The sequence below is a fragment of the Eulemur rufifrons genome, chromosome 7 (genome assembly GCF_041146395.1).
Source record: "Eulemur rufifrons isolate Redbay chromosome 7, OSU_ERuf_1, whole genome shotgun sequence".
Lineage (NCBI taxonomy): Eukaryota > Metazoa > Chordata > Mammalia > Primates > Lemuridae > Eulemur > Eulemur rufifrons.
In genome coordinates, this window is record NC_090989.1 from 156,504,572 (window position 1) to 156,643,717 (window position 139,146).

Here is a 139,146-nt window from a genome sequence, read left to right on the forward strand (position 1 = left end):
AGGGCACACAGCTGTGAGTGGAGCAACCTCTATACCTGTCTGTCATCACTAGCTCTGCAGAGCCAGACACCGGGCAGGGCTCTAGGCCGGCAAGGTGACCACAGCCAGAACCCACTTTGCCTGAGCCCACATCCCGACGGGGAGGCAGCCACCTGCAAGGCAGGGAACCTGGAGGCAGCTCTGATCCAGCCTGGTGTCACAGAGGACTTCACAGGGGAGGAGGTAAAGTGGCATGACTGTGGCCATCATGCTGGGACGGACTGACACGACTCAGCGTGTCTGGGCTCAGGAAGTGGCAAGAGTCAGGGTGGGGGGTTGCTGGAGACTGAGGCTTCTCGGGCCGGGTCATTACAATGCCCTTTCCCCAGTTTCTCCAGAGCGGCTGAAAGGGCATGACCTGCTGGCTGGGGGCACCCTGGGGCAATGCTCACCATGTGGCCCTGCTCCTTGGAGACCCTGCACTGGTTCTTCTTGATGTCTGGGGCCCCCTGCCCCATTACGTCAGTGGACTGGACAGAGAGGCCGGGTCATGGCCTTCTCCTTCCCTGCCCCCCAGGCTGAGGACTGGCTGCCTGACTCTCTAGGGGTCCCAGCTCAGGCCTGGGACTGAGAGTAGAGGTCCCAGGTCCCGAGGGAGGAGGTCTCCTCCCCTGGGAGAGTATGGCATCATTTGGCACATGGAGCCTCCTAACCTCAGATCAAATTAGCCTTCCAAATTATAGGCTGCATTTCCTCCAAATCGGAGATTGGGTGGGAGAACAGAGACTCGGCTCTGGCTTCCTGTTCACAGAGGGCCCTCGGTCGGTCTGTCCCCAGGTAAAAGGACCACATCAGGAAAGCATGCTGGACACACACACACCCTCCCACTCCTCAGTGCAGGATTCCCAGACCAGCATCCGGGGCTCAGGACAAGCCTGTGCCCTTCTGGGGTTTGACAATGAGCTTAGAGGCAGGAAGTCCAGTGAAGTCCAGCCCAGCGTTCTGAGGGCATTTGGGGAGGTCCTTCCTTCCTTCATTCATTCAACAAACACTTTCTGGCTACATTCTCTGTGCCAGGTGCTGTGCTGGCCCCTGAGACACTGCATGGCAATGGAGGTGACAGACGTGACCAGGCAGGTACAGGACAGAGTAATCAGGCTCATGGCAGGTGGTGCACACGTGGCTGTGGGAACGCCTGGTGAGGTTAGGGAGAGCTTCCTAGAGGAAGAGGCACAGAATGGTGTGCCCTTAGCCAGGGGAAGAGCAGGGAAGTCGGTTCTAGGAGGAGAGAGCTTGGAACAGGAACCGGGGAGCAGAGAGTGAGGGCTGGGCATGGAGGGGAGAGAGGCAGCCCTGGTGTGTCCCGAGTGGGGTGGGGGCTCGTCTGTCAGCCGCGTCGGGAGGACTGAACTTCATCAGGAGGGAGGGGGAGGCCGTGAGCAGGGCGGGTGGCAGTCCAGAAGCAGGCTGGACCCACTGCCCAGCCCTGAGGGGACCCTGGCACCTCTCTCAATGGCCGCTCTCAGACCCCTTCCAGATGGCCTCAGGCCTTTGGAGAAAGAATTAAATTTACTTCAAGGAAAACATGAAACAGTGATTTTATTTCTTGTGTCCTGAAATTAAGGTACCTTCCTATGTTTTTGCTAATTGGTTTGGGACTTTTTGTGTTTTTGTTTTAGAAGAAAATGATGATAGATGTTGAGAATTAATGCAATTATTGTTTGGTGCTGAGTGCAGAGAATGAAAGGGGAACGCCCCCCGAGCTCGCCCACTCCTGTGCTGCAGAGGAGACAAGCGAGGTGGGGAGGGAGGGACCTGCCCGAGGAGGCCACACAGCTGTGGCAGCCTCGGACTGTCTCCAGGGGCACGAGGGGATGGCTTTTAGGGCTCGAGTGGGGCAGAGGATGCTTGGTGAGGGATTCTCCCAGAGGGGTGGAGGAGAGCAACTGGGAGTTCCTCCAGTTTCTGATCTTGCTTGCACACCTCCCCAGGCGGAGAGCTCACTGCTTACTCAACTGCCTGTGGTGAGTTTGGCCAGCTGCTGGGCAGGCCTTCCTGAGTGAGGTGCTGTCCCCTCAAGCTCCCAGCCAAGGTTCTCTGCATCCTTACCTCCACCGACCACTCGTCTCCAGCTTTTTGTCCACCTCCTCTGGCTGAGTGGAGGCAGGAACCAGGGTGGACTGCATGGGCAGGGCCCTGGGCTTCTGCAGGCTGCATGACACTGGCTGCCAGTCTGATTTGTCCTGGGTGGATGGTCCCGAGGTTTCCTGGCCAGAGCCTCCGCAGGTGGCAGCCGGCATGCGAGCGTGAGTGGAGGCACACAGTCTGCTTCCTGGTTGCCCGGCCTATTATCCTGCACGTCCTGCCTGGCCTGGCCCTGCCCAGACTGCCCCAGCTGAGGACACAAGCCAGTGGGTAGAGGCAGGGCCAGACACACAGCTTCAGGGGCATCGACAGACAGACAGGTGAGGTGCCCGTAAGCGAGCTCCCTCACCCAGAGTGTATCTGTTCGGCCCCTGCTGTGTGTCTGGCCCTGTCATGGACACTGAGCCCTCAGAAATGAATTAGGCACAGGAGCCTGAGGTCTGGACAAGCATGGGGGAGACAACAGGGAACAATCAAAAACCTACGTCCCTGGCCACACCAGCAAAATCAGCTCCAGACTTTCGGGAGCAAAATCCTACAGCATCTACCTTCCACCTGGCAGCCAGAGAGGGACTTGGTGTCTTGCTCCTTCCGCTCTGCCTACCATGGCTCCCCAGTGCCCGAGCACGAGGCCCTGTGGGTACTCAGATCCCACCACCCTCCAGCCTCCTCCCTGGCACTCCACTCCCTCCCTCCACTCCGCCTGCACTGAGTGGTCTCTCTGGCCCTCTGGCCTTTGCCCTGGTTTTTCTCTGTGCCTGGAATATGTTCTCTGTCCTTTTCACCTGCTAACTCCCACTTACCCTTCAGAGCCAACTTCCCAGCCCAGGGCAGCTTTCCCAGCCCCCAGACTATGAGAAGTCCCTGGTACCTGCTCCTGTAGCCCCTTGTTCTGTTCCACTCATGGAACCTGCAGTGAGATCCTCAACTGTGTGTTGACCCGACTGGTGTCTGCCCCCACGACAAAAGCGGGCTGTGTTCTCTTGGTCACTGCTATATCCCATCACGCCCCCAGGATGAGCCCAGAGCCTGTGCTTAATGAAGATATGTTGAGTGTTGAGTAAATAAATATCAAAACCACAGTGTTTCTATTAATAGAAATTTAAGGTCAGGGCATCAGGCTGATAACATTGAAACCCACATTGATAACATTGCCAACCCACATGCTGAGGATGTCACAAAGATAGTTACACTCGATCATAAAATGTAACCACCCTAAGCCAGCCCCAGTGTCATTGGCAGGGCTGGTTTAGGGATAGCCGTGAGGTTCACAGCAATAGCAATGACACTGACCCTGTGTTGGGAGCCTCAGCACATGAATGAGGAATCTTTCTCAATGACACATATTTGAATGCAAGAACTTGGGTATCAAAGCAGGTGAAGCCAAGGTTCACTCACCAACAGATATTTCTTCCACCCCAGCTCTGTGCCAGAGGTTGGCTGAGCACAGAGGCTGTGGACAGACAGATCCTGCCTCTGCCCGGGAGGCTGAAGCCAGAGGAGAAGCCAGCTCCACCAGCCTGACCCGAGGCCTCTGACAAAAGGGGATGGAAGACGTTTCCTCCCGTGGGAGGCCGATCTCGGAGCACAGCTGCTGTCTGTGAGGAAGCGCAGGCTGACCCTGTCCTGCAGGCCCCTGAGAGGCCAGGGCCGACCTCTGCTGGGGGCCTGGGCCAGTCGCCCACACTCTCTGGGGCTGGTGTTCGAGCAGCTGTCGTAGCGGGGATGGGCAGGAGGACCCACAGGCTCACAGCCTGCCCTGCTCATGCCTTCCCCTTCCACGGGACGCCCCCGCCATGGCCCAGTCCACTCAGTCCAGCCTCCAACCCACTGCTGCTAAGAATCACGTATGGGTCACAGCTCAAAGTAGCCCTCTCTGCTGCCAGGTCACGGCTCCGTGTGTCCTGTTGATGAAAGGCTGTGCAGTGTGTGCATGCCGGGGTGGGCAGTGTGCAGAGGGCGGGCTGCTCTGGGAGAACAAGGCCTTGACTCCCCCTCAGACTCCCCAAGCAGGACTGAGTTTCCCCCTTCAGACTGGGGTCCCCGAGGGCCTTAACGGGGAAGATGACCTGCAGTGAGACAGCCAGCTTCCCGGGGAACACAGCCTCCATCCCCACCTGGCAGGATGCCGGTCAGTGGCCTGGGTCTCCAGCCGCTGTGCTGACTGCTGACGTGCCCGAGTCTTCACCCAGCCAGCCCAGCGCAGGCAGGGAGGGCCCTGAAGGACACAGAGGGCTCTTCCTGTGTCAGGACAGTGGGGCCATTTATCAGGGAGATAAGCAGCAGCCAGAGGGCAGAGTTGGTGGAAGGAGCTGTCTAGAAGAGATAACTGGGGTCAGTCAGAGGGCGCAGAAGGGCTTGTGTCCCCAGCCCTTGCTCTGCCATCCCGCCCCCATGCCTGCTGGCCGCAGCCGTCTGGCTGCCGTAGCTCACAGAGGCCCTCTGCACACAGGTTGCTGGAGCCGCAGTCAGCATGGAAGGCGTTTCTCTTTGTGTTCCGTGCCATAGCAGGGCCCCTGTGGTTCTGCCTCACCTGTTACAGGTGGGGAAACTGAGGCCTGGGTGGCTTTGGTCTGCTCTTGTCAGAGGGGGCAGGCACCGGGCCCTGAGCCCACCCTCGGCCTTCCTGAGCAGGGCAGGAGCCCACGTGGCGCTGCACTCCTGGGCACTCACTATGTGCGTCCCCGGTGCCTGCCATGTGTGGCCTTTGTCCTGGTACTGCTACCTGTGGACTAGGTACTGCTTTGTCCTTCTTTGGCAGATGGAGACAATGCCCAGAGAGGTGAGGTACCAGTCCGAGGCCACACCACCAGGAAGTGGCCAAACTGGGTTTGAACACAGGCCTCTCAGAGCATTCAGAGCCTGAGTTGACCACTGAACAGCGCTCTCTGCCCAGACAGGGCTTGGGCGCCCAGCAGAGGCCAGAACAAACCCACTGGGCAGGGAACAGCTCTGGGACCCGTCTGCCCAGCTAAAATCTGTCACCCCTGAAGTGTCAGACAGCCCCTGCGCTGATCTGCCCATCCCACGTCCCTACCTTGGCACTCAGTAGGCTCAATAAATATTTCTGAACAAACTGATTCTCAATATTGAGCAAACACATGAACATAAATAATGACAGCCTTTCCCTTTTGTGAGCCCCTGGAGTTGGTCACGCTCATCCTTGGGGCCTCACGTGCCATCTTGTCAGCTCCCACATCTGTCCTTCGTCCACTGGATCCTCATGATGGCACCTCGAAAAAGACAGTGCCACCTTTGGGAGCCAGGGACAGCCCAGGCCTGGGATTGCAGAGACGTGGAGGAGGGTGATGAAGAAGGAGTGAGGGGACCCTTGGCCTGAGCCGGGAGCCGGACTCACCTTTGCCTGTGGTGGAGGCTTCTGTGGCCCTCACCGGCGGGGTCTGCAGGGGCTGGTTTGTTTAAGTGCGGGGGAGGCCAGCTTGAGAGACCCACGGCCGGTCTTAGGGATGAACCCTGGCTTTCCTCTCTGCCCCAATGTCCAGAGCAGTGGACTTGACCCAGGAGCAGCTAGAGGATTTTCTGGAAAGTATTTTCGACGTAAATGGTTAGAGGGACATTCATGTGGCAGGCAATGGGGGGGGCGGAGAGACTTTGAGGGGCCTGGGGTCTTTCTGCCTGTGACCACCTTCACAAGGGTTCTGGGTCCTCTTTAGCCTGGGCCGTGCTGGGCAGGGACAGGTGTCTGAGTTGTGAAGGGAAAGGTCCCAGGGCCGGGGAGGGTCATGCAGGAAGGAGCCCATGGGGGCTGTCAGATGGGTGTCCACCTCCCCACCCCAGTCCCCTGGGGGCTCCCACACCAGAGGAGCCCTACTTTGAATCTGCCCCCTGGACCAGAGACCAGGCCCAGGCACCCTTCTCAGAAAGGCTAATGACCTTAAGACCCTCGTGGTTGCGTAGGTGAGTGGGGGCACTGCTGGCTGCAGGATCCTAGACGGAGCTGGGCCAGCACTGCAGGGGACAGACCAGGCATATGACAATAACATTGACAGTAAGAGAAACTGCGGAATAGCACCATTCTGTTCTTGCTCCGCTCCAGACATTGGGCTGAGCTCAGATCCCGGCACGCGCTCATTTAACTTAATTCTCATGGCCCTAGGAGGAAAGCTCAGTTATTAACCCTCATTTCACAGATGAGGAGCTGAGACCCAGAGGAGTTGAGTCCCCTGCCTGGAGTCACAGAGCACCGATAACCCTAATGCACGCGGCACACACTCTCAGGGGGGCCAAAACGCTCTTCCTGGCTACCCCTCGTCACTCATGAACACACTCCTTACAAGGGGTTCTGTGACAGCAGAATCCTTAATGATGGGTCCCTGGGAGACCCGAAATGTCCCGCAGTCAGGTCCTCGCACAGGACCCCATCGAGGCAGACATGGATGCTGGCAGCAAGCGGTCCGAGCCCAGCTCTGGGGAAAGGTGGTTGCAGCCAGTACAGATGAAGCTCATTTATGTAACGTGTCACAGATAGAAAAACTGCTGCACTCTCAGTGCAGGGCCCCCACAGACAGAGCCCCGGGAACACGCCTCGCTGCACCTCCACATGGCTGCACGCACACCCCCACGGGGACCCTCAAAGCCTGAGCCTCCCTGCCCACCTGGCCAGGCCTGCAGGGACTGCAGGGGGGTGGCCCAGGCCCGCGGTGCGGAGTTCCGGCCAGGGCTCCAGGGCCAGCCCAGACCATGGCAGGCCTGGGCCCTCGGCTGTATCCTCCTCAGCAGCTTCCTCTTCCTTCCTTCCTCTCATCTTTTCTCCTGCTTGTTCCCACCTCCCTGTCACCACTGAGAGGTCCCAAGAAGGAGTCCTCAGTGGCACCAGCCACACATATAACACATTAGGCTGCTCGGTCACACGTGGTGACCCACCCCTGTCCCCAAGTCCCACATTGCCTCTAGCCTCTGTCTGGGGTCAGGCTGACCTGCAGTGGCTGGAGCCTCACTTGTGCTGTGCTTCCGGCCTGGCTGGACGTCCCCACCCGCTGCAGCAGCCCCGGCCAGGTGAGCTGTGGGAGGACGAAGGCCTCTGGGGCAGTGGCAGTGCCCAGCGTGGGCGTGGTGCCAGGCCCGGGGCAGCTCATGGCTCTCGGTGCTTCCCCACCTCTGCCCCAGCACAGCGCCTGCCTCACTGTCCCCTGTGGCCCAGGAGACTGAGGTGAGGGAAGCCAGGCAGCTTCTGGCACAGACTTTCCGTGCTCTTGGGCCAGCCAGAGCAGTGTGCCAGGCTCAGTTTCCCCATCCGTTGAATGGAGCAAGGTGAGTGAGGCAAGGGGCAGGCCCCAGGGATGCCCACCTGGGGCCGGGGAGACAACTGCCAATGGCTGCAGGCTGGTCCACAGCCAGGCCCCTCTCACTTTGTCTTGCTTACATACTGTCACTCTCCCCATCCGATAGGTGTGGACACTGACTTGCCCAAGGCCACACTACTAGAGAATGCTGGTGCCCGGATTTGAGCCAGTTGCCTCTCAGGCAACCTGTGGTCTGAGTAGAGCGAGGGGCTGCCAGACACGGGCCCAGGATCAGGGCTCCCTGAACCTGTGCTGGCCAGAGGAGGCTCCGTGTGTCCGAACTGCGTCTGCCCAGCCCACTGGGCTGAGAGCTGTTCTGTGCATCTCAGCTCAATGAAGTTCAGGGAAATCACCAACCCCTCACGAGCTCACTGACAACTGGCCACAATTTGGCCCACCGAGTCCTCCTCCATTACTCTGTCCAGTGTCAGCTTCTAAAGCCCGAGGCCCCGTCCCTCTAGGCATGTGCCCCTCCTACCTGTGTTAAGGCCGTGTTGCCCTCCTGCCTCCCTTCCCTACTTGCGGCTGGTCACCTCCTTCCAGACCCTCCTCCTAGAAGTTCTCCCTGACTTCCACTCTTCAGCAGGTCTACACTCCACTCCCATGCCCAGAACCCCACTGCCTGGTGTGCAGGCGGCCTCTCAGGGCCTGGCGCCAGGTCTGTTGGGGTTCCAGGCTGCGACTGACCAAGGGACCAAAGAGGACACCACACAGTGAGAAGAGCAGGAGGGCTCGAGGCAGGAGACCACTGAGGGCTTTCTCTGGTCTTCACTCAGGGCTCTCACCTGGCAGGGTTTGGAGAAGGGAGAGCAAGGCTGGCCCTTGGCTTGGAGCCTCCAGGTGGAGTTGGCGCCTGCTCTGTAGGTGGAAGCTGCCAGGGTAAATCACGGAGGCCACTCAGGAGGTGGTCCCCAGTGCTGGCTGTTTCTCCACTTGCTGGGTTGTGGGGCAAGGAGTCCATTTATGCTCATGGCGTCCCTAGGAACATGGCCAGCTCCAGTGTGCAGGCTGGAGAGAAGTTGTTGGTCCTCCTACTGGGCTGAGACCAGGGGATGAGGCAGGGGCTGGCCGTGGTGCCCCAGGGGCAGCCTGGGTCTGGAGATGACCCCATCCCTGACCTCCTGGGGTCCACCTGCCATCTCCTGAACTGTAATCAAGCTTGTCTTGTGCCTGGCCAGCTGCACTGACGAGCAGTGAGGATCAGGGCTGGGAGCCCTGACAGCAGGGGCTGGGGCTTAGGAGAGACATCTGCTAAGAATAGACCTGGGCCTGTGCCACCTCCCTTCCCAGCAGTTCAGAAGGTTATCTGAGACCGGGCCCACCCTGGGCTCTCAATAAGCTGGTCCAGTGCCTACTGCTGCCTGGACTGACACTTTTCTGTCCCCAAACACAGGACAGGCCCCATGCCCTCACCCCCACCTCGTTCCTGTCCCCAGTCTGTAGCCACAGCACGCTGCCCTCTAAAGACAGCACTGCCTCACCCCATCATTCCGTCCTGACAGCAAGGCATGTCTCAGCCGTGCCGAGCCTCAGTTTCTTCATCTGTAAGATGTGGAGAACACCACATATATGTGGAGAATTGTCGTATCTCTTGGGATTTTTGTGAAGATGCACTGAGATTGTGCATACACAAGGCTTCGTACAGGGCCTGCACAAGGCAAGGTTGCACGAAACGGGAAAGGCACTCTCACGATCGTGCCAGGCTCCTCGCTGTCCCACCTACACCTCCAAGGTCCTGGTGTGACACTCCCCATTTTCCTAACGAGGAATCTGGGGCTTAGCAGGGTCAGCACTGTACCGCGGGTCACACAGCCATAGGTGGCAGTGCTGGGGCTCCAACCCAGGCTGTCCTGAACTTGCAGGCTCAACTCCACTGCAGTGACCTGCCCAGCCCACACGGAGGGCCTCTGTGGCCCTCACTGGAGGGCAGCTAGTTTTGCACAGGGTTCTCTACGCCACATCACAGGACATCAGAGCCCACAGGACACCAGGGAAGGAGGCTCAGGCACGTCTGCTTGGCTCTGCACTCAGCCCTCTGGACAGGGCTCTGAGCACAGGTGGGTGGCTGGGCAGCCGCCAGCTTGCAGAGAGGGGTGAGGGCTCTGCAGGAGCCCCCACCTCCCCCAGCACCACTCACCCATGTCCTGGGGTGGGGTGAGGTGGGGGCAGGAGCAGGTGGCCATAGCTTAATGCACCCCCCTTTTCTTCGTGCGGGGGTCCCTGAGGCTGGAGCAGGTGCTGCGGCAGCACAGGCGGGGCCAAGAGAGGATCCCGGCTGCTTGGGGCCCACTAGGCTGTGCGCAGATGGACGCTGCGGCTCAGCTTTGGGATTCCAGGCACATCCTGAGGCTGCAGCAGAGGCTGTGGGGGAGAAGCCAGGGTCTGGGCCTGCGTGGCTGGGTGAGGCCAGAGCAGACGCTCCCCCAGCAGCTGAGCACCATGAGCAGGGACCCTGTGAGGTCTCAGGTGGACAGATGCTCTGAGTCCCCGAGGGACCCCTGCTTGGTACCCCCCCACCCCCGCCACTGCTCTCGTGCCTTCCAGGGCCCCCTCCACACTGCCTGCAGGAGTCCAGCTGAGAGCCCTGGCTTGTCCTCACCTCCCTGAAAGATGGGAGAAGAATCCCTTCCCACGAGGATGAAATAAGGTGATATGCACCTAGAACAGAGCCCGCACCTGTGTCCAGGCATCCCAGCTATGCTGTGTCGAGGCTAGGAAATGGCCAAAAAGGGGGAGCATGAGGGCGACCCTGTTAGGTGGGTCCCGTTGGGTGTGCTTTCAAGGTGCCCACAGCCCCTCCTGGGCAAGGACAGCAGTTTCACACCTCCCAGAGACTCTTGGAATTAAGCAGGGAGTGGTGAAACAGCACCTACAGGGAGGGCCGGCAGGCAGGGCAGAGGCCTCCAAAGACCTCCACCTGGAGGGGCAAACAGGGTGAAGGACCGCCAGGGGTGAAATCTGAGCAGACTCACTGGAGGAGGGGGCTTCTGGGAGCTCTGTGTCTGGGAAGAAGGAAGACCCGAGTCCCAGAGAGGTGGAGGGTGGACAGAAAGGGCCATGGATGTGGGACACAGGCCTGAGTGGTGGCCTGGGCACAGGAGGCAGCACTCTCTGTAGGAGAATGGTGGGCAGGATCCTATTGAGGGGACAATCCCACTTGGGAGGGCTGGATGACATCTGTTGGGGGCCAGTGGGAGCCAGGGGTCACAGAGCAAGTTAGAGGCTGACCACTTCTCCATTCCTTCAAGTGGCGGCTTCCTTAGGGCAGAGTCCCAGGAATGCGATTGCTGGGTCAAAGGTTATGCATATTTTTAGGCCTTTTGATTCAAGTTGCCAAACGACCTCCGGACAGCATCTCCAGATCCCACGCTCTTGGTGGGTTACGAGGCAGCTGGGGAGAGGGGAGCGGGAGAAGCCACCCCACCCCTACTCTGGAAGCTCGATTATACCTGTGGCCTGGAACGAGGCCACCAGAGCTCCCCCAGGAGAGAAGGACCCACCTGCAGTGACGTTGAGACCCATGCCACAGCCTCATGGCCCCTTGCCCAGGCTCCTGCCCCTTGCTCTGTGTGGGCGCCTGGGAGAGGGGGAGCCAGCCCTGACACAGAGCCTCACAGGGTCCCACAGGTAACCAGGCCCTCGCAGCACCGGCGGGCCGCGTGGCAGGTACACCGAAGGCATTGAGCACAGCCGGGAGCTGGGCAGATTCCTGGAGAGGCAATGCCAGCCACGCAGGAGGCAGCCAGCTGGGGACAGGTGGGCCTTGGGGCAGCCTTGTCCCTACACCCCTCTAGGGCTGGGCTTGACTCCAGGACAAAGCACCTCCATTCCATCCCTCCTGCCCAGTCAAGGGCTGGGACTTTGGGGTCCCCTTGCTCATACCCAGAGTTACTGAGCTTCTCTGGGCCTCAGTTTCCAAGCTAATAGTAAAGCGGGAACCTCGAGGAGAAGTTTGGGGAGCTGCGTGAATTCTTCAGGTACCTGGGAGGGAGAATTCTCCTGGGAGAGGAAGCTTAGCTGGGCCCTCTGGCCGCAGGCTGCAGCCCCAGGGCTTCCCAGCCCAAAGTCAGGCTCAGACTGCGCATTCAAGGAGCCTTGCTGTACCCAGCCCTCGGGCCTGGTGGCTGAGATGGGTCACCCTGAGCCTGATGAGACAGGTCCCTTTATTATCCGTATTGAAATGGGGCTCAGAGAAGGGAAGGGACCTGCTTAAGTGTCACACAGCTCATGTTTTCTGAAGGTGGGACAGCAAACCAGTCTGACTGCAGAGCCAGACTCTCAGTGCCACAGAGCCCACCCCATGGGGACACTGCCATGTACGAAGCCCACCTGACTGGGCTGTTGCCAGAGATTTTGTTCTTAGGAGATTGCTGATCCTGACCACAGCCCTTGAGGAGAGCAGGAACTTACTGTGCACAGCTGGCAGCTGAGGCCCAGAGAGGGAAGGGCTGGCCCTAGATCACCCAGCTTGGAGCCACTCTCCGACCCCAGGGCAGCAGTGGGGCGCCCACTGGCACAGAGAGAGGCGCTCAAGGGGCTCGGGGTAGAGGCTGCTGGGCCGGGGGAAGGCGGGAGGAGGGGCTGGGCTGCAATGGCCTTTCCACCTGTCCCAGCCCCACCCCCCCAGGGCTGCACTTTCAGCACCCCCAGGGCTTTACGGTCTGCGTGGCAAAGTGCTTTCGTACAGCTCCACATAAAGAGTGCCGTGTGAGCGCTGAACGAGGTCCACAGGGCTGGCCTTTCGAGGCCAGGTCTCCCCACCTCTGGCCCTGCCGTCAGAGCGTCGCTGTCTCCTTAGAGCAATCATTTATGGGAGGACAGTGTCTGAGGACAGAGGGGGATCTCCTCCTGGAAACTCACGGGACAGGTGAGGTGATTGCTTGGGGCCTGCTGGCTGGTAGACACTGGCATGTTTGGCCTCGCAGGTTTTATACAAGAATTCAGTGTCTGAACTGGGAGTCCAGCCAGTGTGCAGAAGGGGAGACTGAGGCCCAGAAAGGGCAGGGACCTGGCTGCAGGCCCATGGCCCTTCAGGGGCAGAGCTGGAGCCAGAAGCCAGAGCCTCAGCTTCCTGGCCCTGTGGAGGAACACGCAGCAGCCACGCTTCTCCCGCAGTGGCCTCTGCTTACGGGCCCAGCTCGGGCAGGTGCTGACCGCTGCGGGGCCTCCTCCCGGGGCACAGGCTGGAGGTGGGCTGTGTGGGAGCTGTGGCCCTACCCTGGATCCAGAAGCTGACTGAAGCCCCATCCCTGCCCCTACTTGTCCCAAATCATCCACGGACCCTAGACGGGGCAGCCCCCAGTGTCATTAGGCTAGGCTCCCACTTCTCTCCCAGGCATCTTGGGGCAGCCTCAACCTCTCTGTTCCTTGGACAGACATAGTTCAGGGGATACCTCAAAATTGAAGGAGGTTGAAACTGTGCTCAGAGCCCAGGCCGTCCCCTTCTGCTGGGAGCTTGGCTCTTAATCCCCTCCCAGAGCCTGGAGCTTGACTAGGCTTGGGAGGCCTTAGGCACCAAGGATTCTGAGGCTAGGGCGTCAGCAATACTGGCATCTGGGACAGAAGGAGCTCTTGGCCAGGTTTGGGTGGGAGAGAGCCCACTTCCACCCCCAGCCTGATGTTGGCCCAGGCAGAGCGCAGCACCCACCAACCAGGGCAGCGGCTCCCCCCCTGCCACCTGCTCCTGGGAGCCCTGGCCAAGGAGCCCAGATGAGGGGTGCCAGGGCAGGCAGTCTCTGGGGAGGCTGGGCTGGGCATTTCCTGCCAATGGGTGCCAGGGCTGCAGGCCCCTGAAGGGGTGATTCTTTAGCCTTAGTCAGAGGAAGTGGGGCAGGGCAAGTGGCAATGTGTGTGCAATGCCACCGGGTCTGGCAGGGCCCAGCGGCTGCGGGGACTGGCAGCTATAGGAACTGCCCGGCAAGCCTGGCCCTGCAGGTCTCCCACACCCATACATGCCACGTCTGCCCTCAACAGCCACCTACTGCCCAGCACCCAGTGGGTCACACTGAGACTAAGCCCCAGCAGTGACAACTCCTGACCCAGTTGCCGAGTCTCTGCTCTGCCTGTCACTTGCTGTGTGGTTTAGACAGTCACTTTACTTCTCTGAGCCTCATGATTCTGTAAAATGAGGAAGACTATGGAACCCACGTGCTCTTGGCTTCCCACCCTCCCTGTTTGGTTCATTCTTGGGGTCCTGGGCTTGAAAGAGCCACCAGGGTAGAGTCTCGCCCTCGCTGAGCAGAAGGGGAGACTCAGGCCCAGAGTGGCAGGGCTTTCTCAGGAACAGGCTGCTTGGACAGCTTATGCCACACACATGGGCCCAGGGTGATTCCCCAGACCCATTGGCCTTGACACAGCCACCTGCACCCCTCCCTCTGCCGGGGCCCAGCAAACTAAGCCTCCCTGCCCACCACTGGGTGGTGAGTTATCAACACCATTGCTATCTGCAGACCCAAGGCTGCAGGCACCTGCCATGAGGCCACCAACCTGTCCCACAACCCCTGTTTCTGTGGGTGTGGCTTAGGCCCCTAGTGGCTGGATTCTCAGGCATTTTTCCTGACCCAGCTCTGCCTACGGGGAAGTGAGAGGTGCATCTTCTGTCTTGGTCCCCAGACTAAGAGCAAAGCAAAGCCTCCACCCTCACCCCCACCCCCATCCCTTAGGAAGCCCCAACGAGCCGCAGCCATACAGAGAAAGGAGGAAGCATGGAGCTCGGGGTCCCAAACCCCCAGCCCCTCACAAAAGGAGGCAGGAGGCAGGGCTGGGCCTCCTACCCTGGGAAGAGTCCTGGCCCTGTGGCCCTCTGTATAGGCTGGTACACTCGGAGGTCTGGGGCTAGCCCAAGCGTGAGCAAAGATGGCCTTGGGCTCACTCACGTCATGAAAGGTCACTGGGAACAGAAGGCTGGGCAGGAGCCCGGCAAAGACTGAGACCACAAGGCCTCTTGTGCTTCCACCAGCCTCAATGCACCCCCTTGGGGGCCAGGGCCAAGCCCCAGCGGAAAGTCTTGTACCTCAGGGTGGAGGACTTAGCTGGAGCCTGGGGGCCGTCCCCCCCAGCCCCCTTCCCACAGGTAGGACGGCCAGGGCTGGGAGGGGAGGAGCAGGAGCAGAGCTGGGCCAGCAGTGCGGCCAGAAGGCACAAGGCAGGGACGGCAGGAGGGTCTGTGGGATGGCTGTGGCTGGGCCAGGAGGGGAGATGGTCCCAGCTCTGGCCCGGCTGGGTGGGGGGCAGGAGGGCTCAGGCGGGCGGGCTGTTGATCCAGCCCAACAATGATGAAACGGCCCCTTTGTCCTGCGGCGCCAAAGTTGCTGTGACTGGAGGAGGCATGACGTGAAAGGGTCATTGTTCCCACTTGGGCAGCCACTCAGGGAGCTGGAGGACCGGCCCAGAGTGGGCCTCACGCCAAGGCTGCAGCCTCGCCTGCCGCCTGTGGCCGGTCGGAGTGTCCTGGGCTCTCAGCTTCCTACCCGTGGCCAGTTCCCCCAGGGCCAGCCTGGGCACAGGTATTGCTCACCCACCGTGGTGTCCGCTCCCTCCCCTGAGCTCCTCCAGTCTGGAATCACGACACTGCAGATCATGAATGGGGCTCGCACCCAGTGCTGAGGCTGGGCTCTGCTCTTACCCCCATGTGAACTCTGCTGGGCAGGACGCCTGTGAGAGCCACGGAGAGCTGGGGACAGGGGGGTGAGGGGGTAGAGAAGGTGATTTGTCCTAGGGCAAGGAAACATGCCAATGACCTTTGCATCCCAAGGTTGTGGCCTCAGAAACATCTCCTCCCCACCCTCACCCCTAACCCTGGCACCTTGCAGATGAGGGGAGAGAGGGCCAGAGAGGGGAACTGGGTGGCCCCAGGCCCTGCAGCATGAACTGGTCTGTTGATGCCCAGGCTAGACCTCCCTCCCCACCAGTCCCCAGACCTAATGGACCTCCATTCTCTCCGGACACCTGAAGGCCCCTCCTCCTGCCCCTGCTCCTTCAATCCATTCCTCCCCTGAGCAGCTCCCCACTCTACCCGCCACCCCCACCGATATCTTTCTAGAAACTCAAGCCTGATCACATCCTACTCCAGCTCCAACCCTGCCATAGACTCCACATGCAGAGAAAGTGCAAGTTCCTGTGCTGGCATCCAAGGCCCTCCCTGCACCGTAGCAGCCAGGGTTGGGGACTCCTGTATGGGGACTCCCCTCTAGGTCCTCCCTCAGCCCCTGTGTAGGAAAACTGGCCACAGTAAAGACTTTTATCTTCCCAGATCCAGCCTCACACTCCTGCTCCCACCGGTCTTGCCCCCTCGAGGGCACATTTTCCCTCCCCATCCAGGTCCAACTGCAGGAGGTACGACTGGTCCAGGCCGAAGCTGGAAGCCCCTTTTCCCCACCCTTGGTGGCCTGCTGGCTCCAGTGCCCAGAACTACTCTCCTCCCGGGCTCTCCACTGCCCCCAGCAGCTGGCATAGGGCTCTGCTTGACCCAAGCTAATTAAACCCTCCCCCAGCCCAGAGGAGGCTCTGGCTCCAGCTCTAGACTTTTTTCCCTGGAGGGACGGAGCTAATTAACCGAGAGGGTTTAATTAATCAATTAGCGTGGCCTCCAGACCCCTCCACTTAGCTGTGGCAGTGGCAGATATTTATAAACAGGAGCTGCCAGATCCTTCTCTGGCTGGAGAGGGGAGGGCAGGCGATCTTGGTGGGCACAGAGGCAGTGAGGAGGGGCTGCCGAGGCAGGGGACCCAGTCAGAGGTACAGAGGTGCCCAGCCCCACCCCCTGAGCACGGCCAAAGGCCTGGGCGCGCGCAGAACCAGTGATGCCTGGACACGCGCGGGGACACAGTGAGGCAAGTACTCTGGGGACCCATGTGCACAAGTCACGCAGGCCTGACACCCAGAGCTCGGCAAGTCCCTAGAAGTGCCCAGATATATGGCCAGGGGAGCTGATGATGCCCGGCCCGATCTCAGGGACGGGGCTGCGCAGAGGGCCATGGAAGCCAGAGAAGACACCAGCACCCAGCTCGGGACAAGGCGAGGGAAGGCTTCCTGGAGGGGGAAATGTTGGAGCTACGCTCAGGAGAAGAGTAGAGGGAGCGAACTGGAGGGGGTGGTGGGTGGCGAAGCGTGTTGCAGGGAGAACATAGCAGCACGAAGGCTGGAGGCAGGAGCAGCAGAAGGCTCTTCACTGGAAGACATCTCCTTCCCTGAGAAGCCTCCCAGTCTGCCTCGCCGGCTAGAAGCGAGTGTCCCTGACTCTGCCCCTCCAGCCTGCTCACTCCAGGAGGATAGCCCTGACTCCGCTCTCCCTCCCGAGCCTCCCGAGCGGTGGCCGGCTCTCCTCTGCCCCTACCCTGCCCTGCCCAGGAAACATACAGGCACCTCCCAATCCCTTCAGAAAGGGGCCGCAGGTTCCTTCTTGCCACATGCCAGTTTTCCTGGGGTCGGCGTGGTAGGGGCCCAGCTGGTGCCAGGGTTGGGAGGGGGTCAAAAACCCAAACGCATGCTTGACCTCTCAGGCCTGGGGCAGCTGAGAGCAGGGACTCCCAAGTCACCCAGTCCTGTGCCCAGACCCAGTGTGGCCCCTTCCTGGCACACAGCTTCGCTGCTCTGTCTCGGCCTCCTCATCTGCCCATCAGGGTAACCCAGCACCTCCCCGCAAGGGCTGCGAGCAGGATTCAGAGAGTTTATTGTGTAAGTTCTGCAGGACTCCTGGCCCAGAGCAAGGGCTGAGCCTGTTGTTACTCTTGCTGCACAGGGGCTGCCAGAGGACCAGGCCCGTCCGCACAAGTCCCCCAGGCAGGGGCTCAGGGTGAGGAGCAATTCAGCCCCCAGCACTCTGCTGGGCCCCTACCATGTGCCTGGCATTACCGACAAGTGTCTCATGGAAATCAGCAGCAATAGTAGCCGAAGGTAAAAGACAAACAAAAGAAAATGCGCTGCTTTCCTTTTGGAAGCCATTTGGAAAAATGGAGCACAGGTGTTTGCCCCAGAAATGCCACTTCTGGGCACAAGGCCCAGGGAAAGAATCTGAGATGCAGAAAAACCGCACCCAGACTCCCTGCCCAGAGGTCCTGATGGCACAGCGAAGAAGTGAGCCCACCTGAGTGTCCAGCCAAGCTCTCTTCCTGGGGCAGGGGCAGAGGCTGCGGGGGCTCCAGGGATAGAGGGGAAAGCGCGAGCTGGGCCTTTGCTCCCGCAGTTCCAGTGCCAGGAGCACTGGCCTGAGCCCCATGCTGGGCTCTGTGGGGAGAAGAGAGGAGCAGCGGCAGGCGGAGCCTAGGTCTCGGGTATGTGCCCATGTGCTGAGGGCCAGAGGCAGGCTCATGGCGCAGTGCTGAGTTGGAGGGCAGGTCCCTCGGGGTCATTATTCTTATTTCTCTGCCCGTGGAAACGGAATTTTAGGACTGAATGGGGGAGGAGGCAATGGCTGGCCCTGGGAGATGCCCCTCAACAAATGCAGGAGGTCACCTAAATTAACATCACCTGGCTCACAGGGTCTCACTCTGTCACCTGGGTAAAGTGCAGTGGCATCAGCCTAGCTCACTGCAACCTCAAACTCCTGGGCTCAAGCCATCCTCCTGCCTCAGTGTCCCAAGTAGCTGGGATTACAGGCGCCTCCACAACCGACTAATTTTCCTATTTTTTGTAGAGACAGGGTCTCTTGCACAGGCCGGTCTCGAACTCCTTGCTTCAAGCGATCCTCCTGCCTGGGCCATCCAAAGTGTTAGGATTACAGGCGTGAGCCACCGCGCCCGGCCATTAGATGGACAGTTCGTACCCCCACTGTGCAGATGAGGAAACCACGGTGCTGAGAAGGGCCATCAGGGCTGTGCTGTCTTGGCAAAGAGTCCCCAGTAGGAGGTATTGGCCTTGGTGACCCCTGTCTCTCTCTGGGCGCTCAGCTTGTGGCTGCACAGTGAGGTGGGGCGAGTTCCCCTGGGGGGGGGCTGAGTGGGACTCAGAGGTTCCCCGTGGACCCGCACATGCCTTGGCTAAGAGCATCCTTCTGCGTGGCATGGCAACTGGCATTCAGGCCATGGTCACGGAGCAGACAAGCTGCAACCCTCTGCTCACACCACGGGGCCTGCCTGCCATGGGACCCGAGTCCTTCTGGTCCTGCAGATATGTCCTTCCCTCCCTCTCTCCTCCTGTGCCACAAGGGCCCAGCCCTCCTGACCCACCCTGAACGACCGCCCCAGCCTCCTCACTGTCCCCTAACCTGCATACTTGCCCTTCAGGGGACTAGTTCCACTCTGCAACTAGGGGATCTTCACAGTGACAATCAGACCCTGTCAGCCCTGTGCTTGAAGCCCTTTAGGGGCTCCCCTGGCCCCTAAAGGGGCTCCCCGGAGCCCACCCAGCCCCGTGGAAGGGCAGGGCAGCTTCTCCTTTGCCTGCAGCCCGGAGGCCAGAGGAGGAGGCATGGGCATGGAAGGCGTATGGAGACCCCACGCATGCACAGAAGCTACAGGTAGATGATGGCTCTGGAGGTGTGCCACAGGGCAGCCTTAGGAAGGGGCTGGCCACCTGGGCAAATGAGGGTTCCGGCTAGGGCTAGGGTCCCATGTCACCTTCGGAAGCACATCTGGCCCATCCAGAGACAATGGGACTGAGGCCCCCAAGAGTTGCTAAGGATGGTCTCTAATGGCCTTGCCTGGGAAGGGATGACTTCACTCAGGACACACCCTGATGAGAGGAGGCCAGAGTCAGAGGCAGGTGGCTCCTTAGTTGCAAAGGGACCTGCTTGGGCTTGTCCAGTCTGAGAAGTGAGGAGGCCGTGTGTGTGTGTGTGTGTGTGTGTGTGTGTGGTCCCTCACAGGGCCAGAGGGAGAGGGCTCCCAGCCTGGTGGCGGAGGTGGGCCTAGTTGAAGGACTCAGGGCAGCAAGTGGGAGCCCCAGCTCTGCCCCCACTCATTCTAGGACACCCCTCTGCAAACCTCACTTTCCCCATCTGCACAGGGTTGGGGGACAGGATGATTCTGAGCCTTCCAGGGGCTCTCAGCTCTGCTGGGTCTCAGGAATCAGATGGGACCAATCATCGGAGGTCTCTGGGAGGAGGTGAGAGCACTGTGTCCCGGCGGGGCCCAGAACCAGCAGGGAACACGTATTAAAGATCAGGACCAGACAGCCCTCACTGGGGCACCCAGAGGCTAACATGTTGCTATGCTGCCTCCAGAGAAACCTGGCAGCAGCAGGCCCTCTGGCTTCTGCTGAGGGTTTGGGTGTAGGTGTTGGTGTCCCAGACACATCCGTACTGACACAGAGGGCAGCCCAAGGCGGACACAGTGTCAGGCACGGGCCTGAGTGCGCCGTGCAGTGGCAGCAGCATGGAGGGCCGGGTTCCAGTAGAGACTCGCTGCTGCCCCACCCTGCCCCATTCACCAGGCTGAGTGCACTCTGGGAGGGGCCTCTGGGGGTGGCAGGGGGAGCAGGTCCCTCTCCCAAAGGCTGCTTCCCCTCCCCCAGGCTCGGAGCAGGACCACCCACGGAAATGTTCGTCTCTTTTTTGGTCTCCTTGTCAGGCCCCTTTCAAGGTAACCGCCCCACAGTGCTACCAAGTTCTTCCTGGTGGGCAGAGTTAGTCAATCCTGAGTTGCACCTGATTCATTTATCAGCGGACAAGTGGAGGGCCCCATTATCCTGCCACCCAGCATGACATCACTGAGCTTTCCCTCGGGCTGTTCCCACTCCTGGGCCGCCCAGCCGCACGGGAAATGGCTGCTGGATGAATGTGCGAGTGAGTAAGTGTCTTGAATCCGCCTCCCATGAGAACACTAAGTGGCTAAGAAGTGATTAGGGGGTCCCTGGGGCCTGGGCTGAGATGGAGACAGAAATGGGGACCCAGGAGGCAAAGAGAGGGCCAGGAGAGCAACAGCATCCAAGCCACAGAGACCAAGCAGATGCGGCCCCGGAGAGCCAGGTGTCTAGGAGCTCCGGGAATGCTGGCGCCAAGGGCCTCAGCCAAGGATGGCCGAGGGAGGAAGGCATGGCAGAAACAGGGCAGAATAAGAGGGGCTCAGGGTGAGGGGCCATGGGGCAGGAGCCTGAAACCTGGGGGTGGGGGACAGCAGTCCAGAGTGAGCGTGGCCTAGCCTAAGGTCACAGAGCAAGGACCCAGGGCCACAGCCATTCAGCCATGACCTGGTCCTCTGTCCCCTTTCAGGGAACCTTAGCCAGACACAGATGAGGAGACTGAAGGTCAGAGAGACCACCTGGCCTAAGACTGCACGGGAGTGAGTGGTGGCGTTGGCCCTCTTCCTGCACTCCCACGCTTCCCAGTCCTCGTCTGAGTCGGCTCGGGAGCTGGCTGCTACTCCCACCCCCACCCTGGCCTGTGCTTGGGCACGCTGGCACTGCCAGGCACTTACTCTGCCTGTCGAGGGCCCAGCCCCCAGCCCAGCACCCTCGGGCTTCCCCAGCCCTGGGCGAGGGCAGCGAGAGGGAACAAAGGCTCAGTCTCTCCCTGCTCAGGCCTCCACCCCCTTGCCTGCCCCTGGCACAGAAGGACCAGGGCGCTGAGGGAGCCCGACGGCAAACGCGGCACCCACCCCTTTGCCGACGCTGTGAGAAGCCCCACCCCCCACCCCCACGCAGGCCTGCTGGCTGAACAGCAGTGTTCCTCCATTCTAAAGATGGAGTGTTGAGTGGGAGAGCCGTGGTGCTGGCAGTCACACAGCTGGGATTCGAACCCCAGTCCCACGGTTGACGGGGACCTGCCCTCTACCCCTCATCACAGGCTGAGCAGAGGTGGTAACTGTTCTGGTCCAATGTAACTGAAGTGCAGAGATGGAGGAGGGACAGAGAAGGTAGCGTCTGGGCAACCCAACAAAGACAGTCCCAGGAAAGGGGCTGAGTTGCCCTCACCCTTCTGGCCCTGCCCACCCACCTGCCACCGGGGTCCAGCTCAGTGCTGATCTCGCAGTCCCCTGAAGAGATAGAGCCAGGTGAGCAGCAGAAATGGGGAAACTGAGTCAGCACCCAAGCTCCCTAGGTCCCTGATCCAGCCAGAGGTGCGGGAGACATAAGCACTCTGGAGCCTCCATTTCTCTTTCTGTAACATGGGGCTGTGCCACCCACTGGGGGCTTCACTTCCCCCAGCAAGGGCCACCATCCTTGCCCAGGCCCCTTACCTGCTCCTGCGGGCCAGGGAGCCTGGATGGAGGGCTGAGGCTCCCCCTGCTCTGTGCAAGCCTGGGCATGGCTGATTCTTCCCTGTAAGCCCAGGCTCCGGCCAGGAAATGAACGCAATGTGCTCTCGTGCCACAAACATGAAAAGCACTCAGTAACTGGGTGTGACTGGCCTCCTTTTACAGAGATGTACACTGAGGCTCAGGGGGCTGAGAGGCCTGTCCAAGGCCAGCCAGCCCCTAAAGAGCAAAGCAGGGCTGAGCACTCACTGTCCAGGATTGTCCCACTGGCACTCCACGATCGGAAGGGGCAGGGTTCAGTGTGGACTGCCCTCTCCCACCCCTGACAGCAGCGAGGAAGGGTCAGGGCCGTGGGGCTGCGTGGGACTGAGGTGACCTTAGCAATGCCCAAGCAGACAGCCTCAGGCAATTCTGGCTAAGTAGGGGCTCAGTTTGTAAACTTGTCCCCGCAACCTCTCCAAGCCCCCTGACTTCAGCAAAGCCCATAGAGAAAGCCTAGCTGCTCGGGCCTGCTAGTGCCCAAGGACTAAGGAAATGCCACCCAGCCAGCTTCATCCAGAAGCCCTGGCTGCTCCCTCCTGTCTGCAGGGCACCTCTGACTGGTCTAAGCAAGTGCCTGGCAGATGCCAGGTGGGACCAGGCCAGTGCCTCATGCAGAGCAGGCACTGGGATGCCAGGCGACTGCCCCTTCCTCACCTTCCCAGACCCCAAGCCCAAGACATCACAACTCATTTTAAAGAAAAAATAATATTTATTTGCAATATAAACAAAGTCCCGTTGCTGGTTCGGGATATATATATATGTGTGTGTGTATATATAGGTAGGGTCACAAATTTTCCTTCATAAGATCATAAAGCAAAACTGGCCACCCTCTGGCATACCCTCATTTACACAAATCTGATGCTTCTTTCTGGGTTTTTCTTTTTAAAAATAAAAAAGAGAGAGAGAAAGAGAACCATGTACAGCATGGAAGCTTTTTGTCAATTTCTCGACTGTGGCAAGATTTTAATCTGCTGCCCTAAAGAATCCCTGAAAGCCACCCCTGTGAGGTAAGATGCAGTGGGGCAGAGTTTCCGTGGCCTCACTCACATGCTGAGTGCTGCTCCATCAGGGACCCCGGCCCGACCGCTCACCCCTCCCCGGGCCCCCATGCAGTCCTGACAGCTGGTGGAACCGAGGTTGGAGAAGGAACAAAACTGGAGGAGGATAACGGAATCCGTGGCTTTGTTCTGTGGATACTGCGAGTGGGGTGGACAGAGCCTCGCACCCCTTCCACTTGTCCGTCCTTGCCCCACCTGCCCCTGCCCTAGCGTTGAAATGGGTGCAAGTCTCCTGGCAGTAGAAGGCATGGGCAAGATGAGAGCAGGGCAGGCCTTCCACGGGGACAAGGCGGCTGGGAGTGGCCGCTAGACCAAAGCAACAGCCAGGGTCAGGGAAGAAGCTGGAGGCAGGGGTGGACCCTCACCACCTAAGCTCTCCCCAGCCGCTGGGCCTCCACTCCCAGTTACAGAAAGAGACGGAAGTAGTGGGTAAATATATATAAAAGGACCCAGAGCCCAGGCCCTCCTAGGGGCCGAGCCCAGAGGGCTAATGCTACTGCTTGGTAGTCCCCTGCTGCCCATCTCTGGCAGGACAATGGCAGGGCCCCGTACCCCTCACCTTCTGCCTCAGGGAGGTCTGCAGGGACCACCAGAGGGAAGAATGGGCGGGCAGAGATTGCAAAGACCACCCAACCAGCCCACCAATCACAACTTGCAGCAGTCATCACAGGCAAGTGCAGTGCCAAGGTGGACTGGGCCAAGGGCGGGAGATGGCACGACTGGGGGTCCCAACACCTGGAGAGCAGCAAGCCACCCCTTCAAGAAGGGCCCGCTGAAGAAACGGAGGCTTCACACATGTGCAAAACGCATTTGGTCAAGGTCAACATGGGGTTTGTCTTTTCCATTAAAAACAAAAACAAAAACAAACATAATAATTGCTTTTTGAAGTAGAACGAAAAACAAAACTGAGAACACTTCTCTCTCTCTCGCAGGATCAAGAAAGGGATGAAATACTGGTTTATACAATCCACTGTTGCATGTAGCCTGAAAATAACACTTTTCATTAAAAAAAGAAAAATCAAGAAGAGCTTGAACACTCTCTGTGCTCCAGGGAGCTTGGATTTACCTGCCAAAAGTAAAAAGTAAACTCAGGTCCATGGATGTGTCTTTAAAAAATAGCCAAATTGGCCGGGCCATCAGCAGAAAGGAGTGTCCTAGAAAAGGATGAGGCCCTGTTGGCCCCCCAAAGCCACATGTCTGCGAGCTGAGGCCTCTCCAGCAGCCCTGCAGAGGGAGGCCTTGCCGTGGGCCCCGCTCCGGCAGGACGGTAAGGGGCGTCCGGCCACCAGTTAGCCTGGGCCTCTGAGCACAGGCGACGTCTGTGGGTTCCTCAGGCCAGAGGCAGCAGGCTTGGGCCCTCTCACCTGTCCCTGTGGAGGGCTGGGTAGGGGCCCGGTGCCATGCCCACCAGGGCACCAGGCCTCACGTGGACTCGAGCGTGTTGAGTGGGAACAGGTTGTGGTTGGTGGGCGTGGAGAAGTAGAGCTGCTCACTGGGCGCGTGGTTGTCACATGGGCTGCTTAGCCCCAGCGTCCGCTCAAAGTCCAGCAGCTGCCCCATGAAGTTGAAATTGGGCGAGATGTTGGACTTTTTCCTCTTGACAAAGTCGTAGGCATCGTTGAGTGACAGGTTCATCTTCTGCATCAGGTAGGCCACAGTGACTGTCACCGAGCGGCTGATGCCTGCCAGGCAGTGCACCAGGACGCCACACTTCTTGGAGCGGGCCTCATCTGAAACACAGGGGCACGGGTCAGGGAGGTGCCTCCTCCCGAGGAGGCTTCCCACAGGGCGGGCAGAGGGGCCACAGCACGGGGTGGGCGCTGGGGCTGGGGCACAGAGGGCAGCATAGTCCCATAGTTGGGGCAGCAACATGGGGTAGAGGTTAAGAGCATAACTATGAAGAGGGCTCTGTTATGCTTCAGCTCCCAGTCACTGGACACCCCTGTGCCTCAGTTTCCTCTTCTATAAAATGGGCCTATTTATTCACAGTGCTCTCCTAAGGACCTGAGCCAAGTGAGGGTTCAACAAACACAAGTTACAGTACCGAGTGTGATCACTGCTAGTCCTACTGCTGCCACAACTGTGCGTTATGACTGGTGCCGAGGGTGGTGTCACCTGTATCCTCTTGGGTCATCTGCACCATAGCCAGTAAGCCCATTTTATCAATGGGGAAACAGAGATAAAGTGACAAGCCCAAGGCCACACAGAGGCTCCTCCTAACTTAGCACCTGCTGCTGCCAGGCCGTGACCTGGGGGTGGGGGCTGGGCCTGTTCTCTTGGTGCAGCTCCCGAGAGTACTTTCTGAGAGTTTCCTGGGAAACAGGCCCGAGGGCAGCTGCTCCAGAAGGAAGCGGGTGGCCTGGCCCTGCACTTGGCTCTGCCCTGTGCCCGGCCAGTCCGCACAGCCTCAACTCCAGCTCCTGATAGACCCAGGGACTAGCATGACAGCCACGCCTGAGGTTTCGTGAGTGGGGTTTGCTCAGTGGGGCCCGCCCCTCCCACTTGCCAGACCTTCCCCAGCAGGCCTGTACACCAGTGACATCTCCCACCACGCCAACTGGATGCGGCCAACCCCCCAGGTCTCCCCGTGCCGCCTTCAGACCCCTCTACCTGATACACAGTAGGACCCAGTAAACACTGGCTGGGCTACTGAACAGTCCTGAAATCTCTCCTCTCTGGAGGGAGACCAGGGATATGGATTAACAAGAGGCATGGGTTCTATTCCTGAAAATGAAAGAAAACCAAAAAAACCCCAAAAACAAAAAACAAAAGCAAGAGGCAGCCCTGGGGTCCTCAAGGTCCCCACCTCCCTACCGCTGAACCACTAGGAGCCAGGTACAGTGAGCACTCAGCCAGTGCCCTCCTACCAGATGACTCGCGGGTCCACAAATTGCTCTTCACTGCCTTTGGTCCGACAGAGCTCCCCCTCCCCCCGCCACCCACCGAGGGTACCTAGGACTTAGCATGCCACAAGTGCTTAATCCAGACTCAGGGGCTGACAGGGTGGCCCCATGGCTAAGGCACTGGGGCAGGACCAGCAGGGGAGGCACGGGGGGCGCTGTGGCTTCATGTGGAGCCCTGTGGTCTGACCTCGGGATTTGGGGCCGGAAAAGGGGTGGAGGGACGAGCCTCCAGTGGTCACACTAGGATGTGAGGACACCTGGCCCCCAGCCCACCCCCAGGTGATCCCAAGTGAAACTGCTTTCACTGGCTTTATTCTGAGCCCTTCCAGCGTGTGGCTGATGCTTGACCTGTGCCACTGACCCCACGGGATGCTTGGGCCTCAGTTCCTCCCCTTGTCAAATGAGGGAAAAGGCCCCTTCCCACCCCTGCACCCTGTTCCCCTGCACCCTCACCCCATTGTGGAGATGTGGAGGGCCCTTCAAGAAGGATAAAGGCACCCACAAGCCAGGCTCCAGGTTCCCCCTCTGCTCCCCTCCCTTGCTGGGGGAGCCCAAATGCTAAGGCAGCACCCATAGCCCTCTTGGCCATGTCCCCCTGGGGCAGGGCTGGATACTCCAGGCAGCCCCAGTTGCAGCCCCTCCCCCAGGCCTCAGCTTCCTTCCTTCCTCCCAGCCAGGCACCTACTTTTGGTTCCCAGTAAGCGGATGAGGCGGAGAAGCCTCCCACTTCCTGTTATTAAAGCCAGCCCAGCCCAGCCCAGCCGACACCAAAACGCCCTCCACTGGACACAGCCGCCATCGGGAGAAGACTGCCCGGGCCACCTCCACCCTGCCACAGGGGGCTGGTTAGAAACACTAGGTCGGGAATCCAGGGTTCCCATTTATCCTGGGCCTCTGTCCCTTCCCCACACTGTGGCCCCAGGGGGGATGACCTGCAGTCTGACAGCCCAGCTGGCCAAGGAGGAAAACCAGGGTGGGGAGCCCGAGTCAGCTGAGGCTGGGGACACAGGGGACTCAGAGGGCTCTAAGCCAGACAGCAGGATGCACTGCTCTGGGGGAGGCCTTTCTCAGCCTCCCTCCACCTCACCCCTTACACCCCTTACCCTCCAAGCAATCCCCACCGAGGGATGCTCCCCTGCCGAGAGCATCTGGGGCCAAAACCAAGTTGCCTGTTTTGGGCAGGCCTTTGGCTCCAGGGCTACCGTTTAGCCCTTACAGGTACACAGTAAAGCCCAAAGAGGCACTGAGACAACCCCATCCTGTAGAAACACATGCCGAGGCGTGATGCAGAGTGAGTGAGACCCGTGGGAGGTCTGTGCGTGTGATGTTTCAGTTTTCTAAGCCCAAAACAACAGCAAAGCCTGAAAAATACAAGTCCCATAAGGGGCTGACAGTTGGGGGGAGCCCAAGACTCAGGGGACTTCTCAGGCCCTGACAGGTAGAGGGGCCTGGGGAACTCAGTGACTCACAGCAGGCATGGGTACACCCACAGCCACAAGCTGGCATATGCAGGGCCCACACAGGTCCCAACAGGCCCAGAGGTACCCAGTTAGGCGCGGGCGACACCCAGAATCCTGTGCACACCTTGACGCACCCACCCTCCCACCCATCCTGCCCAGCACATGGCAACACCTACCAATGAAGCTGATGGCCTCAGGGAAGAACTGGGAGAGGTTCTGGCTCCAGTGGTCAGAGATGGGGATCTGCTTGTAGGTGAACTCGCCACCGTGCTCGAAGGCGTTGGGCAGGTTGGGTGTGACATTGAGGATATACTTGATGCCATACTTGCCGAGCACGTCCAGGTTGGTGGAGTCCTTGGCGCAGCCGAGGTAGAGGTAGGGCAGGATCTGGACAGGGAAGGCTGGTTGGCTGGACGGCACAGGGCTGCCGTCCGACTCAGTGGCACTGCTGGGCAGCTCTCGGTCTGACTCGCCATCCGAGCAGTCAGAGCTGATGCGGAGGCCCCCCAGGCCCAGCACTGAGGTGGGTGGCGAGCTGCTCGGTGAGGACGAGCTGTCCACGTTGGTCTCGCAGTGTTCGGAGTACTCTGTCTGGAACTTGTTGAAACCACCTGTGGCCGAGGTGAGAGGGGGGGCCCGGGTAAGAGGCTGGTGAGAGCCCAGATAGCCTGCACAAGACCCCGATGGCCAGGACTCCCATGTCAAGCCCCATAGCACTGACGGTAAGTATGGGCCATGCCAAGTGTGTTACACGTCTACCTTCTCTTGTGTTCTCTCCATCTAAACTATGACCACTTCACAGATGAGGAAACTGAGGCCCAAGGAGGGGAAGTAACATGCCTGAGCTCTAAACCCTTACTCATAACACATCAGGGCCCCCAGCCATACTACCAGCTTTAGGGCACTTGAGGACAGGCCCCAGTTCATTCCTTGTCTGCAGCTCCCATGCACGCCTAGCACGCATGGGTGCTCAGTAACAGCTAAGTGCAAAGGAAAGTAGACAACCACATCTCAGGCTAGCACCTGTGGGTCTACAAATCCCCCTTACAGATGACACCATAAGAGCCAGAGCCACATCTGGGTCAGTTAGAGGCAGAGAGGACCTGGACCCCTCATGGGGAGTCTAGTGGTTGCCCAGCTCACGAAACACAGCTGGGGAGAGCAGTGTGAAGGTACTGGCTGGCCCTTCCCCCCAGCGGGGGCAGGCTCCAGAATGAGGTCCCAGCTCCACTTCTCCAGAGCCCTCCCTTAGAATACAAGGCCCCCAGCTTTGGACCTGCAGAGGGGGAGGGCCACTGGGGCCATACCAGGACGGGAGAGATGGGGAGCGCCTTGCAGCTAGGCATGGGCCCTGCGCCCGAGGGTGCCGCAGGCCTCCCCTCCCCTCCTGCCCCGCTGCCAGCGAGAGGCCATTTTGGAATGTTAATTGGAAACACCGGCCACAGCCACTTCCCCCCCCCACACACCCCCAGTGCTGCCTCCCCCTCTACAAGCTCCCAGGAGACAGGCTGGGGACCTGGGGGCCCGGGAGACCTGGGTCAGGGCAATGAACACTGCTTACACTCTTTCTCAAGCGTCTCTAAGAGCCAACAATCCCCAGGGTAGGGGCCATAATGGGATCCCAGAGACCCCAACCCAAATGGGCCCCATGCACTGGAGGCAAGGATGGTGCTAAAAGGTGCCCTTCCTGACCCTGGCCTTCCAGGGACACGAATTTCAGGCTGGAGTTGGGTGCCCTGCAGCTTTTAGGGTTCCAGGAGACGGCCCCTCCCTCCTGAGGGAGCCTGGAGCCGGGCGCTACTGTCGCCCCACCAGCAGTAAAAAAAGGAAACCCTAGGCAGGGAAAAGTTTGTTTCACCCACTGGAATCTAGCCGAGAAAGAGGGCGCAGAGGGAGCCCCGCGCCTGCCAAACCCACGCCATGGGGACTGGGCTCCTGGGAGGGCGGATGAGGGCCGGGGACGACGTGGCGCCCGGCTGGGCAGGCCGAGCGCGTGGAAAGGAAAAAGCCTCCAGCGGGGGCGTCAGGGAGTCGCGGGGGAACCTGGATCCCTTATGGGGTCTCGGTGCTGCCCTCACCTTGGAGGTAGTAGGCCTGGCAGCCGTCGTCGCGCAGCTTCTGTAGCAGCAGGCCGAGCACAGAGGCTGGAGCGCCGGGTTCGGGCTGCCACTCGGCCGTGGCCTCGTCGTAGAGCAGCACGGTGGCCGCCTTGCAGCGCGTGGCGAAACGCTCCTTGTCGGCGTGGTTCGGGATGATGGAGCGGATGGGCAGGTTGCCCTTGCGCAGGCGGCGCAGCATGAGGCCCGGGATGGCCAGGTTGATGGCCGTCTCGATGTGCGACGACTCGAAGAGCTCATGCGGCCGGCAGTCGAGCAGCAGCAGGGACGCGCCGCCGCGCGCCTCCAGCTCCTCCTGTAGCCACTCCGCGCTCTTGCAGGGCATGGCCCCTGCTCCGGTCGCCGCGCTCGCCCCGGTGCCCGCGCTGGACCCACACCCCGCACCGGGCTCGGACCCCGCCCGGGTGCCCCCAGCCGCCGCTGCCGCCCCCGAAGCCGACATGTGCGCCCGCGCTGGGGGGCCGCGGAGCTGGTTTTTCATGGGGAGAGCGGGCGGCCCGGGGCCGGGGCCGGGCAGCCCTGCCCTGGGACGGCGCCCCGGCCGCGTCTCCGGGCGCCCGCCTCCCGCCGAGCTGTGCGCCCGCCGCCCCGGCCTCCCGGCCTCCGTCCCGCCCGCCCGGCCCTCCGCGCGCACCGCGGCCTGACAGCCCCAATTAAACGGCAGCTCCCGCGGCCGCGCGCCGAGGCGTCCTCCGGGGGGCGGGGCGCGGGGCCGGCGCCCGGGCTTAAAGGCGCAGCGCCTCTGCCGCCCCTCCTCACCGGGTGCGCGGGCGCGTTCGCGGCCCGGGGCGCCCGGGATCCGCGCCCGGCCTCCGCACGGTCACCGTCCGCCTAGCCCGGAACTCGCTACGATCTGCCGAGGGGGCCTGGCGAAGACGCCCTCCCCTCTGCCCGCACTCCCAGCTCTTCTGGAGTGGTCTTTTCTGGAGAGACCTGTGCCCTACGGGAAGAACTAACGGGGGCAGTCCTACAACTGGCACCCCCACCCCACGTTAACGGAGCTTCCCCCGGATGGGGCGGGAGGGACTGTCACACGGAGCCAACCTCCCCTCCCCACCTGTCATCCCCATTCATTCATTCTTTCGTCGAGTTCATTCAACAAATGGTAATTGAACGCCTACTACGTGCCAGGCACTGTGCTAGGCGGTCACTGTTTCAGGCGACAGCATCGTCCCCCTGTCACAGGGTCCGAAACCTGAGGAGCAGGGTCTTACCCCAGCAGGCCTAATGGGAAATCTGCACCTAGGCGACTGGAGGGGTAGGACGCCTCCGTGGGCAGGGGTGGAGAAATCCTGGAAAGGATTAACCCTAGGAAGGGAGCGTGAGCCCTTTAAGAAAGCTTTACAAGCGGGGTGGTGACAAGCGTCTAGTGAAGCGCCACGTGACTTTTCCACTGAGGGCAGGTGGGAGGGGAGCGCTCCTTTATAATCAGCTTTCCTTCTCTTACCTCCCTCTCGATATGCCAATCCACTTTCCCAGTAGGCGGGCACGAGCCGCGCAGAAGACCAATCGTGGCCGAGGGAGGCGGTGTGGGAGGGAGGCGGGGCCCGCCGCCGGCTCCACCCAACGCGGGGCAGTGGGCGGGGTCTCCGCCAGCGTGTGAGGACTCGCCGGCGTGCGGGCGGGGCGGAGGAGGTGAATGGATCTGCAGGTAGCGCTAGAACAAAGCGGCTCGACTCGGCGGCGCGCGTGCGCAAGGCCTGCAGTGCTCTCCCTGCGGAGCCAGGGTGGTCTTCCCTGGGAGGGAGCTCCAGCTGGGGCTTAGCCATTCGCCTGGCCCATTCCCTGCCGGGCGGGCGCCCCCGCCTCCTTGGGGTTTAACCTGCCCTTCCGCCTGAAGCTGGTCAACTCTTAGCCACCTTGCCCCCACCTCCGGCTGTGGGGGAGGGTGGTGGTGTCGGGTCAGAGTCAGGAGTAGGGGATGAAGATGCCTGAAATTTGCGAAAGGGAGGGCCTCTGGAACCCTGAGGACTTGAGCTTTCCGCTGGCCTCTGACCAAAAGGCACGAAAAAGAGTGGCCCAGGAGCAGCCCCCGCCCTGTCTTCCAAGTCAGGGATAGTCTCTCTGAAGGGTTTCATGCCTGGTGGTAGGGCTGCATCCCAGTATCCCCAAAGAGCAGGGGTCTCTTCCACAGTCACACTCTCAGAAAGGCCACAGCAGTGCAGCCAGAGATCTTTTCAGCAGTGATCAGATGCCCTGACAGGTGAAAGGAGAAATCAACCCTCCCTCCGCCCAGGGTTGTCCTGGGGTTGCTGGGCAGAACCTGCTTCCCTGGGGTCCTGGGCCCTATGGAAAGGGCTTCCCAGGCCTGAGAAGCCAAGACCCAAATTCTGTCTTGCCTGTTGCTGACCTATTGGGTGACCTGAGCATGGCTGGTTTTCCCGCTATAGGAGAGTGCTCATCTGAACAGTGCCCAGCCAGTCTACAAATCCGTTGGCTGGGAGGACGTGCTCTGAGGCCAGGCCTCTGGGCTGGCAGTCTGGGTGCTGGTTGTCCAGGATGGAGGCAGCACTCAAAAAGGAGGCCTGAGCAAACCCCCAGGGGAGGGTGAGCTGCTGACCAGGGCCTGTCGAGGGCCTGCCGAGCTCACCAGGCAGTGCCTGAGCTGGAGTGACAGCAGTGGACGCTCCATCCTCCACTCAGCATCACATGTGGCCTGGCAGCCTCTCCCCTCTGCTCCACCAGGTTACATGCTGATCTGTGTACTCCCTCCCCTAGGCCCATGACAGGATGAACAAAGACCTTTCTTTCTGGCTTGGTGTCCCCTTCCCAGATGGAACCATACTCTGCTAACAGGGTAGCTCAAGAAGATGTCACATGCCCAATAAGTCAATGTGACATCTCCTGAGGGGCAGGCCGGAGTCCCGCTAAGGCATACTGGCTTCAGAGTGCCGGGTGAGGAGCTAGCTATTGTTCTCACTGGTGAGGGCACACCTGAAATAGGAACCTCCTCTGTGCCCCCACAGTGCCCACTGCCATGCCTGAGGAAGACCATCCTAAAGAGAGGGAAGAGGGCCCTGCCATCCCTTGCATTAGCTTGTGATGACTCACTTATCTCTCTCCTTGTGGATTCGTCTAGGGGAGGATGTGTGGAACTGGAGCTGCTCCTGGGGTGCGGAGGGGTGTCACCCAGCAGGGATGTAAAGAGGCAAGGTTTGCATGAGTACAGGAGAAGGGGAGCATGGGTGGGGGACTGAGGAACCCTTGCTCCCAGACTTGCAGGGCCCGGAGCAGGATAGGAGCTTGACTATGGCCAAGCAGCAAGAGGTCAGAACTCTACCCCTACAGCTCTGAGCCTGCCCCCAAGGATGCTGGGAAAGGGTTTTTCTTGGCAGGAATATAGTGCCCTGGGCAAGGCCTTGGAAATCAAAGACATTCTTCCTCTTCGGGAATGTGACCTTTCCTGCTCTTCTGGGTTCAGGCCCTCCCTCACCTGCAGCCCCCAGCAGAGGTGCTCAGCTCACTAGGGTCTCCCTGAGGGGCAGGGTGGGGGGTTGGGAAAGAGGCCCCCAGAACAGGTCTGGGTCCCTGGGGTGGGCTGGTCTCAGATGAAAAGCAGGTGGGACACGTCTGAGCTCTCTGAGGGCTCCCTCTGTCTCCCACACCTCCAGGACTTTCAGTTTTCGCTTGCAGCTTCTGCCTGCCTCCTGATCCCGGCTCAGATGTCACCCTCAGGGAGGCCGCCTCTGATTATCCTGGCTATATTAGCTCCCCTGCTACATGCTCCCAGGACCCCTGTCCCCTCAGCCCTATCTTTGCTCTGTGCTCTATCACAGTCACTGTCCAACACCCCACACCAGATGTTTTCATGTTGGATGCCCAGTGGCACGTCTGCCCTCCCTCAAGCCCTCTGCTTGCCATCCCTGTCTCATCGCTATTCAGCCAGGTGCCAGGCCCAAACCCATAAGGCACTGGGGCTGCCTTCGCTGTCGGCACACATCCAATGCCAGAACCACACTGGGAAGGAGCCTTCTTGGCAGAGCAAGGCTTCGCCATGGTGGTGGGATGTTTCATGGCCCTTTGCTGTTCCTCTGGGAGGAGCTGTGGGTCCCCAGGAGCAGGGTAAACTGGTGCGCACCCTCCAACACACAAGCACACGTGGCTTGTTGACCCAAGAGCTCTGTCACCAAGAACAGTTTAAACATCTTAGAAACAAAATCTTTCCCTTTCCCACTGGTGCCCATGGATTTCTCAGAGATGGGCCACCATGTTTCTAATGGCATATGCTGAGGTGGGGGGTCAGTTCCTTGCCTTCCTGGTCCTAAGGAGGCCAGCACAAATCTAGGGTGAGCTCCTACTCCCTACCAGGAGGGCAGATCTATCTCACTGTAAGACAGGAGCAGGGCTGTGCAGAGGCTACACAGGGGCCAGGCACTCTGGTCCATGGTGCCTGCTGGTGACTGAGCCAGCCTCTGCCCAGGGCAGCTCCATCAGGCTGGGACGTGTGCCATCAGAGGCCTGCTCAGACCTAGACTCACTCTGCTTGCGCTTGAACCTTGGGACAGCTTCTTCCCCAACCCTTAGTGGAGTGCCCACTTGGGTTGGTATCGAGACAGTAACATCTAAGCCAGGCCAGGAATGGACAGTGAGAAAACTGGCAATGCTCCTGCCCTACATAGAACTGGCTGTACACACACATACACATACTTGTAAGTTACACACAACACAGGCACAAACACACATAGGCCATAGACCTACCCATATATGCATATGTGCTCGTGGGCACATAGTACATGTGCAGAGATACACAGATGCCTATGCACGTGTGCAAAAATATACAATACATGTGGGCACACATACTCTCTTACAGGCACACACACACATACAGCCCCATGTCTGGGCACTTGCCACTCCTGTTAGACGGGTACCCACAGAGAAGTCCCCCAGAGGGGCTATTACCAGGCCGGTGGGATCCACACTTCTCTCCCCTCAGCTGTCCAGTCACAGGGCCTCACCCACCCCTGCTGGCTGCTGCTGGGATCTCAGAGAGGACAGGTTCTGGATGGAACAGAAGTCCACCCCTACCTTCCTCCTAGCAGGGGACTGCCAGGTCCTGGGTGATGGCAGTATGGCATAGGAAAGCCGGGACAGCTCTGCGGTGGGGGAGCCACGTGCCTATTCATCCGACTCCTCCCTTGCCCAGGTGTGCGGGGCAGAGAGGGTGAGCGTGTAGGGCCTGGGGGGCAAACAGCCCTGCTGGGAAAGTCGCGCCATGGCCACTCGAGAGTGTATCTCTCCCAACCACATACCCAGCCCAGTGGGGCCAGCTGGAGGATGGAAAATAGAGGACACACATGCACCTCTCTTCTGTGCTTTGTCCTTGGCAGACATTACTAGACAATCATAGCACTTTTTCTTGGGGAGCCATCCCTGGCCTGAAAACCCTTTCAGGCAGGCACGACCAGCAGAGTGTGGAAGGCAAGGGAGATAAAACCTATTTGCTAAGGCTCCAAGTCACAGCCAGACCAGGTATGGCTTCTCTGTCCCCATCCCCTGCTCACCTTACCCTGACCTCCTGCTCCCCACACTGTGCCCCAGACACAGTGCCCCTGCCTCCACATACTGCCTCATTCCATGTCCCCACCCTCTGAAATCCTCTCTAGCTTCTGAGGGCCACAGCAGAGTCTGTCCTTCTCCTAATCCTCCCCTGTGGGGCCCAGCATATTCTACACTCTACCCACTCAAGGGCAGTTCAGCCTGTAGGAGTCTGGGGGGCTCACCTCTGTGACTCCACCTATATGAGCCTCCCTTTTGTCATTGGAGTCCCATCCCCCACAAGGTCACCCAGCCAGGCCTCCCTCATGGCCCCACCCTGCCCTCCATCCCATGCTCTCCGAAAGGGCTCCCCTAAGGGGCATGGGGGTCTGCCGGGCTAGGGGCCTGGACAAGTGCGCATGTAAAGCTCTGCTCGGAGCTGACTTGGGGCTGACTTCGAGAGGGCCTGGTTTCCGTCCCAGAAGAAAGGCCATTCCCTGGGTTGCCCTCACCCCACTGCAGCCTCTTGCTTTCACATCCTCAGCCCCGTATTCACCCCACATTTCCCAGGGGGTCAGCAGAGCAGGGTTTATCTGCCTGTTCTACAGATGGGAAAGCTGAGGCCCAGGAAGGGAAGTGTCTTGCCCAAGGGCCTGGCTCCAGCCCCAGCCAGTTACTCACTTACCCACCGGGCCTGGGGTGAGTCATGGTGGCCCAGGTGATGGGAAGGAAACACATAAACACGGGCAAGTGGGAAGGGCGGTCTGCGGGAGGGCGGATGTCTGCCTGGGGCTCCCAGCTAAGAGTTCCCACGCACAGGCCACCATGGGCTTACTTGGCTTGCACACTCCTGATGGTTTCAAATCATCTTTCCTTCTGGTCTTGCATCTGGGCTTTGCATCAGCCCTGAGTGGGCTGCCAATCAATTTGACAGATGGAGAAACTGAGGCCCATGGTCACAAATCAAGCTGTAGCAGGGGGCTGGGCCCAGATTAAAAACCCAGAGCTCCTTTTCCCCAGCCCAGGGGTTCCCAGCTGGCTCTTACTGTGGCTCAAGCACAGTCCACAGGGCCTGGGTCTGCCAGCTCTTTCCCATCTCTAGGGAGGCCCAGCACTGGGGATGGGCAGCCACTCAGCCTCATAAAGAGAGGGGCCATATCCTCCCCAGGACATTTGTGCTACCAAGTGGCCCTTCCACTTCCACAGCAGACATGGCTAATCCATCCCAGGATCCACTTTCAGAAACCATTGGGCCACCGCTACACAGGGCAGGCCCTCCTACCTCTACCCTAGACCACCTCCCCTGCCTCCTTCCTGGGCCCCTGCCCCCATCCCGACAGTCCATGCCCACACAGCAGCCAGGGGCATCTTTGAGAATGTGAATCAGACCTGGCCTTCAGGGTCGGCAGCCTCCTACTGGCCGCACATTGAGTCCAGACTGGGCTCTGTGGCCAGCATGGCCCTCAGTGATCTGGCCCTGTCCCTCCTCTCCCCTCCCCTCCTTGCCCTTAGGGGGTCCTGGGTCCTCCTGCCCCTCCACTCTCCCCCCCTGCCTCCCCAGCCCAGGCTCCAACACTGTCCCACCTACTCCCTGTGTGGGGCCTTTGCACTCACTGGTCCCTCTGCTGGGACCCTGCTCTCCAACCCATCCCTCTGACCACCTTCTTGCTCTTCCCCCTCAGCCTACTCATCTTCTGGGGCCAGAGTGGGCACCTGAGAAGTGGCTGAGCCAGAACTGGAACCCTGGCCTACTTCTAGACTCTTCTGTGTCATCATCAGCCATGAGCACATGGTCCTGCGATCTAACATGTGTTTGGCTCTCGCCTGCCACGCTGCATGATTCCAGAAGCCTCTCACTTCCACTCCTCACTTGGGCCTCCTCCTGTCCTACATGACCTGCCCAAAGTCACTCAGTGAGAGTCCCTGGAGCCACAAGGCTCCCTGCCATGAAGGGACGGATCCCTGTTGCCACCATGCCCGGCAGGGCCTCATCCCTGGCCTCAGACTGTAGGCCTCGATCTCCCTGTTTCAGAGAGGGCCCTTCCTCCACCACCCGGGCGCAGCTCACCCTTCCTCCACAGAATGAGCCAAACTCCTGCCTCCTTGTGGACCCAAGGGGCCCTGGGGTCCTGAGCTGGGGTTCTAGTCTCACACACCACCCACTGCCCCTCCAGCCTGGAGGAGGGGCTGGGCTGGGGCAGGCGGGGGCTGTAACGCAGCTGGACACCCCATCTGCTGACACCGAGGTCATCCCTACAGAGCCAAGAAAAGCCACCCAGCAGCCTGGGGAAACCAGGCAGGCTGCATCTGGTTCCCTGGGGCCTCAGAGGCAGCAGGGGAGAGGGGGCAAGGACTCAGATGCTCAGGTGGGCCAGGGTCCCTGCTCCAAAGCCATGGCTAAGGTTCCCTTGCCTCTCGCATCCCCTTCCCCAGAATCCCCGGCGTCTTTGCCCGGGCTCTTATAAGAACACTCATACGAATCCCTTCCCCTGATATGAGCACTCCAGGGCTGCGTGAGAGAAGCTGGGGCTTTGGGGGAGCAGGAGTCCTTAACTGCATGCCCACCTGGCTACCATGTCACCCTTGCCTCCTGCTCAAAGCTTCTGATCCTTCCAAGGCCACCTGTGCCAGGAAGGGCCTGGAGCCCAGGTGGTCTGGGCTGGGTAAGGGACAAAAGGGCATCTCAGGCAGGCATTTACTCAGCCAGAGCAAAGGCAAGTAGCAGTGATGGAGTTGGGGGGTGCCCTGCTTCTGTCTTTGCCGAACCAGCCCATGGCTTTTGGATTGGGAGAGCTGGCAGTGGAAGGCTCTTGACAGTGAAGACAGTCCACCCTTTGAGGCCAGGAGGGTAGAAGAGGACAGGAATTCCCAGGGCACTGGATGGGCGGATGTGCCAGGGGCCTGGGCTGGGCCTGCCCGGGGTGGGCAGGTCTCTCTGTAGCTGCTAGGCCTAATTGCCTCATTAGCATCGCCTGCCATTCGGGCCTGCGTGGTCCTCTCCCTGCCAGCCCATGCAGCCCTGTTTTTCAGGAATCCCTCTTATTAGCCTTGATGGTGACAGTGAGAGTGACCATGACGAGGCTGGAGGAATGGCCTGGCCCAAGTGCAGGGTTGCTGGCTTCAGGCCTCATGACCCAGCACCGTCCCATGTGGTTTAGCTGTCCAGCTGCTGCCTGGAGCTGGATGTGGGCTGTTCCCAGGCAGGTGGCACCAGGAAGCAGTCTAGGGGACTCTCGGTCCTGGCCTGGCCCCACCCAGCCCTACTCCTGCCACAGGGGCACATGCCCCAAGACTTGAAAGGCTCAGTCTTTCTCCTCTTGTGGAGACTGACCCGTTGCTCTGTGGAACGTACTAAAATTTAAAAAAAGAAAGAAAGACTCCCTCCCTGAAAAGACTAGGTCTTCTGGGAGGGAGGAGGGGTCAATGGACTCCAATTCTCAGGGTTCCCAGTGAGGCCCTCCAAGGTGGGGACTGCGGGACAAGGGCCAGCTCTGCCTGGGGCCCCCTGCCCCCTGCCCCCTTCCCTACCCCTCCCCATGGCTTCTGTAGTCTCCCAGCAGAGGACAGCACTGCCTTGATGCCCATCTCCAACAGGACAACCCTCTGGCCTGAGCCCTAGGGCCATCTGAGAGCGCAGGGCTGGGGGGATGAGGGTGTTGAGAGGTGTTTGGCTATAGCTGGAGCCCTCCCCAGAGACCCCAAAGCATCAGCCACCCCAGAACCACCAGGCCAGCCCAGGAACTCAGGCTGGGGGTGGCTGGATTCCCTGGGCCATGGATGCCACTCAGACATGGAGCTCCCAGGGGCAGCATCAAGGCCTGGGAAGCTGGAGACCTGCGGGGCTGGGAAGACACAGCTCTGCTGCCTGCTATGGACTTGGGTGGCCCCTGTGGTGCCCACACATGGGCCTCAATCTCTCCATCTATAAAGTGAGGCAATACCTTCTGTCTACCCTAATTCCCAGGGGCTGTGGGGCAGCCAGGCAGGTTCTACATTGGGACCGTCAGAGGGAAGGGCCTCCTTGTCCTAAGGGGCTGGGCATGGACCCCTGGCTACCCCCATGCACTACGGGCAGGAGTGACTTTGGCCTGGCCCACCTGTGCCTGACAAGGTCAAGGGCTGACCACCTGGTAGGCCCTATGCTGGGCATAGCAGAGAAGCCTAATGTGGCCCTCAGATGACCAAGGTGTGAGTGTGCCATATGTGTTGGGACTGGGCAGGGGTAAGACAGGGTTCAGGTGGAGATTGGGAAGCCTAACCAAGACTCCTGGTTCTAATCCCAACTCTGCCCCTGGCCTCCCTTCTCTGAGCCTCAGTTTCTTCCTCTCTAAAATGGGGGTGCAGCATACCACACAAGACTGCTGTGAGGCAGGAGTCATGAAAAGGGCCCAGTCCGGCCCCTTGCTCAGCCCTCCTTGTGCCCAGACAGTGGGGAGAGGGCCCGGAGGGGAGGCAGGAACCTGGAAACAGGGGGAGGGAAGGGCCTGTGAGCAGCTGTGCCAGGCAGGGAGTGCTGGGAGTGGGCTCTGAGCAGAGGGGCCGGCCCGACAGGGAGGGAAACAGACAGAGCAGCTCTTCTGAACCCGGAGCCAATGGCTGCCCATCTCAAGGCTGATGTCGTGGCAGGCCTGCCCGTGCAGGTCCCATCCCCTGGGGAAGGCCCTGCCCGCCGGCCTCGTGTCTCTGTGCCCACGCCGGCCCACCCGCTTCCCATGAGGAAGAAACAGCAGGTCAGGGAGGGATTCAGAGTCACTGGGGCCCAGCCTGGCCCAAGTGCGGTCCTCCCTCCGAGCCTTGGCCACGCCAGCCCCCTGCTGGCTCCTGCTCTCCCCTCCTTAGCTGTCACCCTCATTCAATCCCCACCCTTTGCTTGGACCCAGCAGACAATTCCTGCTGGGACTCATGAGGAGTTTCTGCCCGTCCCCCCTGCCTCCTCACTGCTCTTCCTCTAGCGTTTTCCAAAGTGGGTTCCAGAGAACACCAGACCTGCCATGTACACCTCAGTAAAAGGGGTCATTTGGTCAAATGTCCAGAAACACCATGAACTCCATGGCCCCAGGTGCACTGTATGTATAGGTGTGTGTTAAAGGCTCTGACAAATCCTGCAGGGAAGTAGCTATCTTTTTTTACTTTGTTCATCCTGGCATTTCCCAAACTCTGGTGACAATAGCACCAGTTTTTTGGTTTTTTTTTTTTTTTTGCATAACTTCCGATAACAGCCCATGGAATCAGGCCTTCAATGGTTGTTCTCCGTACTGCGTTCTCTTCCCTGGACTTCCCTCCCTATTTTTCAGATGGAAAGCTGAGGATCATCAAGTTCCTTGCTCACAACCCCACACCCCTGGGCTCGCTGGAGGGGCCCTGAGGTCTGCTTTTCACACGCAGGTCCAAAGCCGCCCCAGCGGGATCAGGAGCTATCCTGGATGGCTGCTGGGGAGGCCAGGATGCTTCAACAGGCGCTGAGAGCAGGCTGCAGAGGCGGGGGATGAGCCAAGACGGACCACACTTCCTTCTACCAGCGGCAGCCGCCTTTTGGCCATGCCCAGCTCCTGTGCTCCCCAGAGTGGGGCTGCACAGGGCCAGACAGGGGCCAGACATGGGGAGGCCGCTGCGTCTCAGCATGGGGGCTGCGGACAGAGCCCCCTCCCCAAGCTCGGGCCAGAGTTGGGTTACGAGCCCTGCGGGTCTCCTAATGAGTTCCACATGCTAGTGGATGCCTCAGAGAGGAAATGGGAAGGGGCTGGCGAGGGGGAGAGGGGGCCTGAGAGGGGATTGGAAACATGTGTTTGTGCGGGCAGATGGGAGGGGGAGGAGGGGGGGAAGACTTTACCCCCAGAAGTTCTGGTGCTCACCCCCCATGAGGGTGGCTGCCAGGCTCGCAGGCCCCTGCAGGAGGCCCCCAGGCCACTGGTCTGCTGCAGGAGCGGGGGGGGGGGGGGGGGGGGGGAGAGGCCCCTCAGAGGCCCGTTTCTCTTCTTCAGACAGAGAAACGCGCATCCCTAGCCCTGCTTGGCTGGGGTTCCAAATAGAACCAGGTGCGTGGGAGGGTCTGCAGGGGCATGAGGAAGCCCCTCGTTCATTTGAATGAACAGCGAGATGCTCAGTCAATCTAGTCCAGCTGCCCACACCCCCTCAGAGAGGCCCTGGGGCAACAAGGCGACGACCCCTCCAGCCCTGACACCCACCTCTGCCCCTGTCAGCTGGCAGACAGGCGGGGAGGCCTGGCATGTGTTGGCTGCTCCACCCGCCCTCCCTGTCCTGTGGGGGCTGTGCGGGGGCACCTGGATCGGCCTGGTAGCTGGAAGTCACGTTAGGAAAAGGCTGTGAGGGAGTCATGCAGGCGTGTGGGGTGGGGTGTCGGTGAGAGAGACCTGTGGCAGCTCAGGAGCAGGGTCTGAGGGCCTCAGGGCACAATGGATCCCACTCCCAGGGGCACTGGTTGAGCCCCAGGTCAGCCAGCCAAGGCTAGAACAGGCCTTGCAGCCAGCTGGCTGGCCTACAGGACTCCGATGCTAGGGGTCCCTTGCTCAGCACCCACCCTCACCCACCTCCCTGGGCCGTGGATGGCAGTCCAGAAGGGACAAAGCCAGCTCCTAGAGCTTTGCACGAGCTGTCTCAGCAAATCTTCCCAGCAGTCCCACAAGGGCACTTTTGCGCTTACCCCATGTTATGGACGAGGAGGCCCAGGCCCAGAGAGGTGAATGAAGTTAGAGCATTCCTGGCAGCAGGAATAGCAGGTGCAAAGGCCCTGGGGCTGTGATGTGCCTGGGGTGGCCAAGAAACAGTGAGCAGGCAGGTGTGGCTGGAGCGGCCTGAGGGGAGGGGCGGGAGATGGGGCTGGGATGGGCAGGACCGAGCCTCAGCTGTGGTAAGCACTTTGGCCTGTACTTGGAGGCGGCTGGGCTTGAGCAGGATGGCATGAACTATCTTACAGATTTTCTTCTTATAACTTACTATTTTTTACTCTTCCATCTTGGCAGACTCTGGCTGCTGTGCTGAGAACTGATGGGGTAGGCCTAGAGCAGAGGTGGGAGAGCAGGTAGGAGCTGAGCAGGCAACATCTCAGTGGTCCTGGCTCCCTGGGGGGCTCGCTCCAGGATGGCCTGAGAGGAGGGCAGGCCCAGGCTTCTGCGGGAGGCTGGAGGGACTCTCACCTGACCTGCCCCACCCTGTGGCTCCCATCCACCACCAGAGGCATTTGTCCCCAACAGGAGACTTTGGGACACCTCTCAAAGGGCTGTGGGCAGCATTGTGGGGCCTCACAAGTGGCCCTGTTCCTGGGCACACCCCAACTACTTAGGGAGCTGGACCCAACCCAAGGACGAGGGCAACCCCAGGAGCAGAGGTCAGCTTCACTGTTCCAGCCAAGATCTCATGGCAGCGGCCCAGATATGGGCCACCCCTGGCCTCTGCGTCAGAAAGTACCTTCTGTTTCCAGTTAGCAGGCGCACGTGTGCTGCCGCCTGGAGGGTCAGGGAGGACCAATTACATTGCTTCTCCTGCTCCAAGTTTCAGAGGCTTCCGAGGAACAAATTCAGGAGTAGTTGCCATGGGAGAGAGATTCTGAGACCTAGGCTGGGGTAGGGGGTGTTGGCTCCCGAGAGCATGAGCAGGGCTCCCATTGCAACGTTGGGCATGGCAACATGTCTTTGGGGTGGCTCTGGCTGGGGTCAGAGTTTGAGGGGCTCTGTGCGGAGGTGGGATGGGCACCATCGAAGCTTCTAAGGGAGCTGAATGATTCTAGAGAGAACTTCCAGGTCAAGGCAAGGCCCCAGGCTGACTCTAGCCAGGGAGGCCAGTTGAGCAGGGCATCTGCAGGGAACGTGTGGCCTCAGCCAGGCCGCAGACCAAGAGAACATGGGCTGGATGCACATGGGCCCCCGGTGCTGGGGCGCCCACGGCCTCAAAGTCAGTCTGGACTCCAGAGTTGAGCCCAGGTGCCCCGCTGAGCAGGGTGGCGATGGACGAGAGCTAATGTCAGCACCTGTGGCTGACTGGAACTGCTCAGCATAGGCCCCAGCTCCTGCAGGCCAGGCCTCTGCCCACTGGGTACCCACAAAAGATGCCAGAGTCTCACTTTCAGTAGCACACGCTTTGCCTGCAGGAAAGCATCGCTTCCTCTCCTGCTGGGGTTCCTCAGCCCAGTGTCCCATTTCTCGCAGGTGGCAGGAGAGAGACTGGGTGAGCGCAGGGGTTCCTGCCACAAGCAGCGCTCCAGGCAGATGGGGCTCTAGGTGGCCGCACCTAAAGCGAAAACACTCCCTGGCCTTGCTCTATGAACAGGTTCTTGGGAGAGTCTTTCCACAAGGGCAGCTCCTAGCAGCAGGAGGGGCTGGCACAGAACGCTTCCCAGTGGCTTTGCTGCAGGCTCTCTGGGCTGGCTCCAGCCTCAACGGTCGTGGGGGCCCTGCATCCTGAAGCTTCTAGAGAGATACTTCCCCAAAGTGGCCAAGCGAGTGTGCAGTGGTGCCAGAGCAGCCTGGCTGTGGCGGCTGGAGCCTGCCAGGCAAGGGGATGAGGCCCTTTGCCAGGACAGCAATGCTCACAGGAAGTGGCCCGATGCCCCAGGGCCATCCCCGACCTGCCACTGCTGCCCTAGTGCATGTGGCTGCCTCCTCAGCAGCCTGGGTGAGGTGGGGCAGGGTGGAGTGGGGGTGCCTGGTGGGGAGAGAATCCCTGGGGAGAGTCTGGTCCCCCTTAAATGGCCACACACCAATTACAGCTGGAGCCATCAGGGGCACATCTTGAGCAAATCATTTAGGGAGATGAGGTTAATGACAGGGAGCAGGGGCAATAGGACCAGTGTGACTCACCACGTTCTCACTTGCTTAGCGGGCTGGGTTTCCGGGATCCTGGGCAATCACAAACACCCACCCCCAAGCCTGTGCTGGCCCTAGTGGTGGTCTCAGTGACAGCAAAAGAGGTAGCCTTGGAGTGCTTGCCTCCTGGGTGCGGAGGGGCCCAACTCCCTACTTACCACTGGGGACATGGTGATTAAGGGAGGGCCACGGGATCACGAGGGGGCAACTCTGGCCACCTAGAATTTCAGAGCCAGCAGGACTCTGGGACCACAAACCCCTCCATCCCCACTGACACATGGGGTCAAGTTCCAGGGAAGGGGCCTGACCTGCCAGAAGTTCCCCCAGGCCGGTGGCGGGTGACATTAACAGTAGTCACACATTGACCACACTCACTCTGTGCCAGTCACTGTACTGTGTGCCCGACGAGGCAAGTACCTTCTTACAGAGGCCCCTGAAGGTCACGGAACTAGTAGGCAACAGAGCCAGGGTTTGGACCTGGGTAATGGATGAGGGCCCCGACCCCACTGCTCTGCCCTCGCCCCACAGAGCCCCGTCACCACGAAGTCACGGAGCCGTGGCAAGCACATCTCAGGACGGAAGTCCGACCACTGTGCTTGGGTTGCTGCAGCAGACCAGCTTGTGCCACCCGAGTCTCTGGAAAAGTGGGTGGCTGGGTGGCCACAGGCCTGTGGGGACTCGGGGGTGAGAAGCAGGAGGGCTTGCCACGGGCTGGGTGGGACTCACAGGCTTCTTCCTGGGAGCTGCCTGGCCTGGTCATCGAGGACACCGTCAGCTTCTCCAGTGCCAGGTTCATCCCTGGAACCCTGAGAATTCGGCAGTGGGTGGGCGGGGGATTGCAATTTAAATCACAGACATCTATTCTTTTATTTCACGTTGGAAAAATTAGGGCATGAAGGGGTGGGGGGTGGGAGTTTGGGAATTGCTGCTGAGACGCACTTCCTTACAAAAAAAATGCTAACCTAACCTCATCTTCCTAACAAAAAAGAGAGAGATGCCTGCAATTTGGTTTTCTGGGAGCTCAGTTACCAAAATCCAAAATTAGGAGAGATGACGGCAGAACCGAGGCATTTGCATTTCCAGAAGGGCTGCTTTTGTGCTTGGCAGCAAGAGTAGGGGATCAGCAACAGCCCCAGCCAGAGGGGAGCCATCGGGTAGGGCTGGCAGGGAGTGTCATTTGGGGAGACACCACAAGAAAGGCCCTGTCACGTGGCCCCCAACCTCACCAAGCCACCTCAAGCCCACCCAGGCCCCACACCTCCCCCTGCTTGTGAGGGCTCCCCACACCCAGTCCTGCCCCCACCGTCCCAGACAGCCTGGTGTCCAGCTCAGGGTCCTCAGCATCTTCAGGAACTGAGGCGAGGGGACAGTGGCCCCAGTAGTCATAGCTCTCTAGGACCTCCTATATTCCCCCACCCCAGGAGCAACCTGGGACCCTGGATTCTGACTCAGAACAGTGAGGTCCCAGGTCGGGGCTCACATGAGCAAGAAAAGGAACTCTTTTGGGAAGAACCTAGGCTGCAAATGAGAGCCTTCGCCCCCCCATAGCTCTGCCCTGGACGTGGTGATTCGCTTCCACCGCAGGCTTAGGGAAGGCAGGTCTCTGTGCTGTTTCAAAGACAAGCACAGCGCCAAGAACCGCATTCCCCCCAAATTCCATGTCTGGCTGGTGGCTCCACAGAGGGAGGTCTGTGGGTGTGAGCGCGTGGGAACCACCTCAGGAAGGCCCGCCTGGGCCACTCTAGCAAAGCCCTCCCACACAGCCCGTGGGGCCGCGTGAGCATGGGCCTGTCCAAGCGTGGCCGTGGCTCTGGCCTGCCTCTGTCTGGGGAACCCATGTTGGGTTGGGTCCAGCAGTGAAGTCCCGGGGCTATCCCAGGACACGCCAACATCATGCTACAGGAAAAAGTGCGTGGTGCGGGGGTTGAGTACCCCTCCTGTTTGCATCTGATAACCGGTGGAGCTTCCACTGACAATAAACCACCAGGGACACATACCACACCACTGCCCTCAGACCAGCAGACCAGTTCCCTCAAATCTACATGTCCTCCTGCTGAGAAAGGTAGATTTCAGACATCCCAAACTTGACAGTGGGGTAAACTGAAGACAGGGATGATGGCAACCCCAGTCTGGCCTGTAAGCAAAGGCTGCTGTACAACACCTTAGAGACCCTGCTCATGTCCTGCTGCCCCAGCAAGGGGCCACCATCTGTTTTTGGAGATGACCATGCCCTGGGCTGGCTGCTCAAGTCATCAGAGTCCCAATACCTGGTAGGTCCAAGACCAGGTCTGGAAACCATAACAGACGGTCTAGGGCTGGTCAGTGGCAAGAACACTGGCATGGGAGGGGGCTCACAAGGTTAGCCCCACCAGCTGCATCCGCTCTGAGCAGGCTAATCTGTGGCTACCCAGACACTCCTTAAAAGCCTCTGGGGCCCAGGCACAGTGGCTCTCCTCTATAATCCCAGCACTTTGGGAGGCCAAGATGGGAGGATCACTTAAGGCCAAGAGTTCAAGACCAGGCTGGACAACATAGCAAGATCCCATCTCTACAAAAAATAAAAAAAATTAGCTGGGCACAGCAGCATGTGCCTATAGTCCCAGCTAGCTACTCAGGAAGCTGCGGCAGGATTGCTTGAGCCTAGGAGTTTGAGGCTGCAGTGAGCTATGATGGCACCACCGTACTCCAGCCTGTGTGACAAATTGAGACCCTATCTCTAAAAAAAGGACAAACCTCCAGGGATAAGGAGCTTACTACCCCTAAAGGCAGCTGAGAGCCCTATCTGCCAGTCTGAACCAGCAAGGTGTGGTACAGCACTACCCTGTAACCACCTGGAACAATGGGTACCATCACCACTTCACAAAATAAGAACCTGAGGTGCAGAGAGGTTAGGTCACAATGTTGGGGTCACACAGCTGGCAACAGGGAGAGCCTCAGGACCGACTCTGGACTTTAGCTCTCTCCTGACCCAGCGCAGGCTGGGGGAGGCAGCTTCCCCATTCTTGTTGTTCATCAGAACTCGACATAGCTGCCCCTTGTCAGTCTAAGCACTTAGGCATTCAGGCTCTGCTCCTACCCGGAAGCCACAGAGGCTGGGAACCCATTAACCTTGTGGTATTGACAGCTCCTGGGAAGATCTAACACCATCCCGAACCCCTCAGGGCAGGGCAAGTGTTAAGACCCCTCCCCCCAGCTTGCTGAGCCCCAAGAAGCCAAGGACTAAAGGCGTGGGCAACACACAGACATATGGAAAACACGGCTTCCGCAGCACAGATGCAAAGGAGCCCACGGAACCCTCGTGAGCAAACGGAAACACGGGTGCGGAGGCCTCTGAGTCCCACAGGAGCAGCCGCTGGGGCAGCCAGAGGGAGGTGGGTGGTGTGTGGGGCTCTGGCTACCCCCGTTCCCCCAACACCCTTAACAGCGGCAAACAAGGGTGTCCTGGCCTCAGAGGTGATCCTGGCAGGGGCCCTCCTAAGCCACCATTTTCATTCTCCCTTTGTGAGCCCTGGGGATAGAACTGATTAAGTCCCACCCAGGACAAGCCATTCCTGCAACAAGTGCAATAAAGTCAGTTTTAATTTTCAGTTCCTTTGCCCTCCTTCATGCAGGGAGGAGGCCCCAGTGAACATGTGTGGATCAAAAACCAAGGCCATCGCAAAGTCACCACCCACTCCAGAGGGCTTGTTCCTGGACAGGCCTGACTCGGATGGACCCACTTTGGGCCTCTGGTCAGATTTAGAGAAAATTCCTGGCTCATCCAACCAACAAGTAGTCAATTCCTAAGCCGTGGCAGGGGTGAGAGAAGTCAGTCACGTGTCCGAATGGCAAAGTGAGTGAAAAGCAAGGCATCTTGGGACCACTTCCTTCAGAGCGGGAGCTATAATCTTAGGACTCCGAGGTAGCAAACGTTTTCAAGTGGCTCCTGTACATTAAGTGAAACGCGGTCCTGGCAGTCGGGCCTTAAGCATCCTTTCTGCGTGGCCCTGTCCGCTGGGTATGTCTGGCTGCTGGGGGAGCCACCCGGTGCCAACAGCAGAGTGCAGGGCGGAACTGCATAATCCTCGGGCTCCGGTACGGATGTGATTCCCACAAAGTTGAATCCCCTTTATTTATATGCCCAAGTCCCACAGTACAAATCTCTGGCCTGCCACCCCCCCCCAATCGACCAAGCTCCTGATTCTTGCTCCCCCGATCATGGTGTCGTTCTCTGCATGATTAGCTGCTGGTTCTCCAGACACTGCTTCAGCTTGTCTTCTGTCAGCGTCAGCCGCTGCTCCAGGATCGAGACTGTCTGCAAAACACATGGTCAGGCTCAGAGGATGGAGGGGCCCCTGGGCTGCCCTACCGTCATCCTTGGCCAGTCCCCACTCGGCTGCCTCAGCCCACCGCCCAAATGTCAGGTGCCAGCACTTCCTGCCCAGGGGTTCTGCCTGGCCCTTCATTCCTGGTGGCTGCTGGACAGCCCGTGCCTTCATGTCCACTCCTCCCGGCTCTGTATGGTTGATCTCTGATGTTTGTGGGCAGGGGAGGAAGCGAGGGAAAGCAGACAGCAGGTCCCCAGCCCTTGGTCATTTCCCAAGACAACCAAGGGGTCAGGAATTCCCAGCCCTGGTGGTCTGGCATTTAGACTGGAGTCTTGCAGCAAACCCAGCTTCCTCGTTTGGGCCAGGCTCTGTGCATAAACAGCTGGAGACCATCAACCATCTCCATTCCGGAGGTAAGAAAATCGCACCAGCAAATGAAGGCACTCCACACCTGGAAGTGCCTCCTATGCTGGCAGGGGACAAAGGCTGGGAGGTGAGTCACCTGAGCCCAGGGTCTCTGCCTGTCCAAGTCCAGTGAGGACTACCTTAGGATGTGCCATCTAGGGGTTAGGCCTGGGGCAATCATAGGCAAATGACAACACAACTCTGAGCCCGTTTCCTCATCTGTGAGTGGGAAGGACAACACCAAGATCATAGCATAGGTAAAACTCAGCGTGTCCAGCACTTGTTCAGCTCGGCCCACATGGGCCACTGTGACCATGCTTGTCAGGTTGCCTTCTCCGGGCTGAGCCCTGGCTCCCTGGTCTCTCTTCCACACCCAGCATGACGGCTCTCCTGTGGACCTTGCCACCTGGCCTGCCAAATGCCCCCAGCTGCTGGTGCTGCTTATGTTTCAGGGGCCAGTCTCAGACAGGGCTCCCAGACAGGCTGCAAAAACCTGCCCACCTCCTCTGGCTTTGGACCGAGGGGCAGTGGTGTCTGGGAGCCCACTGCTCCCCACAGAGGCGCTGGCTCACACTGGCCGTGACGGCTCTGCCCATCACGTCACCTCCCTCATTGAGGGAATGCCAGGCCCACACCAGCCACCGGACGAGTCCACTGTGAATCCGGCAGGCTGGATTCCTGCACTCTGTGGCCTACAGGCTTCAGAAGGATCAGATTAATTTCACCTGTGGACTTTCCCAAGCGGTTTTGCCCTTTCCCCAGGGCTGCATGAAGGCTCTGGGCCTTGGCCCAGTGGAAAGGAAACTTTCCTTTCATACGTTTAATAAAACATTGAAACATTTTGGGAGGGAGTTTCCCCTCTAAGGCTGCTATAAATTCTCACAGCATCCCGCACGGATGTCAGCTGCCACGGAGGGTGCTCCGCCTGGTGGCTGGCCCCTTCAAATGAGCTGGCGGGGCTGTGAGGACTCTGAACCCTGGATCACAGGACAGAGCCTGGCAAAACTGCTGCCCATGGAACATGAACTGCACCCTGAGAGGCTGAGCTGAGAGAGATTATCACAGCCCCCCTGTGCTGGCCAGCCAGCCAGGGAGGGGGTCTGCATCTCGTAAAAGTGGCGGCGGAAACAGCCCCCGGCTGGCCTGGGGCAGCATTCCTGGAAGTTTCCACTGGCTGCTGTGAAACTCACACAGAGCCAAAATCATTCTTCATCCAGACTTTTTCCGACGGCCCTGAACTCAAGGCCACAGTGGGAGAGCTGAGCCTGCTGCTCTTCCTCTTTTCTGCCTTTATTTCTTACAAAACTTGTCACAGGAACCAACTTTCTAAACGTGGACATAGTGCGCCCAGAAAACTGGGTGATGTGTTGGGCCAGTTCCACGGAGGGCCCGTACTGGCAGGGATGTGTCCATCACACCTGTGGATATTAAATTCTCTGAACAGAGAAGCATCACCTATTTCCCAACCAGCCCCTGCATGAAGGGTGCCGGCCCAGCTGGGGGCCCTTCCTTTCCGAGCTTTGAGGGGGCATGTTATAGACAAACAGGCTTTTAAAAAGTCCACCGCCCCTCAATCCTGCACCTCCCCGCTCCCTGCCACTCTCCAGCTTCTCCCCTGCCTAACCAAGCCTGGGAAGACACATGTCATCTCTGTGTTTGGTCTCTGCTTCCCCTGTCCCTTCTGCCCCCAAGCCTACTCTGCCAAGGGGCCAGGTGGTGACCACCATCATCAGGTATAAGTCCACCAGGCACTCCCCAGACACTTTTGATCCCGCCAACCCCCTGTGAGCTGCAAGAGGGCTGGGGAGAAGAGGATGCTTTTTGGATTTCTGTACACTAGAATGCTGTCTGGCATTCTCTGCTCCATGTATTTTTGTTAATAATCCTATTCCAGTAAAGCATGGGGTCTCATTTTCACAGAAAATGGTTATCCTTCATGATAACATGAAACCTGAAAATCCCATCCTCAAATTCTGCTGATGTGCCTTCCTTCTACAAGGGAAAGGGCTCCCCCAGTTAGGGCCCCCCTTAGGGGCGTCCAAATGGGAAAGGTCAGACACACTCAGGGCTGGTGGTGCAGACAGGCAGGAAGGCTGGCAGCCACCTGCAGCGAGTCTGCCCAGGCCATAGGCAGCCAGGCCAGGCCACCACAGTGCAACTGTGCTTTCCCCGGCTGCGCTGGGTCCTGTGGGAGGAGAAGAGAGCACCTGGGACAGCACGTGGGGCATGTGTGTCTTTGCATCCCTGGCAAAGACTGGTTTGGGGCCGCATCATGTGGCCTTGTTTGTAGTATGTGTGACCTTTTCCTGTCAGATCAGAGCAACAAAGGGTGAGTACATCCCCACAGCAGTGTCAAGAGCACAGCAGGGCTCAGTAAATACATGCTGCCTCGGTGTCCAGAGGCCGGGACCGTTCCCCGCCCCCGCTGCCCACTGCCACGTGCAGCGGAGCCGGGGCCATGCCGGAGACCCATCCCCCAGCAGGCCCAGTCACGCAGGCTGCTTGCTACTTGACTTGTCTCGTGCTTGTCCGCCTGGGAATTCTCCTCCTGCCACACAGTGCCTGACTGTCTGGAGACAAGGCCACACCTGCCCTGGAGGGAGAGGAGAAGCGCTTTACAGGCAAACCCCTCTGCGGTCTTGACTTTCTTTTATTCAAGGGCAAATGAGAACTGACCTTCCAAGCACCCTGTGACCCACACTGCCTCCTGCCTTTGTCTGTACAGAGGACCAGAGGTCAGAGGTCTGGTCCCAGCCCCTCAGAAAGTCCCCCAGGAGGTGCAGGCTGGGTCAGGTGTCAGCTGTCAAGGAGGAAAACTGCCCTGGCTGACACAGGTCTCCACGGGCCTCTGACTTTTGGGCAGGGTAAAGGGAAACTGAAGAAAGGGCTGGGGAGCCCAGGACTCTGGCTTCTGGGTAGGCCTGTCTGGGCAAGGTGGCCAGGGAAGATGGCCCATCTCCCAGAACTCCTTCACTCTGAGGTCCAAACTCTTCCATAGTGAGGCTCCTCTGTCTGTTGACCTTGGAGGAACCAGGAAGCTCATTCCCCTTCCCTGGCCCCTAAGCCATCCTGGCAGCTGAGTACTAAGTCCTCTCTGTAATCAGGGGGTGGAGACCAGAGTTGAGGGAGACTAGCGGGAGGTCCCAGGACCGGGCTCTGGACGGTCATTCTAATGATTCCTGACACCCTCAGCTCCCCAGGCTTCCTTTGGCAGCCGATGTTCACAGAGCACACATGTTGTGCCAAGCATGCTTCAACAACCCTTCAGGGTAGGAGCTTTTACCATCTCCATTTTTCAGATAAGGAAACTGAGACACAGTAATATTAAGCAACTTGTGTAAAGTCACACAGCATACAAATGACAAACCTGGGGTGTAAGCCCTGGTGGCCTGGCTTCAGAGTGCGCGCTAAAGCATTTGGGTAGCGTGCATCTTGGCTTTGTCCCTGTTGTCAGGCATACCTGAGGAGGGGCCTGCTGGTCATGTGGCCCCAGGAGACCTGCTTGTCCCCTACCTCCCACTTCCAGCCCTGATGCCCAAACCTAAGCAGCCTAAGGAGAAATTTGCCCTCTCCAGTGAGGGCCCAACTCCTACCCTCCTTTAGGTCGCTTGGCCTGGCCACTCCAGACTGAATGAGCAGAAGCTCCCCACCTCCAGACCGAGGGGGGCCACATAGCCCCGAGGGCCACCCAGCACCCCCCTCACACCATCAGGCCACTCTCAGAGGCAGTTCCCAGGCCTCAGATGTCACCTCCCCCTGAAAAGCAGAGTCTTTTACCTGGCTAAACACTTAGGCTTGAAATTATCACAAAAGTTCTAAGAATAATTCACTTGAGCCATGAAAAGGCAATATTATGGGAACAAAAAGGACATACTGACAAGAACCTCTTAATACATACACAGTGAGAGACTACGCTAATACCTTCACTTTGGAAGGCTTCTTTCACTGGGGTGCTTGTGTCGCTGTACCATAAGTGATCAGCTCCAAACAGGCTGTGGGACTTGCCCAGGTCACCGCTAGGTGCCTCATCCCCCTTCAAAGACTGGCTCAACTTTAAACAAGCACCTCCCTCCCTAAATTGGAGCAACAGGAAGCCAAAATGAGGACCCCATACCTGGGTACTGTCACCCTCACCTGATACTGTTCCCCTCCCAAGCTCAGGACCCTCATGTTGGGGAGCCTGTTGGGATGTGGTCATCAGGGCTCCAGAAGTTTTATCTTCAAAGTCACAACTGTTAGAGGGTTACCTGGGATCTCATTTTTTAACCACCTCTTCCTACTCTGTTAAAAGCAATTTCCAGGAAACCATGGCCCTCATGGAAAGCCTCCATCTTCAAAACACTGTTTGCCATCGAATGCATTCTGTTGTTTCTCTAGACCAAGGGTTGGCAAGCTGCAGCCTGATGCCCATTTGCGTAAATAAGGTTTTACTGCCATGCCCACCGGTTTATGTGTTGTCTGTTGCTGCTTTCTGGCTACAACGGCAGGGCTGAGTAGCTGTGACAAAGTCTCTATGGCTCACAAAGCCTAGAATATTGACTGTTTAAGGAAAAGTTTGCTGACCCCTACCCTAGACTCTCTTAACTCACTCAAATCCTTACTGAACACCTCCGCATGCTGGCCCAAGGTGACGATGGTACAGACAGACTCAGCTGGGCCCACAAGGTGCACACTGGTTCAAGGACACAAATGCAGGCCAGTGGGCCATGCCGGGAAGAATGCAGGGGTCGGGCCTGGTCAGAGCCAGAGGAAGTGGCACTGAGGAGGTTAGGAGCGAGCAGAGGCTGGGGAGGAGTTCATCCGGCCGGAGGGGCAGGAAAGGCGTGAGGGCCAAAGGAAGAGTGTACGAGGGCCCTGAAATAGGAGGGAAGGTAAGGGGCAGGAGGGCTGGACCAAAGGAGCTCGTGTGCTGATGAGGACAGCAGGCCTCGGAGAAGGCAAGAAAAGGGGCTGGGCCCAGTAGGCCATAACAGGCAGCTCCATCTTTACTCTCAGAGCAGCAGGGGGGTCCTGGTGGGGGTCCTAGGTTAAGGGATTTGAGACCCCTCTGGCTGCTACATGGGGATGATCTAGGGAGTGACTGGGTGGCTGTGGGAGGGTAAGGTGGAGGCAAGAGATGAGAGGGCACGATGGTGGCGCCAGCTGGTTGGGGCGGGGGTGGGGGCTAGGGAGGAAAGTGCACAAAACCAGAGATATACACAAAGAATGAACCAACACCACCTGGTGGTGAGTCAGACAGGGGATCCAAGGGAGGAGGAGACATTCCCTGAGGCTGAGGACACAGGCCGAGGACTTGGCCCTGTAGGAGAGGCAGAAGATGGGCTCCAGATGGGTCAGGCTGAGCGTGACACCCCCCAGAGAGAGGACCAGGCAGGCAAGGGTGGTCTGCCAGCAGCAGAGTTGTTTTGTATTTTTGAGACTCCTACTGCTGAGATCCTCACTATGGGGCAGCCAGGGAGCCTGGGGGACGGGAGGGTGGGCAAGAGGGCAGTGAATCCACGAGGCCCTGGATGCCGGGGATGAGCATCCCGGCTGGCAAGAGAGGGCCTGTGGGCTCAGGATGATGTCAGCGATGCCACTAACACCCCCCGGAAAGCAGCCTAGCTCCTCAGTGACGAGGGAGGGACGGCCCAACCCGGGTGACCCAAACTGGGTTGGGCCATGATGCGGTGCTGGAGACCAAAAGCAAGAGCATGGTGAGAGGCCAGCTTGGGCTGGCTCTCCGTAGCTGGACGGTGGGTCTAGGAGCTCAGGCCAAGAGGCGGGGTTTCCTGCATGACTCACCGCCTGTACTCTCCAAGGAAAATCTTCCCAGGAGATGCCAAACAATGACATTCTATTTGAATCCTAATTTTCCTGCTCAGGGGAGAGAAGACATTGTGATCTGTCTCCTATTGGGGCAACATTAACAGGGTGAGTGCCTCTCCTCTCACTCACAGTTCAAGACGTGTAAGACGTTTTATGTAACACCCTAAAGGGCCTTCTGAGCATGGTATAAAAAGAACTGATTTTAAAGTGACAGGCTTTTATTTTTAGTCCCCTAAAGATTGTAGTGATGCCCAAAGAAGTTGCACCAAAATGCCAATCCTCAGAGACATGTCTGGCACCTGGGCCCCCAGCTCCAAGCGGAAAAGGAACACAACGCTGGGGACATTCTGACAGCCGCCCCTACTCTGCATCTCACCACCTCAAATGCCTCTTTCTCTACCAGCAGCAAGTTATCAGGTGTCTGCTGAAGGCCTGCCGTGGGCCCCACGGGGCTCTGGGAGCTGAGCAGTTGAGACCAGCTCCCACATTGTCCTCCATGCCCAAACTGGCCGGTCCAGGTGTCCCGCATGCGACAGGGCCTGGCATTATGTATCTTCATTCAGCCTCTGACATGGCTGAGAGGAGAGCCTCAGCTCCTTTGAGGTGTGCGACTCAGGCACTTGGAAGAGGCCAAAGGGGGTTTTGCAGGGCCTCTGTACTGAGTCCGCCACTGGTGAGGAGCACGGGCAGCGTGACACCCCCATGGGCTCTGCAGAGGTCCAGGAAGAGTGCTTCTCTGGGCACAGACAGAGCGGGGGGAGCCCAGTGCTCCCAGAGAGGGTGAGAGCCCCGGCGAGGCGGCGAGGAAGGCAGGCACGACTCACCCAGCTGCCCCTAACGCCACATGGAGCAATGCACAGTCCTCATGCCCACGTTCTCCCTCCCACTAGAGCCACACCTGGCGCTCTCCTTGGGCTGTGCGGCCTTTCCTTTGTCCCTCCTTTCTCCTGCTCACCACCTACTCCCCAGACTCCCTGCTTTCTCCTGGTCTGACCTCCCCTTCTTTCAGCCCCACAGGCCTCTTTTTCTCCCTGGCCTGGTTTCCTCTTGAGGTGGGTTGTCCTGGATTTTTCTCTCAGCTCTCTTAGTTCTCATTTCTGTTTTCTCCTAAGGCCTCTCTTTCACCCCCTTCTCACTTTGTGTTTGGGGCGAAGGCAGAGACAACTAGAGCAGTGTGTGTGTCTGGCCCACAGGGACTCAGCTCCGAGGGCAGCCCAGGCTCCTGCTATAGCTCTCTCACCTGCTCTGGGGCTGATGCAGGGCCACCAGACCTGGGAAGGAGAGCCTAACTCTGAGGAAGGCCTCTGTCAGGAAAGAACACAAGATGGGCCAATGCAAGTGCTGTCCAAGTAGAAGGCACAGCATGCACAAAGGCCCTGAGGCACACTCTTGGAACTGCCAGGTGGCCAGTGTGGTTGGCCTTGAGTGGTTGAGCAGGGAAGAGAGATATGGTGGCCACAAAGGAATGGATCCCAGGGCCCTCAGCCCGAAAGGAAAGGGAATGGGGAAGCCTCCACTCCCTGTACTGTCTTACTAGGCTCACCGGGCTGAGCAGGGACAGCCAGGAAGGAGGGTGCACCCTCATGTCTGTGGCCAGTTTGTAGAGTGCTGGTTCCAGAATGAACTCTGGGAGAAGAGGCTTGGCCCATGAATTGACCAAAGCCACCTGGTCCTACAAGTGGTAAAACAGAAGGGAGTGGACTGGCACTTCAGAACATAGACCAAGGGTGCACCATGAGGGCCAGGTCCCGTCCAGTAGCTGCTCCTCCTCCCAGAGCCACTGTTGTCACCACCTTTGCTGAAGGCCACCCTCAAGCACCCATGTGCCAACGTGGCAGGGAAGCTAAAGCCATGACTTCTCCAAAACCCTGGGGGCTACGGGACTCCCACGGGCCCTCACCACCCTCCTCGGGGGCATCCGACATCATTCACTCTACACATTTGTCAGGAACCCACCATGGGCGGCAAACAAGACCCTGGCTCTTCAGGGCTTCCAGGCACTGATGCGGCCTCAGCACCAGTCCTGTCTTGGCTAATGGCAAAGCTGCTCCACTACTCCTGACAGCAAATGACATTTTAGAGGGAGGAAAGAACAACGGTGATCAGTCAGCCACTTTATCTGCATTTGTCAGATATTTGGATAGATCCTTAAAAATACTTCCATGTGTGCAGACCTCACTCAGGCTTCCCTACTTGACCCCCAACTCCCCCCAGCCCTGGGGCAGACCTTCTTCCCAGCAGCCCCCTGTTCACTTCCCCATGAGCCAGGGCACTTCCCCATGTCTGTGTCCTGCTCTAAGTAGAGCCCTAGGCGGTGCCCAGGCCTTCTGTGGTGAATGGCACTGGTTTCTACAGTGGAGCTTCCCTCCTGGGGCTCCTCTATGAGCTGGAAGATAGGTGGTGCGGAGATGGACAGGGTGGCTGGGCCGCATGGAAGGACGGAGGCAGAAAGCCGACGTCTAGCCAAGTGTCTCACCAAGCGCTGTGCCTGGCCTGAGGGTACAGAGGTGAGGGGAGCTAGAACGGCCCTGGCTGGCAGTCTAGTAGAGAGGCCAGGAGACCTGGACATCAGTGTCCGATGGGACAAGACAGGGAGCCACATACATACACTGAGAGAAAGGAGAGGCAGGACCTGGGGGAAGCGTGGGAGAGGGTGCTAGGATCAAGGGCACAGCAGGGCCAGGCTATCCCAGGCCCCTCTGGCTGCTATGTTGGGCTGGCTGGGGCACCATCGGCAGGGCAGTCATGTCAGGGCTCTGCTGAGAGCAGTGTTCTTGCCAGACTCAGGCAGGCCACCCCTGCCTGGGCTGGGCTCCTTCTGCACGAGGTCTCCCAACATCCCGTCAGGGCTGGAGGCCCAAGGGGCTCCCCTCGGCACTCGGGTTCACTTCCGGCCTGCTCCTCTCAATCCCCATCCCCACACCTTGGCTTCCTGGCTGCTCCCCTTGCTCTGCTCCTGGGTCACCCTTCACCCCCTGCCCTCCTTACATATCCATATCCCTTTCCTACCCAAGAGCTCAGGAATAAAGGCCAGACCCCGTGGCGTGGCATTCATGTGACCATCCAGGCCCTTTGCCACCTGTCAGTACTGTCCCCTCCATGTCCCCCTACCCGGGGCCTGCTCCAGCTCTTCTCCCCCAGAGAGCCTCCTTGCCCCAGCCCCAGTGCTCCAGCGCCTGCCTTCCTCCCCTCCCAGCATGGTATGGCTGCAGCATGGGTGTGGGGCCTTGGAAAATGCCGTCAGATTGATGCCCAGTGGGGAACCTTTGTCTTGTGTGGTTAAGAACACAGGCTCCTCAGCTGTACAGCCTGAGTTCCAATGTGAACTTGACCACTAATTTACTGAGTGGCCTTAGATAAGTTATGTGACTCAGGGCTTTAGTTTCTTTGTCTGTCAAATGCAACTCTCATGGAGCCATTGCAATATTCATATTAACAGCTAATACGTATGTAACACTTGCTCTGTGTCAGGCCGGGCACAAGGGTGTGCCCTGGGCAACATGACTCCCCCAGCCATTGCCCTGGCTGAGCTCTGGGATGCTGGGGGAGCCCTGGGCATAGATACAGCTCGATGAGGGCCCCAAAGATGTGGTCAGGTTTGGGAGGTTCTTGGCTGCGGATGCCTGTGGTAGTCTGGCTGCCTCTTAAAGTTCTCCTGTGATGAAAAGTTCCTTTTAATCATTTCCCAGATCGTGGTTGATTTGGGCTCCCCGAGGAGGTCTCCTTGGTGGGACTGGGGCTCTCTAGCCCCCTCCCTGCCAACATAGGAGCCTTGATTACTGCAGGGTATGGGGGGGTCCCAGCTACCCTGGGTTTCAGGGAGAGGACGCAGTCACCCAGTCACACTACCGGGGACACTTGTGCCAGTGGGGGAAAGTCCTGGGTCTGGCCATTGGCTAAATACCCCTGATCTCAACTGTGCTGCACAGAACGTCTAACTTTCCTTTGGTTTCATTTCAAAGATGGAAAATGTGGAATTAATCTCCCCTGTAGCATGGTTTTGACTTCACTCAGATTCTAAAGATCTAAAACAGATGCAATAAAAGGGGAATCTCTTTGCTGTGGGGTCTTGTGAGCTATCAAAACAAAGTGGGGCTGCTGGGCTCCCGCCACCCACCCCCGCTCTGCTTTGTCTCCTGCCAGCTCCAGCTTTGTCTCTTGGTGTGTGTCTGTGCGTGTGCATGTGCGTGTGTGCTCACACATGTGCATGCATACAGGGCCCTGCCTTGCTGATGGTGTCCCGGCCGCCTGCTGCCACCCATCAAGGGTGGCTGGGGGGCCAGAGGGGCCAGCACAGCACTCTGGGGACAGAGGCTGCCGTTCTGAGCCCAGCCCTTCCCACCACCCAAGCCTCTACTTCCTGGCCCCAGCCACTGCCCAGCATCTAACGGTTTGTGGTTTAGGACCCTTCTGGTCAGAGGGTATCAACGCTGGCCCTAAGCAGCCTGCTGCCGTCAGTCAGTCTGAATGCCAGCACCGTGAGGACAGGGGTTTCTGTTTGTTCTCGTTCACTACTGTCTTCCTGCTCCCAGACAGCACCTGGCACACAGTAGGTGTTATCTGAGTACTAGATGGACAAATGCCCAGCCCTGAGTGCTGTGAGAATGCACAGAACACACGTCTTACACCTGTCAGCCCAAGTCTCCAAGGCCAAAGGGCAGCCGTATCTGGGGACAAGCCTGCCTAGCTGGAGAGGAACACTCACCCTAGCTTGGGCCTTGAACCTGGGGGATTTAAAAGAATGAGGGGGCAGGGAGAGGAGGGTGGGCAGACAGGAGGGGCCAGCCCCCACCAGCTGGTCTTGGGAGAGAGGAAGCCTTCTGGCTTCATCAGGCAGCAGGGATGGGAATTAAGGAAACAGCCTGGTTTTTTCCCTTCCCACCCTAGTCCTGGTCTAACAGTGACTAAGAGCTCGAGGCCTGAGCTTCAGAGGGGAAGGAGACCAGATTCCCTCTCACGCTGATGTCCGACATGCTAATGTGCCCAGGATCACACACAGCTGATCCACACAAAAAAATGAAATTTCTAAAGAAATTCCTCCCAATCTCTCTAGGCTCAGAAACTGTCTTTTTAACCACTCCCCTTAATCCCACAGACGGCTGCAAACAACACAGAATGAGCTTTTGGTCCCTTGAGCCCACAGGTCCATGTTTCTGTTTCACATTATCTCAGGAATATAGGATTTCTCTGTCGTTTCTGCGTCCCCCAGCCCCCACCTCTACTGAGGATCAGCTCTCTTCAGCAAGTACAAGAGACACTATTCTCTATCAGTGGATTAGCCACCAGATTAAAGAAACTTGGCTGATTTACCTTCCTCAAGGCTTTGCAGCAACTCCTTTTAAATGAACACAGCCTTTTCCACATCACTGCTTCCTCCGAAAGGAGAAACTATAAAAAGCATGTCCACTTACCACCATTCATAAAACTGCTTCCGGGACCCACGGGGCACCGCTCACACCAGAAAGGAGGACAACTGAGCCACAACCCAACGACACTGGCCTGTGTTCAAGCATATCTCTTTGCCAGCCATGTGCAGGCCACCAGAGAAGCCATGCGTCTGACAGGGACAGGCCCCAGGGTGAAAGATGCCAGTCACGCTCGCCCACAGGCTCTGCTGCACTCTGACTCCAGGGTGAGCCCCGACAGGGCTGAGCATGGGGTCTGGACCTTGGCCTTGCCCCTTTCTGCATTCCATTTCTTCAGAGGCTGGCTTTTCCACATCCAAATAAAGTAGCTAATTTACCAACACCCGATGAACACAACCGTCCTGAGCTGGAGGGACTGCTTGGTAGCTCGTTGGAGGCCGGAAACCTCAGCACGGGCTGGCAAGTCAGGCTGCAGCTCAGCAGGACCACCTTAGGGAGGCACAGGCCGCCAGGGACTGAGTTTCATAGGCCTCCCCCTCTCCTGCCAAGCACCCACGGAGCCGCAGTGGGGAAATCTGGCCTCTCAGCCAGTTTTCTGGAGCCACCAGCTGGGCCCACATCAGAATGGGGGCACAGAGTTGCTTCCCAAATGCTATGTCCTGCTAAAGTCAAGGCTCCTCTCTGTGTTCTCTCTTCCCCTGCCATGGCTACTGTGGACATGACGAGGGTCTGTACCCACGGAACAGGCTTGGATCAGGGCCTCTACAGAGCGAGTGGAGGGAAGTAGCAGGCTGACTGCAGCCTTTTCTGGCCCTGCTGTGGTGGCACTTCATTTGGGAGAGCACCAAGTAGCCTCAGGGCCAACCGTAATCAACCAGGCTGTGGCTTGGTTAATCACGAGCTACACAGGCCCCTTTGGGGCTGCCTGTCCTAATACTCACAGGCCCCCTTTTTCAGGTCTGCGCTTGATCCTTCCTTGAAGGGCCCTCGGGTCTCCAGAGGAGCAAGAGCAAATCATCTGGAGTCCCCTTCTTCCCTGCGCTCAGAGTGAGCACAAGTCAGCGTGAATGCGATGTCCCTGAATGGGCCTCACTCCCTCTCCCAGCTTCTGTTCTCCACCATCATCACCCCCACCCCCTTTTCCCGGCCCTCTCCCCACCTCCAGGCCTGCTCAGAGCCTCACAGAAGAAATCTCATATGACTGACCGTGAACATTCCCAGGCCCAGAGGTAACCACAGCCATTGCTGAGCCCATCTGGCAGGCAGGGGCCTTCAATCTGCAGCTTCTTTGGAGAGCGGGTGCTTTTTGCCACAACCGCAGACAGGATAGAAGATGGAAAACCAAAGTTTTCTGCCAGACCCCCAAGGGAGTTGCCATCCAGCCGCACTGCAATAACAAACACGAGCTTGCCCCGTTTTTGAGTACTGCTAGCAGGCTGCATGCTTCGAGGGGAGGCCAGGCACTGGCCCTGACTTGGGACTTGGGGAAGACACAGCCTCCCCCATCCCTCCACATTTGCAAAGCCAGAGGAGCCTATGGGTAAAGTGCCAAGAAGAGCAACAGGGCTGGGGAGGGGCCAGAGGCCCAGATGGATAAATATTTTTTACCAGTCCCTCTGCAACTGGCTAGGGACAGCCACCAAGTGTGTCCCTGGCACAGACTAGACAGTGTCTTGAGTCCCTTGTTCCCCAGGAAGTGGTCTCTTAACAGAGGGAAAACAAGTCTCTTGTCTCCAAACCTCCAGGGGCAGAAGCTCAGTTTGTCCTGAACTTGACTTTGGCTGAAAGGGCAGACCCTGAATGTCCACAAAGAGGAGAATGGCTAAGGCCACTCTGGACCAAGCAGGTGAGGTGGCTAGATGTGCTGATGCAGAGAGAGGTCCATCTGTGTAGAAACAGCCACCCTTACACAGCGCAGCCTGTGAGCGGGAGCAGTGGCAGGAGGGCTACACATGCCCTGCAAACAGGGATCACTGTTGGATGTGCTGCGGGACTTTTACTCTAGACTTTCCCAACAAATGCCGTCTGGGCACACCTGGCCCAGGACTGACCCCCAGGGAAAATGGCATAACTACTTTAAAATCTGGAGTCTATTTCCACAAACAACAGCTGGCCTTCCCGGGAAAGAAGGATAGACACCAAGACCCCCTGAGTGTGGTTCGGCAGGTCAGGCCACGTCAGGGCCCAGAATTCCCACCTTCCCCACCAGCGTGGAACTAGATGCCTCACCCGAGCAGCCCATCAAACAGGGAACTGCCAGGACCATGGTGTGGGGGCGGGAGGGTGGGGGTATGTGTGTGTGTTTTAAGGTATCTAGAAGGAAATGGGCCATTCTCTCTTAACTCCCCAAAGCAAACAGGCAAAAATCCTTGGCCTTGTTGAGTTAGGTCAGCAGAGTTGAATGACCTGGACGTTTAACAAATTCAAATGCCAGAGACCCAAACCAGCAGGGCTGGTGGGCCTGCTCCCCGCCTGCTCCCCACTGCATACATTTTCAAGTCCCGGAGCCCAGAAGCCTCCATGAGTCACAGGCTGTGGCCAGCCTGAAGCACTGGGTGCCATAAAAAAACAGTTGGAGTAGGAATTTCATGGCTTGGTATTTTTAAAAAGCAGCAAGACATGAAACTGGAGTCAAAAATAACTTTGCTGTGGGCTTCTGAGGCAAAACCACCAAGCTGCTTGTTGGGCCTGTGCCAGGCCCCTCACAGCAGCCTCCTCAGCTCCTGGGTCACTGTCCATATCTCTGGCTCTAACCCCTCACCCTAGGGAAGACCCAGGGTTTCTGCGACTTCCAGACACCACCTGAACCTCTGCTACTCCTGAGCAAACCAAGCACTGCACAGCAGCCCTTCTGGCTTCTGAGAGTCCATGGAGGATGCCAAGGAGCCGATGGAGGGGTGAGCTCCACAGGAATGCTCTGTGTGGACATACGTCTCCCTGCCTACTGGTGAGTTTTCCAGCATCTGTGAAAAAGACCTCTAGATCACTTGGCACCCACAAGAGCATGAGGGGAAGCAGCACCAAGGGCCCATCGCCAAGCAGGCAGGCCGAGCAGCCCTGGGGCTGGCCTGGAGTTCTCCAGGGGTGGCCAGAATGGAGGGGTCTGGCCTGGGGGCAGGGCAGTTGAAATAAGGCTCTAGGGGAAGTGCGGCCCCTCCTGAGACGCTGACCCCTGCTGCTCACTCCATGGGGTAAAGATAGATGGGCAGTCCCTAAAATCCCCTCTCTACAGAAAGCCAGAAAGAGGCAAAGCCAGGTCAGAGCAGCTGTAGCTTCTGAATCCTGGTCTGGGCTCTTCTCTGGACTCCTCTTGCCTCTGGGCTTGAGCCAACTTTCTTAGAAGAGAAGACTCGGAGCAGGCCCAGCAGGTGAGTGGCCCTGGGACAGCTACAGGACAGGCGTGTGCTCTCTCCAGAGGGGGCAGGGGAGGGGATGGGGCACAGAACAGGCTCACAGCAGAGCCCCTGCACCTCAAGGGATGGCCGTGCGATCTGGGTGGGGCACACACAGTGCACACACTCCTGACTTCAGCCCTTGTGCTCCTGAGAATTCCCTTAGGGGTTCTAAGGAACAAAAAGTCCCCCAAAGAAAAACCTAAGTTCCACTGTTAGGAAATACATTTTCCTCAAAAATCATTATCATAACTTGATCCAAAGAACAGCTGTCACCAGAAGTACCATATACATATTTGAAGAGCTTCAATCTTGGCCCCTGATGCCTACCTAGGTCCAGGTTCAAAGTTCTGATCTAATGGGCCCATGACCTATTCCTGATTTTCAACAGTCACTATGCCCACCCTAGGGCCTCTGTCACCTCCTGTGCCCTCCTCCTTTCTGGGGCCTGGGGAAAGACCTCTTCTTTCTCTCCCCTCCCATGCTCCTGCCTAACTAGACACTAGAGTCTCACTGGCAACTCAAAAGCATTCCTGGGACTTGAGTCCAGCAGTTACAGAGGACTGTGGAATGTCTACTCCTGTCATTCCGGGCCACCAGGCTGCCCTAGAGCTTTCCTCCATTGCCCCTCAGAGAATAATGACTCACTCTTGCTTCACAAAACAGCTGGCACCAGTCTAGCACACCCAGTTAACCAAGAGCTTCACAAGAGTGCTCAGAGCACCCAAGTAGGCATGACTATCCCCATTTTACAAGAGAGGAACCGGAGGCTCTGAGACAGATGTCACCTGCCCAATTTCACCCGGGTGATGAATGGTGGAGGTGCTCCTCAAATCCAGGAAGGCAGGTGTGCCCAGGCTGATGGGCAGGTGGCTCACTGGGTCAGTAGAGCAGCCCTGAAACCCAAAGGGGAACCACTGCTCCCCACAACTGGTGGGGACGTTTGCAGCTGAACGAATCCCATGCCATCAAAGCATGGCATCAGCTGGGATCAGGGCCCCAAGAAGCTCAGCAAAGGAACCAGGGAAGCCCCAAACGGCTACCTCTTGTAGGGGGTAAGGAAGGGTCTCTCCCACACAAGGGCAGGCCCAGGCAAGGGTGGTGTGTGCTCTCTAGCTGGTGACCTAAGGGGCTTGGCCTGCTGTGCTGTGTGATCACAGAGCCTGGAGCAAGAACTTCTGGCCTTACCTTTCAGGAAGGTCAAGTTTGGTTTGCAGATTTTCTTGATGAAGCCATCCCTAACTCTACTTAAGCTGTTTTGCTAGGGAAGCTGGAAAAGCTCTGACCCACAGTGGTTGAGATCAGGATCACCTGGCTTCCTGGAGAAGCCTCAGGCTAGGCGGACCCAGAGGCTGGTCCGGGCACAACAAGCCATTATTAATGCCCTATCTGCACCTGGCATGACACTGCTGCCAGGTAACAGGTGGAAGAATAAATCCAGGGCTGTGAAAGCAAGCCCTTGGAAAGTTGCAGGCCTCAGATAAACACCAGGAGGATGATAACTACGATGAGGATGTGGTGCCCACACTCTGAGGACTTTCCATCTAAAACAACAATGCGGGGAAACCTGACAGGCCAGGACAGCCTGAAGACGGCCCCTGCTCGGGAGGGCACCGACAAGTCGGAGACAGGGCAAAGGGCCACGTACCTTGCAAGGTTATCCCAAAGTCTATTTTCCCCATATAAGTACACTTTTGAAAAAAAAGTATGCATTTATAAGAAAGATATTCATAAAAAAGTAAAACAGTACAGCCCCAATCCAGGAGTTAAAGAACTGGGTTTCTGTACAATCCCTGAGGGCAGTTTGGAAAGGCCTCTTGGCCTGGGAGGGCTGGGGGGCAGCCACCACCCCACTTGCTAGCTTGCTCAGGAGGCCAGGAGCCTTGCCAGGGCCAGCCGTGGTCCTGCTTATCTCATCACTCCCTTTCCTGCAGTGAAACCTGGCTCCAAGCTGACCCCAAGCCAGGGCAGCTGCAGGAGTCACTTCCCGGGGGTAGGGCATGACAGCTCTGCCCCTTGCCCGAGTCCCAGCCTCTGGGTCCCTATCGCCATTCCGCCCCAGGCCCTCAGCATTCGTCAGACCTCAACTTTGCTCTGTTTAGTATCCCACCAGGTAAAGCCCAAATTCCTGGGTTTCTTCATCTGTCACTTCACACCAGAGGACCCATGGCCTCCTTGACCTGGTGTGCTGGGCTCCCATCTGACACTCCATTTCACTCCCATGACCCTGGCTGCCTGCTCCTCCCTGGACTGGCTTTGACATCGGCAGAATCAGTCCTGAGGGTGGCACTGGGTCTTGCACCAGGCACAGCAGACAGAATAGCCTCAGTGAATGTGTGCGCACGGAAGGAACCTGCCACCTCAGCTCTGAGGGCTGAGGAATGGCTCTTCTGGGCAGTGTCAGGTCTAGCTTCATGAAGCAGTGGGGATTTGGGGTAGCTATTTCTGGTGCTGTCATGAAGATCTCCCCGCCCCCACCCTGCCTTAGATAATGACGACAGTAGCAGGAGCAGCATCTAACACGTCTGCAGCACATGGCATTGCTGGGCACTGTTCAGTGAGCCTCACACAGACTGACACACTTAATCCTTGCAAGAGGACCGTGAAGTTCTGTGTTTCACATTTGGAAAGTGAGGCACAGAGGTTAAGTGACTTGCCCAAAGTCACCAGGCTAGGAAGTAGTGAAGCCAGGCAAAGCTCTGAGTCACTCCTCCCCACATGTTTGCTCAGCTTCCTGGCTTCTAGGCCTTTCTTTTGTAAAGAGGTGCCACTGAGGGCTCACCCTGCAGGGGACTGCAACTGGGTCCCTGGTCCACAGATTGGTGCCAAATGGACCACAAACACTTACAGAGGTGGCCTCGCTACACTGGGCCATACCAGCCCGCTGAGTAGGAAGGCAGCCGTTGAGGACTGTGAGCCTCCATAATGGGGGTACCTGGTCACGTCACCCAGGGGCTGGAGGTTCTGTGACTCACTTAGAAAACATCCCTGGCCACTGCCTGCTGCAGCCCATGGTTCTCCCCTGGAAGGATGTTCTGCAGGACAGAGGCCCGAAGGACCGCGAGGCAGTTTCACTATCAGAGGCTGCTCTAAAGTAGAGCTCCTTGTGTGGGAGGGAAGGGGCAGTGAGGGGGATGGGACAGAAGAGCATGACTCAGATGGATGACTTTGAAGGAGGAGTCAGGGTTTGGGTGACTGAGACACCCACCCCTCCAGAGCACAGAGGCACTTCAGAACTGGACGGATGGTGAGGAGTGCGCACTGAGGGGGCGGCAGCCGAGGCCAATGCCCACACACCAAGTAGGGAGCCTGGCTGAGCAAGCCACTTGGGAAGAGGGGTGGTGGTGGCCACCTGGCTGTAGGCCTCAGGAGAGGGCTGGTCAGTCTGGACCATCCAGAGAGGGGCCTGCTGTGGGCCTGCCCTCTGCTGGGCTGAACCTGAGAGGAGGGAGTGGGGAAACTTCCGACAGCTCTGGCTGTGGGTGGAACACCCCAGCTAAAGCCCCAACTCCAGGAGAGAGCATGGGCTTGGCAAACAACTGAGGAGAACAGGGCTGATTAACACACATGCCCCTTGTACAGTTCTGAAAATGGGATGAACTTCAAGGCCTCAGCTGGGTCTTCATCTGTGGAATCCGAGTTTCCTCAGAACACATTGAGTCCATCAAGAACATTCCTCACTATGGCATCCAGAAACACACAGACATTTGCCAGTTTTGCAAAGCAGGTGACTGGCTGATATTCTTGGCATCTGGTTGAGGATGGACTGCCATTTGGATTTGCAAAGGGGTTGAATGGTGTGAGGTAGGACCAGGGTTCCACAGAGACCCCCAGACACCCAGCCATAGGCCACAGGACAACCTTCAGTTATTCTCTGTGATGCAAGCTTCTTGCAAAGTTACTATCGTACTCCTAACTGCTACCACATAACAAAACCTTCCATGTGCACCCCTAAAAAACAGTGACAGGAAATGTTTTTAGTGTTATATTCGTCTGGATCCAATGAAGCTATTTTTAACCATCTTCTCAGACTCAATTTCCAATTTTATCCTATAAAGTTCTAATTGATTCCACCTCCCCTGATCTCTCACTTGACGAGGCTGTGAAAAACATTAGGCGCTTTCTGATGGGTTTGAAATAGGTATTTTTTTAAGTCTTTGCATGCTGCTCACGTCTCCCTTAGCACATGCCTTCTTCTCGGGTTTAGCAGGCTTTCAGTAAGGACTGCACACAGTGCCCTGCAGTCTCACAACCCCCCCAGAACACCCGGCCTTTCCCTTCAAGTGTGCTTCCTTCAGTGGGCCCAAGGTGTGCAGTCCCAGCTGGGCTCCTGTGACGTGCCATGGACAATGTGAGACAACGCAAAGAGCTTTCCTCACTTAGCCCATGTTCCCGAGGTGGGGAAAGGATGCCACGCCACCTCAGCTCCATCTCCCTTAGAGATACCAAGCGTCCTTTGCATCCTTCGTGTGGGCTGAACTGGGGACCACTCTTCCTGCTGCCCCCCACCCCTGGCTTTAACACCTCTCACTTTTCCTTGTGGACTGCATTATGTCCCTCCTGCAGTCTCACTTTTCCTTGTGGACTGCATTATGTCCCTCCTGCAGCCTCACTCTACCCATGCGCTGGAGTGGGAGAGGGGGATCTGCAGAGTCCCAGCCTGGCATCAAGAGCCAAGGAATTGGAGAACCTTTAAACCCTGCCCTGCCCCCAACCCCACCACCTACCTGCCACATGCCAGGCACCCTGCACTTCTCTTGTTCCCTGGATGTGCCCATGGCCCCCTCCAGACCTGCTGGCAGTCTGCTCCCTCTGCCAGGACCACTCTCCCTCCCTAGGGTGAGATACTCACTCTGGGCATGCCCCCAGTGCTGGCCGCCACCTCTCGTCAGGGCACTTTGCATTTACTGAAACTGTTGCACTATGGGTCTGTGATACAAGCTTACCAACCTAAGATCTAAAGGGCGGGGCCACATCTATCTCGCTGATGAGTGTGGTCTGGGACACAACTAACCTTTATTGAGCAGCTACCTGAGACAGGCATGGGCCAAACACTTCCTGCAGATTCATCTCCCTTAGTCCTCACCACGACCACTGTACGTTACAGATAAACACACCAGATCTTGGAGAACTGAAAAGATTTCCCCAACGTTGCTCAGAGGATTAGGAAGGGACCACACTCAAACTCAGAGCCTAGGCTCTCGGAAGCCTAGACTCACTGCTCACAGTTCCTTGACATGTCCCTGGAGTGCCCACTTAGCGAGGAGGGGGATGAATGGACACACACAATGTTTCTTTCAAAGTCTGCTGTGGCCCAGGCTAGCTCTGAGTGGGTATACTCTGGAAGGACTCAGTGTTGGTGATTTTGGAGTCTAGTGGTCCAGCCAGGGCTTAGATGACTCTGAGAGCCAGGACCCTGGGGCAGGCACTATTATTTCATTAATGTGGACTGGAAAATAGGTCCATTATAATTATGTTTTTTAAAAATGCAGCACTTGCTGGCCAACTTCAAATCGTCCAAATACCAGATCAAATGCATGTGACTGGGTGAACTCACACCACGGCCTACCTGGGTGAGGACGTCCAGCTGGCCCACGATGTGCTCCAGGGTGCTGGTCAGTGTCTGGGGCATGCTGATGGGCTCCGGGGGCTGGCTCTGCACCGACTCCAGACTCTTGCCTCTACCTGGTGGGATGGGGAAATCCACTGCTGGCTAGGTAAAGATAGAAAGAAAACAGTCCCTCAGTCTATTCAGTGCTTTAGGAAAGACTGAGAGAGAATTAGCCCCTTCAAAGGATTAAAGGGAAAACCACCAGCAAACTTCAAAAAATGAGTTCCAAGTGTCGGTGAGAAACGGCAGTGTGGCCGTGTTCCCACATCCGGGCGCACGCACCCACCTTTCCGAGCAGAGGCCACGAGTGAGGAGCAGAGTCAGAGTACCTGGAGGTCCAGGCCGGAAGGGGCCTGCAGGGCATAAGCAGGTGGGCCGTGAGTGCCCTCAGCCTGCTCTCAGAGGCCCTCAGGGAGCCTGGCCTGTCTCCCACCTCTTCATGCAGCTTGGACCCACCAGCAGGCATCCTGGTGAGGCCAGAGACATCAAGGCCTGGCCTGGCTCTGAAGTCACTCCTCCTCCTGGTCCAATTCCCCACCCTCCCACATGGAGATGTCCCAGGCTTCACTAATGCCTTCCCAAGGCCCCAAGAGCTGTGGCCCAGAACTGGGGTGGGAGTGGCAGTGGTGAGAGATCCCCTGGGAAATAAAGATGTCCCTGTGAACGTCCTCGTTAGAAGACTGGCAGGAGTCAGCATTCACAGGACAGGCACCCCATGGCTGTTTCAGAGAGGACTCTAGGAATGAGGGGCGTGGGTGTTTCTGCATAAGGCTCTTCAGTCCCCAAATTCAGAAAAGTCCCCAAATTCAGCCTCCTGCTCTAAACAAAGACAAAGGCTTCTCCTGACTTAGGAAGTGCCATGCATGTGTTCAGCAGGCCAGGATGCTGGAGCCAGGGGTACCCAAAGGCAGAGCTAGCAGATGCCCCAGTTCTGGTCTTGGAGCCTACAATTCTCCTGTGGACTTGTTCCCAGTGGGAATGTGGCACTCAGTGATGGCCCACACTCTCGGCCAGCCCCAAAGCCTCAGCAACCCATAAATGCAGTCACACTTGGGGCTCTGGGTTTTAAACCACTGCCTCACTAATGCACATTCCAAATGTTACCACGTCACTCCTCAGCTTCGTTAGTCCTCCAGGGCTTTCTGCCACCTTTGGGAGAAAATCCAAACTGCTTAGCAAGGCACCCCAATCCAGCCTGCCTCATTCCCGAGCTCCTCTCCTTCCTTGAGCCCAGCTCACATGGTCCTCTCCACTGGAGATGCCCTCATCCACCCTCCCCCCAACCCAAACACTCCATCCCCCCCATCTTGCAAGGCCCCCTCCTAATCAGGAGCTCCTCTGTGCTCCTGCATGCCTGCATCTGCCCCATCCCTGCCCTGTTCCTCTAGCCACTGCATCTCTAGGGCCAGGCTGAGTCACCTGACTGGGATGATCAATGCCAGCCTGCCCACAGAGCCCACCAGCTGCCACTGTGTCTGCACCCTGTCCCTTCTCTTGCTTGCACTCATCACTCCTCTACCCCCAAACCCAGGACATCACTGCACTCAAAGCTCACTATATACCATGGAACCAAGGGTACTCCACTGGGCAGCCTCCCACCCCCAGTGCCACAGCCAGTGGAGTATACTGGCTATGGCTGGGGCTCATCTACGATGTCTGTGCACCCACCCACCACCCGGCCCTGACAACACTAGGCTGCCTGCAGACCCACCGTCAGCAACTGGCAGCATCTCTTCTGAGTCTCACCCCTTGGACTAACCAACAGCAGCCCAGCCTTGGGAAGGTTCTCTGCCCTAGACATGCTCACCTTGGTGGGCATCAGAGTCCTTGAAAAGAATCAGCCCAGGAGAGGATTCCCAACCAGTAAAGGAGTTTAGGGTAGGGACTCTACCTGGATATTTTTCATTAGGAAATCTCATAGAATCTAATCTAATCTCATAAATCACAAACTCTCAAGGGCATGTTGATTTGAACTTGCAAAAATGCAGGCCATGGTGGCTAGAGAAATTGAATTTGAGAGACAAGCCAGAGGGATGTTCTTGAGAACAGGAGCAGTGCCGGGTCCATAAGCCCATCGCTGGCATGTCTGCTGTGGCTGCAGCCACTGTATAAGACCTTGGCCAGCAGGGCTGGGTGGGCTCTTCCAGTCCTCCAGGATTCAATGCACTTCAGATCTCAATGCCCACCCAGAAGTCCACCCCAAAAGGAAACATTTCAGAAGCCCACCAACCTTGCTAAGACAGCTTTCAGCCCACCACAGTGGCCCCCAGACCCATGCAGTTCTGATGGGAGATGCAACATAGTACAGTGGGGAAGAATGGTGACTCAGGCCTCAGCTGAAACCCAAGCCCCACCCCTGACCAGCTGGGTGGCAGCAGGCAAGGGGCTTAACTTCTCTGGGCCTCCACTTCCTCATCTATAAAATGGGGGTGATGACTGGGCCAGTCCTTCAAAGGGCTGGGCTGTGAGAGGCACTTATCTGAAGTCACCAGCAGACCTTTCTTGAGAAATATTCACAGTCTTGTGCCCGCTCTTTTCAGACACGCACTCTTCCACCGGAGGGAGGGCGCAAGCAGGCAGCCCTTCTGTCCTGACAGCCGGCCCTGTCATGCAATGGGCCAGACGGGTGCTGCCTGCTGCCTAGGAAGGAGGGAATGGAAATTCTGAGTGTTTCTGCAGAATGGCCCAGAAACTGACAGTGCTGAGCTCCCCTCTGGACGCACAGTGGATGGGGGAGGCAGGGTGAGCACCACTGACTTTAGCAACAGAAACTCTCCTTCTGAGCCAAAGCTGAGCTAGCTCTAGAGAGTTCTAAGGACAGCAGCCACAGTGCTCTGAGCTGGAGAGGTGGCCTTTAGAAAGAGGGTCGCAGGAACGACCATGTTTTCCCCTCTACACCATGCTTTTTTTAGTGGGCTCTCTCCATTTTACAACAAAGGAAACTGAGGCTCAGACAGAAAATGGCTATCCAAAGATCCCCAGCCTCAAACTCCCAGGGCTGCCTGGAGCCATTTCTCTGCCTCCTTGCTCACTCTCATCAGAAGACATCACAGCACTTAACACTCCACCAGTCCAGCAATCGCTGTTGTTTACTTGCCCCCTACTGTGTGCCCTCATTTAATGTCACCTCACTTAATACATGTCTCCTCACTTAATCTTTATGATGGCCCTTCACAACAGGTATTAACTGTATTTTTCAGATATGGAAACCTCAGCTCATAGAGGTTAAGTAACTTTGTCTGAGTCACTCATCAAATGACAGAGTTGGGATCTGAATCCAAAGTGCAGACTATTCCCAGACATCAGGCAGCCTCTGGCAGGTGGCATCAGCACAGCGGGGCTTCTATAAGCACAGCTCCTCTCCTGCATCCTTATGCAGGAGACCCAGCTTATTAGACCCCTTATTAGACCCAGCTTCTGGGTCTAATGCTTTTTGCATCACTCCCCGACCTGCCCCCGGGAATGCCTGCCCAGCACAGAGCTGAACATAGAGCAGGTCCTCTACAAAGACTCAATGCCTCAAAAAGCTGCGCCTACCACAGTAAAACTCTGTGTCATGGAACCTCCCCAGCGTCTGCACTGCAGCAAAGGGCCAGCAGCCCTGCCCCCACGGCACTGCAGCCACTCACCTGCACTCAGCACTCTAGCTGTGGCATTTCCCCGAGAGCTTGGCAAATAAAGAGAAAGCAGAGATAAGAACACCACACCCAGAAGTAGGAAGAGCCTCTGTACTGGGGCTGTGAGTAATGACAGTGGCAGAAGAACCTGAGCAGCAGTTAAAAGCAAAAATCACACCAGCATTTTGCCTGTTCAACATCAAAGGGTCCTGGAGCCTTTGCCTGGTGGTTCTCAGTTAAGTACATCATGAGTAAATCACAACAAAGACTAACCCATACACACATATAGATCTATACCAAGTCAACAACTTTTCACTTTTGCCAAATATTAATGTAACATCTTACTATAAAACCAAAAAAAAAAAAAAAAGGTGACACTCAAGAGATGAATCTATTTAACTCTGCGGAAATCTCACTTGGGTTCTACAGTTGTCCTCTCTCTCCTCACGCCACCCTAGTGTGGGACCCTGGGCTCTCAAGGCAAGTGAATGTGTTGCCTGCCTCAGTTCTCCTTTCCTTTGCTGCCAGAGCTCTACACTTCACACACAGCAGGAATTGCATGAATATCTGTGGTTGATCCTCAGCCACCCAGACAGTGAAGAACCAAACCAAAAAACTTCATTAAAAAACAAAACAAGCTGGGCATGGTGGCTCATGCTTGTAATCCCAGCATTTTGGGAGGCTGGGAGTATTGCTTGAGGCCAGGACTCAGGCTTAAGACCAGCTTTAGCAATATAGTGAGACCCCTACCACCAACTCCATCGCTACAAAAAATAAAGTTGAAGAACAAAATAAAACAGAATAGCTTGTCGGTTTTCCTGTGACAAGAAATCAACTCATCTGGGTTGACTTCTCATCTCTGGGTTAACTATGGTCTCATTTTTTCATCAAGATGCAGGTATGGATAAGGAACTTCTGCCTGGAATAGAGAAAGTTGGAGAAAGTGTTAATCCTATCCTAACAAGAAAAAGAATGACACTCTAAAAGAATCGTAACCTTTCTTAAATCAGAGAGCTGGGGTCACAGAACAATGAACTAGCCTGACTCTAAGGAAAGACAGACTCTTGCAAGGAAAACAGGAAGTGAGCATCACCTGTTGCAAAGCATGAGCAGAAATACCAAGTGCCACACAAGTTTTAACAAATGGTTGCAGGCCAAGTGTGGACTAGGCCAAGAGTGCAGAGCCCCTGCGAGCCACAGACACAAGGGGAGCTTGCACCCACTCACAGGTTCTTCTACACAGACTTCCACCAGGCATTCGTGAGAAAGACTGGCGGTAGGGCAGTCAGTGGAAGAAAACCATCCGTGGAGGTGCAGGCCCAGAGGAGGGGAGTGGACAAGGAAAAGGTATGAAGTCCTGCCAGGACTTCTCCCCTACAGAACAAAATCCTTAAGCTACTGGGGAAGAGCAAAGATGAAAGCCCCTTTGTCCTTGGGGAAGAGGCAGGAAACAACCCTGAGCTGAGATTATCAGTCTTCTTCGATTGACGGAGGAGCAGGACTGACAATTCCCTACTTCTGAGACCCAGGGACATGGGTTTTAGACTAGGGCCTGTCTAAAACCGAAGCTGGGTCAGGACAATACAGAACTCCCCTAACAAAGCTAGCATGCACCAAGTAATAAGAAACAGTAGTCTGTCGATGGGAGAGGGCTGAGAGCTGGGAAAGGAGCCTGCCCCTATGAGGGAAGGCTGAAAGCAGAGGGTGGAGCAGGAACACTGAGATCCAACACCCAGATCTCACCCTAAGTGCAAGGTAACACCAAACTAAGCTGAACTCCTAATAACATTGACTCCATCTCTACTGTCCTAAACATGATGTCTGGCATTCAATCAAAAATTGTGAGCTCATCCCTCAGGTCTGAATCAGAAAAAAAAAAAAAAATTGTGAGAAAAAAACCCCAAAAAACCCACTGTCAAGAGACAAAGCAATCAGCAGCACCAGACTCAGATGACCTAGAGGTTGGCACTATCAGACATACAGTTTAAAATAACTATGATTAATAGGTTAAAGGTGCTACCGGACAACACACATGAACAAATGGAGAATTTCAGCAGAAAGGTAGAAACTACAAGAGTTAGATGGAAATGACAGAAACATAATAAGAAACCCATATCAGAGATGAAGAATGGCTTTGATGAGCTATTAGTAAGCTCAACTCAGCTGAGGAAAATAGTGACCTTAAAGACAGATCAATCCCTCAAAATGAAATATAAGAGGGACAGAGCAGAACAGAGCATCTATAAGCTACTATAGGGACAATCTATAAGCTACTATAAGGACTATAAGATACTATCACAATCCATAGCATCTGTAAGCTACTATAAGGACAATATTGTTTAAGACATGGGCAATTGGAATCCCAGATGGAGAAGAGAGAGAAAAGAGACATTTCTTACAGTACAAATTTCCTGGTAATGAATTCTCCCAGCTTTTGTTTAGAAAAAAAAAAAAAGAAGTCTTCATTTCCCCCTTTCTGAAGATATTTTTGCTGAGTACAGAATTTTGGGTTGGCAGTTTATTTTCTTTCAATACTTTAAAGACATTACTCCATTCTTTTGGTTTGTATAGTTTCATATGAGAATTTTTTGTAATTCCGACTTTTGATCCATTATATATATGTCTTTCTCTGGCTACCTTTGGATTTTCTCTTAATCCTTGGTTTTCAGAAGTTTGAATATAACTCTTCTAGGGTTCTGTTTTTGGCTTTTTATCTAGCTTGTTTGTTGTTTCTCTGAGCTTCTTGGACCTATGGTTTGATGCCTTTCATTATTTTTTGAAAATTCTTGGTCATTATATTTTCTTTTTTTTTTTTTTTTTTTTTTCTTTTTTTTTTTTTTTTGAGACAGAGTCTCACTCTGTTGCCCAGGCTAGAGTGAGTGCCGTGGCGTCAGCCTAGCTCACAGCAACCTCAAACTCCTGAGCTCAAGCGATCCTCCTGTCTCAGCCTCCCGAGTAGCTGGGACTACAGGCATGTGCCACCATGCCCGGCTAATTTTTTTCTATATGTATTTTTAGCTGTCCATATAATTTCTTTCTATTTTTAGTAGAGGTGGGGTCTCGCTCTTGCTCAGGCTGGTCTCGAACTCCTGAGCTCAAACGATCCGCCCACCTCGGCCTCCCAGAGTGCTAGGATTACAGGCGTGAGCCACCGCGCCCGGCCGGTCATTATATTTTCAATAGCACCAAAAACACATGAAATGTATATTAGCTCCCCAGGATTGCTATAATAAATTGTCATGTTTGGTGGCTTAAAACAACAGAAATTAATTGTTTCACAGTTCTGGAGGCCAAAAGTCTGAAATCAAGGTTCAGCAGGACCACACTTCCTTCGGAGGCACTAGGGGAGAATCCTTCCTTGCCTCTTTCCAGCTCTGATGGCTCCAAGATTCCTTGCCTTGTGGCTGCATCACTCCCCATCTATGCTTCTGTCTTCACAGGGCCTGTCCTCTTCCCTCTGTGTGTCTCTTATAAGGACACTTATCACTGGATTGAGGACTCATTATCCAGGATTATCTCATCTTGAGTTTCTTATTTACATCTGCAAAGACCCTTTTCCCAAGTAAGACCACATTCACAGGTTCTGGGGGTTAAGACATAGACATATCTTTTAGGGTCTACCATGCATGCAACACACTACAAAATGCTTAGGTATAAATCTAACAACATATGTGCAAAATTTGTACACTGAAAACTACAAAACACTGATGAAAAAAATCAAAGATCTGTATCAATGAAGAAATATATGTTTATGCATTGAAGATTTAATGTTCTTAAGATGTCAATTCTCCCCAAAATCATCTGTAGGCATCGAGAAGTTGGTGCTAAAATTTATATGAAAAGTCACAATCCATAAAAGAGAAAATTGATAAAATAAATGTCATCAAAATTCAAAGTTGCTCTTTGAAAGACCCTGTTAAGAAAATGAAAAGAAAAACCACAGACTGGGAGAAAGTGTTTGCAAATCACGGATCTGGTAAAGGACTTATATGCAGGATATACAAAGAACTTTTAAAACTCAATAATGAGAAAACAAACAATCCGATTAGGAAAAATAGGCAAAAGATTTGAACAGATACTTCATCAAAGACAAATGGCGATACATATATATATTTATATCTATATGTAAAGATGGCAAACAAACATAAAAAGAGGCCAGGCGCAGTGGCTCACACCTGTAATCCCAGCATCTGGGAGGCTGAGGCAGGAGGATCACTTGAGGTCAGGAGTTTGAGACCAGCCTGAGTAAGAGTGAGACCCCATCTCTACTAAAAATAGAAAAATTAGCCGGGTGTCATGGCGTACGCCTGCAGTCACAGCTACTCGGGAGGCTGAGGCAGGAGGATCGCTTGAGCCCAGGATTTTGAAGTTGCAGTGAGCTACGATGACGCCACTGCACTCAAGCCTCGGCAACAGAGCAAGACTCTGTCTCAAAGGAAATAAAATAAAAAAATAAAAAGATGTTCTACATCATTAATCATTATGGAAATGCAAGTTAAAACCACAGTGAGATACCAGTATGTTAAAGTTAAAAATGACTGACCATACCAAGTGTTGGTGAGGAGGTGGAGAAACCTGAACTCTCATGCACTGCTGGCACCAATGTAAGATGGTACAATCATTTTGGAAAACAGGCTGAAAGTTACTTACTACGTTAAATATACATCTATTATATGTCCCAGGTATTCCACTCCTATTTACTCAAGAAAAATGGAAGCATATATCTATAGAAAAATACATACATGAAAGTTCACAACAGGTTTATTTATAATAGCCAAAAATTGAAAATACGCACACGTTCACCAACAGATCGATAAACATACTGGGGTATAGCCATTCAGTGGAGTACTACTCACCCACAAAAAGGAATGAACTACTGATGTGTGTAACAACACGGGTCAATCTCAAATTAGGCTGTGTGAAAGAAACCAGGCCAAAAAGAATGTATAACTGTGTAATTCCATTTATATCAAATTCTAAAAAATATAAACTAGTCTGTAATGACAGAAAGTAGATTAGTGATTGCCTGGGCCTGGAGGGGGAGGGAGAAGATTGACTATAAAGAGGTACAAGAAAACTTTTTGGGATGATGGAAATATTCTATATCTTGATTGTGATGGTGGTTATAGGACCATACCTGTTTGTCAAAACTCAGAGAACTGTTCACTTTTTAAAATGCTACTATTTGTAAATTATAAAGCCTAACCAAAGCAGAAAAAGATGTGGTTACAACTGCAATGTCCCTAGGAGCCCAACCTACACATCAGGTGACACACTTGACACTACCCACCGCTGCCACTCTGCACTCAAGGTAAAAATCACCACCTCTTCACAGGGCATTACCAGTGGGCAAAACCCAAGGCTGAAGACCCCAGGCGAGGCCCACAAGGCCCACTATCGGTCTGGGGATTTCAGTTTCCAAGTGTAGAAAGCCAGAGAGTCACACTTCAGTGCAGTTCAATTCCCAAAGCCTCAATCTCCCAGTGGAAGTTAAGAGAGCAGCAGACATCCCCAGGCAGAGTGTCCCAAGCAGCAGCTGCCTGGTCTACGGAGTGTCAGGCCTTAGCTGCTTAGGGGTCCACATGTAGCTTGACAGGGGCTAACAGCCAGGAGTGGCTGAGCTTGACCACAAGATGGTATGAGCTGACTTGGCAGAACACCCACCTCTGGGGGGTAGAGTGGACGATTATGAACAACTGCTCAAGGTGGAAATTTCCCTTTTAATTTCTAACACTGGACCTCGTCCTCTGTCTAGCCTGCTTCTGAAACTGAAACTCTGTAATGGACAAAAGTATGCAGGAACTGGTCCGTAGCTTGAGTCTGGGCCAGAGAAGGGAAAAGGAGGTGACATGAAGCTAAGAGCTGGGCTATCTCACTCATATCCTTCTTGGACAGACTCAGGTGGGCATCCTGTCTGGCTGCTGCCCACTTAAAAAACCAAAGCATGTCACTACATTCCCAAAGCAGGGCTGAGAGCAAAACAGGAAGAAATGGACACACGTGCATACACACACACACACATGCACACGCACACACTGATTAAATCTTTTCACTGACTCTTTCATTGGATTGTGCATTGCTACTCTGCTAAGTGAGGATAAGGAGGCTCACAGGCACAGATGTGTCTTAGTCCAGGCCTCAGGCCTTTGGCTTGGACAATTTGCCCTCATGAGCAGTTAACAAGCATCCATGTCTGCCTGCCTCCATGTTTGCTAAACCTGGCCCTGGGGACGGAGGCAGGGAACAGGACAGAGCTCACTTGGGCTCAGCCTCATGTTCAGCTTCTCAAGTGGAAAAGGCAGGGCTGTTTTCCCAAATCAAAACTCAAAAGAAACCCTGGTACTGTATTCACCACACACATTTGCAGACTAGATATACTACAGCCTTATTTGCCCTGTAATTTAGTGTTCCGGCCTGGAATCCAACAAGAGAGGAAACTTCTGGTTCTAAACATAGCTCTGAACCCAAGAGGAATTCTGGTTTCTTAAAACCAACTAACTTTTGGCAGTCCTACCAATGTTCTTCCGAGCAGCCTGAGCGTGAGGGTGGGGATTGGTACTGCTGTTGGCTTTCATCTAGGGTATGAACATACAGGGTGCCTTTTCACGTTCCTCACGCCAGGCTGCAAGGACAGCAGGGTGCTGGGTCATCTGTGAAAGCTCAGGAACACAGAGACACAGGACCTGGGGGCCCCTAAACCAAACCAGATGCTCCACAACCACAGATCACAGTCAGGTCTCAGAGCCACCCCTGGACCCCAGGCCCCCACCAATGGGAAACAGACAGGGTGCTCTTTGGACTAAAAATTGTGAAGAGGTTGGAGCGTGGGTCTGAAATGGAGGATAGGGAATCTGCATGCCTGACCAACTCCTGGATTCCAGCCTTTGGCACAGAACAGTGCTGCCCAGGCCCCAGGACCACAGGCTGTGTGGCCCACTTTCTCATCTCACATTCACCCTCAGAGAGTAGTCCTTTTGAGGCAGGGACCACAGGCACCTCTGTCATCCTATTACACCTGTGTCACTCAGAGGTGTTGAGCATGTGGGAAATGCTATTAATAAATGCACAAACCAAGGAACCCTCTCTCCTCATCCAGGCTCAAGTCAAGCTTGAGGCCTCCATGCCAGAGCTGTGACAGCCACCCCTGGGCTAACAGCCACCCCCGGGCTAACCCCCACCTATCTGCTGGCTCTCTGGCCTCACTCTGCAAGGGTTTCCAAGTATTTCCCCACACAGGAAGCGGGCGATTTTTCAAAAGAGCAAAAGGGCAAAAGGATTGCCTTGGAAGGCAGGAAATGGAACGTTATCAGGTGCCCAGATATACCCCCGGGAGAAAGAAGTGGAGTAGGGAGCTCTCTCCTATTGAAATGACACACACAGGCGAGGGGATCCATGGGGGTCAAAGGAGACGAAGAAGGGAGGGGAAGGCTAAGCAATTTCAAACTGGTGGAGGCCGTGAGAAAACAAGCAGCCATGCTCATCACGCAGCGAGAACATTCCTTGGCACAGAGGAAGTCCCTGGCCCTCTTCCTTGGAGGGATTCTAAGGTGGGCAAAGAAAACAACCCCCAGTTTTTAGGGGCTGGAGCCCTCCAGATCATCACACTTGTTACAGCCAGAAAAACACACTGGTGGGCAGAAAGGCGGAGCCGGGTTCAGGAACACAGAGGGGGAGAGGGCAGGGCAGGGCAGGGCAGGGCAGGGCAGGGCAGTCGGGTCTGGGACCTGAGTGGCCCACAGAAGCCTTAGAAGAAAGTAGGTCCATCCCAGGCCAGGACCACACCCCTGCTGACAGTCTGTCCTGGAGTTGCTGGAGCAGATGCACCTCAGGAGCACCCTCAATCCCACTCTGCAAGCCCCATGCTGGTGCCCAGCACCTGTGTAAGATTATTCCCCCTGAACACATGAGCTCCTTTTAGGGCTGCTCTTGTTCAGTTCAGTTCCACGAACATTCCCAAAAGCCCACTATAGACCAGCACTGAGTATCTTAGGGTTACCTACTGCCTACCTGGAGACAGAAATGCCTACCCTTCCCACAGCAAACACTTGAACAAAGGCACCCTGAGATGGAGAAGATTAAGGATTCTAATAAAGCCCAAGTGTTGACTGTAGATTTTTGTTTTAAATTAAACTGCTTTGAACTAATTTTAGACTTGGAGAAAAGTTGCAAAAAATAGTAGAGAATTTCCATATATCCCTCTCCCAGTGTTAACATCTTATATAACCATGGGACAATGACCAGATCAGGAAATTAACACTGGGACAAAACCATTAACCAAACTGGGTACTCCACTCGAGCTTCACCAGTTTTTCCACTAATATCCTTGAATCCTGATGTTCCAGAATTCTACCTGTGGTTTCACACTGCATTTATCATGTATCTAGCCCCTCCTCCAATCTGTGTCAGTTCCTTAGTCCTCCCTTGTCTTTCATGACCTTGATACTTTGGAAGAATATTGATTAGTTATTTCGTCAGATGTCCCCCAATTTGGGTCTGTCTGATGTTTTATCATGATTAGATTCAGGCTATAAATTTTGACACCACCACAAAAGTGATCTGCATACTATCACAGGGTTCACGCGGACAGGACTTGTATTACTGGTGGTGTTGACTTGATCAGTAATGACACTGACCTCTCTGCCAGGTTTCCCCAATGCAAAGTTCCTGTGTAGTTAATTTGGGGGGGGGGGGCTGTAGATTTTTGAAAGGGAATGTGTTGCTGTCATTACAAATTCCATGTGTCAGCCCAGCTTGCTGATGGCTGCAGCTGCCCCACAGATGAGAGGCATCTAATGAAGATGAGCGGCAGAGCCGACATCTCTGGAAGACGCCAAGGCTCTCAGTGACAAAGAGGAACAGTAGCAGTTTATTTATAGATCCACTTGAAGACAGCTCATTGTAACTACTGGAGTTGAATTTTTAAAACCTCAGGAACAAAGGCTAGCTATTTTAAACTCTCCTTGCACTTAGTTCAATGGAGAGTGTTAGAGCCACCGACCACACCCCGGGCATCACTCCCAAGCTCTGTAATTCATATTTTGTGCAGCAGTACAGGACTGAAGCCAAGCCTGCCAAGACAGATAACCAGGACTGGCTCTGCCCAACCCACAGAGGCAGTGGGTCTCAGACCAACCACAGCCCTCCACCAGGCGCCCCATGCTTTCCAGGGAGGAGTTGTGGGAGGTTGTGTCTCACGGGATCTCATGGCCTCTCCTTTCCTGGAAAATGAAGTTGCAGACAGCTGTTGCGAACCAAGGTTACATCACCTCTCTTCCTCCCTCCCTCCCTCTGCAGGCTTTGAAAAGGGCCAGCACCCCCCAGTGGATGCCCGCCCCAGGACAGCTGACAGGAGCTGGCCCACCTGCACCTGACACATCTCCAGGAAGGAACAAGGTGCTCACAGTACCAACCCCTCCCTGAGGATAGTGGGAGGGTGGCTTGAGCCCAGATGCCTCTCTGCCCCAGCCCAGTAATAGCTCCAGGCCAAAGACTCCTCAGCCACCCCATGCACCAGAACCGGGGACAGGGGTGAGGGGGCCAAGGGTTTTCTCAAAGCTTCCCATGTCCTTATTTGAACAAAAAAGCATAAAAGAACATTTCTGACACAATGCAGAAAATGAATATGGACTAGGTATTTGATATGAAGGAATTATTAATTTTGTTGGATATGATAACAGCACTGCCATTATGTAACCAAGAAAACTCCTTATTTAGGGGAAAATGATCTATCTGGAATTAAAAAAATATTCTAACCCTTCTAAAAACTGTGAGTGGAGACAGACGAAATAAGATTGGCAAAATGCTTAAGCTAGGTGAGGGGTACATGGGGGTTTGTTATATTATTCTCCCTACCTTTTGTGCTAACTTGAAAATTTCCACAATACAAAGGTGTTTTGTTTAATAAAAAAAAGCTTCCTGGTGACTGACACGAGCTGTGGAGCTGAGGCCAGGCGAGTGGGACCCCCGACAGGAAGCTGAGCCTCAGGATCACCCCTACTCCAATGTCCTGGGATTTACAAGTTAGGAGGCAAATGACTTTGTCTAAGTCCATGGAATGTTCCAACCAGCCTTTTGCACTGTCACAGAGAAAGCCCCTGATGGCACCGAGAGTATTCAGCAAATCCTGCAGTGATGTCCAGACCTTCAAAGAAACTAATTGTAAGATAATCTCCATGGAAACCATCTATTCTGATTTTTTTCCATGGTAACCAATAAGAACATAAACACAAGCACTATCCAACACCCTTACAACACATGGGCAATGCTGCTATCCAATCTGGAAAACATAAACCATAAAGGGTTTTTTCCATTTAAAATGAAAAGAAGTTCTGAAACTTCTAGTCCAGACACACAGACTCTACCACCCTCTATTGCCCAGTCACTGCCCATACCACCCCATGCCATCTGCCCCCAAACTGATAAATGAGCTAGAAAGTGGCTTCCTTCATTTGTTTAGTCTGGGAACATCAAAAATGCCAAAAGGAAAGAGTCAGGGCCTGCCTCTAGCCTCACATACTCAACCCATGCTGCTCACGTTTCGCAGGCATGTGTCCTCCTAACTTTGATTTCCTGAGCATTTAATGTACCAGGCACGTGCTGAGCACTGCAGCAAGGACAAGGCCCCAGCCCTCCAAGGACACAGGTTAGGTTTACCAGTAACCGACAATGGGAAAGGGGGCTGCTCTGGGAAGGAGAGTGCTCTGGATACGTGGAGCAGGAAGAATTCACCAGCTGCTGGCCTCCTGAGAAGGCTGCATGGAAAGAAACTAAAAGGATGAGTGCGACCTGCTGGGAACAGGGCACAGTGGCCCAAAGAATCATAGTCAGACTATGGCAACTGGGTTTATTTTCACATGTGGCTGATTTCTTCCATTTTCAGGTTTCTGAGTTTGAAAAAAGAGAATGAAACCAAAAGGAAAAGATTCTCAAATGCCAAAGGCCTCAGTTCTTGCCCATCTCTCTGCTTTACACCACACAATTGGTGCAAGATTCTTCTTACAGTCTCTCTTGGCTCTCGTGTGAAGAGGTGACTTCTCAGTGTATGGCCCAGTGGGGCTAGAGATTACTTGTCATCATCATAAGCAAAATGACAGTGGCACAGCAGTGGCCCCAGTGGCTGAAATGAAAGGTGTTCCAAGACCTGCAGGCTGGCCCTGCCTGGGGCCTTGTAGTGAAGCATCACAATGTTGAGACCTCCATTGTGCTCTGTCCTGTGATGTAGGCTCATTTTCCCACGAGCAAATGTGGAATCTCCAATAACCCTGAACCCAAACTCTGGCTGCCAGGGGAAAGGAAAACCCAAAACAGTTCTGGTACTCTTGAAAGAGATAACAGAACTCTCAAAGGGGTTTTTGTGGCCAGGTTTATGCGCCAGGTGTGTCCTGATACACGCAGAGCTAGACCCAAGGGCCTCCAGGCTTTGTCTGAATTCCTGAGTCAGGTCCCTCTGGCTTCATGACACTGACTGTCTTAATATGCCTTGCCCTGGATGTCTGAGAAGACACTTCCCCTTGGTTTAAGTCATCAAGTAGGCCTTCCTTCCTCAGCATCATGCATAACACATTGATAGGAACATCTCAACACCCAGTGATGCCCTGAGCCCAGGAACAGAGGGAGCTTCATGTGTTGGGGATTTGGGCCCCAGGAAGTCAACTCTTTTCCAAGTTGAGTAATTGCGTGGGCATCTTCTGACTCACCTGCAGCAGGCAGAAAGCCAGGAGTCCCCTTTAATAGTTTTGAAAAATTAGAAGCCAGAATTGGAGTCAAATGGGCGAGGAAGAGGCTCTTCTTTCAAATACACAAATCCGAGCTTCACTCCTGCTCCAAACACCCACAACACCCCTCTTGCTAAGCATCCCCTTGAATCCACACTTCTCCCTGCTATTGAAAGCAAATGCCAGGCCAGAAATTTGTGTTCTCAGTAAAAGACCCACGTACTCCATGCGTCCAAGCAAGAAAGTTAATCTGCTATATAGTCTGAATGTCTGTAACCCCTCAAAATCCCTATGTTGAAATCCTAACCCCAAGGTGATGGTATTAGGAGGTGGGGGTCTTTGGGGGTGATTAGGTTATGAGGGTAGAGTCCTCAGGATTGGGATTAGTGCCATTATAAAATAACAACAGAGATCTAGCTAGCCCTTATGAACATGTGAGGACAAGTGAGAAGGAGCCATCTATGAACCAGAAAACAGACCTTCACCAGTTACCGAATCTGTGGCACCTTGCCTAGACTTCCTAGCATCCAGAACTGTGAGAAATAGAAGTTTATACTCTACCTAGTCTACGGTATTTTATTATACCAGTCTGAAGAAACCAAGTCAAAATCTATGCAGCAAGTGGGAATGGGTCTCTTCTCTCCCCCTCTCCCAACCCTAGAACTCCTCAGGCAAGGTACCTGGGGTGAGAACCTAGATCTTAAAAACCCACAGGCATCCAGGACTCCCAGATCCTCAGCACAGGGCAAGATCGAGTGCCAAGAATCTCTGGGCCAGGAATCAGGGCCCCAAGAATCCCTAAGTCAAGCCACCCTGTGGTGGTACCCCAAAACAGAAACATGGCAGCTGACGCATAGGCACAGGAGGTGGCTGGGGCTGCACCCTCAGACCCAGAGGAACCAAGAAGAAATGGGCCACCCTTAGGGAAGCATGAGGCTTCAGGTTCAGGTTAGATATTCTTGACTCACCCTGTCCCCTCTTCCATGGAGAAGACAGTCCTAGCCCTGAGGCGCTGGGGGCTTTCGGTACCTTGCCCTGAGGAGTAACAGGGGTAGCCGGGGTGGGGGAAGACAGGAACAGGTCTGTTTCTACCCACCTCATAGATTTGCTTTCTCATCTGGGAGCACAGGGGATTTGGTTTTGTCATCAGGAAACACAACTAATGCCTGAACTGGAGCTCACAAGGACGGCTTGCAGAGAGGAGTCAACATAGAAAATCATCCTGGTCAGCTGTCCCCATCTCTACACACTGTCCCTCACCCCAGCAGGTTTCAAACACACAATCACCCTGCCTGGCTTTCAGCCAGATAAAGAAGGGGAAAGGAACTTTGTTCAATAGCTAAAGCTTGGTGAGCACTTGCCATGTGCTAGGTAGGGTGCCAAGTGCTGCTTGGCATGCACCGCCCATGAAATCTCATGGAAGAGGGCCTGGCATCTCCCCATTTGACAGAAGAGGAAACTGGGCCTCACAGAGGTCCAGCCACTTCCCCAGGATCACAGCCCAGGCAAGGTGGAGACAGGATTCAATCACGGGTTGGTTGAAAGCCAGAACCTAAGCTCCTAACCACAGGTGAGCTTTTCTCCTTAAAATGAGATCTTTAAAGGTGAGCGGAGAAAAGCTCTCAGCTCTAGAACTCAAGGTTAATGTCTGAACTGGAGAGCAGCCAACCCTGAGAATTCAGGAAGTGGTTTGGTTTTTTTTTCCAGTTTCACTGCATTACCTAGAACTCTGTGTTCTTCCCCTCCCACCCCACCCAGCACAACCTTTCTTCCCAACTGCACAATGAGCTCTCAGACATTTGGAGGGAGGGCAAAAATAAGAGTAAATCAAACAAATGCATCTTTACTGTTTAAAAGTGGTTAAAAAATGCTTCTGTCGTTGAGGCAGAAGTCTATCCAATGGTGGCTGGGAGGCAGGTGCTAAATCCAAGGTCAGCCAAAATACAGGGGTCGTTATGCCTTAGGGACAGGCCCCAAAGCATAGACAGCCAGGAGGGTAGACAAGGAAGGGGAGGATGAGAAGGCCTGGGTTGCAGCAGGGAACAGAGCTAAGCATTAGACCCTTGAAAACACCAGCACAAGCACCTGCTGCAGACAACTCTCTGGGGCCCCTATCCCTTGCCCCCGCACAAGCCCCTCTGTGTGCTCATTTGTCCACAATGGCTCTTCAAACCTTCCTCCAGCCTTGTAGCATGTCATGGGGCAGAACATGGAGCTTTCTGCCCACCCTCAGCCCAGAGCATGGCCTGGAATCCTTCATCTGCAACTTTCCCCCACCACAAGCCCTGAAATCCCTCCTCATGCACAACTCAGCCAAGAATAGAGGGAAAATGGAACCCATTATTCTCATTCTGAATGGCTGGGAAATGGCTTTTGCTTTTCAACATGAAATGTGCCTAAAAATAAGCTGTGAATTTCAACCAGAGGTTGAAAATAGCTCTGCAGGGAACAGAGCTCTATTCAGAGTGGGCTCAAGGACAACCTTCGTTCCAAGATCTGAGAGCTGAAACGCCACAGTCAGAGAAGGGGTCATGGGTAGGGGGTTTTCCAGGGTGGAGGGACTGTCATAGGCTCAGAGGGCTGCCGCTGCCATGGTCTGCTGGTGGGTGAGAAGAGCAGGGGATCCATGCTGGGTCTGCCCCTCTGGCTTTTGACTGCCGCACTGGAATGGGCACATGGTCAGGAATTCAATACCCACACCTGGCCCCATGGGCCTCCTAGATCTCCAAATGCCCAGAAGTGTTTCACGTAGCTTCAGGGCCTGAGGCCCAATGTGTGCACAGAGCTGAAGCAGGCAGCGGGTATCAGATTCACAAGCTCTTGGGGCATGGCTGTGGTGCTCATGGCTCTTTGAGAAGTCAAGCCACCCTGGTCAGCCACCAAACCACTGACCAGATATTATCTCAAAGCCAGGCAAGACTTTAGGCAGGAAGGGCAAGAATACACTCAATTTTAACTGAAGAAAATCAAGTTGCTAAAGGCAAAAAATCTTTTTTTGTTGTTTACTATCACCTCTAGAAGATTCAGACCAAACAACATTCCTAAAAAATGGGTTTCTGTTAGAAACCCAGGCTGAGAAACCTGGCTACTGGTGGGAGCACAGATCTGGTCCAATCAGGTAGAGTCCTCACACTCACGGCTGCTAGAATGGCCAGTCCTCACCCCGCCTCCCTGCACTCCTCCCATCCTTCCCAGAACCCCTCTCACCTCATCCCTGTGCTCTTCCCGCTGCTACGACAGCCCCAACCCTAGATACATTCCCACACTCCTCCCACTGCTGGGTCAGCTTTTCTGGGCTCACTTCTGAGGCAAGAATTGTACAGTGATTCTCAACTGGGGGCAACTTTGACCCCCAGGGGACATTTGGCAGTAACAGAAGACATTTTTGGTTGTCATGATAGCGGGTATGGAGCAGGATGCTATTGGCATCTAGTGAGTAAAGGCCAGGAATGCTGCTAAACATCCTACAATGTACAAGATAGCCCCCCACAACAAAGAATTATCTGGTCCAAAATATTGCTAGTGCCAACGTTGCAAAACCCTGGGTTATTGGAAGGCTGGTATGTGGACAGAGCTGGAGAGACAGGGGCTCACCAGACTCACAAGTTCCTGGGGCATGGCTGCAGTGCTCCTGGGCTCCCTCTGGGGCTGAGACACCAAGGTCAGCCAAGAATCAGTCCCCAGATATTAGCTCAGGGAAACTCTTGGGCAGGAAGGGCAAGAATACACTCATCAGCTTCTCTTATTCCAGGAGAAAACCAAACCACTGAACAGTGTTAGAAAAAGTAGCTGTCCTCAATTTGGGAAGATGAAAAAGTTCTGGAGATGGATGGTGATGGCTGCACAACATTGTGAATATACTTCATGTCATTGAACTGTACACTCAAAAATGGTTATAACTATAAATTTTATGTTATGTGTATTTTACCCCAATAAAACAAAACCAACCAACCAAAAACCTAGCTCTCCACTTGATCTGGGAGTCCTGAGATCAGAGAAGCCCTAAATGTGTACAAAACGTGGTATGCACGTGCTGGTGAAAGCGTGTGTCTGGAAGAGGGCCCATATGTCCAGTCAGCGTCTCAAAGGGGCTTATGACAAACAAGGAAAGAGCCCTGATCTCAGGCAAGAATGATTTTAGGATTAACGAGTCGCTTCAAGGGGTAGCAGAGCTCACGTCAGGGCCTGCCTACGGGGGTATTCAGGTACCACTGTGGCAACAGAGGCTTGGGAAGAGTGAATGTTCTGCCTGGGTCTACACAGCCAGAGTGCAGACACATTTCTCTGACCCCAGCACTCACGTCCTTTCCTTTATTTGAGCCCCACATGGTGATGTCCAGTGGGCAGAGCTGTGATGACAATTCTAACACGGGCCTGAAGGTGTTATAGTTTGGGAACAAGTGGATGCCCTGAGCCCTGCTGAGCTGTTCACCCACCCATGCCCCATCCTGTTCTGCTGGCTTCCCCTCACCCCACATGTCTTCACTCCAGCTAATTAGGTCCCACAGCCTGGGAAGCAAAGGTGCCCCATACTCCATCTCTGAGCCAGGACTGAAGGAACAAGAAGCAGTAAATCCAAGTTATTTTCCTAGTAACTATAAGAAAAAGAACATGGGATTCTCCCCAGCTGGCAGATACTAACCAGGCCCAAGAGGCAGATGGCCTCCCCTGGGATGGGGAAAAGCGGCCATGCAGCCCTCTGCCACCTGCAGTTTCTTGCCTTGCTCAGAGGGACCAGTGCAGTGTACTCCTGGGTCTAGGCAGGTGAGTAGGCCCCAGAGGCCTCATCTGTGAATTGAGCAGCAGCTTTACCCGCCCATTCTGATGAGACAGGAATAACCAGGGCAGCATACGTAAAAAGCCTTGGCTATGCCTGGTTCAGGCAAGTGCCCAATAGACGGTAGGCACAGGAGGGAGGGCAGGGACCCAGAGGAAGGGCTGGGCCCTCGGGGACCCAACCCTGCAGTCTGAAATGCCTTTCTAGAAAGAAGATAAACTGGCAGAAAGCAGAGCACCATGTAACCCAGTTGTCCCCGAACAAACTCAAAAGCTGAGAACTAGCCACACACTCACAAGTGCAGAGGAGAAATAAAAGCTTCTAGCCAAAGGGCCAGCCAGGAGGGCAACCCTTGGAAGAAAGACCATAAAGCCCAACTTGGCCTATTCCTAGAGGCAGCCTCGGCACACAGAACAGGGGTAAGGGGAGGGATGCAGGTCTATCTGCTGGAACCACAGAAAGCCCCGGGATGGACTCAGGAGGCTTCCTGGTTCTATTCTGGGACCCATCCTTGACTTGCTGGGGGCCTTGGGCGAGCCACTTCCTGTTGTTTAGGCCAGTTTCCGTGTGTGTGAAGGGGAGAACACACTGCCTCTAAGGTCCAAGGGGGAGATATTTAAACAGCCTGTGGCCATAGAAGCCTAAAACCTTCAGGGTTCACACAACCTTGGCTTTAACATTTATTTCAGCCAAAGCTGAATACAACCTTATTTAATGAGACTATATCAGTTACTAAATTTTTTCCCAAATATCTGCAAAAAATATTAACTATTTTAATTCAGGAACACTGAATGCCCTTTTACCAATAAAGGCACTAAAAATGGTTTGTGACTGAGGAACTTCCTCTCCATGGTTTTAAAAAAAAAAAAAAGGGAAGTGAGAGCAACAGGGCTGGGGCCTTTCTCATTCATTCCAGCTGTGGCTTCAGGCCCTGAACCCTCCAGGAGCCCCCACACTTGGGTCCCATGGCCCAGGACTCAGTATGGGACAGGTCCCTCGTGGCCTAAGGCCTCAATAAACCAGCAGCATGTGCCACGGAAACACTCCCCGCCAAATGGTCCGGGAGCGAGGGCACCCAGCAGCTTGCTTTAACATCCTCTCTGCCTCAGCTGTTCCCTCTAGGTTAGAAACTGAGCACCACAAGTGCCGAAGTATTACGTGGTAGACGATGAGACCTTACTGGGGTCCCTGTAAGGGACCTCCAGCCCTCCACCGTCTCTAAGTCCAGTGCCATTCACCATGACCCAGCCTGCCAGAGTCACAGGGTGCAGGACATGCCTGCCACGCCACTTACCAGATTCTCAGCGGAGCTGGCCAGTGTGGCTGGGGGCCTCTGCACTTTTAGGACTTCTCCATAATCAACATCAAAGTTACTCTTCCAAACCATCACCTGCCAAAACCAACAAGCACACAGAATTAGGGGGAGAAAATCTCTTGTCAGTCCTTCTTCACTGAGAAAGTGGGCCCAGAGGCCAGCCCCAAAGTTCAGGGCCATGGCAGGATAGTGGTCCCCACTGGACACCCCAACTCAACTCTGGGACCTGCCCCATCTCCCTAGGGAGCAGGCTCTTTTGACAGGCCTCAAGAGGACCTGGATGCACCACCAGGATGGGGTGTCACTGTGTGGTACCACAGAGCTTTGGTGCTTACTGGTCCTTCTGCCTGGGGTATCCCAGGCCCAAGCTTCGCATGGCTGGCTCCTTCTCAGGTTCAAGTGTCTGCTTCAACACCACCTTCTCAAAGAGGCCTTCTCCGGCCTCCTAATAATTTTTATCATAGCCTTCTATTTCCTTCATAGCATCAGAGTCAGTAGTTATTTAATCTATTTGTCCTTTTTCCTTGTTTGTCATCTTTCTCCCCACTAAAAAAAAAAAAAACTCCTGAGGGTAGTGGCCTGGCCTGTTACACTGTGAGAAGTGGTTAACATACGGACTTCAGGCCAGACCACTGGGGTTAAGATCCTGGCTCCACTCCCTACTGTGTGGCCCAAGGCAAGGGACTCAACCTCCATGTGTCAGCTCCCTCACCTGTGAAAAGGGGATGATCCCAGCACCCATCTTACAGGGATGCTGGGAGGCTCACAGGAGACAGCTTGTCACAGACACTGGCACCCAGGACGCACTTGGTAACGCAACCATTATCCCAAGGCCATAAAAATCATGTCCTACTGTGAATATCTTCCCATAAACAGGATCATGTCCCGAGGCTCCCGGACACAAACTGAGGCAAGTGGCAGGTGGGGGGTGAGAGCGCCCCCTGCTGGAGGCTGCTGGCCACACGCGGTGTGTGCTTCTAGGGCACTTCCAGGATAGCCAGCTGGGGCCTCACAGAAGGAACTGTGCAGCGTGGCCAGCGGTTAGCCGAGGCCACAGAAACACCACCATGTCCACACAAGATGAACACCTGATGTGTTCTGGTCGCCGTCCCCGTCAGGACGCAGCTGTGAGTCCGGTCCTCTGGGCAGCTCCTCACCACTCCCTGAGCAGCTCCACTGTTTACTGCTCCGCTCCCAGGTGGACGGCACCTAGGGCCTCACATCCACCGCCTTACAAACAGAACATCGGCACACACACCCTTGGTTACAGAGTCTTCACGTAACTGCAAATCTAACTACTGAAGAAATTCTTAGAAGCGGCTATCATGGATGTGAAGAGATAATGCCAAATGTCACTCCAAAAACACTCTCAGAACAGACTTTAAGAAAGCGGCCTGGGAACTGACAGTAGTGGCTGCTTGAGGAGGGGCCGGTGTGGGTGGAGGCCCTACTTTCCACTAGGCAATTTATTTTACCATGACTCTATTTATGGTGTGAATTTACTGTACCAGTTTTCCTGTCTTCTAAGCAACAAGCCAGGACCCCATGCTCGGGGAAGGTTCAGGGGTTCCCTATGCCTTCCTCCTCCCTTGTCTGCCAGTGTAGGGGCTGGTGCTGGTGTGAGAAGACACCTGCCATCTCTAATCCAGGCTGTGGTCAAAGAGTTGGCAACTACCCTCTCCCTTACTAGCAGAGACTCAACCAAAATCAGCACATTTGGCTGGGGCCGGGGCTCACGTAGGCCAATAGGACTGTCTGGGCTGAGCAGCCCGAGCTGGGAGGCCTGGCATCAATAGGATGAACATTCTCACCAATCCACCACATCAACAGCAGCTCAAAACAGCCACCTTTTCCTCCCTGCCTCAGGATAGTGCAGTGCTCTGGACAAGTGGCCCTGACTGTGTAGACACTCTGGAGAAAAACTGTGACAGGTAGACTCCTCAGTGCTCCTGGCCTCCCCAGTGCCAGGCTCTGGGCTAGATCTCAGGAGCAAGGTGCCCATCAGGAGACAGGTCGTTAGTGTTCAACAGTCTGGGCAGGAGGCACCAAGGCTGATAGGCTTAGGCCTCAGCACAAAGGGTGACAAGGTGGGACAGGACCTCCTCATAATGTCCTCTCTCTGCAGCCAAAAATATTGACAGTGCTGACCCCACATACAATGCACTAGTGGGCTGGGAAGCAAAGGGCAGCAGATGACAGAGCAGAGGATCCCAGGGCAGGGGCATGGCTCTGAAGTCGGATGGTCCTGTTGCCTGTCCCAGCTCTGTCATCCGCTGGGACTCAGTGTCCTCATCTGAATGGGGACAGGAGAGGGCCTGCCCCATAGGGCTGTCATAAGAATTAAATCAGGTATGAAGCTCTTGTCACATTGGCCACATTACCAGGCCCACAGTAAGTATACACAATAACTATTATCTCTTCACTTATAATCAGGAAAAGAACTAAGAAACTTCAACTTTTTCAAGGCAACCATAGCCCAGACTCCTTGCAACCCATGCTAGTCTGAGCAGTGGGGGTTCTGAAATCTGCCATGATGTCAGCACCTGCAGGAAACCCATTCTGGAGCCACAAGCGCCCTAGATCTGAGTGTCCCTACCCAGTGCTCCATCGGGGCCTCTTCAGTTGCTGAAAACCACCAAGGAAGCTGATGAAATGTGGCCGGTGCCCAAGACAGCCTCCCGCCTCTCATTTGGTTCTGAGTAGAATCAGCTCAGATTCCTCAGACCATTCTTCACTTACCTGTTCATCAGAACCTCCAGAAGCAAAATACTCCCCCGTTCTTGAAAAGGCAACAGTGGTGGCTGGTCCCTAGCAGAACAAAAAAAAAGAACAAACACCAAAGGTCACTCTAGATTCTAAATGCATGGAAAGAAAACTAAAGTTCCTGAATGAAAGCAGCAGCAGCAGCAGCAGCAGCAGCAGGAACAGGATAAAGGGCTGAGATTTCATCCAGCCCATAGTTCCCCTAAGCTGTAGCCAAAGAGACTGCCTGTGGCCAAGTGCAAATGCCGCTACTGTCCTGAGCACCACAACAGGTCAGAGGCCAGGCCATGGGATCATGGGTGGGCAGAAATGAGTGAACAGGACAGTCCACACTGGCAGCCCGCCTGGGCTGCTTCATTGTCCCCGTGTTGCCAGCAAGAAGCCAGAGGTCAGAGAGATGCACTGACTCACCCGATAGCACCGGGACCAGAACTCGGTCCTTCTAGCCCAGGCCATGCTTCTCCCCAATACTGCCCTGCTGAAGATAACTGGGGAGCCCCAAGGAGAAACCAATGGCTCAAGCAGACAGGGCAGTCGGGGGTCCAGGTGACAGGAAGGAGGCTGGGGAGCAGGTTACCCAAGGTGCTTGGGCAGTGGAGCAAAGTGATACATCCCTCTAACCTGCAGGTCACTTTTCTTATGTTTGGGCTATGGCAGAAGGTGTGCCTGCTCTGGCTTCCCAGGTGCTAAAAATTTGCATGACCACCTTGGTTTTTTATTATTTAAAAAAATTTTTTTTAGAAACAGGGTCTTGCTCTGTCACCCTGGCTAGAGTACAATGGCCAGATCATAGCTCACTGCAGCCTCGAACTCCTGGGCTCAAGTAATTCTCCTGCCTCAGCCTCCCAATTAGATAGGCCTATAGGCATGTGCCACCACACCTAGCTAATTTTTCTATTTTTTGTAGAGATGGGCTCTCGCTATGTGGCTCAGGCAGGTCTCGAACTTCTGGGCTCAAGCAATCCTCCCCCCTCAGACTCCCAAAGTGCTGGGATTACAGGTGTGAGCCACTACACCCAGCCTGCATCACCATCTGACAGGGAATGCCAGGCACATACCAGGCAGCACTCTGAGGGCCAGTGAGCACATCCAGGTGTGGCAGGGGGGTGTTCATATCTCCTGGTAAAGGAAGATTTTTTTCCCCCAGCCTGAAATCTATTCCAGAAAGATGCACAGAGGAAGAATCTGTTTAGCCACCATACCACGACCACAGTCACAATCATCTCTTCTTCCCAGTTGAACTTTTATTGTGGCCAGTACATGGAATTCCCCAAGCAAAACCAGATAAAAAAGGCTCTCTCCTAGAAAAAGACAGCACAGCCACTGTCATGAAGGCCACCTCAGTTCCTCCAGAGCAGCACCGGGAGTGTAAAGGGCCCAAGTGCCCCTGAGAGGGGCCTCCAGCAGCACAGCTTTGGCTGAACCATAGACACGGGGAACTCTGGGAGGCACCTTCCACTCAATGCCAGAAAAGACCAGCAAGTTTTTGGATGGAAAAGGAACCCCAAGGCCATAGAGCAAGGCAGCTTCGGCCACCCCAAGAGAGACAAGACAGGCAGGTTGAGAGGTGCCACCCAGGCTTAGGCACACTGAACAGGAGGGAACATGCCTGCTCATGCCTCCAGAGTCTACCTGCGGCTCTTCCTCTCAGAGGTGCTCACCATGGGGGTGATGAAGAAGAAAGTGAGTACACCACCAGTGAACACTGGGTGCTCAGGCTGGCGCAGAGCACTTCACCTGCTTAACCCACGAAATCCTCAGAGGACGGTTTGTGTGTTTACCCTTTGTCTTAGTCCATTTGTGCTGCTGTAACAGAATACCTGAGATTAAGTAATTTATAATGAACAGAAATGTATTGGCTCACAGTTCCGGAGGCTGGGAAGTTCAAGATCAAGGGGCCAGCACCTGGCAAAGGCCTTCCTGCTGTGCCATCCCATAGCACTGTGGTCCCCAACCCCTGGGGCCAGTCTGTGGCCTGTCAGGGACCAAGCCACAGAGCTCCGCCACCACCCCACAACCTCCATCCATGGAAAAATTGTCTTCCATGAAACTTAGGAATGGGGGGGGGGGTTGCACAGCAGAAGGTAGTGGCAGGCAAGCAAGGGAAGCTTCATCTGTATTCAAAGTGGCTGCCCATCACTCGCATCACTGCCTGAGCTCTGCCTCCTCCCATAGAAAAATTGTCTTCCATGAAACCAGTCCCTGATGCCAAAAAGGCTAGGGACGGCTGCCATAGCAGAAGGGCAAAGAGAGGGTGAGAGAGAAAAGGGGCCGAATTCATCCTTTTATCAGGAACTTATTCCCATGATGATAAGCTCACTCCTATGATAACAGCATAAATCCATTCAGGTGGGTGCCGCCCCTGTGACCCGAACACCTCGCAATAGGCCCCACCTCTCAACACCACTGCAATGGGGATCAAATTTCCAACACATGAACTTTGCAGGGTACATTCAAACCACAGCACCCCTCCTAAGGGTGCCATGACTAGGCACAGAAGACAAGGCCTGAGAGGACACAAAGCAAAGCCTCTGGCCTGTGCCTGTCATCTGCCTGCTTCACACAGTGGAGCCACAAGGGCCCAGGCATGCCCCACTCCCAGCAGCCCCAGAAATCCTAAGCCACCATTAACTAGGATAAAGCAGATCCCCTTTTACTAATGAGGAACAATGCCCAGTAACATCAGTGAGTGGGAAATACCAGGTGTAAGACAGCATGGGCTGTGATTCAATCTACAAAACACTGGCTGCATGTGCAGGGCTTGAGTGCAGGATGGGGGCAGGGCACGCATCACTCAGATACCCTTCCAAGTGGACAGTCACCAAGGGACAGTCAACAAGGCTTATGGGGGAGGGGGTGTAATTTCAGGTAACTTTTTTACTTGATTCTTGGAAATCTTTGTCATTCTCCATACTTTGAATTTTTTAACAGTGAGTATATGGCAATAGTGACTACATGGCATTGCTACATTAATAGAGAAACAAAACAAAACTATTTTCATTTTGAGGAAAAACAAAAAGGGAACAGAGAAAAGGGAAGGAAACTAGTACATGGAGTGTCAAAAAAGATGGGCCCTTTGCCTGCCCAGAGCTCACTGAGTAACGGCAGGCTTCCAAGAGGGCACAGCAACTAAGGGACCAAGTACTCCCCTTTCCTGTCATTGCTCAACCACCATATGCCACGCTAGGAACAAGATGTCAGAGGCAGAGCAGCAGCAAGAGCAGCAGAATGGAAGAATGTGGCCGGCAGCCCAGAAGCCCACAGCCCACAGCCCTGCGGGGGGATCAAGACCAGAGCGCAGGCATTAGAACCCCTCTAGGTAAGAAGCCCTAGTGCTCTCCCCAGACACTAAGCCTCAGGAAACTCAGGGATGGAGCCAGCAACAAGCTGTGTGGGGCCCACAGGCTTCTTCAACAGTACCCATTTACCAAGAGGACTGCATGCCTCCTGCTCCAGGTAAGAGTGGCCTTTCATGAAGATTCCTGTTTGTCTGCTAGGTAGGGTCCATGCAAGCAGCCCTGGGTAGTCAGAGGAAGGCACAGAATGGTGGCCCTGGGCTCCGCTGTGGGCCAGAACCAACATGGACTAGACTATAGAAAGGACTCTCCACTGATGACATGCTTCAGGCCTTGGTGACCCCAAATAGTCTAGGCCCCTGCCAACCTTCCAGGCCCTCTCTTTCTCCCCTCCTCAACGCCCTGGGCCACTGGACTGTTCACCGTGAGCTAGGCAGAAAGGGTCTGCTCTTTACAGTCTTTCTGTCGCCTCCTGCACTGAGCTTTTAATTCAGGTATTTTCAATCTTTCTTAGTTTCAAACAAATTTAATTCATTTAAGGCTACAAATTTGCCCCTGATGGCTACCTTCAAGAGATCTCAGAAGTTTCCAGTATGCAACATTTTCACTGTCATTCACTTCCAAATGTTTAGTTGTCACTGCAATTTCTCCTTTAGCCCATCAGTTGTTTGTGAGCTCTAAAGTGTCCCAACCCTGGGCACCCGCGGGAGTCTCTTCTTATCACTGCCAGTGAGTAGATATGATACATCTCTTTGAGATTGTTCTATCTTCATAATGGTTTATTCCTTCTATTTAATTAATCACTCTTCATTCGTCAGGACACCAGTTTGGGACAGGGATATTGCCAAGCCGTTTCTTCCCTCAGGCAAGGCCTGCCCTTGGGCGCATCCACAGTGACCGTCAAGTGTGACTCTGAGCAGCAGTTCTTGGCTAGGCCTTGCCTAGTGTGGATTCCAGCCTGTCTCCAACTACCAGAGGTGCCCACCTGCCTGAAACCCTGGTTCCCACCTGACTCCAAGCCAAGTCTATGGCAGGGATGCTTCACAGGCTCAACCAGGGCCTCCCTCCCAGCCAGTCTTCCATGAGATGATCCTGCTTGACCAATCAGGAGCACCAGAGGAAGCCTGGCCTCCCACCCCGCTCTCCCTCCTGACCTAGCCACACTTGGCCATTGAACTTGGCTGGACCCACATCTAGTCATTTCACCAGACGTCACCTCTCCCTTGCCAATTTTCAGACCCAAGGGCCCCACACTGTCTTCTTCAGAAGACAAAGCATCAATGGAGAAAGTGAAAGTAAAAAAAAAAAAAAGGCAAACAAAGGAGCCCAAGGCAATTAGATTAGATTTCACAGTCACGTTCACTCACTCCACTGCTCCCATAGCTTGCCCAGACCTCTCTGCTCCCCTCACCCTCTCCCACCTGAGTTGCCAAGGTCCCCGCTGCCTGGACTCTGACCACTCTGCCCACAACAGCTATACTGGCAAAAGTCCAGCCACGTACCCTCACCCACCACCACCTTGAAAGAGTTGCAAAATATTTTTTGTTGGCTCTCATATGTACACTCTGCCAGTGGACAAATAGGATTGTCACACCACACGTCCCTTCGATCAGAGGTCAAAGCAGAGTGGCTATCAAACAGAGAACAGAGACCAAGGAGGCCCAAAAGGCCTCTAGCGTGGGCACTCTGGTCTCTGAGCCCTGTGTTCAGACAGAGAAAGCGCACCCTGGCCCACCGGCCTGCTTCTCCCAGACCCCCACCAGGAGGCTCCCATACTCATTTACCAGCATCTGTTGTGGGCTAGGTGTTTGTGTCTGAGTGATGGCCCGTAGGGCCATCACAATCCAGTGGACAGGGAGTGGCCACTGTGTAGTAGTTGCTGCTTAGAGACACTGAGGTTCTCTCCCAACCCTGGCTGAGGACACCTGTTCCTAGCTCTCAACTCTGGGTAGATGACAGGGGACAGAGGAGGCCAGGCTGACCTCTTGGTTACTTAGAGTGGACTAAATGAACTGTTTTTTCTCCTCATGTCCCCTCACCTCTCACAGGAGGTGCCCAACCATCCAGGCCAGGTATGACCCTCTCAAGTATCAAAATAATCCTCCAAAATTAAATGACAATATAAGGACTGCAGAGCTCTTGAAGAAACAAGGGAGGAGAGGCACATTCCAAGATCTGCCTTCCACCTGGAGTGGCCTGCGGGGCAGCCCCCAGTGCCCAGGCCACTCTGCTGCCTCCCCTCCTCAGGGGTGCCATTCCCTTTGTTGTCACTTGCCCAGCCCTGGCCTAGGGCCTGATGTGGCACAAGCACCCAGTAAACATTGTTTAGTCTCACACTCTGAGCCTGTGAGTTCCCGCCACCTGAGACCCCACACACAGCCCCGAGCAAGCACACACAGCAGCTCCTGGGGGCCCAAGGCAGGGGCAGCTGACCTGTACTTGGGGCCAGTGGGGGAGCGTGGAGCCGCGTGCAGCTCAGTCACTCTACAGAGACACGCACACCAACTGCACAGCCACAAACACCAGATTTAACTCCCCACCCACAACCCGCCCACCATCCTCTCCCAAATAGCTCTAGGGAACTTAAACCAAGTGAGCATGGCTCAAGATTATATTTCAGAAAATATGGAAAGATAAATCTGTATTTCTAGCACATTGTCCCCACGCTTGCCACACAGGGCTGCGAGGGCCTCACTTGGGGCACGAGGCTTTGAATGACAGCGGTAGTCTGTGGGGAAGCCCTTCCCTCTCCTGGCCAGCACTCCCTTCTATAAAACGCGGGGGTGAGACAGGATGAAGAGGCTTCTCTGCAGCTCTGACAACTCAAAATCTGTACTACATCCAACGAGAAGGACTCCCTTTCCTCCTGCTTAATTGTCACCATCATGGCACATCCCCTAAGCAAGACCTTCCAGAGCCTCAGACAGGGCACTGGCACCACCAGCCAGCCTGGTGCCACCACGTGGGTTGCCTGATACCCATCCTCCAGCAGTGAGGCCCTGGAAAAGATGACTCGATGGATAGGCCTATAAAGGGCACTGAATGTGGACCTGTACGCTCAGGCACCAGGGCAAAGCCACTAAGGCAGCTGGTGGGGATAGGCAAGTCTGGGTCAGGGAGTCACCTCTGCCCACCCACCAGGGGACAGATTTCAGGAGCTGCATGATAAGAGGTGCCAAAACAAGATGATGCTCTAGGGGAGATGACAACAACCCTAAGCAAAATAAAAAGCCAGATCAACCCGAGAGACTCCGTAGGTGCATGGGAGGAGGGGAAGCAGGTGAGCTGCCATCCCGGGATCGGGGAGAAGATCATGACCACAGCCCTGTGCCCAAAAAAGGAATGGCTAACTAATAAGACACCCCCATGAACCTATTTTCCTAGCAAACACTGATTGCCCACCCGTTCAGTGCCAGGACTGTGCCCACAACAGAAACTTGTAATGGCCTTTTAAGGAGCTCTCACCAAAAACAGCATCATGTCATTTTCTAAGAGCTTAAGTGGAAAGGGACTAACATCTGCAAGGACCTACTGCGTCTGGTGCTGGGAAATTTAGACACGTCCTCTCTGACTATGAGGCAGACAATAGGAAGTCAATCTCACAGATGAGAAAAGAGGCTCAGCAAAGTCCAGGTTTTGCCCAATGTCACACAGAGGCAAAGCTGGCATCGTCTCACCTGATGTACAAACCCATTCGTCTCCTAGTTGCGGCCTCCCAAAGCTCAGGCTGTTTCAGCTGAACAAGATGGGAGAGCCACACAATTCGGGAAGTGGCTGGTGGCAGCTGTGTTCAATCAAGCACTTGGCAGCAAGCCAGGCACAGGGGTTCCCACCCACTGGCACCTGCAGTACCCCACAGTGGGCCGGGGCAGGGTCATGGATATCCCAGGAAGAAGAGCTCCTAAGACCAGTGGTACACCAGTCCTAAGTTTCTACATTTGATAAGGAGTTTGGGAGCTTGAGAGCAGAAAATAATTTGAGCCTCATATCCTGACTCTCACCTTCACCTGGGAGACAGAGGCAGGCCTACTCACCTTCATCCAACCCTCCAAGTACTTCAGAAGACTGAGCCTGCCTTTCCTGGTCTCCTAACTTACCTCCTGCTGCCTTGGGCTCTGTCAACCTCCCCACAGAGTCCCCTGATCCCCAAGCCAAGAACTCTGGCAGGAAGAACCACGACATCCATTTCCTCTCCCTGGTGCCCAGCCCAGCGAGCTGGGGAGCAGATAATGAATGAACAAGCAGATGGCAAAATGAACAGAGGCCAGTTTCTCTTTCTTCTCCCTGCCTTTGGGCACTGTGAGCTTGGTGCCCTAAAGAAGTGACCCAACAATTCCATGGAGCCATTTCCCGTTCTCCATACCCCCAAACTGCCAGCTGTTCCTCTGCCTAGCTCCCATATTTCTAGGTCTAACAGCAGAAGAGCAACCGCATAAGATGCCCCACAGTCCTCGTTTCACTTCTCAGAGAGAACAATGTCAACAGGCTTTCCTTTACGTGGTGGATGCTGCGCCAGAACACTGAGAACGACATTTTAGATACCACGTTGAAGAGTGTTCTTGGGCTAAGAGGTGAGTCAGCTGTTTAAAGAACATTCACACAAAGAGGTGATCAGGTGATAAGCATCTGTTTGCAAATTGTTTCTGAGTATTGCCTTTTTTTCTTTCCGGGGGAAGTAGATCACATGATTTTCAAATACCCTCTTGGTTATAAGATCCACAACTGGCTACACGTGAATCTGAATAACTGACTTGCCCAAGGGGTGCAAAGGTGGCTCCCTAACAGGCTTATAGCAGGGCTAGCAGTCACACTGGCCCAGCCTGGCTGCACACCACACCTGGATGTGCCAGCCCAGGGAGAACAGGCCTACTGGTCCTGCACAGCAGACACGTCACTGACAGGGAAGACAAAGGATCACCACAAGCCTGGGGCAGCAAGCAGCCTCCAGGCCCCAAGAAAGCAGACGAAAAGGCTTATGTCCCCACACCCCAGCCATGGCCAAATGGCCCCCATCTGCCCTAACTCAGATGGCAGTGAGATGCCAAACTATAGCTCAGAAAGCCCTGGGCAGAGGCTGGGCACAGTGGCTCATGCCTGTAATCCCAGCACTTCAGGAGGCCAAGGTGGGAGGATTGCTTGAGGCCAGGGGTTCAAGACTAGCCTGGGCAACATAATGAGACCCCCATCTCTACGAAAATTAAAAAAAAAAAAAAATTAGCTGGGCGTGATGGCACGTGCCTGTAGTCCTAGCTACTTGGGAGGCTAAGGCAGGAGGATCACTTGAGCCCAGGAGTTCAAGGCTGCAGTGAGCTATGATTGTGCCATTGCACTCCAGCCTGGGCAATTTGAGACCTTGTCTCGAAAAAAGAAAAAGAAAAAGCAAGTCATGGGCTAGATACCCCACACCTGGCTGCTGGCCCAAGACACATGAGCACTCCCAGGGCCTCCTTCAGCCCTCAAAGGCCCATTCCCACTCTCCATCCTGCCTGCCTCTGGCTGGCAGGCAGAGGAAGGGAGCAACTTTAAACCTCTGGACTCCGTGCCCCCATACCAGTTGGGCACGGTGACTATGACTGCTGAACATCAGATGTTCTGATGACTGCTCTGCCCAGCAGGAGACAGCTCAGCCACAACTTTCTAGTGGGAGTACGTGTGAAAGGCCCAAACCCAGGCGAGCTGCTGCGAAGAGTCACAGGCAACCCTACGGCTGGCCCACAGGGGCCCACCGCTGACCAGTGCCCACCCAGGGAGACCAAGGCATCAGATGCTTTAAAGCCTGCTAAGAGAGAAGGCCTCTGCTCCCTTGATTTGATTCCAGGAATTCTCAAACAAATGTGCAGATTTCCCTCCTTTTGCCTGCCTCTGTTAGAAACCTGTGGTTATCTCCATCTCTAGAAGCATCGATGGCTGCCAGTCCCAGGACCCCCATGAGACCCTGATGTCAAATTAGGGCATGGGTTCTAGGACTCTACTCAACCTTTGGACCAAGGGACACCTGAGGCCACTAGGCGAGAGATTCCATTTAGCCCCCGGGGGAAAGTTTGCCAACCATGCCCAGATGCGGCCCCCAAGCACACAACCCCCCCAATTTAACTCCCATACTTGCTTCTCAGCTATACCAGTCCCCAGCCCAGTGATCTTCCCAGCTCACAGGGAAAGGCCTTCATCCATCCCCCTGCAGGTCATGTGGGTAGCAAGCCTGTTTTTGCATCTCACTCTACTTCCCAGGCCATGAGGGGATCACAGTGGACTCCAAGGGAAGGACATCTCAGGAGAACTCAGCCCAGCACAAGTCTTGAGGTGGCACCTCTGCCCCACTCCATGCCACTCAGCACCAGGCCAACGTCTCTCACCTGATGCCCATGGAGTGTGTAGAGCAGCCGGCCCTCCATCAGGTCCAAGATCTTCAGGGTCGAGTCGCTGGAGGCTGTGATTAGGTAGTTTCCCGACGGGTGGAAGGAGAGGGCATTCACTGCTGCGCTGTGCACTGGGGGAAGGACATCAGTTAGGTGCTGGCTAGGAAGCACACGGAGCACAGCTGAAGCCCAAGCCAGGCAATGGGGGCCAATCGAGGCTCAGCATGGGCCTGACAGGGCTGGGCCAGGGTGGCCATCACTCAGAAGAGCTGCGGGGAGCCCAAGAAAGACTTCCCAGGAGAGCAGCACAACCAAAAGACAAGAGAAGACGCATCCAGAGGCAAGGGTGAGCAGTGGGAGACGCAAAGCAGGTGGAAGCATGTGGCAAGCCAGAAGCACCACATGCTTCGCCTCTCCCACGACACTGAGCAGTCGAGCCGGAGCACAATAGAGTGCTCACACACAGCACTTACTCTGTCTCATATACTGTTTCTTTAGGGAAGCCAGTCGGAAAACAAAACCCTTCAAATGCTAATACAATGCCACTGCCCTATGGGAGAAGCTGTGGGAGGCAGGCAAGCAGAAGGCTAAGACACTCTCAGGCGGTCAGGCCTGGGTTCAGATCCCAGCCTCCCGTTGGTCCACGTGAGCAAGCATCTTGACCACCCTGAGCCTCAGTTTATCCGTCTGTACTACAGCACCCATGTGTTAGGGGTGCTATGGGGATGCTACCAGGTTAAGCCCCTGAGGCCTTTGCAGAATGAACCCTCAGGCCCCAGTGCCAGCATGGATGTCCCTCTCCTCTGCCCCCATGAGTCCCATGCAACTCCAGGTCCTGCCATTTTACCCACTCAACAGCTCAGCCCTGTCCATGGCTCTCTTTCCCCCACTGTTCCAGCCCAAGCCCCACCATCTGTTCTGGTGTCCCTCACTCTTCAAGATCCAGCCACTCCAGCTCTGCAACTCCCCCAGCCATGGAGCCTTATTACCTCTTGTTCCCAATAGGCCTGGGAGACTCTTGCCTTTCCCTTCCCCTAAACTTAAAGCTTACCACTTGGAGTTACCTCCTCTAGGAAGCTTCCCCTGACCTCGTCATTGGGGCCACCCCCTCCATGAGTCCTTCCAAAACATGACAAGCCTCCCTTCGGTTCACTCTTCACATATATGTGCAGCTATCTGATTCACGTCTGGGTATCCCATGAGACCATGAGCTCCACCAAGCGGGGGCTGTGTTGAGTCTCTGCTTTCTGGCTCAGTGCCTAGCACCAAGTGAGACCCAGAAAGTGGCTGGTGAGTAGGTGCTTCGGCTGGATGTCCAGAAGTCCCAGCAGGTTACACAGCCCTCTCTCAAGGCCAAGGGCATGTTCTGAGTAGAGCTGGGGTCAAGCACAGGCAGTCCACCTGGGGACAGAGCAACTCCACAGCCCATGTATGGACCAGCTGCATCACAGACCCTCACGTAGCACTGCTGCTGAGGGAGACTCTGGTGCCTTCCTTCCTATTACCACAGGCCTGATGAGGAGAACCAGCAGGACTGAAGTAATCATGACCCTGCCAAGTCAGAATTGCCACAAACATAAAGGCAAATTCAAAACCAACCCCTCACCCCAGCGCTGAGAGGCTGCAGGAACCCCTGCTGGGCTGGTAAACATACCTACCACAAAATGGCCCTTGGCAGGGCCCATGGGGATACACAGAGCCCCTCAGATGCCAGCCTAGCTGATGTGCTGATGTGCTGGGGAGTATGCATACATGTTCCCATGCACGCTTAGGGGAGACAGCCAAGGCTTTACGTAAGATAATATTTATATCTGAACAACACCCTCTGAGTGCCAGGAGCTCCATGAGGCAGCCTGTGGGGGGGCTACCGAGGTCTCTGCAGCCAGCTCCTTGAGGCAGAATACACAGACCCCCTGTCTGCACTGGGATGAAGGCTACCCCCACCCCCACATGGGACAAAGCCAGCAGAGGGCAGCCAGTGGCAGGAGGGGAGGCCAGGGCTTCCCTAGCATAGCACCACCAAAGCAGCAGGGTCAGCGTGTGCATACCACGGCAGGGCCTCCTGCTTGGCCAAGCCCACCTGAGGGAGAAGCTCTCCCAGAGGAAGGGCAACAGAAGCCCTGCTCCACGTAAATGCCAGAAATACCAAGAAACACCTGGAACCATTTACTCTAGGAGAGGGCTTGGCCTGGCACACCAGGATTTGGGGATGCCCCGGACACCAGGACCCACCCCACCTTTCCCCACTCGCTCTCCTGTCTCATCCACTGGCCACACCAGCCTCTGCTCTCACGCCTCCCTGCCTCTGTAGAGGTGGTGGGGAGGCAGCAGTACAGGAAGGCCTCAACTTCAGAACCACCCCTGCATGACAGTCCTCCACGAGGGCTGCCTCATGAGGGGGTGAGCCTCCCATCACAATGCCCTGAGCAGCAACTGTCCAGAAATGATCCACTTTTCGTCAAGTACAAAGCCGCAGGCCTTCTTCTTGGCTCCATGGCAGATATCAGTGATGACACACGCTGCCATTTGGGTGGCAGCTGTGAGCTCCTGGCTCTTATCCCCCAACTTCCACCCCAAAGAGGGAACTTCCAACTCAGGATGGGAGATACACCAATGTCAAACCTCTATAGGTCACCCGGAGCCCAAGGAGGGTGGGATGAGGCCACCACAGTCCCTGTCCCCAAACACCAGGAACTGGTCATGGCTTGTGGGCAGCAGGTGGCCTAAAGAGAGACCTGAGTACCCAGAATCCACTCTAGCCCACCCTGCTTTGCATGTAGAGGTCCTCAGCAAACTTGGGCCCACTATCTGATGGGCTCCAAACTGACCAAGGGGTCCAGAGAAGGCCTGGGTACCCACCCAAGTAGGAGATACCCTTCGGGGGCAAAGCAGGCCTAGCCCAGGCTTGTCACTGGATAACGGACCTGCGCATGCCATAAACCACAACGCACATTATGGGTTCTGGGACGGGGGCTGCTGTTCAGATGTCTGAACAGTCTTAACGTGGGCTCAGAGCATATGGAGCAAACCACCTCATGGGGACTAGCACTCTTGGGGCTCCACCAGCCCGTCAACTCCTTGCTGAATTGGGAAGTCAGAACGGCTCCCCACAGCAACAGGCCAGAGCCAACCAACTCCTTGGCTGGGAAGAGAGTCAGCTAGCCTGAAAGAAATGGCGCCAGCTGCCCGCTGTGGCCCAAAGCCCCAAGCAGGCTCCAACTCCAACAACCTGAGCCAGAACAGGAAGTGCCCTCCACACACAATCATGCGATGGCTGGACACAGGCAGGCTGGGGCTTGCTGGCCACGCACTGCAACATTAACCATTCTCTCAGAAGAGCCCACCAGCTTCACACACCTGAAGGCCACTCAGGAAGTGCCTGGTACCCATCCAGAGTTACCAGAGGAGACAATGGGTGTCACTGTGTCCTTAAAAACTTCCCTGGGTTTCATAGGGATCAGGGATATAAAACATATCAGGCAGCTGCTGCCACAGTACTGGGAGCCCTTGAGAATCAGCCTCCAAAGAGATCCCCCTGCCCCTATGGAGGAGGGGGAGCTTCTCAGGTAGAGGGTTTCAGCTAGGGGCTCTCTCAGGAGCCCCTAGACCTGAACAGACCTGGCCAGGTCCCTCCATCAGCAAAGAGGTCATTGAGCCCTTGAGGGTGAGCCTAGAGGCTATGGGATGAGTTTGCTAACCTGTGAACACCTGCCATGTGCCATGGCACTGCGCAAGAGCTCAGGGGGAACCCAGTCGTGTTTGCAGGGTACTCCAAGTTCCTCTAAGCCTCCAATCTACACTAAGGCTGGCTTAGGAACAAGATGCTGCAAGCCACTAAGTAGCTCCGTCACAAGAGGCAAGGCCGGCAGCACAAGCAGACTGCATTGTCTCAGTGGAGCCTGTCAGCCACACACACTCAGGTCCACACAGAACTCGGCCCCTAGGGCTCATCTGCATCCACCTACACCTCCCCCACCCTGCCCACCACCACGCCTGCTCCCTCAAGAATCCCAGGGCACTCCGAGGTGGCTCACGCCTATGATCCTAGCACTCTGGGAGTTCAAGACCAGCCTGAGCAAGAGCAAGACCCTGTCTCTTCTAAAAATGGAAAAAATTAGGCCGGGCGTGGTGGCTCACGCCTGTAATCCTAGCACTCTGGGAGGCCGAGGCGGGCAGATAGTTTGAGCTCAGGAGTTCGAGACCAGCCTGAGCAAGAGCGAGACCCCGTCTCTATTAAAAATAGAAAGGAATTATATGGACAACTAAAAATATATATAGAAAAAAATAGCCAGGCATGGTGGCGCATGCCTATAGTCCCAGCTACTCGGGAGGCTGAGGCAGGAGGATTGCTTGAGCCCAGGAGTTTGAGGTTGCTGTGAGCTAGGCTGACTCCATGGCACCAGGGCAACAGAGTGGGGAGTGGGGGCAAAAAAAAAAAAAAAAAAGAATCCCAGGGCCTTCTCCCCAGCATCCACCACTCTCCTCAACTGCTCTACAGTGCTCTACCTCCTGACCACCTTCTTCACAAGACGTCACCCCCCTTCACTCCCTGGCTCTGCTCTCCTCAGCCCTCCCATGCTGGGAGATGGGGCTTATACCCCTCACTCTGGCTGTTTGCGGAGCTTTTTATTCCATGGTCCCGCAATTGTAGGGGCCCAGGATGTGGCCTCAGCCCTTCTTCCATCCCAGATCCCTGGGCCCAGCTGCCCCCTCCACCCCCACAGGGTCAGCCTCTGTCTCTATTCAATCTCCACAACCCATCCTCTGGGCCTGACCTCTCCCTCGCTCTGATGCCAGCCCTCATTTTGACATTGGGCAAGGACAGCCCATCCACCAGTCACTGGGACACACCAGCCCCAACCCAAACAGGCTCTCAACATAGCTGTCCTCTCAGATGTCCCTCCTCCCTTCATTCCTCAAGTGAGAGGGCCAGTCCCAGCACTGCCAGCCAGGCCACATCTTTGGGATGCTGGGCTAGAGATGGCATTCAAGGCTCTCCTCAATGGGTACCTGCTGCTATACCCCATGAACACCAGGCCCAGGCTCCTGATCCATCAGAGAGGAGCCTGGGCCCTCCCAAGATCACCTAGAGATCCTCTCCTCCCAGTGTCAAGGCTTATGTAGCACAAACCACGCACCTGCTCTGTATTATAATCCTTATGTGGATTCTCCCACCAGACCCACATAAGGCCCACGAGGAAGGCCTTATTATCACCTCGTACAGAAAGAACCACAGCATGTAATACTGACCACTGCCCTGCCTCTCACCTTCCCTTCCCATCCAAGTCCTCCCTCCTCTGCACCTGCCCACCTCCCCCAGCCCACTGTGCAGATATGCCCAATGCTCATCCACCCCACCCTTAACTCAGACCTGGCCCAAAGCAGAAGACAAGTCTCTAAGGCTGAAAAAGGGAAGGGAGAGGTGTGGTCTCCAAGTGGAGGGTAGGCCCCCTGCTGCTCTGTTCTGGAAGCTTCTGTCTGAAAGAGCATCAGTGACAAACTCCAGGGCTCCCTGTGTAGTAAAGAACCAGTTCTTGGCCGGGCACGGTGGCTCACGCCTGTAATCCTAGCACTCTGGGAGGCCGAGGCGGGTGGATCGCTCAAAGTCAGGAGTTCGAGACCAGCCTGAGCAAGAGCGAGACCCCGTCTCTACTAAAAATAGAATGAAATTATCTGGCCAACTAAAATATATATAGAAAAAATTAGCCGGGCATGGTGGCGCATGCCTGTAGTCCCAGCTACTCGGGAGGCTGAGGCAGTAGGATCTCTTAAGCCCAGGAGTCTGAGGTTGCTGTGAGCTAGGCTGACGCCACGGCACTCACTCTAGCCCGGCACTCACTCTAGCCTGGGCAACAAAGCGAGACTCTGTCTCAAAAAAAAAAAAAAAAAAAAAGAACCAGTTCTTGTGGCTAGCTCCTGCCACCTGGTGGTGGTGTAGAGTACTGCAGGCCATAATCAATCAGGTTGTCTTCACTAGACCAGACACCAGGACCAAGACTCAGCATCATCAGTGTCAATGTCCTCATCATTAACACCATACCTTTGTGTTAGCCACTCTTTCAGTTCTTTTGTTTTTGTTTTTTTTTTTTGAGACAGAGTCTCACTATGTTGCCCCAGGCTAGAGTGCCATGGCATCAGCCTGGCTCACAGCAACCTCAAACTCCTGGGCTCAAGCAATACTTCTGCCTCAGCCTCCAGAATAGCTGGGACTACAGACATGCGCCACCATGCCCAGCTAATTTTTTCTATATATGTATATATATATATATATATATATATTTTTTTTTTTTTTTTTTAGTTGTCCATATAATTTCTTTCTATTTTTAGTAGAGATGGGGTCTCGCTCTTGCTCAGGCTGGTCCTGAACTCCTGACCTTGAGCAATCCTCCCGCCTCAGCCTCCCAGAGTGCTAGGATTACAGGTGTGAGCCACCGCGCCCGGCCTCCACCACGTGCTTTTCAACACCAGGATCTTCTCCCACTTCTTGTTTATCCCCAAAACAGTTCTGTCCTCAAACGTCCAAAGTCAACTAGAAAGGACTTGTGGGGAGTCAGGGGAGAGCTGTGAACCCCAAGCCCCACACCTGTGTACATCCACGTCCTTCCCACTCTAGGTGTGGATTGGGGAAGTGAATCCATAAACTTTAAATTTAGTCCCAGGTCAATGACCACAGTTCACGACTCCTAATTTCTCCTAGGGCCCGTGGCAGCTCCATCCCCAGAACTGGGACTCCTCATGGCCCTGCCCAGTCATACCTGCTCCCAAGTCAGTTCCATACCCCAGCACCTTCAGCCAGCTCATCCTGAGCACATCCAAGTCTGCCCTTGCCCCCCACCTTCCACCTGGAGCCTGACATGAGCCCATGTCCACTGCCCACTGCCCACTGCCCTGCCCTCCGAGGACTATAGCTAAATCAGAGGAAACAGTCCTGGGCCTGCCTCCTGAACCTGGCCCCTACCTAAGTCAGCCTTCGATATGATTCATGGCTCTACATCTGTGGCGGACATTATGAGGCCAGAGGTGGACAAGGTCCAATGCTGAACCTCTACTGACAGCCCTGCCCCCTTTACCACAGGTCAAGGGTTGTCACCTTGGCCCTGGAGGGCAGGGCCTCCATCACAGGGAGAGGCCAGTGGCTTGCACAGCCCTGGCCAGAGACCCATTGAGGACTCCCCATCTGGCCCTGGAGTGTGTGTGAGACTCTGCTACCTTGGAGGTAGACACCAAAGGGCTTGGTGAAAGCCAAGTAGCCCCACGTTTCATCTCCTGGCTAAGGTTCGACGTCAGGGCAGCCACACCACAGACTACCCACCGCTGGAATCCCAACAGACCTGGGACTCCTCCCCACCCAAGGCCATCCTCAGGCCCATTTAAGCACTGCAGCAATGAACCAACACCTGGCACCAGCAGTTCCACCACGGCTGCTCGTGTGCCCAGGAGGCGATTCAACACTCACGCTGATAATGCTGCAACAGCCGGTGAGTCCGCACGTCCCACACCTTCACTGTGTTGTCCATGCCGGCAGCAGCAATGCACGTACCGCTGGGGTGGAAGTCCACATAGGTGACAAAGCTGGAAAGACAGGGACCACCATTTATCCTGGCTCAGGAAGAATTAAAAAATGTCCACTGCTTCCCCATCCCTGTGCATCTGCACATGTTGTTCCCTTGACCCAGACACCTCCTTTCTGCCATGTTTCTTTACCAGGTGGGCAAGAGAAAGCAAGAAGTAGGAGGTAAGAACAGTGGCCAGCAGTGAACTAAGGTGGACTTACCAAGAACCCTGTCCCACTATCAATTTTTAAATATAAGTAGAGAAAGCTGTCTCTAGACTCGAAGGTCAGCTAGGCTATTCTGGGGTTTTAAGAGTTGTAGCTGGTACCCTTGCCAGGGCTGGCTGCAAGACAGATCCTGCCAGCTGAGGCTCAGGTGGGAAGGTCCAGCAGGGTTATGGGGCTGCTGGCCCACCTATCTTAAGGAGACAGGCCAAGGACCCTCGTTATACCCATACATGACACTCAGGCTGTTACCATGTCCAGCTCTCAGGAGGGGCCCTTACCTGTGGTTCCCAGGCTAACTAAGGAGGGCAGAAGCTGCGGTTCATTCAGGAACTTGGAACAGTTGAGTCCCTACTCAAATGTAGGCTCCTCCCCCTCTCAATGATGTGGCACAATATGAATAGCCACCACCTGCTACAAGAACCTGAAGAGGCTTTCACTTGGAAAGCCATCACAATAGGTGGAACATACTAAAAAGCTTTAAAACACAGTTGGGTCAAAGCATGATATAGGCTGGAAAATAAAACCACTTGTCAAGACTGAGTTCAGCTGCTCACAGACAGGCATGTTGCAGCGCTGAGTACTAGAAAATAAAGGGGAAAAAGAGAGGCCCAAAGAATTATATGGCATGAGGTTAAGTGCTCCTGTTATTTGTGGGAAGGGGATGGGGCTGAACCTTCTATCCACACAGGAAAAGATGGAGAGCTTGGTTGCCAGCCCTTGCAGAAGACACCAGACAAACAGCAGCAGAGACATGGCGGCTGGTTCCCACAGTTCCAGCTACTGAAGGCCACAGGGCCTCCTCATGCCCAGGTCTGAGCTCTGTCCCTGAGAGCCTGCAGGTGGAGGACAGCATCCAGGGACTCACCCGCCATGCTCGCAGTATGAGTGGACACACTCCCGGCTGTTCTTGTCCCATAGCTTGACAGTCTTGTCATCACTGGCAGACACGATGAGCCGCCCATCAGGGGAGAACCTGAACCAGATGGGGCACAAGTCACACCACTGGCTAACAGATGTCATGGGCACCACACACATTTTCCACAGCAATCCTTCCCTGAGTGCCTACAACCTGACCCCAGGAACCCCCCAGGGTTACACGCCCTGCTCTGGCCCCAAGTGATCCAGGGCAAAGTGGCTTCCCTCTCTGTGAGATGAATTAGAATGGTGCCAAAACGATAACCATGTGATAACCATATACATTTGCTAACTGGCTAGATTTAACCATTCCACAATGTATGTATACTTCAAAACATCATGTTGTACATGACAAATACATACAATTTTATCTGCCAATTAAAAAAATTTGTCCTAGCACTTTGGGGGGGCTGAGGAGGAGGATTGCTTGAGGATTGCCAGGAATTTGAAACCAGCTTGGGCAACATAGCAAGACCTCATCTCAACAAAAATTTTTTAAAAAGTAGCCAGATGTGGTGGTGCACACCTATCCAGCTACTCAAGAGACTGAGGCAGGAGGATCGCTCAAGCCCAGGAGTTCAAAGATATATTAAGCTATGATCATGCCACTGCACTCCAACCTGGGAGACAAAGCAAAACCCTATCTCTACAAGAAAAAAGAAAATCTCAACACAGTATTCCTGGCAGCAAACAAAAAAATAAAATCTAAAAAAAAAGTAAAAATAAAAAACAAAAAGTGAATGCCCTGATAAATCTTTTCGGGGACATACGGATTGCATCATATGAGGTAAATATCAGTTTTACTTCTGTTTATTTGGTTATATCTTAATCATGTTGTGTTATTGAAAATGATAATTTTTAACACTTGATAATTTTTCTTTTTTCCCTCTAAAGAGTTTTTCAGGAACCTGTGACTAAAATTTAAATGTTATAAAATTGTTTCCTTTATTTTTTTTTTCTTTTCCTCTTCTTTTTTTTTTTTTCCTGAGGCAAGGCCTCACTATGTTGTTGCCCTGACTGGACTTGAACTCTTGGGCTCAAGTGATCCTCCGGCCTCAGCCTCCAGGTTGGCTGGGATTACAGGCGAGAACCAGCACACCCCACCTATTTTTTTCTTCTTGAATTTAGGAAACTGATCTTTCATGTTGCTCTTCTTGTTTTTTGTTTACTTAATTTCATGCACAAACAACTCCCCCACTCCATCTAAACAATAAACTCTAACAAAATGGAAAAAATAAAAGTTTTTTCTGGCCGCTCTAGAGCAAAAATGAATTTAAATACATAAACAGAAAAGAACATGCCTACCTCACAGCAAGCACAGAGCAATATAATGCACATGAGCCTCCAGCAGCACACGGCACGTGGCAGCACGCAGCCCGTGTTGACTGCTGGTATTATTAGCATGAAGGTGGCCAAAAGCCCAACATCAGTGTCATTATCCTGTGCCCAGGTCCTCTGAGTCTACATTTGACTCGAGTGGGGGGCAACAAAAACACGATCTGCCAATAAAAAGGCATAAATGTCCTGGGGACCCACCACCAACGGCCAAGTGTGGGCTTGACACCCCCAGTTTGCTGGCCTGGCTCCTTCTATCCTCAGGCCCCTGGTTATGAGACCTCACAGAGCAATCAGGAGCCTTCCAGAACAAAGGAATGAGGGTGCCCTGGAAAATGAGTAACTTACATGGGGTCCCCAGAAGAACACAGTTCAATAGTCCCCAACCCCTGACTCCCATAGTTGCCTAGTATCCTCTGGTCACACCCAATCCCTTCCTCTGAAGCAAAGATATTTGACACATGAGAAAGCTCTGTTGAAAGAAACTAAATAAACTAGAAGTAGGTATATCTGTGTCTGCAATCCTTAGACCTTGAAAGGTCCTTTGGATCACCTGGCCCCCCATTCACACAGCACAGGTTCCCAGGCCAAAGGGAGGGTCAGCATCCAGGCCAAACCCCCTCAGAAGCCGAGGCCCCCATCTGGCAGCTCGGGAGCAAAATCAGTCTCTGAAGAGAGCACCGCAGAGGAAAGTAAGCAAGCCTAGTGGCAGAGAGACTTGGTACAAACTCTAGCTCTGCCACTTACCCACCATGTGCTCTGGGGCAAGATACTGCACCGTTCTGAGCGTGTTTCCTCACCTGCAAAGTGGAAATGATACCACCTGGCTTGCAGAACTCTCATGAGGAACAGGAAGAAAACATATACTGCTGGTACTGACATATCTCACAGAAGTTGTTATTGCTAATAACAACTATTGTTATTGTTGACTTGGCTTATTGACTTGGCTTGTGGTATGTCAGCACAGATGTCAGAGGGTCATCATGGCTGACAATGGACTAACTTATGTGTCATTCATCAGCTCACTGAAGCGTCTCAACAACTTACAATGCAGGAACTATTATTGTTCCCATTTACAGATAAGGAAACAGGCTTAGGAAGATTAAAGAGAGGCTAAGTAACTTGTCCAAGGTCACAAGCAGGCACTCAACAGCCCCTTTGAGCCACCCCTCAACCCCCAGGTCCCTCCAAGGGTCTCCAGACAAGGCAATGCTCACTTGGCACAGCGGACCCAGTTGATATGCTGGCTCAGCGAGAACAGGAATTTCTGGCGATGAGTCGACCACACCTTGACTGTCTTGTCGTCAGAGGCCGTCACAAGGGACTGGCCGTCACTGCAGAAGTGAACACTCCTCACTGTGGCTGTGTGTGCACGAAACACAGTTGACTCACCTTTGCTACAAGGACAGGCATCACAAGTCAGGAAACCCACAACAGTGACGTGAGGGCACACAAGTACATCAAAGCTCTCCCCACCCCTCAGCCACCCCTCCCAAAGTCAGTCAGACCTGAGCACCCCAGGCCCCAAAAGGGAAGGCCAGAGCCTCTCCTGTAAGAGCAGAGCACTGTCCCCGCACCCTCCCCACCCCCGCCCCACGTGCAAGCAGCATCAGGTAGCATTTCTTCAAGGATGGCTGGGGTCAGCCCAAAATTCCTCTCCTAACCCTGAGGGAAGGGCTCCAACTAAAGGCCCAGCCACTGATGGCATCTCCTCAGAAGCAGGGTGGATGCTCCATTGTGACAAGTCCCAAGCCAGGGTAGGGGTAGGACAGCTCTGGCACCAGGGCCCCAGACTGTGACAAGCCCCTCGAAGTCTAAAACTCACACATTGGGCACCCAGATGCGGACGGTCTTGTCTCGGGAGCCTGAGGCAAGAAGGTGTCCCGAAGGGGAGAAGTTCACGCAGGTGACAGCGTCCTTGTGGCCAGTGAAGCGGTAGGCACGTGACTGAGGCTTCATGTGCCAGACCATGAGGCACGAGTCCATGGAGCCACTGGCTGAGGAGAGTGGGTGATACTATGACCTTCAACTCTACCAGGCCTCAGGTCAAGCCCGGACTGGGGAGGCAGGGGTAGCAAGAGGCCCAGCTCTGCCTTCCCCAGCATCCACAACCAGGGCAGTGAGAAGGCTCCCCACGGGGCAGGCCACATCTCCAATGACTGCTCACTGGGCCTCTGGCCCAGCAGTTCTCCAAGCAGTATGGCCACATGGCAATAGACTGACAAAGGCCCTTCACATGCCACCCCTGGGCTGCAACTCAGAGCTCTGGGGAAACTAAGCACCATGGGGCCCTAGGTCTCCCCACAGACACACCCCGGGGGAACCAGAGAGCAAGTCCTCCCAATGCTGGGGAGCCAGCCCAACCCAATGAGAGAGTCCAACTCAATAAGAAGCCTAGAGGAGGCCCCTAAAACAGACCAAAAATGACTTCAGTTCCCTCTTAACCTACAGCATGCCACAAAGCCAGCAGCCTCTGGCAGGGGCCTTGATGATAAGATGAAGTGGCAAGGCTTGTCCATGAAAACAAGAAAACGCACTCATAAAAGCTGTGTATGAACCCCCATGCAACCAAGGAAGGGGGGTGCACTCAAATGCAGCATAAGGGCAGTGGAAGAGGGGGTCCCCCGGCTCTGCTCAACATCCTTCTCACTGGTAGTAGGTCTCTTCAACAAGGTGTGCCATATTACTATGGGCAACAGAATCAATGAAGATTCAAGGAAAAGGAGATACTGTTTAGGGCTCATTCCACAGGACAGACCCAAGTGATGGCTAGGGTGTACAGGGAAAAGCCCAAACCCCAATCCCACCCTCAAAGGCTATGTGACCTTGGCAAGACCCCTAACCTCTCTGAGCCTCAAGTTCTTCACAGGTAAAATGGAGCTCCCGAAACCCAGCACCCAGAAAGCAGGGAGGTGGAAGATGCAGGTCTAGACAAAGTTGTGCTGTCCTTGCTGTCCTCTGCTTCCCTGCACGCTATACCTCCCAGATAAAAACTTAGCCTTCTCAGCTCATAACCATGCTTGGACAGGATGCCTCCTCTTACCCAGCTGCTTCATGTTGAGACTGAAGTCCACACAGGTAACTGCATCTCGGTGGCCCTTAAAATGCCTCTCCAGCGAGGGGTCCTCCTGGGGGAGAGCCATGGTCAAATGTGTGAAGCCTGGGTGAGGAAGGGGCTTCCCGGGGGCCAAGACTCTTTCTATAACAGCCAGGAGGGGTTAAAAATGCTCAAGGCCTGATCTTATATAAAGAAAATCCTAAAGAATCCACTAAAAACTATTAGAACTGATAAATGAGTTCAACAAGGTTGCAAGATACAAAATCAATACACAAAAATCAACTGTATTTCTGTACACTAGCAATAAACAACACCCCCCCCCCCCAAAAAAAACAATTCCACTCATGGTATATAAAGAATAAAATACTGGCCGGGCGCGGTGGCTCACGCCTGTAATCCTAGCACTCTGGGAGGCCGAGGTGGGCGGATCGTTTGAGCTCAGGAGTTCGAGACCAGCCTGAGCAAGAGCGAGACCCCATCTCTACTAAAAAATAGAAATTATATGGACAGCTAAAAATATATATAGAAAAAAAAATTAGCCGGGCATGGTGGTGCATGCCTGTAGTCCCAGCTACTCGGGAGGCTGAGGCAGGAGGATCGCTTGAGCCCAGGAGTTTGAGGTTGCTGTGAGCTAGGCTGATGCCACGGCACTCACTCTAGCCTGGGCAACAGAGTGAGACTCTGTCTCAAAAAAAAAAAAAAAAAGAATAAAATACTTATGAATAATTTAACAAAAGACGTACAAACTTGTACAGTGAAAATGACAAAACATCACTGAGAGAAATGAAAGAGAATCTAAAAAATGGAAAGACATGCTATGTTTATGGATTGGAAGATGTAATATTGTTAAGATGCAATACTGCCCAAATCAATCTAGGGTCAACATAATTCCTATCAAAATCACAGGTACCTTTTTTACAGAAATTGACAAGCTGATCCTAAAATTCATATGAAAATGCAGGACACCCAGAAAAAACAAAACAATCTTTAAAAAGAACAACAAACAAACAATAATAGTCACTGCGGAAAACAGTTTGGCAGTTCCTTAGAAAGTTAAACAGAAAGTTAGCAAATGGTCTATGGCCATATCACCCTGAACGCGCCCGATCTCGTCTGATCTCAGAAGCTAAGTAGGGTCGGGCCTGGTGAGTACTTGGATGGGAGAGAGTTAGCAAATGATCCAGCAATTCTTGGTAAATATCCAAAAGAATTGAAAATGTGGTTCATTAACCCAATGTCTTTCAAGAGACAAATAAACCAAATGTGGTATATCCATACAACGGAACATTATTCAGCCATAAAAAGGAGTGAAGTACTGACACATGCTGCAACATGACAAGCCTTGAAAACATTATGCTAAGTGAATGAAGCCAGGCATGAAAGGCCACATTTTGTCTGATTCCATTTATATGAAAAGTCCAGAATAGTCAAATCTATAGAGACAGAAAGCAGATTAGTGATTGCCAGGGGCTGGGGAGAATGGGGAAGGGGAAGAAATGGAATGACTGTTATTGAGTACGGGTTTCTCTCTGGGAAGATGAAAATGTTCTGGAATTAGATAGTGATGACAGTTGCACAACACTGTGAATGTATTAAAAAAACACTGAGCTGTATACTTTAAAAGGTGTATGCCAGGCGCAGTGGCTCACACCTGTAATCCTAGCACTCTGAGAGGCCGAGGTGGGAGGATCACTTGAGCCCAGGAGTTTAAGGATGCAGTGAGCTATGATGACACCACTGAGCTCTAGCTGAGGCAACAGAGGAGACTCTGTCTCAAAAAAAAAAAAAAAAAAGGTGAATTTATGGCATGTGAATATCTCAATAAAGTTATTTTTTGAAAAGCCCACAGAGAGTAAATAGGGGCCTTTCAGCAACCCTCATCTCAGGAATCAGATCCCATCATCTCAATCCCACCATGGACTGACCAGTGAACCCAAAGGTCAGCTATGGACAGGCCCCTGCTGGCATCACCACCATCTCCATTCTACCCAATGTCAGAGAAACAGCTGGGCCATACAGGACACTGCTTTGGAAGACACCAGAGGGAATATTCCAGAGACGCTATCCAACAGCATCCTGTGTCTCAGCATTTGAAAGGTTATACCTCATCTCCCCCCACCCCAAACATCAGAAACTTCAAAGTATACTGGGTGCTCCAGGGAGCCCAAAGGCTCCTTTTGGGAAAAGATGTCACTGGGGCAGAGCAAAGCCACTGCCACCCAACAAAGCTGTAACTAGAACAAAGGCCCTATGGCCCTGTGCCCAGCTCCACCCCCCATACACCTGCCTGAGTCCTCCTTTCAACAACAGGGCAGAGGACCCCCACCAGAGCAGCACCTGCTCCATTCAGCCTCCTGCCCTCACCTGACTCTTCTGGAAGAACAAGGGTAGGAGAGTGCCTACTTCTAGGCTCAGTGGGCAAGTTCAGGTCCACCCCTGACCACTGGGCCCCTTGGTAACTCCCAACACTCTCTCCCATCTTGTAGCTCCCTACAAGTGGGCCTCATCTCCCGAAACAGTAGTTTATATATCAGGGGAGGAGGCGGGGTTGTAGGGAGAGTACCAAACCAGGGGTCAAAAGTCTGGACCCTCTGCCCAAGTCCTCAGATGCCTAAGGGGCCACTCCCTGACTCTCCACGCAGCCAGAGGGCCAGGCCCGTTCAAAATCACCTCTCAAAATGAGCGGCTTTGGAGTGCTCCTCTCTGGCCTGTGAAGGAGCCTGGAGCTCGAACAAGGCGGCCCCGCCCAGGTCACACTGCAGGCCTAGGCCGTCCCAGGCATCCCAGTAGCCTGCTGTTCCCACGATGGAGCGAGGCGTACCCTCAACAAGACCCCATGACCCCACGACCCCACGCAGCCACCACTGCTCAGGATGAGGAGACAGACTACAGAGGCCCGCAGGTCGCAGGTCACACCTGAGTTGGGACGTGCTCATGTCTCCCCCACTAAGGTGCAAACTCTTGAGGCAGGGACTGTCTGTTCGCCCCAAAAGCCCCGCACAGGGCCTGGCAAGCAGGGGGCGCTCCAAAAGTGCCCCGACCCAGCGCCCCCGGCACAGACTGTCAACCGGGCTGGAGAGGACCGCCGTGGAACCCGGCGCCTCACCGGCCCATGTCGCAGCCGTCGCTCCGGCCGGCCAAGTGCCCACCGTCCCAGCGGGGAGCTTAAGGCCTGGGGCCGGCGGCGACAGGGACTTACCGGGCAGGGCGCAGCCATAGCGAGGTTGGCAGCGCCAGAGGCGCCTGAAGAGCCCGAAGCAGCAGCGACGGCCGTTGCGGCCCGTTCAGTTTCCGCGCCCCCAACGGCCGCCAATAGCAACGCGGACCCCGTAGCCGCGTCCCGCCCACCGCAATTAAAGGAGACGCGCCTCAGCTTTTTGCCCCCGACTGGAGGCAGGGCTGTGTGACCGGCGCCACGGCCCCTGCGACCAGCTCCGCCCGGCCAGCCAGCCCACAGACGGCACCGCCAAAGGCCCCTGCCTGCAGTCACTCATTCCTCCCGAGAACTTAAAAAGCGTAGAATGAGGTGCTCGCACCACCGGCCCTGGCCCGGCTAACGTGACGTAGAGCGCAGCCTTCTGGGAAATGCAGTTCCACGCCGACCTCGCCCCTGAGTCGGGAGGGAGGCGGGACTACATTTCCCAGGAGGCGGGCCGGGCTGTCCACCGACACCGCCTGTGGGATCCCGGAAGCGGGGCGCTAGTGGGTCGTTGTGTCTGTGTTCCCTTAAAGAACCTGCTCGCGCTCGCGCCGCCAGGTTTTCGCGCTAAACTCCATTAAGAACTGATTATTCACCCCTCGGGAACTCTTTAAATGGTTCGCTCCTCCGAACGCTCTTAGGACAAGTGTCGATTTAAAAGAACACGAGTCACTCGGAATCACAACCACGGAGTGGAGAGGTCTAGGTTCGATTCTTAGTTTTCGCCCTGACTTGCTGTGCGATCTCGGGAAGAACGCCTGCCTCTGCTCTGCGGGCCAGTTTCCCCACTTGTAAATAAGAGCGAGCGTGATGCAGCCGGGCCCTCAGGTCCCTTCAGCCCTTTTAAACGTTTAAAAGCAGGTGGCAATCCAAGGGCCTGGCCACCAGAGGCCGTCCCTACTCACTTTTGCGGTCCGAATACCCAGATTGTCCTAATCTTTCCTCTACCCCGCCTCACTACCGGCGTCTTCCCAACCTGCAACTGACCTGCACTGGATGTTTTGCAAGATTCAGGAAGCTTCCACCACCTCTCTCCTGGGCAGGCTGACTTGGCCAGACTACAACACTGATACGATCTGTCCAGGCTCTGAGGCATCTTACCACATCAAGACCTGACACTGTGTCCTTGGATCTGCAAACCATACTCGGGTTCAGTAAACTCAGAAACTGGCACATGGCAGGGACCTGGCATGTGGAGGAGCTTTCTTTCATTTGAACTTTAAAGGTCTGAGGCCAGACACAAGAAACGTGATTTGGTATAGAATTGGTTCCTTGATGTTAAAACTGCTCAGACTAATTTAACTTAGACAACTATGAAATTGTCCTTAAAATCACAACACACCCTGAAATTGTTCCACATTATTCAAAGGACAATTTTTAAGTCTTCCCACCAACATTTATGTCTTATTCAGTTGTTCTCTTGTCTGCCAGCCAAACATTTACCGGGGGAAAGTTAAGGAAAAAAATAAAATTAAATACAGAAAAATCTATCCACTAAATTTAAGGGTTCTTCTATTGTTGAGTGGTAGTTTTGGTTTTGGTTGTTTTGTTTTTGTCAATTTTAGCTGTGGAACACCCTGCTCTATAGGAGCTTGTAATTTAGAAGATTGAATTTAGAGAAACTCATCGGTAAAATCGTTTTCAAATGTCAGGTTTGTCAAAGGGAGCATCACTGGAAGATTTTACTTACCCTCCCTAATCTTTCCAGATCATTCTGTGTTCTATCCCTACTCACCAGGGAGGAGGAGCTGGGGATGCCCCACCCCTTTTTGCTCATTGCTTCACCAAAAAAATGCAAAGACTCTGCCAACAATGCACAGACAACCCAGGATCTGCTGCTAGCACAACCTGCGTAAACCAAGATTACTTCCTGACTGGGCAGGTTCCCTACCCCAGTGCCACTTCCATTAGATTGCACTCCCATTCTGACTGGGGCCTCCATACTGTGGCAGAACTGAGTGTTGGAGGAGCCTCACTGTTGGGGGGACCTTCACGTTGAGGGGGTCTGGAAGGGAGCTTCTTTTTCAAGCTCCCCTTAAGCAGGAAGGTCTCTGTCTGGTGCAAGCCCACAGGTGGCCTCTTCTACAAGAGCCTCTTACCCTGTCCTCATTCCCTAACCTGCTGCCCACAGGCCAAGGCTACCCCAGGGTAGGGCAGAGAAAGAAATGGGAAAGGCAGGGATCACACCCACCTATGTATCCCAGCCAGCCTGCACCTGGAAAGCCCCATCAATGCTACCAGTCTGCCCTGCACCTGCTAGTGGTGTGGGTTTGAAACTCTGAACAGGGCATCTTGGGGCTTGTCCCAGTGTCAGGCAGATCTGGGGAAGAGTCCCGGCCCTGCCACCTCCTAGCTGGGTGATCTAGCAAGAGTCATACCACCTCTCCCAGCCATTGTGTTCTCAATTGTAAAATAATCGTAATAACGTACCTGCCACAATGGGGGAGGTGGGATTCCATGAGCTATTAATTCATGTCAGAGCTTGATGCTGAGCTGCCACATAATGTGAAATATGTGACTTCATACTTCCTCTGCTCTGACAATCTCTGCTCCACTGCTGTCCCCTGGCTTTCTCTGCTCCGGCCACATTGACCTTCTTGCTGTTCCTTAAATAAGAAGGTGCCAGCCTCACTCCCATCTCTGGACTCTTGCAGCAGCTGTTGTCCCAGTGTCCACTTGGCTCAATCCATCACTTCCATCAGGACTTATGTTCAAACGTCACCTTCTCAGTGTGGCTTTTCCTGCCCACCCTATTTAATATATCAACCCACACCTACCGTATCCCTGTTTTATTTTCCTCTAGTGAGTGGAGCTCAGATGGGAGAATAGAGGAAGAGGGGTTCAGCTGTAGGGACCGGCTAGGTAAAGGTCTGCTAACAAGAGTGAACATGGACTGTCTAGGGAACAGGTGCAAAACAGATGGAGTCAGGAGTATGGTCTGATTGTAAGGCCACAAATGTAGGCAAGATCCCTGGGGATTGGTCTCAAAAGGTTAGAGGGCCACCTGTCCTCTCCTAGGGCTAAGATGAGCCAAAAGAGACCCAAGATGGGGCTATGGCACCAGGCCCACCTGTTATGGGAATGACTCCTGCAGGTGCCTCTCCCCAGGGAGTCCCATGGCAATTTTGGGCCTCATTGGTACCCACAGTGGAACTAGCATGCCCCTGTATGTCAGCTTCCTCTAAAAGCAGGCCACACCCCAGAGTGAGGAGAGATCCAATGTGGCCATAAGTCTTCCACCTCGCTCAGCCTTGCTCCTCCATCCAACATCAGTGGCTACTCTGATAAAAAGGCCTCAATGGTAGGGACATTAGGGAGACCCTCTGGATAAGCATCCCATTCAGGTCTGTCCTTCCACATTGCAGGCAGTGGGTAGCATGACTGGAGTTGCCATGGTGATTACTGGAGACAGTGATGTCAACGGACCCAGGGGTTCCTGGGACAAGTTTCTAAGAGGTATGAGGACATAGAGCTGGCCAGTAGACACATTTCACACCATCCATTCAAATCAGATGGCAAAGCCCCTGTGTGCCAAGTCCTTCTACCCACATCCAATGAGCATGGCGTGCCCTCCCTCCCCTACTCCTGAGTAGCCCCATGAGAGATGCCGGGCCTCTGTTTCTCATTGCCCAGGAAATGGGCCAGGGCAGCCCAGCTGTGATTAGAGGACAGATCCCACGAAGCCAAAGCCTCCTACCTTGGCCCTGAGCACATGGGCTGAGAGCAGGATGTAAACGCTCACATAAGGTCTGAATTCAAAGCGGAGAATCTCTCCCGTAGATAATGTGGACAGACCTCCTGAGCAGCAGTCTCAGCCCTGGCTGGTGTTCAGCACCTCTGCAGGTGGAGCCTGGGCATCTGCTCCCCAGGTAAGTCCAGTGGGCAGCCAAGGGTGAGAACTGTTGCTCCAGACCGGCGTTGGCCAAAAGAAATTTCTGGGATGATGCAAATATTCTATCTGTACCATCCAAAACAGTAGCCACTGGTCATGTATAATTATTGAACACTTGAAATGTAGCTAGTGTGACTGAGGAACCAAATGTTTAATTTTATTTAATTTTAATTCATTTAAATATAAATAGCTATGTGTGGCTAGTAGCTACCGTATTAGCCAGCACAGCTCTAGACTGTGCACTGGCTGTCTGGCTGTGGGCAAGCCACTGAGCCTCTTGGACTTCAGTCTCCTGGTGGGGCCTCCCTAAGAAAGGGCAGCCCTGCTGTGTCCTCAAGGAGCAAAGGGACTCTCATCCACCTATAAAGCTCTGGTGAGGGACACAGACTAGACAAGTCCCAGCTCTGACTCCACCTTGCTCTGTGATCCCATCTCAGGCCTGTTTCCCTGTACAAGAAGGACATCCATAGGTGACCTCTAGGGCCCTTCAGGTTTCAATGAATGGATGTGGTCAGGGGACTTCCCTGGAGGAATTGGCTGGAAGCAAGCCTTGCCAGGCCTCCCTCATCTCCCCTCTTCACTGTGTCACACTGTCCTCCCCACTGCCCTCCCTTGAGCCAGGCTCAGGCTCTCCTCAGGGCCTTTGCACTGGCTGTCCCCTGCCCATCACTTTACTGGCTCATGGTCTTTCAGGCCTCAGCTTGAACATCACCTCCTCAGATGCCTCCTCTGACCCCACCCCAGCAAACTCTCAGGCCTCCATCCTCTTCATTGCTCATATATTGTGGGTTTGCGGTCCACTTCCCCTGATGACAATGCACTCCCTGAGGGCAGGGACCACACCCTGCTGGTGTGACACAGAGAAAGTTCACTCAGGCTTGTCCAACAAATCAATCCCTGGAATCAGGGATTCTGAGTGCCAGGAAATCCCTCCCACCATCTCCAGCAAGGTTGGACTCAGGGAGGGGCTTTCTGTGGGGTGGGGAATAGACAGTTCAATTCCACAAGTGTTCGTGGAATGCCAGCTGAACCCTGTTCTGGGATCACCAGGCTCTTATGGAGTGGCAGGTGTGACCAGCCCTGTGCCTGGCTCAGCAGGAGAAGCCAGTGACTAACACCAGAGTCCTCGCTCCAGGGAAGCCAAGAGGCAAAGGGCCCCAGGCAGGTTGAGTTCAGTGAGTGTCCTCACAGGGGTTCAAGTTCAGCACTGGGGGTGTCCCTCTGTTGGCAGGATGACAGGCTTCTGGGGAAAAGGAGGGGAAAGCATGGTGGGGGAGTTGAAAGATGAGCAGGTTTTTCACAGTGACATGGGCACCCCCAGCCCTGGAAGGAAATGGTGCTGGATAGCAGAGACACAACTTTTGCAGGCTGAGGTGAGCAGTCACAGGCCCCTCTGGTGTGGACTCACCTCTGCTGCCTCCTGCTCGTCAGCTCCCCTGCCTCTCAGGGACTGTCCCAGCTCAGCTGCAAGGAGCCAAGGGGCTCGCCCAAGTGAGGAAGTCTTCCCTGTGCTGAGTCATCCTTGGGTCCCAGGTAGCCTCAACCCCCACAAGTCATTCACCTGCTCAGTGCCAGAGCAGCCATCCCATACAGGAGGGAGACTGAGTTCCAGAGAGCAGGGCATTTATCTTCTGGTTGTGGAAGAGGACAAAAGGGACTGTATAGACGTGGGCTGAGAACACTTAGCCTTGCTGGGGCTTGCTGTGTGCTCCTTCACTCAAAGCCCATCTATGGCTCCCCATGCCCTGGGGATAAGGCCAGACTCCCCATCGCCCACCTGCTCTGCCCTGCCACCTCTTCAGCCTCCCCTTGCCTCCCACCCCACTAGGACTACCTCCTGGGCCAGAACTTCCTACCCTGGTGCCTGGTCTACACTGTTCCTTCTACCTGGGAGGCTCCTGTGTCCAGGCTCCTCAGGGGAAATCCAGCCCCCTAACCTTAGTTCAAATGTCCCTGCCTCCCACATGCAGAAAGAATGGCTGTCTCTTGTCTGGACCCCCGGGGCTCAGTCTGCTTGGACTCCCGCAGGCCAGCTTCTCCTCCATTATGGCTACAGAAGCCAGATCTTATTCTAGCCGAGCATTCATGTGCTCCTGGAAGGAGGGTCCTGTCAGTTCATTCTGATCCCCTCCTGATGATATGGAATGGATGAAGGTGTATGCACAGCTGTGTGCACCTGTCTGCATGCATGACTGAGAGTGCAGGCATGTATCTGTGCATGTATGTCTGTGTGTGCATACACATGTGTGCATGTATGAGTACAGCTGTGTCTGTCTGTGTCCATGGCTGTGCCTCTGTGTGCATGTGTGTTTGTGTGTGTATTTGGCTGTGTCTCTGTGTGTGCATCTATGGATCTTTGTGTGCATGGCTATGTCTCTGAGTGCTTGTATGTGCTTCATGTGTGTGCCTATGTGACATTCTGTGCATGTACCGTGTCTGTGTCTCTTGGTTTAAGTTCCTCTAGAAGCCAACCCTGAGAAAGGATTCAAGGGTAATTCGTGGCCTGGCATGGTGGCTCATGCCTGTAATCCTAGCACTCTGGGAGCCTGAGGTGGGAGGATCACTTGAGGTCAGGAGTTCAAGACCAGCCTGACCAAAGCAAGACTCCATCTCTACTACAAATAGAAAAAAATTAGCCAGGCATGGTGGCACATGCCTGTAGTTCCAGCTACTTGGGAGGCTGAGGCAGAAAGATTGCTTGAGCCCAGGAGTTTGAGGTTGCTGTGAGCCAGGCTGACGCCATGGCACTTTAGCTCGGGCAACAGAGCGACACTCTGTCTCAAAAAAACCAAACCAAACAAACAAAAAAACACAAACAAACAAAAAAGGTAATTCATTTATTTGGGAGGTGATTCTAGGAAACACTGGGAGGGAATGGGAAAGTGAGACAGGGAAGGGAAAGTGGCAGCAACAGGTATAATATTAAGCAAGTTACCTCTATGGGTGACCAGGGCTCAATCCCACTGGAAGCTGTGAGACACGGTGCAGAACAAGTCCCAGATCACCTCACCTGAGGTATAAGGGAGTCTCCACCCATCCTCAGCAGCCGTGGGTGAGGCAAAGCACTTCCGGCACACAGGCCTTGAGCTCTTGGGACAAAGGAAGCCCTCGGGCACGGGGTCTCCAGTACTGGCAGCTGGAAGTCAGGCTTATGTGCACAGAAATGGTAAGTGGGTGGGGACCAGGTAGAGCATCGGCACAAGCTGCTACACCATGTGTCCACGTGTATGTGTATGTGATGGTACCCCGTTATGCCACATGGACACAGGGACTCCAGTGACATCTCCTTGTGCAAACCTCTGCTGGTCCAGGGAAAGGTCAGAACAACATCAGCCAAGCCCTGGCCTTGCCTTCCTTCCCTCCCCCAGCCTGGCTGTCTCAGGACTGCCAAATCACATCAGGCCTGTGCCAACTTTGGCCAAATAGATCTACACCCACTTTGGGCAGTGGCAACTCCTGCCCTTGGGCCAGAGTAAAGGCTGAGGGTCAGCATGGTGGCAGCAGGGGGATGGGGAAGTCCCCATGAGAATGCCATGCAGGGGGGCTTGGCCCTGCCCTGTAGGCAGTGGGTAGTGCTGGGAGTTGGCTGTGCTGGCAAGGGGCACAGCCAGTGCTCCCCTTTAGAGGAACCACTCTGTGAGCAGGGCTGGAAACCACACTGTTGGGGGCATGGGGGTGAGTGGAGGTCAGAGCACCCAGAGAAGGCTGTTAAGATGAGCAGAGCTGGGCAGATGGTGCAAAGCTCTAAGTGTGACAGGTGACTAGCCCAGGGTAAAAGGGGATGTTCCTGGTGTGACACTGCCAGGGGATATTATTCCTCTTTGGGGAGGGGTGGTGACCAGTTACTACTGTCTCAGCAAGGTTTCGGAATTCAGGAGCTGTGGGACAGGGCTGAAGACAGGGGGCCAAATGAGTAGGGACGAAAGAACTGCCGGGTCTCATCGGCAGGATCTGCTGGCCGTTGGGCAGGGGAGCAGGAGGGGGCGGTGCAGGAAGTATGACAATAAATTGGGGAGGGGCTCAAGGAGCAGAATGGGCAATGCCAGGACTGGGTGAGACAGGAAGAGGCTGAGTGCCTCAGGGAAGTGTCCTCAGCAAGGAGGGAAGGTGGAGGCCCCAGGCCCTGGAGACAGGAGGAACAGCAGGAGGAAAGGGGCCCAGCCACAGGGAGAACGACACAGTACAGACAGAGAGGCAGCAGGGGCATAGGGGCAGTGCCAGGCTGTGGGGGACCAGAATTCCCGAATGGACACTTGACAGTGACATCAAGGACTGAGCCACTGGAGGGCCTGGGGGCACAGTGAGGGGCACCCCTGAAACCTGCTGGGGATGGGAAGGAGGAAGGTGGCTGGGGAAGCCAGGACCCTGGGTCTTTAGGAACTGGCAGGGAAGGGATGGGGCCTCCCCTACGGGTTGGGATGGGGGGGCGGTGCTGTAGCTCTTCAGAGGATGCGACCAAGAGAGAAGGTGACAGATCAAAGAGATCCGTGGGGGAGAGCTGAGCTCATGAGTTTGGAGTTGTGCAGAGCCGGACTCCAATTCCAGGTGCCGCCCAGCTTGCTGTGTAACTGTGGACAGGAGCTCAAACTCCCTGAGCCTCAGTTGCCTGATGTAAAATGGAAATCGTAAGAGAAGCTAAGTGTACTGGTTTCCTGTGGCTGCCATGACAAAGAACCACAACTGGGTGGCTCAAAACAACAGAAATTTACTCTCTCACAGTTCCAGAGGCCAGAAGTCAGAAGTCAAGGTATTGGCAGGGCCATTGTTCTTCCAGAGCCTCCAGGGGAGGACCCTTCCCTGCCTCTTCCGGCTTCTGACAGCCCAGGAGCCCCGTGGCTCGTGGCAGCATCACTCCGATCTCTGCCTCCTTCGTCACACGGCTGTCTTCTCTGTGTGTCTGTGTCCGAACTTCCCTCTTCTCATAAGGACACTAGTCATGGGATTAGGGACCTCCCTAATCTAGCATGAACTCTTTCTAACTTAATTATATCTGCAAAGTCCCTATTTCCAAATAAGATACATTCACAGGTACTGGGGGTCAGGATTTGAACGTACGTTTGGGGGGACACAACCCTAGGGCAGAGGGTTACTGTAAGGATTAAACCACAGGCATGAAACATAGCAAACTCTCAATAAATGGTAGCTTAAAAAACAAGGGCAGACAGGGGGGTGCTGAGGGCGCTCAGGCTGGCAGACTTCTGTATGTACCCACATACTCACACATGCACGCATGCGTGTGCCTGGGCAGGTACATGCGCACAGGAAGTAAAGCAGCACTTATGGAATCATACCCAGGAAGGCTGAGACAGGTGTCTCAGGGACCTCAGCCTGTGGCCCAGCAGAACCAGGCTCGGGGCATAATGTCAGCTTCCTGGATGAAAGCTCTGCCAAAGTCAAAGCTTTGTTCTTCAGAAAATTCCTTGGAAATCTTGAGCAAGGCCATTACTGACATCATATGCAAATTTATAGACAGCCCCTCACGTCCAAGGCTACTTACACACCCACAGTCTTGGCATGGTGGGGAGGGCTGTGGGGTGCTGCCAGCACAGCCATTTAGCGTGAATGGGTCAGGACACAGAATCAGACAGGCCCCAGGGACCCTGGTGAAGATTATGGGCAGCCGCTTCCCACCAAACAGAGGAGGAGGTCCAGGGGGAACTGCCACTCTCCCATCGCCTCCCCACAGACCGGTCCAAGCTAAACCTCCTTCCCTCCAGCTGCCCACTGCAGTCACCCCAAGCAAGGCCAGGGCAAGTGGAGGGTGGGATGGGGAGGACAGGTCTGAGCCCTGTTCCTGCCCAGCTCAGAGCCTTCTAGTTTCTGCCACAGGACACCTCATCAGGGTCACTATGGTAACTAGGTGAACTAAGTTTATGTGCACTGTAGTGACCTCTGTGCAGATGAGTCAGGAACACAGAGTGCTCCAGCGTTAGGACACAGGGCAGTACTGATAAGGTTCATGAAGCGCCAGTGGTCAAGCCCACAAGGTCAGTCTCCACCACCCCAGCCTGGATGCCTCTCCCTTCTCCCTACTCCCTCCCAGGGCACTGGACCTGGCACAGGACCAGAAAGGCCCCCTCTGTGTCCTCCTGTGTGAGGGCCCAAGCTGCTCAGACTAGACTGGCCTGGAGGCCTGAGCTTCAGCCCTGTTGGGGCTCCTGGGCTACTCTGGGCTCCACTCATTTCACAGCACCCCCAATACACACCCTTGCGTGCCAAGCTCTGCACCCAGTGCTGGGATGGAGCCATGAACAAGATGGCATGGCCCTGGCCTCCTGGAGTTGGCAGAGGCTAAGGAGGTGGCAGGGTTCAGGTGTGAAGAGGCAGGCTGAAAGTGGGCTGGGGAGTGGGGGCTGGTGGGAGCTAAGGTGGTCATGGACGGCCTCTTAGAAGAGCAAAGGTACGGGGATGGGGGCATGGGGGAGGGGTTGCCCCACCAACACTGGGGGCAGGAACATTACAGGCAGAAGGGACAGCAAGAGTAAAGGCCTAAAGTGGGGATTTGCAGGGTAGGTTTAAGGGACAGAAGAATGAGTTGTGAGGAGGATGTCAATGAGGTGGGTGGGCCCTGCAGACTCCTGAAAGGACCTGGCTTCTACTCTGAGCGAGAGCGAGCTATGGGAGGGCTCTCACCGGAGAGGGAGGTCCACGAAGTTTGGCTTTAAAAAGAATCACTCTAAATAGAAAACTTAGGCAGGCGTGGTGGCATGTGCCTATAGTCCCAGTTACTTGGGAGGCCAAGGCAAGAGAATCGCTTGAGTCAGGAGTTTGAGGTTGCAGTGAACTGTGATGACGCCACTGCACTCTAGCCCGGGTGACAGAGCAAGACCCTGTCTTTCAAAAAATAAATAAATAAAAACTTAAAAGACCACTCTGGCTGCCCTGAGGTAAGATCAGTGGTTTTTCAAGAGTGGTCCCCTACAGCAGCACCTGAGAAGTGGCAGAAATGCAGATTCTCGGGCGCCCTGCTGAATCAGAACCCTGGGGCAAGGCGCCGAGGTCCGTGTCAGAAGGAGCCCTCCAGGGATTGCTGGTGCCACTCCAGCAGCATCGCTCCAGTGCTTCTAGAGAACTCCATCCCCACCACACCCCACCGAACACTCTGGACGAAAGAGTTCTGTGGTCAGCTGCGTGAGGGCTCCCCCACCCACACCCCTAAACGCTCTCGACACATAGCCTATTAAAGGCCTGCCAAACCCAACAAAAAAGAAACCTTTGTTCTTCCCAGGTGAATTATATAATAGGCTTTCTTAACTTATTTGACCATGGGACACTTTTTTCAGAACTCACTTTATAAACATCTGACCACACTGAAAAATGCTGCTTCAGGTGCATTCTGGTTTATTCTCCCTGGGCTCCCACACTGCACCTGACGCACAGTGACCATCAACAACTGCCCTTTGAAAAGTGCATGACGTTCCCCAGAGTGACCCTGATTAGACTCAGGTGATTTACAAATCGACTGACCTTTCCCCAAGCTCTGGGGGGACTTAGCTACAGTCCCTCACACACTGACTCCCTGGGCTGCCCTGAGAGCCCAAGCGTCTGGGAGGATCCAAGAAAAAGGAAGGGACGAGGGAGGGGCTACCGCCTTGGCCTTCACAGAACAATGACCAGCTCTGGTGCTCAGAATGCCCACCCTGACTGAGCTCATGGCCAAGTTATGAGGCAGCTTCTCTAGAAGGCATTTGTTTGGCCCAAGAAGTACCCACTGGGCCCAGGTGATTTGTTGCTTGTAGAAAGCTCAGGGGGGTCCCAGGAGGTCAGCCCAGCCAGCCCCTGCCTCCAAGCTGGGCACCCATTCCTCTGGCCCCTGTAGACAACCAGGCATCAGGCCTGCCTCAGTGACCCCTTTGAGGCCTCAAGGACAGCTGAGCTCTCCTTTGCTCCCAAGGAAACCTTGCTGGGGGCCCATTCACTAGCAACAGGCATGTGGCCATGAGGGCCCAGTAGACACTCAGGAGCCAAATAGCCCAGGCAATGCCAGGCCACAGAATCACAGCTGTCTCCATCATGGGTACCAGAAGAGACTTGGAGCCACCAGGTCTATGCCCCTGTGAACAGGGAGAGAATATGTACAGCTATTATATATTAATTATTAATAAACATTTTTAAAAAAACAGGTGGAGAAACTGAGGCCCAGAAAGAAGGAACTATTATGGTCACACAGCTTAGCTATAATGCCCCAGGGACCTCCCCCGGCCACATTCTGGCCAGTTGGGTTGTTTTCAGGATGTACAGGGCATGGCAACAGCCCAGATCAGAACAGGAGGCAGGCAGAGGGAGGGACAGTCAGGGCCGATGATAGCCCTGATTTTGCCAGGAATGCAGATGGGGGAAGGGACCACAATGCCACATCCTAGGGAGCTAGGCAGCACTTGGGGGGTGGTGACCTGGAGGTGAGGGGTGAAGCAGCACAACCTTGTGACCCTGCACAGCTCAGCCTATCTGTGTGACACCACCTATGACACTGTCCCAGCCATGGCACACTGTGGCTATGCATGTGCGCCTCTGTGACAATGTCACAGCCCTGGCGCCCACTGTGGCTATGCTGCGTATCTACCTTTAACAAGGAGACTCTGCAGCTGCCTGTGGCTATTGGTACATATGTTGCTGTCCTTGTGATCAGAGGGGCGAGGCAGGTGGCTGCGGGTGAGGGAGTGTGTACGTAGGCCGGGGACTGCGTATGTATTTGAGAGATATTCAGTGTGTATGCCTACGAATGTGACCAGCAGGCTACCCTGTCAGAAACTTGGCCCTAAGAACTTCCAAACCTGAACCGTCACTTCAGAGTGGCCAGCACTTTTCTTTCTGCTAAGACATGGGCAGGCCGTCAAAAACCGATTTTCTGAATGTAGTTACCCAAATATAAAGTGCGAGCCCTTCTGCTGCCCAGCCATGGTCAGCTTCTGCTGTGCCAGCCAGGGAAGGGGGCGGGGCAAGATCCAGGAGGGGCACCAGGGTCTGAGACGGGGAAGATTTGCCACTTGCTCTGTGGTGTGTCCCTCAGCCTCCACCCCAGCTTAGCTCCCAGGGGATGCAACTGACTCCTGACCACATACACATGGTCCCCAGACCAGCCCGGGATCAGAGGTGGCCTGTCCTGGGGTGAGCGCAGAAAGGGGTATTGAGAAGGCTGGCAGAGACACCTGGGAGGGCTGTGTGAGCTTGTATATGCATGGGTGGCAGTGGGGTGGCAGGGCATTGGGATGTGGGCACTCACAAATCTCCCCAGGGCAGGCTTCTGAAGGCACCCAAGCAACTGAGTGCCCAGTGAGTGACCTGGCTCAGTTTCCCCTGCCCCCTCCGGGCCATCTGCTGATCAACCATCTGCTTCTAGCTTTCCACACTTGCCTCTTTGCTGACACAACCTGCCCACAGCTGCCCCATCTCTGGGGACTCACTCATTTGCACACAGCCCACAAATAATCCTTGTTTATTTACTCATGCCATTCATTCACGCATTCATTCACGCATTCATTCAACAAACGCTCACTGAGCAACTCCTGTGAGTGACCAGCCCTGCTGAGCTCCCCCAGCTCCCCAGGTCAGAGAAATGCAGGCACAGTCCCAGTGGACCTCAGTGTGGGTGACTCAGCAAAGAGGAACCTGGGGCCTGAGTGGGCTGGTGGCCGTTAGCTGAGGGGAAGCACCGAGAGGTGTCACAACCAGGCCACTGCATCAGCTGGATGGGCTCTGGAGGTTGCGTAAACGGTGTGGCCACCCTCTCCCCACCCCAGGCCCCCAGGCTGGGTCTGGTATAGTCACCCTGCCTGAGGGTCTGCCTCGGCTGGAGTTGAGTCCCAAGGCTTCAGAGCCATCTTATCCCAAAGCCCACAGAACAAGGCCCACTCTCTGGCTGGCTCTCAAGCCCCTCAGTTGGGCCCAGATTGTCTTTGCCGTCCACTTCCCACCAGCTACGCCAAACTTCGTGACTCCACCGAGGGCCTGGAGGACTCTGGCCTTCCAGCTCCTCCAGCTTCTCTCCCACGCCTCCCTGCTCACATTTTAGTCATCATAATAGTAATCACAATTAGACTCCCAATTAGAATCCCAATACCTCCTCAGTGCTGGGCACTGAGATGTGGTATTTCCAACCTTCTCACATTATAAAGCGTAGTGGTCAGAGCTGGAGGTGGCCAATACCATAGAACTAGAGCCCCCAGCCTGGGGCCCTGGCCCACTCCTGGCCTGAATGTTAAATGAATGAGTAGGATCTTTCTAGAAGGACCCATGAGAGCTTGAAAGCAGTGATTATGTATAGGAAGAGACTTGGATGAGGGGAATCTCTTTGTTTACCCTGGCATTTTTGCCATATGCAAATATCTATTCAAATAAATAAGTTTTTAGTATTAAAAATCAATAAGAATTCAAAATGCTCACATAAAAATCTGGATGTGAGTCTTTTTTTGAAAAATGGGAAGAAGGCCTGGCCACACGGTGTTCCTGGGGACAACAATGGCCAGAGCTATGTTTGCCCCTCAGCCCAGGGCACTCGCTATCCTCACCTGTCTGGACCCCACGGACCTCTGCGCTGCTGATGCCCGGTCTATGCTGCAAGGGGCTTAGCTTTCTAGGACTGCAGGGTGAGGGGCAGGGCAGAGAAGCCTTCCCCAAGGCAAGGGGTTATCATTTAGCCCTCACTCCTTTGCTGATTTCACGCACAACTCCAAAAGCAGCAATAGGGCCATGATAATTCTAAGTAGGTAAACGTTGGCGTGTCACATGTCTGCTAGTATTGCACAAGAACTTGGAAATTCAGTACTGGTGGGGCCCCAACAGCACCTCTGCTCTCACTTCCCCTAGCAGGGCCTGAGGGCCTTAATTAAACTCAAAGGGAACAGCTGGAGAGAGGGAGCCACCAGTAGCCCCTTGGGCACCTTGGCAAGGAGGTGATTGACAAGGTAAGGGCATAGTGATTGAGGCCTGTGGGAAGGCAGGCCCAGCTTGAATCTTGACTCCAGCTCTGAAACTTAGGACAAGTCACTTTTCTAAGGCTCGGTTCCCGCATGTGTAGCCAAGAGCTGACACTAGCAGCATGCTGTTCCCAGGTGCTGGGGCCCCCACCAAGCACGGAGGCAGCCTCTTGTCAACCTTGTCAGTAGATAGCACCAGTCAGGGTTCTCCAGAGAAACAGAATCAACAGGAGAGAGAGAGAGAGATTTTTAAGGAATTTTTAATCAGCCTCACATGACTATGGAGGCTAAGTCTGAAATCTGAGGGCAGACTGGCCGGCTTGAAACTCAGGCAGGACTTCTATGACACAGTTTGTGGCAGAAGTCCTTCTTTCCCAGGAAACCTCGGTTTTTACTCATAAGGCCTTCAGCTGCTGGACTGAGGCCTACCCATATTATTGAGAATATTCTCCTTTACTTAAAGTCAACCAATTGTCGATATTATCACATGTACAAAATACCGTCCCAGCAACATCTAGACTAGTATTTAACCAAACGAGGGCACCATAGCCTAGCCAAGTTGATACATACCATTTAACCATTACAGCAAAGTATCACTCCCTTTCTGTACATGAGGAACTTGAAGTTCAGAAAGGTTGTGCCAACTGCTTATGGTCACAGAGCACACAGAAGACGCAGCTGGGAGTTGAACCCAGGCAGCACACCGCCTCCTCTCTCGGAAAATGGGGCTACTTCATGGGTGCTTGTGAGAGTTAGATATTAAAACACACACAGTGCCTGGCACCATACCCACGGTAGAGACAGAATCCAGTAAGGTAGTGGCTGTTATTACTACTATTACCTCTGAAAATTAAATAAGGGGGTGGTTGTTGGAACTGGAAGAGGAGTCAGACAGGAGTGGGCTACTGTTCCCTGCTGTTAGAGATGAGTTCTAGAGTGTAGGGCAGAAAACTCTTTCTTCTTTTCAGGAGGAACCCCCAAGGAGGGCAGAGGGGGGCAGAAAGGAGGCCTCTGCCAAGCTGTGGGTCCTGGTGCTGTGTAACTGGGCCCGAGCCGCTGACCCAGGTGTAGGGGATAGAGAGTGAGCAGTGTCCACCAGTGTGTGGGGTCTAGAAGGAGTCCTGCCTCCTGAGGCCATGGCTGGCTGCCCAGTGGTTCCCAGAAGTGGGTGACTTCTCTCGAGTTGGGCTGGCCAACAGCTGGGCTGTAGTCTCTGTCAGTCTCCTTAGCTGGGTGCTCCCATCTGCCTGCCCAAACTGGACCTGTCACCCAGAAGTAGAGAAATGCCTTCCCTAAGACCTGAGGCCCTGAAAGCCTCATTCCTCCCCACTTCCTCAATGACCCCCATGAGGGTAGAACACTGGACCAGAAGGCAGAAGGCCAACAGGTCAGCCATGCTCCCCACTTGCTTGCTGTGTGACCTTGGGCAAGTTACTTAACCATTCTGAGCTTCTGTCCCACGTATATGCTAATAATTGCGCTGACCTATAGGGTTGCTTTGAAGGGGACCTGAGGTTGTGCACATAATCACAGCACCAGGGCAAACATTTGAATAGAGCAGCTACTGCTGCCATCCTTGTTCACTGTGTTCTCGTGCTCCCTGGCCTTCTCCTTATCGGCCCTACCCAGCTATCACCACTTCTCCTCTGAGCCGGCTCATTCTCTCCCTCCTCCCTCTCCTCTTTGTTCCAGCTCCCTCTGTCTGAGCAGAAGGGGTGCTGGGTAGGCCTTTAAATGCCTACAGGGCCAGAGAGGAAGGAGGCCCCTGCCTTGGTGGATAACTGCATCGTTGGTGATGGTGAGGTTCCAGCAGCAGCTGGCTGGGACTATGGCGCTCCCCCAGCCCATCTCTGCCACACATCTTCCTTCTCCCCTTGCTTTCTCCAGGTTCCTCCTCCACACCAGGCTCCCTCTAGCCTTCACTCGGGACCCCTCGGCATGGCTGCTCTGTCCCAAGTGGCATCTCCTGACACCAGGCTCCAGCTCTGAGATGGGTCCCCCTCCCCAGCCTCCTTACTCACACTGGTCACAGCCTGTGGTAGCACCTTTCCTGATGGCTGCCTCCCTGGCAGCTCAGGAGAGCTGAGAAGGAGACACCTTCACACCATGCATCCAGCAACTGGCACCCAGCCAGAGGCAATGGCTCAGCCTGCTCCTGCCACCTGCCCCCGCCCTGTCATCTCAAGGGGCCCTGCTTTGGCCTGACCCACCTGCAAGGGCTGGGGGGACGATGACAAATGCTGGGGAATCCACCTCTGGGCCAGTCCTTTCCAGAGAGCCCCTCATAGCTAGCCTGACCCTTCCCCTAGCCCCCCACACCAGACCCCCCTCCAGAGGCTGTGAGCTCAGTGTGTGGGACTAGAAAGCAGGACACCTGGGTCCCACTGCAGCACAAATGTCACTTTCTGTGTGACGTTGAGCCAGTCCTCTGGCTCTTAGTATCCCTGGCTCTAAAGTGGCTTAGGGCTGGGGACACGCACAGATGCCCACGAGGTCAGGCAGGTCTTTGCTTGGACCTTACATGTCCTCAAGGTTGCGGGTCCTCTGAAGCGGGTGCTGGGAGAAAACTGGAGCGAGCACATCCTGCCTGGGCCAGCCCAGAGGCTCCAGGTCTGCTGATCCCTCAAGAGAAGCTAAAAATCTGAGGTGTGATGAGAAATCTCCTGATGGTTAAATGCTGACAACGATTCACATTTTAAAATAAGCACTATGTGGGCCAAACAGAACACCTCTGGGCCACAGTGTATGGGGCCAGATTAGAGGGCTAGGTCTAGGGGTCCTCTGGGGCTCTCTGGGCATTTCCTGCTGTCTAGGATGGGGGCTGCTGTTCCCCGCAAAGCCCATTCCAGACCTGCCTCCTGAGGCATCTCAGCTTTGCTCCTCTCCAGCCCCTCTAACTCCCCTCCCCAACCAGAGCCCACCCCTTGCCTGCAGCTGCCTTCACAAACCGAGGCCCTGGCCTGCACTGCCCCTCCCAGGATGTCCTCCATGGACCAGAGCCCGAGGGGGTTCCAAAGGCAGGGCCAGGACAAGGCAGGTGCTGGGGACCTCAGAATCCTCCTGCCCTGCCCAATCCCCAAATTCCATTTCACATGATGGCTCCCACCACTGTAAACCCTGGAGCTCACGCCTCCAACCTTCCAGGGTAGAGCTGAGCTGTTTCCAGAACCTCTAGCTACTCTATGAGGCTGGCCCCATATCTACCACTGACGCCCCAAGAAGGGCACTGATACCCCAAGGAGCACTGCTGGCCCAAGGCCACAGTGAACATCAGCAGCACAGGTCTGAGGTTTTGTCCTTCTCCTAAGCTGTCCCATGTTCCCTGGGGTCTCCTTGAGGAGAAAGCTGGCAGGATTTCTAGCTTGGCTGGCAGAGGTGGAAACTGAGGCCCAGAGGAAAGCAGGAAGTTTGCCCAGGCTGAGCTACTTGACCATCCTGGAGGGGCACTGCTAAAAATAGCTCCTGGGCCCAGAATAGGAAGGGTGAATTCTAGGGCTGGGGTTGACATTTTCCCCGGCCTTGACTGCTGGGCGAGTGCTATGTGCAGCAGCCCCTGATGGTGATGGTGACGCAGACTGGGTGGGAGGGAAAGAGGCCCCAGCGTCATCCCCAGAATGGGGCCTGACCTTGCCTGAACTCCAGTGGTTTGGGCTCCCCTGCTCAGGGCCAGAACAAGGGATAAGATGAGTTTGTTCTGTGCCTCTGAGGAAGGCGGGGGGGGGGGGGGGCAAAAGAGAGGGAGGGAAAAGGAAGCAAGGAGGGGAAAGGGAAGGAAAAGAAGGGAAAAGAAGAGGGGGAAGGAGGGAAGGAAAAGGAAGGGAAGAGGGAGAGGGGGAAAAAGGAGGAAGGAGGAGGGAGAGGAGGGGGCGAGGGGAGGCAGCAGCCCAAGAGAGGGATCACAACCAGACTAGAATAGGGCCTCCCCAGACTCACCACCGAGGCAGGTGGGGTAACGTCCACTTCACAGATGCAAAAACTAAGGCTTAGAGCATGGGGTAATTTGCTCAAGATCTCAGAGTCAGAAAGTGTCAGAGCCAGGATTAGAACTCATGGCTTTAGTCTTGCCCTTTAAGGTCTCAAAAATTGAACCACCCGGGCAGCATATCCTAAAATTGTGGCCCCAGGATACCCCACTCTCACATCACCAAAAGGGTGGTCTGGTTAAAATGCAGATTCATGGGTCAGAATCAAAGAAGCATGGCCCAGGAATGTGCATTTTGACCAGTACCCTAATGGTGGTTTAGGGGCCTCGACACTGGGAAGCCCTGTGGCTTATATAGAGCCTTTCTGGACTGACCTCCTGGCCCCAGGTCCTGGCTGTACTCCTACAGCCCAGCTATTCCGGCTGACTCACACTGATCCCCCATACCCATCCCAACAGGGCTGGGCCTTTCCCACACTAAGTTTCACCCAACAACTTCCCAGTCCCACGTAGATCCACCCTTCCAGCCAGCACCAGCTTCTTCTCTGGAAGCCTTTCTCGTGGTTGGGATCCTCCTCCGTCAGTGCTTGTTTGAGTAATAGCCTCCTCCTCCATCTGGAATTATTTACAACATTCTATTTCACTTTCCATGTGAGTCTGCCTGTTACCCAACCTTTCTCTCTATTAAACAGGAAACTCCCAGAAGGCTGGAGACTTATTAATATAAACAATAATCCTCTGAAATCTATGACTTCACCTGACCCTCCTGCCAACCACAGTGGCAGGGCTGGGATGGCTTTACAAATGAGGAAACTGAGCTTCAGCGAGCTTATGGCCTACCCAAGGCCATAGCCAAGTAAGATGCAGAGCTGGGTTTGGAAGCCATGTGCAGCTCCAATATCAAGTTCTGCTTTTGCTTTGTCTCTGATCACCCAAAAATGCCCGTGAGGCAGGCAGAACGGGGATTATTATCCAATTGCCCAGATAAGGAAAGTGAGGCCCAGAGATAAGCAAAGCACTCAACACCATCCTTATCCTGTTCCCATTTCTAGCTGCATTTAGGTCTGAGTCCAAATGCTGACCTTTTTTTCTTTCTCCTCCTCTCTGGCTCATGGTCACTGCTCAAGACCCCTAAGCAGGATGAGGCAGAACTGAGTCTTGGACTCCCAGACCAGAGCCCTAATCTGCCACTCATCGCAGTGTCACTCTGGACCCAGGTGCCTCATCTGTGGGTTGAGACTCATTTGCCTGCCTTGTAGCTGGCTGGATGCTCAGAAAGAGGGAATTGGGAAATACCCGGACACACCTCGGTCACCGTCATTCTGGACTTTGTCCCTCTTATTAATGCCCAGCTGGGGAAAAAACAACCTGAATGGTCCTTTCCCCAAGAGTGGAGGAAGGTAGTTCTGAACCTGGCACAGGCCCGGGCCAGGCTGGGCCCAGCTGGGAAGGGTGTGGAGCAAGGCGGCCAGACTGGCGTTCCAGAGAGGGGTTTGCCAAGCCCTACACTTCAGGTGTGGCTTCAGGGAGACTCAAGGAAGGCTTGGCCAGACTCTGAGCTCTGGGATGGAGTCCTAAGCTACCCAGCGGGTGCCCAGGGTGGCCAGCAAGCAGCACTGGACAACTCGGGATGGAAAACAAAAATTGTAGCTAATATGTGTCAAACACTAACTATTGTCAGGTTCTGTGCCTCCCCTCTCCCCTCTACTGGATGGGTCCCATCTAGCCCTGTTCCTCAGTCCCCTCTCTGTATCACCTCGGACCAGAAAGTTCCTCAGCTGAGTCTACCTCCACTTCTGCTCCGTCCTCCTCTCGCCCAGGTCCCCCTCCAGCCTCTTGCCCATCCCACCAGAACCACTCCATCTTTGGGTGATCTAGCCCCACCTCCTCCTCCGGGAAGCCCTCTTTCACAGCGTCTAAAACAAGCCCCAGGTGGGGCGGATCCTGATTAAGACCCTGGCCCGGAACC

The 139,146-nt window shown here is 54.9% G+C and overlaps 2 protein-coding genes across 6 annotated transcripts; both read right to left on the minus strand.

Moving 5' to 3' along the window:
- Window positions 1–22,373: 22,373 nt before the first annotated feature.
- Window positions 22,374–29,716, minus strand: DUSP7 (dual specificity phosphatase 7). 2 transcript variants are annotated; one of them, XM_069473686.1, is made up of 3 exons: window positions 29,101–29,716; window positions 27,199–27,633; window positions 22,374–24,389 (listed from the first exon to the last, which is right to left on the minus strand). In XM_069473686.1, the coding sequence occupies exons 1-3, from the start codon at window positions 29,618–29,620 to the stop codon at window positions 24,082–24,084; spliced, it is 1,263 nt and encodes a 420-aa protein (XP_069329787.1). In that variant the 5' UTR covers window positions 29,621–29,716; the 3' UTR covers window positions 22,374–24,081. The 2 variants fall into 2 exon arrangements, with proteins under 2 accessions (XP_069329787.1, XP_069329788.1); XM_069473687.1 differs by lacking the exon at window positions 27,199–27,633.
- A 17,252-nt stretch (window positions 29,717–46,968) lies between these two features.
- On the minus strand, window positions 46,969–119,456 carry POC1A (POC1 centriolar protein A). 4 transcript variants are annotated; one of them, XM_069473691.1, is made up of 11 exons: window positions 119,435–119,456; window positions 115,234–115,318; window positions 114,016–114,187; window positions 113,408–113,587; window positions 110,806–110,913; window positions 109,617–109,732; window positions 102,158–102,291; window positions 92,485–92,553; window positions 89,725–89,820; window positions 68,281–68,424; window positions 46,969–47,727 (listed from the first exon to the last, which is right to left on the minus strand). In XM_069473691.1, the coding sequence occupies exons 2-11, from the start codon at window positions 115,244–115,246 to the stop codon at window positions 47,629–47,631; spliced, it is 1,131 nt and encodes a 376-aa protein (XP_069329792.1). In that variant the 5' UTR covers window positions 115,247–115,318; window positions 119,435–119,456; the 3' UTR covers window positions 46,969–47,628. The 4 variants fall into 4 exon arrangements, with proteins under 4 accessions (XP_069329792.1, XP_069329790.1, XP_069329789.1 ...); XM_069473689.1 differs by lacking the exon at window positions 119,435–119,456 and adding an exon at window positions 119,353–119,389; XM_069473688.1 differs by lacking the exon at window positions 119,435–119,456 and adding an exon at window positions 118,448–118,481.
- Between the last annotated feature and the right edge of the window lie 19,690 nt (window positions 119,457–139,146).

Bases quoted from the DNA above. Each gene is read 5' to 3' on its own strand.
- DUSP7 (XM_069473686.1), bottom strand. From the start codon at position 29,620: ATGAAAAACCAGCTCCGCGGCCCCCCAGCGCGGGCGCACATGTCGGCT. The intron at 27,634-29,100 runs GTGAGGGCAGCA...CCTCGGCCACAG, and splicing joins CCAGGCCTACTACCTCCAAG to GTGGTTTCAACAAGTTCCAG. The intron at 24,390-27,198 runs GTAGGTGTTGCC...CCTGTGTTTCAG, and splicing joins TGAGGCCATCAGCTTCATTG to ATGAGGCCCGCTCCAAGAAG.
- POC1A (XM_069473688.1), bottom strand. The intron at 92,554-102,157 runs GTGAGAGACGTT...TTGTTCTGCTAG, and splicing joins ACACACTCCATGGGCATCAG to GGACCAGCCACCACTGTTGC. The intron at 47,728-68,280 runs GTAGGCCGTGGT...TGTGTTTTGCAG, and splicing joins AGCTGGACGTCCTCACCCAG to ACAGTCTCGATCCTGGAGCA.